The sequence below is a fragment of the Bos javanicus genome, chromosome 21, assembly GCF_032452875.1.
Source record: "Bos javanicus breed banteng chromosome 21, ARS-OSU_banteng_1.0, whole genome shotgun sequence".
Lineage (NCBI taxonomy): Eukaryota > Metazoa > Chordata > Mammalia > Artiodactyla > Bovidae > Bos > Bos javanicus.
Genome location: NC_083888.1, coordinates 34,135,418 through 34,269,178, shown reverse-complemented (window position 1 = coordinate 34,269,178; position 133,761 = coordinate 34,135,418). Strand labels below are relative to the sequence as shown.

Below are 133,761 nucleotides of genomic sequence, written 5' to 3'. Positions count from 1 at the left end.
TGATGAGCAGGACTAGGGTGATTAAAAGCTGAGAAACAGGACAAGAAAGGTTTTGAGGTCAGTGGGTCGGCGGTGAGAACAAGAGACAGGGTTGAGAAGGCTTGACCCACAATGGCCAAATAAAGCATCAGAGACGGATGAGAGTGTGCAGTGAGAGCCAAAACCCAAACTCAGAGTCACTTCACAATATTGCTGAGAAAGCTCCTGGAGCCCTGCCCTCATGTCCCTGAGAAGCACAGGGCCCAGAGTCACTCAGTGCCAGGACCCATCTGTCACCTGAACTCCCCTTCAGCTGCTCCCCTGCCCTGGTGTCAGCTGCCTGTCACTGCTCCTGGCCTGTATTTCTGGTGACCCCATGATCCCCACACCTCTGCTCTGGTCTCTGAGCAGCTCAATCATTGTCACCCTGGGGGCCCACAACATCAAACAGCAAGAGAGGACCCAGCAGGTCATCCAGGTGGGGAGGGCCACCCACCACCCAGACTTTAATCCTAAGAATTTCACCAACGACATCATGTTACTGCAGGCAAGGAAAACTCCCCACTGGCCCTGCCCTCCTGGGATCAGATTGCCCTCCCAGGATCTCCTGCCATTTCGTCCCTCCCATCCTGGCTGCCTGACCAGTCCCTGTGGCTCAGGAGAGAGCAGAGACAGATCAACGTCACTGCCCTGTCCAGGCTTGGGGACCACTGGCTGAGCCAGACTCTTGCCTCTTCCCATAGCTGGAGAGAAAGGCCAAGCAGACTGCAGCTGTGAGGCAGCTCCGCCTGCCCAGGGCCATGGCCTGCATGAAGCCAGGACAGACCTGCAGTGTGGCTGTGGCTGGGGAAAGGACTCCATAGGCACCTACTCTAACTCACTGCAGGAGGTAAAGCTGACCATGCAGGAGGATCAAATGTGTGAGTCCCACATACACTACTATTACATCAACGCCATCCAGCTATGTATAGGGTACCCAAAGACAAAGAAAGCTTCCTTTAAGGTGAGAATGACATCTACTTTGCTTGGATCTGGGGAGAAGTGTGTTTGCAGAAGATCTGGGACCTGGGGACCGCCTCACCCTCTAGACACCAAGACACATCCTGGGGCTAGTGTGTGAGTATGCTAGTGTGTGACATGAGTGCAATTGTGGGGCAGTTTCAACATTCTTTGGCATTGCCTTTCTTTGGGATTGGAATGAAAACTAATCCTTTCCAGTCCCGTGGCCACTGGTGACTTGTCCAAATTTACTGACATATTGAGTGAGCACGTTCACAGCATCATCTTTTAGGATTTGAAATAGCTCAACTGGAATTCTATCACCTCCACTAGCTTTGTTCATAGTGATGTTTCGCACTTAGGAATGGGAACAACTTAGCAATGGAAGCAGTGACAGACTCTCTTTTGGGGTCCAAAATCACTGCAGATGGTGATTGTAGCCATGAAATTAAAAGACGCTTGCTCGTTGGAAGAAAAGTTATGACCAACCTAGATAGCATATTAAAAAAGCAGAGACATTACTTTGCCAACAAAGGTCTCTCTAGTCAAAGCTTTGGTTTTCCAGTAGTCATGTATGGATGTCAGAATTGGACTATAAAGACAGCTGAGCACCGAAGAATTGATGCTTTTGAACTGTGGTGTTGGAGAAGCCTCAGGAGAGTCCCTTGGAATGAAAGGAGATCCAACCAGTTCATCCAAAAGGAAATCAGTCCTGAATATTCATTGGATGGACGATGTTGAAGCTGAAACTCCAATACTTTGGCCACCTGATGCGAAGAACTGACTCATTGGAAAAGACCTTGATGCTGGGAAAGATTGAAGGCAGGAGGGGAAGGGGTCAACAGAGGAAGAGATGGTTGGATGGCATCACCGACTCAATGGACATAAGTTTGAGTAAACTCCAGGAGTTGGTGATGTACAGGAAGGCCTGGTGTGCTACAGTCCATGGGGTCTCAAAGAGTTGGACACGACTGAGCAACCGAACTGAATTGAACTGAAGGCACACTTGTCTTTGTACTCCAGGATGTCTGTCTCTAGGTGAGTGATCACACCATCATGGTTATCTGGGTCATTAAGGTCTTTTTTGTAATGTTCTGTGTATTCTTGCCACTTCTTCTTAATATCTTCTGCTTCTGTTAGGCCTTTTCTGTTCTTTATTGTTCCCATCTTTGCATGAAATGTTCCCATTGGCATCTCTAATTTTCTTGAAGAGATCTGTAGTCTTCCCATTCTATTGTTTTCCTCTATTTCTTTGCATTGATCACTTCAGAAGGCTTTATCTCTCCTTGCTATTCTTTGGAACTGTGCACTCAGATGGATGTATCTTACCTTTTCTCCTTTGCCTTTTGCTTCTCTTCTTTCCTCAGCTATTTGTAAGGCCTCCTCAGACAACCATTTTGCCTTTTTGCATTTCTTCTTCTTGGGGTTGGTTTTGATCATCACCTCCTGTACAACGTTATGAACCTCCATCCATAGTTCTTTAGGCATTCGATCTATCATATCTAATCCCTTGAATCTACTTGTCACTTGCACTGTAAAATCTTAAGAGATTTGATTTAGGTCATACCTGAACGACCTGTTTTCCCTACTTTCTTCAACTGAAGTCTGAATTTTGCAATAAGGAGTTCATGATTTGAGCCACAGTCAGCTCCTGGTCTTGTTTTTGCTGACTGTATAGAGCTTCTCCATCTTCGGCTACAAAGAACATAATCAATCTGATTTCAGTATTGACCATCTGGTGATATCCATGTGTAGAGTCATCTCTTATGTTGTTGGAAGAGGATGCTTGCTAGGACCACTGTGTTCTCTTGACAAAGCTCTGTTAGCCTTTGACCTGTTTCGTTTTGTACTCCAAGGTCAAACTTACTTGTTACTCCAAGTATCTCTTGACTTCCTACTTTTGCATTCCTGTCCCCATGATAAAAAGGACATGTCTTTTTGGTGTTAGTTCTAGAAGGTCTTGTAGGTCTTCGTAGAACCATTCACCTTCTTTGGCAGTAGTGGCTGGGGCATAGACTTGGGTTTCTGTGCTACTTAATGGTCTGCCTTGGAAACAAACAGAGATCATTCTGTCATTTTTGAGATTGAACTGAAGTACTGCATTTTGGACTCTTTTGTTGACTATGAGGACTACTCCATTTCTTCTAAGGCATTCATGCCCACAGGAGTAGATTTAATGGAATCTGAATTAAATTTGCCTGTTTGGTCCATTTTAGTTCACTGATTCCTAAAATGTCAATGTTCACCCTTGCCATCTCCTGTTTGACCACTTCCAAGTTACCTTGATTCATGGGCCTAACATTCCAGGTTCCTATGCAATATTGTCCTTTATAGCATCAGATCTTACTTCCATCACAAGTCACATCCATACTGGGCATTGTTTTCACTTTGACTCAACCTCTTCATTCTTTCTGGAGCTATTTCTCTACTCTTCTCCAGTAGCATATTAGTCACCAACCGATATGGGGAGTTCATCTTTCAGTATCATATCTTTTTCCCTTTTCATATTGTTCATGGGGTTCTCACGGCAAGAATACTTAAGTGGTTTGCCATTCCCGTTTCTAGAAGACTGTATTTTGTCAGAAGTCTCCACCGGTCTGTCTTGGGTGGCCCTACATGGCACACCTCATAGTTTCATTGGATTAAACAAGTCTGTGATCCAAGTGATCAGTTTGGTTAGTTAGAAAGAGGACCTTTCATCCTGTCCCTTTAGTCATAGCTGGTCTCTGGGCCAAGATTCCCTGCTGGTCAGCTGGGGCCTTTTGAGTTAGAAAGGGCTCCTGTCCTTAGTAGAACTGAAAAGCACATTTTTCATTTATCAATACAAATGCTGGTAGATCACCTACTAAGTGCAGGACACTATGATTGTACAGTGGTACAGTGCACACAATACAGGTTCTACTGTCTGAACCCATTCAGGATAAAAACTCTCAACAAACTTGGTACAGAGGAAATATATCCCAGCAAAATACAGGCTGTTTATGACAGATCCACATTGGGCTTCCCTTGTGGCTCAGACATTAAAAGTCTGCCTGCAATGCAGGAGACCAGATTCAATCCCTGGGTGAGGAAGATCCTCTGGAGAAGGGAATGGCTACCACTCCAGTATTCTTGCCTGGAGAATTCCATGAACAAAGGAGCCCGGTGGGCTACAGTCCATGGGGTCCCAAAGAGTTGGACATGACTGAATGACTAACACTTTCACTTTCCATGACAGACCCACCACTTACATCACATTCATCAGTGAAAAGCTGAAAGCATTTCCCCTAAGATTAGGAACAAATCAGAAATCCTAAAAAGGCTTCTAGCTATTCTTCAGTTCAGTTCAGTTCAGTTCAGTCGCTCAGTCATGTCTGACTCTTTGTGACCCCATGAATTGTAGCATGCCAGGTCTCCCAGTCTATCACCAACTACCAGAGTTCACTCAGATCACATCCATCGAGGCAGTGATGCCATCCAGCCATCTCATCCTCTGTCATCCCCTTCTCCTCCTGCACCCAATCCCTCCCAGCAACAGAGGCTTTTCCAATGAGTCAACTCTTCGCATGAGGTGGCCAAAGTACTGGAGTTTCAGCTTCAGCATCATTCCCTTCAAAGAAATCCCAGGGCTGATCTCCTTCAGAATGGACTGGTTGGATCTCCCTGCAGTCCAAGGGACTCTCAAGAGTCTTCTCCAACCCCACACTTCAAAAGCATCAATTCTTCGGCGCTCAGCCTTCTTCACAGTCCAACTCTCACATCCATACATGACTACTGGAAAAACCATAGCCTTGACTAGACGGACCTTTGTTGGCAAAGTAATGTCTCTGCTTTTCCATATGCTATATAGATTGGTCATAAATTTTCTTCCAAAACTAAGTGTCTTTTAATTTCATGGCTGCAGTCACCATCTGCAGTGATTTTAGAGCCCCCAAAAATAAAGCCTGACACTGTTTCCACTGTTTCCCCATCTATTTCCCATGAAGTGATGGGACCGGATGCCATAATCTTTGTTTTCTGAATGTTGAGCTTTAAGCCAACTTTTTCACTCTCCACTATTCCTAAACCCTAAACTCAACAAAATTCCTTTGCCATAAACATTTCCTTCACAAACAGGTCTCAGATAACAGTCCTTCCCATGGCCTCAAGCTGTGGCCTATGTGCTCATCCTGTAACATTCTTTGTAAAGATCCTTGAACAAATGTCAATGGTTACTTTATAGATTATTTTCTGGGCACAACTGCTGAAGGCTCTGTGCTTTCTCATGCTTCTATCAAGAATACTAAGCACCTTAACATTCTTTCCAGCCAATTCAACCGAAGAAAGGAAAGAACAAGTCAGAATCACAGGCCTAACTCCATCCCGGGTCTGTGCCTGTGGGACAAGGAGAGGGGATTGGGGGCCGTGCCTCCATTTTGTCAGTAATGCCTAACGTGGCACCCAACAGTTGCACTCAATATTCCAGCAAATTAGGAAAAGTCAGCAGTGGCCACAGGACTGGAAAAGGTCAGGTCTATTCCAATCCCAAAGAAAGGCAATGCCAAAGAATGCTCAAACTACCACACAATTGCACTCAAGTCACACACTAGTAAAGTAATGGTCAAAATTCTCCAAGCCAGGCTTCAGCAATACGTGAACCATGAACTTCGAGATGTTAAGCTGGTTTTAGAAAAGGCAGAGGAACCAGAGGTCAAATTGCCAACATGCACTGGATCATCGAAAAAGGAAGAGAGTTCCCGAAAAACATCTATTTCTGCTTTATTGAATATGCCAAAGCCTTTGACTGTGTGGATCACAATAAACTGTGGAAAATTCTGAAAGAGATGGGAATACCAGAGCACCTGACCTGCCTCTTGAGAAACCTATATGCAGGTCAGGAAGCAACAGTTAGAACTGGACATGGAACAAGAGTCTGGTTCCAAATAGGAAAAGGAGTTTGTCAAGACTGCATAGTGTCACCCTGCTTATATAACTTATATGCAGAGTACATCATGAGAAACGCTGGGCTGGAAGAAGCACAAGCTGGAATCAAGATTGCCGGGAGAAATATCAATAACCTCAGATATGCAGATGACACCACCCTTATGGCAGAAAGTGAGGAAGAACTAAAGAGCCTCCTGATTAAAGTGAAAGAGGAGAGTGAAAATGTTGGCTTAAAGCTCAACATTCAGAAAACTAAGATCATGGCATCTGGTCCCATCACTTCATGGCAAATCGATGGGGAAACAGTGGACACAGTGGATGAGTTTGTTTTCTGGGCTCCAAAATCACTGCAGATGGTGAATGCAGCTATGAAATTAAAAGACGCTTACTCCTTGGAAGGAAAGTTATGACCAACCTAGACAGCATATTCAAAAGCAGAGACATTACTTTGCCAACAAAGGTCTGTCTAGTCAAGGCTACCGTTTTTCCAGTAGTCATGTATGGATGTGAGAGTTGGACTGTAAAGAAGGCTGAGTGCCAAAGAATTGATGCTTTTGAACTGTGGTGTTGGAGAAGACTCTTGAGAGTCCCTTGGACTGCAAGGAGATCCACCCAGTCCATTCTAAAGTAGATCAGTCCTGGATGTTCATTGGGGCGACGGAGGTTGAAGCTGAAACGCCAGTACTTTGGCCATCTGATGTGAAAAGCTGACTCATTTGAAAAGACCCTGATGCTGGGAAAGATGGAGGGCAGGACGAGAAGGGGACGACAGAGGATGAGATGGTTGGATGGCATCAGTGACTCAATGGACATGGGTTTGGGTGGACTCCGGGGGTTGGTGATGCACAAGGAGGCCTGGCATGCTGCAGTCCATGGGGTAGCATAGAATCGGACATGACGGAGTGACTAAACTGAACTCAGCACCTTTTTATGTACCTGTTGGCCATCTTCATGTCTTCTTTGGAAGAATGTCTATTCAGATGTTCTACCCATTTAAAAAATTACTTTTATCGAAATATAGGTGATTTACATGCTGTGTTAATTTCTGCTGTACAGAAATGTGGTTCAGTTATTCATATATATCCTTTTTTATATCCTTTTCCATTATGGTATATCACAGGTTACTGAGTATAATCCCCTGTGCTCTGCCTATTTTTCAGTTGGGTTATTTTCTCTTTTAATATGAGTTGTATGAGTTCTTTATATATTTTAAACGTTAGCCACTTGAGACATATCATTTGTAAATACTTTCTCCTAGTCAGTAGGTTTCTCTTCTGTTTTGTTAATGAGTTCCTTTGCTGTGCAAAAGCTTTGAAGTTTGATTAGGTCTGATTTGGTCCTTTTTGCTTTTGTTTCCCTTGCCTGAGAAGTAATAGCCACAAAAGTATTGCTAAGACCTGACCAAAGAGTGCACTGCTTGTGTTTTCTTCTAAGAATTTAATCGTTTCTGCCTTGAATAAGTTTGAGTTTGTCTTCGTGTATGGTGTGAGAAATGTTCTAATTTTATTCCTTTATGTGTAGCTGTCCCGTTTTGCCAAAATGACTTATCAAAGAGACTGTCTTTTCTCTATTGTATGTATCTTGCCTCCTTTGTGATATAAACTGACCTTACATATGTGGATCCATTTCTGGGCCCTCCATTCTGTCCCATTGGTCTATGTGTCTGCTTTGTGCCAGTTTCATACCATCTTGATTACAGTAGCTTTATAGTGTAGTCTGAACTGAGGGAGCGTGATGAACAGTGAAAGTGCTAGCTGCTCACTTGTGTCTGACTCTTTGCAACCCCAGGGACGGTAGCCCGCCAGACTTCTCTGTCCCTGGAATTTTCCAGGCAAGAACACTGGAGGGATAGCCATTCCATTCTCCAGGGGATCTTCTTGACCCAAGGATAGAACCCCTGCTCTTGCACTGTAGGCAGAGTCTTTACCATTTGAGCCACCAGGGAAGCCTCAGGAAGCCTGATAACCCCATCTTCATTCTTTTTCCTCAACATTGCTTTGGCTCTAAGGGGTGTTTTGTTGTTCCAGATGAATTATTTGTGGGACTATTTGTTCTAGTTCTGAAAAATGTCATGGGTGTTTTCATACGTATTGCCTTAACTGTAGGTTGCTCGGAGTAGTTCACTCATTTTAGTAATAATAGCTTTTTCAATCCCTGAACATGCAATATCTTTCCATTTATTGGTATTGTCTTCAAATTCCTTCAATCAGTGTTTTACAGATTTTAGAGTATAATACCTTCATGGGTAAATTTATTCAAGTTATTTATAAATTTTGATTGGATTGTCATCCCCTTCTTCTCCTGCCCCCAATCCCTCCCAGCAACAGAGGCTTTTCCAATGAGTCAACTCTTCGCATGAGGTGGCCAAAGTACTGGAGTTTCAGCTTCAGCATCATTTCCTCCAAAGAAATCCCAGGGCTGATCTCCTTCAGAATGGACTGGTTGGATCTCCTTGCAGTCCAAGGGACTCTCAAGAGTCTTCTCCACCACCACAGTTCAAAAGCATCAATTCTTTGGCGCTCAGCCTTCTTCACAGTCCAACTCTCACATTCATACATGACCACTGGAAAAACCATAGCATTGACTAGACGGACCTTTGTTGGCAAAGTAATGTCTCTGCTTTTAAATATGCTATCTAGGTTGGTCATAACTTTCCTTCCAAGGAGTAAGTGTCTTTTAATTTCATGGCCACAATCACCATCTGCAGAGATTTTGGAGCCCCCCAAAATAAAGTCTGACACTGTTTCCACTGTTTCCCCATCTATTTCCCATGAAGTGATGGGACCGGATGCCATGATCTTCGTTTTCTGAATGTTGAGCTTTAAGCCAACTTATTCACTCTCCACTTTCACTTTCATCAAAAGGCTTTTTATTTCCTCTTCACTTTCTGCCATAGGGTGGTGTCATCTGCATATCTGAGGTTATTGATATTTCTCCCGGCAATCTTGATTCCAGCTTGTGGTTTTCCAGCCCAGCGTTTCTCATGATGTACTCTGCATACAAGTTATACAAGCAGGGTGACAATATACAGCTTTGACATACTCCTTTTCCTATTTGGAACCAGTCTATATAGGATTCAGCAATTCCACACCTGGGTATATATCCAAAGTAAAGAAAAGCATGAATTCAATACGTCATTAATATATGCACTCCAATGTTCAAAAAAGCATTATTTACAAAAACCAAGCTATGAAATCAAGCTCAGCATCCATTAACAGATGAATGGATAGAGAAGGGGTGGCATATATATACGCACAATAGTATCTACTCAGCCATAAAAAAATGAAATTTGTCCATTTGCAACAACATGAATGGACCTGTAAAGTATTAAGTTTAGTGATATCAGACAGAGAAGGATAACTACTACACATTTTCACTTATATGTGGAATCTAAAATATAAAACAGTTGAACAAATTTAACAAAATAGAAACAGATTCATAGATACAGAGAACAAATTAGTGGTTATCAGAGGGGAGTGGGTGGTGACAGAGACAAGATAGTCGAAGGGGATTAAAAGGTACAAACCAATAGGTATCAAATAAATAAGATACATGGATATAATGTACAGCACTGGGAATGTAGTCAATACTATATAATAACTTTATATGGGGTATAAACTATAAAAATATGGGGTACTACATTGTACACCAGAAACTAATACTGTGAGTTGCTATACTTTAATTTTTTAAAAGTGACTAAATGGAAAAGAATTTATATCAGTTTCTTACATCAATTATTGACTATTTAAGGCAAAATAGTATATGAGGCATATAGTGGTGAAGTGTATGACAAAGATAACTCAAAGGGTGAGAAGGGAGACAAGGGAAAATATACCATACGAGGTCCACATATGAATGAAAAACAAAGTGAAAGTATTAGCTGCTCGGTCCCGTCTGAGTCTTTGCAGCCCCAGAGACTACAGCTGCCAGGCTCCTCCATCCATGGGACTTCCCAGGCAAGAAACCTGGAGTGGGTAGCCATTCCCTTCTCCAGGGGATCTTCCCAACCCAGGGCTCAAACCCAGATCTCCGGCATTACAGGCAGGTTTTTTACCATCTGAGCCACAGGGAAAGCTGAAGGCATATCCTTCAGGGTAACAACTAAAATAATAGGTAGACATATAACAGAAAGCCAATAAAGAAGCCAAAATGAGACATCACAAAATAGAGCAGAAAAGCAGGGCAGAAGAACAGAGAATAAACCACACTGTGTTCCAAAAAGAACTTTCATAGTTTTTAGCTCTGATAAGCTAACCTTCTCCCTTATTATACATTTTTCATTTGGACAAAATTTCCCTAGTGATTCTTTCGTGTTTATTTTCCACATAAATTTTAGAAATTGTCTAGAACTTGTGGAACATTAGGAGAAAAAATTCAATAGCTTTCTTTTAAAAATCACATTATATTTATTATTTTTATAACCATATTCATATATTAACTTGGGAGAATCGGTACATTTTTGGTGTAGATCTATTCTATTTGAGAACTAAGAATATCTTGCTGTTTCTAAAGACTTCTTGTGTTTTTCAGAAGCAGTTTAACATTTTGCATGAATAGGTTTTTCACAATTCTGGTTAAGTTTTTCCTCAGCCTCATACCTATATTTGGTACTACTGTAACAGAGTTTCTTTTAAATTATATCTTAAAACAGGTTATTATTATTATATATGTGAAAGGTACAGGGTTTCCTTTTAAATGGAAACAATCTCAAGCTCATAGACAAGTTGCAATCACGATGCAAAAGTTTTCCTCTCCAGAACCGTTTGCTAGTATAAGTTACTGAAACGGCACTCTATTGCTTCTCAAATACTATAGAATGTAATTCGTACTAACAAGGATATATGTAGCCACCATCCAACCTTCAGATCCAGGAAGTTAACACTGCTGCCACAATCATCATCTAATCCTCAGTGAAAAACCTAGCTCAGTAGCCTGAATAAGTTGACTTATCTGATCAGCATCTGCAGAGATATATATATAACCGATCTCTCACCCATCATCCCCAAGGGCATCCCCTGATCCCCGCGCCCCAGGCTCTGGTCACGCATTAGGTGGCCCCTTCCTACCAATGCCCACCTCACCCTATTTGTCCTGCTCTGATAAATCCCACCTGATTGCCCCCACCCCCAAGAAGGCCCGTAAACCCCCCTTGCTCAGAAACCACCCATCCCTTGTGTGAACACCCTCCTTATCCCATGTGGGCATTGAATCTCCGCCTCACGTGTATTCTGTTACCTGATCCAGGATGCCCAATGCAGGGTGTAGGGTGAGAAGTGTGTCCACACAGGAGAGAGGCCAGGTGTGGACACATGCTCACCCGATGTGGGCTTGGCTTGGACACCATGCCCTGGTTACCTGTGGCTCCCCGGCCAGAATCCATTTTGACAGTGTGCTTTGTTTCTTAATCAAAGGTTTCATTGCTTTAGAAGAGACTTGAGATCAAGGTGTTTAGGCCCCATGATGTTTTCAATTATATGACTCTCTCCACCTTTTCCATTGTTGGGACATGGCCAGGATAATTTGGTTAAATAATTGTATAGGGACATCAGAATGCCATTCTCTGGGTAGTGGTGTGGGAATTCTGCGTTGCCTCCCTGGCACCCACTCTCACTTCACGTGGAACTCCCATCCCACAGGCTCTTCTTCCTTGACTGCAACACTCCTGCTGGGAGATGAAATCTAGCGCCCTTCCTTTTTAATCTGCTGGGAGCTCTTGATTGCCTCAAACAGAGGGATATGGTGGAATAGATGTCATAGGACATCAGAAGTGAGGTAATTAAAAGAGCCCAGCTTGTGCCTGGCTTGTTTCTTAGCAGATGCTTCTTTGGGAGAAAGCCAACAACATGTCATGTGTGAGGGAGACTGACAATCCCAGAAACAGAGATGACTTGAGGTGCCTCATGGAGAGAAACCAACATGCCCAGTGAACAGCCAGCACCATCCACTGGGCATGTGTGAGCGAGACAGCCAGTAATTCAGCATCCAGGCTTCAAACCTCCCTGATACCAAGAGGAGCAGAGGAATGCTAGCCACACTGGATCCTGACCAAAATGCAGATTCATGGCTAAAACAATGTTGCTGTTTTGAAAAAAAAATACTCAGTCTTTAAGAACTGGAATAATCTCTCTTCAGCATCACTCTCACACACCATCCTGTATATACCACACCATGGTTCTCACCATCCTGTTTGACCCTTACAGTTTTGTCTCCTCCACCAGAAGTGAGAGATCTTCCCTCCAAATTTCTCATACAAAGAGGCCTCAAAACACAATCACCCTGGTGCTGAAAGAGAACCACAGAAATGAAGACATTCTATGTCATGAATCTCTCATCATGGAACCCAGAATGCTGGGGCTCAAAGACCTGGTATTTGTTGATACAACGTCTCACTACCTCTACTTGTAGTGATTCTCTTGTTTTCTGCTGAGTGATGGCACTAAGCCAAGAGCTTATGGGTGCTTCTGTGGTGACCACTAAGTACACACTCCACTCAGACCCTAGGACCTGATCAGACAGAGGTGTGAGGCTTCAGAGAAATCTCACGTGATAAAAGCCACAACAAGGCGGAGACACTGGTTAAAAGGCCACATGAAAGTAGCAGCTGCTCAGATCTGGGCAGCTTTCCTGCAGAGATGGTCCTGCTCCTGCTCCTGGTGGCCCTTCTGTCCCCTACCGGGGAGGCAGGTAAGTGCCGGTCCCACCCTCAGAGGCGCAGCCCCACCCCACGCGAACAGACCTGCTCAGACGCTACACTCATGCACAGCCTGGGCCTGGTCCATCTAAGAGAATTTCTGAACTCAGGGAAACCTTGATCCCATCTCCCCTGTTTAAACTTTGGCTCCATGAGCACAGCGGGCAGGCTGGAATCTTTCTTTCAGGGAAAATCATCGGGGGCCACGAGGCCAAGCCACACTCCCGTCCCTACATGGCGTTTCTTCAGGTCAAGACTTCAGGGAAATCTCACAACTGTGGGGGTTTCCTCGTGCGTGAGGACTTCGTGCTGACAGCAGCTCACTGCCTGGGAAGGTGAGGAGCAGTGCCGGGCCCCCACCCCTCTGTGGAGCCCTCCCAGGGAACCCTCTTAGGAGCTGCAGACCTGTGCCACCAGGTAACGTAGGAAGCTATTCAGAGGACAGGTGAGCACTGGGGAGAGAGGGACAGGTCAATGCCAGTCGCGCATGGAGAGAAGGGATTGATCAAACCTGGAACATAAGGAAGCCAAGGTTGTGGCCTGGAGCCCACAGTGCAAATGTGAGAAATTCATGTTTTCCTTAGAGACAGTCAAGCTCAAGCAGGACTGAACACCCTCCGTGGACTACAAGAACTGCCACCCTGCCCAGGCTGCCAGGGAGCAGTTTAGGGATGCTCAGCCCCAGGGCCCACCGCCTAGAATTTCGCCACACCCTCCCCCTGCCCCGCCCCAAGTTTGGCCCTGTCCCAAGCTGTGCTCTTTCCTCCCGGCTCCTAGACCGTTTCTCCTGTGACTGCCTTTCCCTCTCTGCTCTCTGTGCAGCTCAATCAATGTCACCCTGGGGGCCCACAACATCAAAGAACGAGAGAGGAAACAGCAGGTCATCCGGATGAGAAGAGCCATCCCCCACCCACGCTATAATAAAAAAACTTGGGCCAACGACATCATGTTACTGAAGGTGGGACATGAGGCTGCACTGACTCTGGGACACTTCCATCCAGGGTTCTGCATCCCTCATGAACCCACTCCTGACCCTCCTCCTGTACAACCCCTCCGTGGTCCCAATGCTGAGAAGAAGGCAACCCCATGACTGTCCTGCAGCCTCTGTGGGCCAACAGTAGGTGACAATGCTTTTCCTCTACCTTCAGCTGACTAGGAAGGCTGACATTACAGATGCAGTGAGCCCCATCGATCTGCCCAGGAGGCTGGCGAAGGTGAAGCCAGGGATGATGTGCAGTGTGGCCGGCTGGGGGCAACTGGGGGTAAATATGCCCTCTACAGACAAACTACAGGAGGTAGATCTTGAAGTCCAAAGTGAGGAGGAATGTATCGCTCGTTTCAAAAAGTACATCCCCTCCAAACAGATATGTGCTGGAAATCCAAGCAAGAGGAAGAATTCTTTCTCGGTGAGATCCCCAGTGTTATCCGTGCAAAACCCTGGGCCCAACTGAGCTGGGACGATGGGTGGCTGTGGGAACAAAGCCCGCCCCTGTGTCCCCAGCCTGTCCTCCTATCTGGACACTGTCCTGTGTCCCTGGGGCGTGAGCACTGCCCCACAGTCACAAAAGGGTGGAGGTTTCCTGCAGGAGGAGCAGCAGGATTGTCAATGCCAGGATGAAACCTCAGGACAAACAAGGCCCTGACATCAGCCAGGACCGCTAACTGAGCCCACCCACGCCAGGGTGGCAGGGAGACCAGACCCGAAGAAGGTGAGCTCAGCCCTTGCTCTCTCTATCCACAGGGTGACTCTGGGGGCCCGCTTGTGTGTGATGGTGTGGCCCAGGGCATTGTGTCCTATGGAAGAAAAGATGGGACAACTCCAGATGTCTACACCAGAATCTCCAGCTTTCTGTCCTGGATCCATTCCACAATGAGACGGTACAAACGCCAGGGATCAGTGTGACGTGTCCTTGGGGTGGACCCCTCCATGTTCCCTGGGATTGGAAGCACTGGTCAAAGTGTGTGAAGGAAGGTTGCCTGGAACAATAAACATTAATCTCTTGAAAAGAAATCACTGACTGCTCCGTTATTCACAAATTCGTTAGGTACCTTCTCTGTCAGGGAAACCTCTGTTCACATTTCTGCTCTGTTAGCAGCTTCCCCCTCCAGCACATACACTGCTCCTCTCACCCCTCCCTTCCATTCTCTAGAATAAAATCTTCTGCTGTACCTACAGTGATCTTCCTCCAGTCACATGTCCCCAGTGCCAGCTCCCCCTCAGGCTGCCCGTGAGCTCCATCAGAGAAGGGAGACCCCTCCTCAGGAACACAGGACCCCCTGGTCCACGACCCTTGTGTCTCGTCCATATGCCCTCCTCCTCGTCAACACCTACTTCCCTCCCCCACATCCCAGTGTCCAGGGGGCAACAGAAGAGAATCCAGATTTGGAAAGGGGACCACCTGAGAAACTCTGGTGTCGAGGGGGGCACTGGTCCACCCTAACAGAAATGGGGGAGGTTTACAAAGGTGTACTTCACCCCATGCAGTGTTCCCTCCCTGCATCAGAGCAGGCAGAGCTCAGAAGCCTGAGAAAGTTCCAGGAAGCCTTCAGTATTCCTAGGCCCAGCTTGAGTGCCTGTCACAGCCCTGTCTTGGAGTCCTGGGCCCAGGGCCCTGTGCAGCCTCTGGTGTCCTGAGGGCACATCCTCCTTCAGCCTCAAGTGACCTTGAGGGGGCTGTTCCACCTTGGGCTGAGCCAGCCGTTCCCCACCTTCATCATTCCCATGTGTGTTTGTGCATAAATATATTTATCTCCAAAGGAAACTCACTCTAAAGAAAATCATTGGTTTCAAGGTATCCTAAAGTTTCAAAGAGTATCTATAGCCTATAGTTATTGGGTACATTTCTTCCTGTATTTTTTTTTTTAATCAATTGCTGAAGTTTTAATGCAAGGTTCAGAAGAGCAACCTTAGTTTTAAGACATGCAGTTTAGAGAGGGCTTAAGAGAAGTGGTTTGCTGAACATTTGAATGGAGAGTGAGCTTCAACTATTGCAAAATGTGTTCTGGTAGAAAGTAACACACATTCACCAAAATACATTCCTCATAAATGGAACATAGTCAACACGGTGCGTGCAAGTGTGCTAAGTTACTTCAGTCGTGTCGGATTCTTCGTGACCCTATGGACGGTTGCCCTCCAGGCTCCTCTGCCCATTATCATAGAAAGACAAGTAAATACAGAACATATAGATGAGAAAAGGAAACGAAGTGCACTTCCACCACCCCCGATTATCATCATTAATGCTTAAGCATATTTCCTTCCACTATTTTTCTAGTATTCATAAGATGCTCTTGCTTCAACTCCCTTGGGATTTGGTTGTTTACAGCTCCTCATGCCCTCCTTTCCATTCCTCTTTCTTCTGTCTTCATACTGCTGAGAGTGTGGGGGTCATCTGCACATGTTTAGGATGGCCTGGCCCAGAGACAGCAGATATATGGCTCTCTGGCCTCTGGACAGGGAATACTTAGTGGGGAGTAAGTATTAGATGACGGGCATCTGTTTCCCCTTCACCACTCACCAGTCACCAGCATTTCTGGAGAGGAAGCCCCTCCTGACTCACAAACACCCTGATTCAGGTGGGACAGCTCCCAGTTGAGCTTGAGGGGCGCTGGATACCTCAGCACAACCCAACCATGTCCCTCATTGCCGAAGGACCCGGTGATGGTTTTTTCCTGGTTCAGTGAATATCAAGTCCAGGACTTTCATTCAAAATTTTCAGATAAGAAAGGTTCTCTATGTTACAGAATACTTATATTTAAACAAGAGATTCTAAATCCTCCAAAACTGTGAGGCTGGAACCCTGGCAAGATAGGAAATGGAGTTGCTGTTTGGGCCATTTGGCTGAATCCAGGCCTCTCTGCTCCTAAAGCAAGTGCAGTCTCTGCCTCACACTCGGCCCCAAGCAGAGCCCCACACCGTAGTCCTCGAGCACGTGTCCTCTGCCCATAGATTCTAGGTCTCCTCCAGCCCCTGAGCTTCCCAAGTACAGGAGCCAAGTCGCTGAATCCCTGATCCTCACCTCTTGGGTAATTCTTCATGCTTTCCCAAGAATTAAAGAAGACCCAAGAGGGGAGGAATGCAGACCCTTCTGATTCAGTCACTGAGGGCCTCTGGGGATCCAGCTCCTCCCCTGGCTGCAACACAGCCTCCACTTTCTTGCTGTTCCTCTTGCTCTGTGACTCAGCGGTGGGGGTGCAAGGGTGGTGACTGTGTTGTTCTCACCTACCCCACAGCAGAGAACATGGGCACACGTGACATGCTCACACTCGGCTGGGGGGAGCACAGCTCTGGGGGTGCTGTGGGGGCACTGAGCCTCCCCTGCTTCCTTCCCCTGTGCTTTGTGTCTGGAAGGAAGAAACCCCAGCAGCTCTGACCTGGGCAAATCTTCTGGAAGATGCAGCTACTCCTGCTCCTGATGGCCTTTCTTCTGCCTCCTGGGCTGGGAGAGGTGAGTGACTGTCCCCATCCCTGACACGGTAGCCCATCTCACTAAACCTCCCGAAGTCCTGGTCCTTCTGCCCAGCTCCAATTTCTGAACCAGCTCCCATCCCAACTGAGACTACAAGTTCGATGCTGCATAGACATTCAGCAAGGATGGGTGGTAGGAAGCAAGCTTTCACTAAAAGCTTTTGTGGCTCTTAGCCCCTCTCTCACCACTGGTAAAGTGGTTTGTGCATTTCCTGGAGGATGTGAAGCTACAAAGCACAAGTAGGAAAATTCCTCACTCCAGCCAGGAAAGGACAACTCAGACAAACCATCTACAGTGCGGGAGTTCTCAGTGGACCCAGCTTAAGAACCAGAGAAACTTGTCAGTTTCCCCGCCCTTCACTCCTGCCCAGGAGAGGAGCCCAGGGTGTCACTGGTCAGAAATGGCTAGATGGCAGCACCCAAAGCTCTCTGGGTGTCGTTACTCTTCCCCAGGCCCTAAGCAGTTCATTTTCTGCCCCAGTGTCTTTGGCATGTCCTCCCCCATCCCTGTGGTCTTAAATCCCACCAGTACTATCCCCACCAAACCTCAGCCAAAAGCTAATTGGAGGCCATTCAGGCGTCCAGTCAACAGATGTTTACTGAGATCCTGGGATGCGTTATGCCCTAGGACATGTGGATTTTAGAAAACCCAACTCCATAAACTCATAGGTGGATTATTAGAAAACGGCACCAATCAGGATGTTAGCAGAGGCTCAGAGGGGTCCAGGAGTCTCCATGAGAATGAGGGCTCATCAGGGGGTCCCATCCATGATCTTCTGGGCTTCACCCTCTGGAAGGCACTCTTGGGCCCCTCCATATGTGTGTGTGACTCAGGATGTGGAGAACAATACTGAGGTTTGGGGTTCAGAAAAGTTTATCCCACCGCCGTGAGAACCTGGAGGACTCTCCCCTAGTGTCTGTTGGGCACTGTCGACCCACCTTGACTGCCGCCCTCCCGAACCTCCCTTCTAACCATAGCCTCTCCCATCTCCCCATCTTTCAGCCTTTTCTTTCAGAGGAGATCATTGGGGGCCATGAGGCCAAGCCCCACTCCCGCCCCTACATGGCTTTCGTTCAGTTTCTGGGTGAGAAGAGTTGGAAGAGGTGTGGCGGTGTTCTCATACAAAAAGACTTTGTTCTGACAGCTGCTCACTGCAGAGGAAGGTGAGGGGCAGTAGCCAGCCTACCCTACCTCAGGCCTGGACAGGGACCCGTCCTCTCCCCAGGAGCTGAGCCCAGGGGTACCCCTCCTTCACCCCAGGATCCTGGAAATCAGGACCACAAGAGTTCATCAGACAAGCCATCTGATGAGCAGGACTAGGGTGATTAAAAGCTGAGAAACAGGACAAGTAAAATTTTGAGGTCAGTGGGTCAGAGGTGAGAACAAGAGACAGGGTTGAGAAGGGTTGACCCACAATGGCCAAATAAAGCATCAGAGAAGGATGAGAGTGTGCAGTGAGAGCCAAAACCCAAACTCAGAGTCACTTCACAATATTGCTGAGAAAGCTCCTGGAGCCCTGCCCGCATGTCCCTGAGAAGCACTGGGCTCAGAGTCACTCAGCCCCAGGACCGTCTGTCACCCAACTCCCCCTCAGCTGCTGCCCTGCCCTGGTGTCAGCTGCCTGTCACAGCTTCTGGGCTGTATCTCTAGTGACCCCATGATCCCCACACCCCTGCTCTGGTCTCTGTGCAGCTCAATCAATGTCACCCTGGGGGCCCACAACATCAAACAGCAGGAGAGGACCCAACAGGTCATCCAGGTGAAAAGAGCCATCCACCACCCAGACTATAATCCTAAGACCTTCTCCAACGACATCATGTTACTGCAGGCAAGGAAAACTCCCCACTGGCCCTGCCCTCCTGGAATTATATCATTGCCTTCCCAGGATCTCCTTCCTCTTTATTCCTTCCCATCCTGGCCGCCTGACCAGTCTCAGGGGGATAGGTGAGAGATGGGTCCATGCAGCCTCATCCTGGCATCCAGGCCAGAGGACCACCGGCTGAGCCAGACTCTTGTCTCTTCCCATCAGCTGGAGAGAAAGGCCAAGCAGACATCAGCTGTGAAGCCCCTTAGTCTGCCCAAGGCCAAGGCCCAGGTGAAGCCAGGAGAAGTGTGCAGTCTGGCCGGCTGGGGGCAGGTGGCCCTGGGCACTCCAGCCACCACCTTGCAGGAGGTAGAGCTGACGGTTCAGGAGGATCGGGTGTGTGAATCACTCAACCCCAGGAACTACAGTCGGGCCACCCAGATTTGTGTCGGGGACCCAAGGAAGGTGAAAACCGGCTTCAAGGTCAGTTTTCCTACATCTAAGCACACAGACCCGGGAGGTGTGGGTAGGGCAGAGGCCATATCCTCAGCTGAGAATTTCGGCTGCCTGGTCCTTGAATCCAATGTTTTGCTTTTCTTTTCCCTGAGTGGCTCAGGAAGCATCAGTCATCCCACAGATGTCTTATCACCAGAGTTTCCAGGAGAAAATTGACAGAAAGGTAGACTTGAGTCCAGCTGCTAAGAACAGTCAGAATCAGGCTGGAGCCCCAGGACCAGGAGGTGACCAGGCCTCCCTGGGCCTGGGTCTTCCCCACAGCCCCTGACTGAGACCACACAGCCTGGACGGCAGGGAAGAGAGAACCCCAAGGAGGCCTGCTCAGCCCTTATCTCTCTGCCCACAGGGTGACTCCGGTGGACCCCTCGTGTGTAAAAAAGTGGTCCATGGTACTTTCTCCTATGGAAAGAAGAATGGGACACCTCCAGGAGTCTTCACCCAGGTCTCACACTTCCTACCCTGGATAAAGAGAACAATGAAGCACCTCTAATAGCAGCTTGAGACTGACCTTTCTCTGCACTGACCATTGTCCTGGGGCAGCAGCAAGAATCCCACAGGGATTGGCAGTGGGATCACAGGGCCATAATAAATGGGATCTCCAAAGCGATGGTGACTGAATTCCTATTTATTCATGGAACCACCTCAATACATAACCACACTGCTCCAGGACACCCTCTGCTGTCAGTTCTGGGTTTTACTTCCTCCTTCCTCCCTAGCCCTCTGCTTCTGTTAAGGCACTAAGTCGTGTCCCACTCTTTGCGACCCCAGGGACTATAGCCTGCCAGGCTCCTCTGTCCATGGGATTTTCTAGGCACAAACACTGGAGTGGGTTGCCATTTCCTTCTCCAGGGGATCTTCCTGACCCAGGGATCAGATCCTCGTCTCTTGCATCTCCTGCTTGGCAGGCAAATTCTTTACCACTAAGCCATCCTAGGCCTTGCTCCTCCCTAAATCCCATGCTGTCTGTATAGAATCTCATTGATTCCTCAATAAGAAATCATTGAGAAAATGACCTGGTGTTTAGCCAAAGCAAGAAAATCTCTTTGGTGCTTAGCCTTCTGCCAGGGATGAATCTAAAGGGCAATTCATTAAAAAGGACAAACTCTCCCCAAAATGGTTCTCTCTGGGTGTTAGAAATTTCTTACCTTCTCTAAGCCAAACACTGTCACCAACCCCTCAACAATTTAGCAAAGAACAGGTCAGAGGAAGGAGAATAACTCCAGGGACCTAGCAGGTCAGGAGGCCATGCCATGGGCACTCAGATTCCTGTTTCCAGGGCCTCTCCCTCTCCTGTGAGGGCAGGCTGATCCCATACTGGGTCTGTCTAGAGCTTAGGAGGTGCGATGTTCCCATGATGGCCCTCAGCCTCACCCAGGTCCCATCTCCATACCCTGCCCCAGGCCCAACACGGGACTCAGTCAACCTTGCTCCCTGTGTGTCGTCCCACACCAGCCCCTGTTTTCCACCCGAGCGCCCTAGCCACCAGCTCCTTTCCCTTCCCACTCACCTGGTTTTGAGCCACTGTCCCTGCCATACCTAATACTCCCAACCAGTACCTTCTGCTTATCAGAGGAGCCAGGACCCACTTCCCACCTGGGAAGGGCCTCCTCAGGCCCTGGGTCCAGCCCAACATTCCCCAGGGGCTCAACCACCACCAAGGCCTGTAGAGGAACTGAGAGGCCTCAGCCCTTTCAGCCTGGCCTGGCATTGGGCCTCTGACTCCCCCTGCTGGCAACCCGGTTATGGCAGCCTTGTGAGCCACAGGGATCCAGGGCCACTGGGTGGGAAAGTACCACATTGCCATCCATCAGTAGATCAAATATTGATCTTTCTCTTTGTGCCAGAACACAACAAGCTCTGTCTCTGCCATTAGGAAACGTTTGGTGGTGAGAAATTTCCTTTAAATTTCCGTGGCGCCTCTCCTTCCACAAGGAAGTTCAGTTTGACACAGATAGACCTGCATATGGAATCTGGAAGAAATCTTGTCTTGAAAATAATTACTTTCTTTGTATTTTAGCTGGATTGTACATTAGAGTTTCACATGCATAATCTTGTTTGATTCCAGAAGGGCAATGTGAAATTGGAAGAGGCTTGGAGACCCACAGGTCCTGGGGTTTCCAGTCTGTGCTCCATGGAGTCCATGTCCGGAGGGGAGGGAGGAAAGAGACCCCTGGAACAGCCTCTTTTGTTATCTTACATGTGGAAGCATGAACCTCAGTTTGCAAATCTACAAGATGCCGCATTTAAACGGTAAGACAGTTCATTATGACCCAGATGTCTTGAATCCTTTAAACAGCACCACCAGTGAATTGAGGATAATAGAACACATCAAATTCATGGTAACTGGGCAAACACTGAATCAAGTGAGATCAACATTGAGAAGAGAAGAAACTTCACACCAACAAAAAGAAGCAAAACAAAGAGAAGGAACTTCACTAAAAAGAATAACAAATCACATGAATATGAGAAGTAAAATTCAGCATATTGAAAACTAAGGTGAAAAACAAATAAACACCTATTTTTCACACAAGACCGTCCCTACATCCATCTGCCAAGTCTAACCCTGGAGCTCACAGTACCAGCAAGGGCACAGGTGAGCAAAGAGCTGAACGTATGCATGAAGGTGAACAAGAACGGGGTAAGGTGTGCATAAGCCAGGGGACAACTTCGGGTCCCCGCAGTCGATGATGACACTCTTAGGAGATGTCTTCACACAAAAGGAATGCAGAGAGCCCAGAAAGCCAGTCATGAAGAGCTCCACAGAAGCCCAGGGAGTAAGGCAGAGTGGTCAAGGATATCCACCACCCCAGGCAAGGATGTGTGCCCTCAAGAGACAGTGCCTGATGAGTTAGTCTTCCCCCTTACACCTGATGGAATCATTTAACATAATATGAGATATATTAGGGAGAAAAACTATTACCTTACGATGCTATAGCATCATGATCACGGAACTGCTTGAGGCTATATATTTCTTAAAAATGATTTCCAAATATTTTTACATTATTTCTTTCTTTGATCTAGTGATTTTTATTTCTAGGACTTTAACCTACATAAGATCTAAAATGTGTGTGTTTATAGGGGGGTTACTCACATAAATGTTCATCACACCATTATTTAATAATAGACCTCAAATTAGAATCAGTTATTAATGTCCAAAATAGGAAGATGGTAAAATAAGGCATGCTTGCATTATATATTATGCAGTTGTTATTTTCCACATTATCCATTACTCTAGAAACCAGGCTAAGAAAACAAAAGAACAAAAACTAGGCAGAAAAAACAAAAGAAAGTAAACTAGGCTAAGAATATTAATAGGAGAATCATTTTTAAAAACTGAACAAACACTTGGGGGAAAGTGAAAGCTCACTAATTAATTAATGCAAATTGAAATATGAATAATCTTTACTTATAGGATTGGAAAGGATTGACACAAACGATACTAGTGAGATTTAGAATAGACACTGAGAAAATGCAGTTTAACACCTTGTACACAAATAGCCTTAAAAAAGAAAAAAGAAAAAAAAGAAGAATCTGATGTAGCCATCAACTATACCAGGAAAAGTGCAGAAGGTGATGCCCAAAAAAGTTACACAAGTCAAATCTTAATACTAATTAACCCAGAATTAAATGGGGATTTGCTTTTTAAAATTTTTCATCACTTGAAACAGTGGAAATTTTAAAGTCATGATATAGAATTACAATAGCTACATGAAAGAATGGTCATTAGATTTAAGTCAAAAGCAGATTAAGAGCTGTACATACTACAGTCAATTTTTGCTTATACATACCTTTTCCTTTTAGGCTTTTTTCCTTCCTACACAACCATTTATCTAATTTTTCTACAACATTTATGTATGATTTAGATAACTTAAGTGTCTTTTTAAAAATACGAAAGAGATTCTAAAATGATCTTCAAATTAAAATAAATAAATTTAAATTAAAAAAATAAAAGGCATTAAAAATTGAAAAAAAATAAAATGATCTTCACTAACAGTTTTTTTTTAATAAAATGAGGAAAATGTTTGTTGAATGAACTATAGGATTCAAAACTGAACGTATTGTAACCACACCTATAAAAAAGAAACATGTAAAAAACCTGGATGGAACTAGATCTGTTGACAGTAGTCAGTTAAATGGTGCAATTAAGGCTGACATTTTTCTTCTTTGTGCTTTTAATTTATTCACTATTTTAAAACGCATCATTCATAAAATTATTGTATTTTTTTAAATCTCATGTTAGAAAAAGGCAGGGTTAAGTAAGCTGGCAGATGTGTTAGTTAACTGACTATTCTAACAGATCAATTTTAGCATTTCATGGCTGGCACAATAGAATTCTCTCTTGCTCAGGAACAGTCCCAAGTGAATATTCCTGGTGAGCAGTGCCCACTCTCACTCTCAAGTGTCCTGGTTTAGGCAATAAATTACATGGTCAGCCCAAAGCTAAGGGACCCAGACTTGGTCCCCTAAAGATGATTTCAAGTTCCCCATGTTCATCCTTGCCAAACCCTGGAAAGGGGAGAAACTAGACAATCAAGCATGGGAGTTGTTGCAGCTCGGGATGGGGCTCACAGCATTTCATTCCCCTCCCGTTTGCTGTGACAATGGCAGGCACGCCTGTGCTCAAGGGAGATGGGCAGTACAGTTCACCTACGTCCCCCAGAGCGTAGGTCATATGATCTGGTTTTGCTAAACTGCCAGATCTTCTCTACCACAGCACTTAGTCCTGTTTGCTGTTTAGAAGGATCATGGCCCTCAGTTTTTTTCTGCTTATTTTTATAGAAAAATCAGATTTAAGTAGATACATTTTCATTTTTGCTTTTAGATTTGTATGTCTTTTTATCGAAGTGCAGTTGATTTACATTATTTGTTTTAGCTGTATAGCATAATGATTCAGTATTTTGCAGATTATACTCCATTTAAAGTTATTACAAGATAATGGCTATAATTTCCTGTGCTGTACAATATATCCTTGTTGCATATCTATTTTGTACATAGTGGTTTGTGGCTCTTAGTCACATACCCCTAAAGGCCTCTCCCCTTCCCTCTCTCCTTTGGTAACCACTAGTTTATTTTTCATATCTGTGAGTCTGTTTCAACTTTGCATATACATGCACTCGCAGTATTTTTTAGAGTCCTCATATAAGTGATATATAGAATTTTTCTTCTAAATTATTTCACTAATCTTAATATTCTCTAGCTTCATCCACATTGCTGCAAATGGTAGAATTTCATTCTTCTTATGGCCAAGTAATATTCCATTGTATAGGTACACCGCATTTTCTTTATCCAATCATCTGTTAGTCAGACTTGGGTTTCTTCCAAATATCGGCTATTGTAAGTTGTGCAGGGGTACATGTCCCTTTTCAGTTAGTGTTTTGTTTTTTCTGGATATATCCCCAAGATTAGAATTGTTGGGTCATATGAAGTTCTGTTTTTATCTTTTTGAGGAACTTTCATACTGCTTTCCATAGTGGCTCTACCAGCTTACATCCCCACTTACAGTTGTAGGAGGGTTCCCTTTTCTCCATGTCCTCTCCAACATTTGTCATTTGTGTACTTTTCTATGATAGCCATTTTTGCAGGTATGAGGTGATATGTTATTGCTGTTTTGATTTGCATTTCTGTAATAATTAGTGATGTTGAGTATCTTTTCATGTGACAATTATTCATTTGTGTGTCTTCTTTAGGGGAAAAAAATGTCTATTCAGGTCTTCTGCCCATTTCTTGATTTGGTTAGTTGTTTTTTCGATATGAGTTGTTTATATATTTTGGATATTAATCCCATGTCAATTATATCATTGGCAAATATTTTTTCCCATTTCATAGGTTGCCTTTTCTTTTGTTTAGTTTGTTTCATTTGCTATGCAGAAGTTTTCATGGTTAATTAGGTCCCATTTGTTTATTTTTGCTTATATTTCTTTTGCTTTAGAAGATAAATCCAAAAAAATATCATTACAATAGGCAGTGTTCTGCCCATGTTCTCTTCTACGAGTTTTATGGTTTCAGTTCTTACATTTGGATCTGTAAACCATTTTGGGTTTATTTCTACATCTGATGTGAGGAAGTATCTCATCTCGCTTTTTTTACATGGAGCTGTCCAGTTTTCCCAGCAATCCTTGTTGAAAACGTTGTCTTTCTCCATTGTAGAGTCTTGCCTCTCTTGTCATAGATTAATGGACCATAGGTGTGTGGGTTTATCCCCTAGATTAACGGACCATAGTTGCGTGGGCTCTGTGTCCTGTTTCATTGATATATATGTCTGTAGCATGCTTCCCGGGTGGTGCAGTGGTAAAGAATCCACCTGCCAATTCAGGAGATGCAGGAGACCTGTGTTCCATCCCTGGGTCAGGAAGATTCCTTGGAGGAGGAAATGGCAACCCACTCCAGTATTCTTGCCTGGGAAATCCCATGGACAGAGGAACCTGGCAGCCTACCATCCATAGAATCACAAAGAATCAGACACGACTGAGTGACTAAGCATGCAACACCATGCTATTGGGATTACTGTAGTTTTGTAGAGCAGTCTGAAGTCAAGGAAGATGGTAACTCCCAACTTTGCTACTTTTTCCTCAAGATTGCCTTGGCAATTTGGGGTCTTTTGTGGTTCCATGTAAATTTTAAGGTTATTTTTTCTGGTTCTGTGGAAAATGTCATGGGTATTTTGATAAGGATAGCATTAAGTCTGTAGATTGCTTTGGGTAGTAAGGTCATTTTAACAATATTAATTCTTCTGCTCTAAGAGCACCAGATATTTTTCAATTTCTTTTTATCATCTCAAATTTCCTTCATCAATGTTTTATAGTTTTCTTTACTTCCTTGGATAAGTTTATTCTTTAATTTTATTCTTTTTGATGCAATAGAATTGCATCTATTCTAAATAGATTTAAATTGCTTCCTATTTTAAATAGGATTGTTTTATTTTCTCTTTATGATAGTTAATTGCTGGTGTGTAGAAAAGCAACAGATTTCTGTGTATTAATCTTGTATCGTGCAACTATGCCAAATTCATTTATTAATTCTAATAGTTTAGGGATGGAGACTTTAGGGTTTCTATCTGAAGTATCTTGTCATCTGCAGTTTTACTTCTTCACTTCCAATTTAGATGCTTTTTTTCCCCCTTGTCTTATGCTGTGGCTGATACTTCCAATAGTATGTTAAATAGAAATGGGCATTGTCAACTGAGTTTGTCCTAAATGACCTTTATTATGTTGAGATATGTTCCCTGTACACCCACTTTGCTAAGAGTTTTTATCATCAGTGGATGTTAAATTCTGTCAAGTGATTCTTCCTCATCTATTGAAATGATCATGTGATTTTTCTGTACTTTTTATAACATGGCATATCACAGCCATTGATTTGTGAATGATGAATTGTCCTTGTGTCTCTGGAATAAAACAACTGGGTCACATTATATGATCCTTCTTGTATGTTGTTGGATATGGCTTGTTAATATTCTGCTAAGGATTTTCAAATCTATCTTCATCAAAGCTACTGGCCTATAATTTCTTTTTTTTTTTTTTTTTGGTAGCACCTTTGTCTGGTTTTGGTAATAGGGTAATGGTGCTCTCAGGCTTCCCTTGTGGCTCATACAGTAAAGAATCTGCCTGCAATGCAGCAGACCCAGGTTCGATCCCTGAGTACGGAAGATCCTCTGGAAAAGGGAATGGCAACCCATTCCAGTATTCTTGCCTGGAGAATTCCATGGACAAAGGAGCCTGGCGAGCTACAGTCCATGGGGTCACAAAGAGTCGGACATGACTGAGCAACTAACACTTTCACTTCACTTTCAATGATGCCCTCATGCAATGAATTTGGGAGTGTATCTTCCTCTTTAAACTTTTGGAATAGTTTGAGAAGGATAGGTATTAACTCTTATATGTTTGGTATAACACTCTTGTGACATTGTCTGGCCTTGGACTTTTGATTGCTAGAAGTGCTTTTATTTAGAAATTTGATGTTACTACTAGTAATCAGTCAGTTCCAATTATCCATCTCTTCTTGACTCAGTCTTGGCAAGTTGTACTTTCTAGAAATTTGTCCATTTCTTCTAGGTTGACCAATTTGCTGGCATATAGCTGTTTGTCAGAGAAGGCAATGGCAACCCACTCCAGTACTCTTGCCTGGAAAATTCCATGCACAGAGGAGCCTGGTAGGCTGCAGTCTGTGGGGTTACTAAGAGTCGGACACGACCAAGCGACTTCACTTTCACTTTTCACTTTCATGCATTGGAGAAGGAAATGGCAACCCACTCCAGTGTTCTTGCCTGGAGAATCCCAGGGACAGGGGAGCCTGGTGGGCTGCTGTCTATGGGGTCGCACGACTGAAGCGACTTAGCAGCAGCAGCAGCAGCTGTTTGTAGTGTTTGCTTATGATTTTTTGTATCTCTGTGATGTCAGTTGTTATTTCTCCTCTTTCATTTCTTATTTTGTTTACTTGGGTCCTCTCTCTTTTCTTCTTGGTGAGTCTGGCTAAAAGTTTATTAATTTTGCTTGTCCCTTAAGAAAAATCAGCTCTTGGTTACATTGATTTTATTTCCATTATTTGCTTTATTTCCTCTCTGGTCTTTATTATTTCCTTCCTTCTCCTGACTTTGGACTTTGTTCTTTTTCCAATGCCTTTTGATGATAGGTAACTTCACTTATTTGAGATGTTTCTTGTCTCTTGAGGAAAGCCTGTGTTGCACTAAAATTCCCTCTTAGAGTTGCTTTTTGCATCTCATAGATTTTGGAGCGTTGTGTTTCTATTTCATTTGTCTTTCATTTCACATGTGGTGGGAAGACAGTCATGGGGGCAACACAAGCTGATCAGTAGAAGTACCCCCAAGGAACTTCCAAAACATCCTTCTAAGAGTGATTTTAAGGCAGCCCTGAGGATTTCCAGAATGCTTCAGGAATACACTGGTCTCCTACAAAGTCAAGACTAACTACGTTGGTTTCTGACCAAAGTAGCAGCAAAAAGAGGGAAGGAGAAGTGACCCAGCACCACCTGACAACTGCCTGCCTGGAAGACCTGGACTGTTGGTGGCGTTGGGAGCCAGGAAGGAGATGGGAAACACCCTGCTGGTGTCCCAACAGCCCAGAGAAGAAAAATACATTTAACTGACGGAAATGTAATAAAACAGCCCAAAGCAGATGTAACTAGCTATGGATATTGTGAAACATATCACCATCCTATTTGTTCAAATATCACTTTCAGTCCAGTTCAGTCACATTTCATCAAAATACAAAATAAAAACATACGTCCCTCTCTCTACCATCATATATCCCCTCTCTACCCAAATGGTCTCTCTAATCCCTAAACTCTGGCTTTTGTTTCTCTCTACTTTGATGTCTAAGTCATCATTACATTTATTAACGATTAATACTTCTGTATACAGCATTGAAAATATTTACCTATCATAAAGTTATTATTACATTTTCAAATACATATTCACATTTGGATCCATAATTCACATAAAACAGATTATTGGACATGGTGTGAAATAAGGGTCAAGAAGAAATATGTGTTCTTAAAGGATATCATAGAGGCATTTATTGTCCTAGAACCACTTACTGAGGAGTAAAAAGAAAAAAAAAATCTTTTCCCCACTCTCTGCCATAAATCCTCCATCATAAACCAAGCATTCAATATGTGTGTGCTGCTGCTGCTGCTGCTAAGTCGAGTCAGTCATGTCCGACTCCGAGCGACTCCATAGACGGCAGCCCACCAGGCTCCCCCGTCCCTGGGATTCTCCAGGCAAGAACAATGGAGTGGGTTGCCATTTCCTTCTCCAATGCATGAAAGTCAAAAGTGAAAGTGAATTGACTCAGTCATGTCCGGCTCTTCGAGACCCCATGGACTGTAGCCTACCAGGCTCCTCTGTGCATGGAATTTTCCAGGCAAGAGTACTGGAGTGGGTTGCCATTGCCTTCTCCCAATACGTGTGTATCAGTGTCTAAATGTGTGTGGAATCTCTATTTCTTGTCCATTAGTCTATGTGTCTATGCCCCATCAGTACCACACTACCTTCATTACTGTGGCTTCATTTGCTACAATAAGACTTCCCATCTTATTCTCATTCTTCAAGTCTTGGCTAATGTTGACCATTGGTTTCTCCATATCTGTTTAGAATCAATTAAGTTCTATGAAATACCTCTCAGATGCAATGAATCCTATAGAACACTTCTTGGAGAATTGACTTTAAAAAACTTTTTTTTCTGTTTCAAACACCACCATGGAATATCTCTATGCTTAGGTCCTATTAAGTGTCTCTTCTTATAATTTTATACATATTTTCACCAAAGAGGTCTTGCACAACTTTTTTTAGATTTATAGTTATTTGATAATTTTCATGACTTAAATGTTAACTTCCTCAAAATTTCCAACAGTATTATAGTATATATCAAAATATAATTAATGTTTAAGTTGGTTTTATGGCCCAGCAAATTTGTCAAACTGCCTTATTAACTGTAATAGTTGAGCTGCAAGTTCTTGGGCATTTTCTACACACACAATAGCATTTCAAGGACTCAGTTTTATTTCTGCTTTTCATGACCTTATGCCTTTCGCTTCTATTTCCTGCTTACGTGCACTGTATAAAATCTCTATTATAAATACTAAAGAGAAACGGTGATTATGGCTATCCGCATGTCCTTACATTGTTTTGCTCTCAAGCAAAAACACTGTGTGTTTCAACATTAGTATAATGATTGCTGGGGGGTTTTATGGAGACATTTTATCAGGTTAAAAACATTATTTTTTATTTATACTTTGCTAGAATTTTAATTAATGAACTTCAGCAAATGCTTATTTTATTTCAATTGAATAATCACATGGCATTTCTCCTTTTATCAATCAATGTGTTGTTTTACAGCAATTGGGTTTGAATAAAAAGTCACCCACTCCTAGGATAAACCCAAATTCATCCTGATATATTACTTTTCCTTGTTGAATTATTTGACATACGTCAATATTCAAGTGAAATTAGCCTGTAATATTCCTTCCCCATATTGTCTTTATTGGGTTTGGCATTGAGGCTTTGCTAGTCTCATAAAGGAGATAGGTAGCATCTCCTCTCCAGAAGATATGGTGTAGTGTTCTTTGAATATTTTGTTGAGATGCTCAGTGAAGCTTTATGAGCATGGGGCTGTCCTTGATAGAATGATTTTGAAAACAGAATCAATTTATTTAATGTTTAAAGGAAAATTAAAACTTCTTGGGTATATTTCACTAAGTTATATTTTTTAGGGATTTGTCAAATTTATGTAGATTTTCAAAATTATTGGCTTCCCAATGACATATAAGATAACATAGATATGACATACACACACACACACATCTCCCACATACAAACCCTTTCTCAGTTAATGCAAGTTTCTTCTCTAACCCTGTGGCTTTACTTTTCACTGTCTTAATATTTTGGATAATCAGAATTTCACTTTTATTCATACCATGCTGTGCTTAGTCACTCAGTCGTGCCCAACTCTTTATGACCCCATAGACTGTAGCCCACCAGACTCCTCTGTCCATAGGGATTCTCCAGGCAAGAATACTGGAGTGGGTTGCCATACCCTTCTCCAGGGGATCTTCCTAACCCAGGGATTGAACTAAGGTCTCCCACATTGTAGGTGGATTCTTTACCATCTGAGCCACCAGGGAAGCCCAAGAATACTGGAGTGGGTAGCCTATCCCTTCTCCAGGGGATGTTCCTGACCCAGGTATCAAACCAGGGTCTCCTGCATTGCAGGGGGGTTGTTTACCAGCTGAGCTATCAGGGGAGCCCCACCTCTATTCATATATACCCAATAAATTTTTATGTAGATCAATTTATCCATTTTTACCTTGTAATTATTATTGGTTAGCACTTTTTATATCTTAAAATTTTTCCCTTTGTTAAGTTTATAAAGAAATTCTTCTTTTAAAAGTTTTTTCCTTTATTTTAAATAATCAAGTTTTATCTTTATTCATACTCAATAAATTTTACTATAAATTATTTTTGCCATTATTAATCATTTTAAACTCATTTTTTGTCTCCATTCTTTTAAAATTTTGACTCTTTATTTATAGTGGATGTTTGAACAGTGCAGGGGTTAAGGGCAGCAACCCTCCACCCAGTGGAACATCCAGGTAAAACTTATAGTTGGCCCTCCCATTCTGCGGTTTCACATTCACTTATATAATCAACCATGGATAATGTAGTATGGTAGCATTTACAACTGAAAAAAAAACTTGTATAGAATGAAAAATGAGATGGTGGAGTAGAAGGACTTGAGAATACCTCTGCTAATGAAAACACCAAAATCACAACTAACTTGCTGGACAACCATTTATGAAAAAAGACTTTGACAGACTAGAAAAGATATTCTACTCACACAGACAAAGCAGCAGCTACAATGAGATGTCAAGAGGGGCTCTTTCACAATAAAATCAAACCCCATACCACCAAGTGAGCAACCGACAAACCGGAAAATAATTATTTCTCAGAAATTCTCTCATAAGAGTGAGACTCCCTAGCCCCACGTCAGGCTTCCCAGCCTGGAGATCTGGCACTGGGGGAAAGACCCCCAAGAGCATTTGCTTTTGAAGGCCAGCAAGCCTTGAATGCAGGAGCTCTACAGGACTGGGGAAAATGGAGACTCCACTCTTGGGGTGCATATTCAAGGCTTCATGTGCACTGGGACCCAGACCAAAGCAGTGACTCCATAAAAGCCTGGGCCAGACCTCCCTGGGGGGCCTGGAGGGTATACCAGGAAGGTGGGATACCCTATCCTGGGAAGGTGTGGCTCACTGTGAGGGCAAGGACAGTGGTGGCAGACACCCCAGGGAATGCTCATCAGTGTGAGACCTCCTGGAGGTTGCCATCTGGGCACCAAGACCTGGCCTTACTCAACAGCCTGCAGGCTCCAGTGCTAGGATGCCCGTTTCACAATAAAATCAAATAACCCCATACCCACAAGGTGGGCAACAAACAAACTGGAAAATAATTGGGAAAAGTCCCACTCATCAGCAAATGTGTTGCCTAAAGTCATCCTGAGCCAATAACTGCCTATAAACACATCCCTTGACATGGCCCTCCCAACCAGCAGGACAAAACACAGCCCCACCCACCAATAGCAAGTACTCGTCCTTCCCACCAGGAAGCCTGCACAAGCCCTGAACCAAGTTTACCCACCAGGAGACAGACACCAGAAACAAGAAAAATTACAGTTCTGCAAGGAACTGTAAGTTCTGAGGAACACAGACCACAGACATAGAAAGTTAGATAAAATGAGATTGCAGGAAAATATATTCCAGATGAAGGAACAAGATAAAACCCCAGAAGAACCACCAAGTAAAGTGAATATAGGCAATCAACCTTGAAAAGAATTCAAAGCAACAATGGGAAAGATGATCCACAATCTCAGAAAATGAATGGAGGCACAGACTGAGAGGATACAAGAAATGTGTATTTATTTATTTTTTTGGAGGGACTGGTTCTTTATTTCAAAAAGACATTTATCAATTTTCAGTATCAAAAAGTTACACTATTGGTTTTTTTTTTCTCCTAGTTGGTCCCTAGAGAGACCACACCAAAGGTGAGAACATTTTAAGCCAATTAAGCTGCAGGATGCACACCTAACAGACCTCACTGAAACCTCATCAACAAAGGGGGATTGGGTAGGGAAAGAAACTTTAAAAGATCAGCACACTGCTAGCCCACAGACTGTAGAGAGCTCTCACAGGCAGAGGGGTGACCAGTGCGCCTCAACCCCAAAGAAGCAAAGTTCCAAAGTATAAAAATTTACAAGTTTTGTACATTCACTTTTCAAGATTTCTCCAGCACTAACCAATACAAAGCACAATGAGATGGCACTTTTAGAGACAGCAGCTTCAGACCCAGTAAAGGGTGGTGAGATGAGTTTCATATGGCTAAATCAGTGGCAAAACATAATTTTCTTTCCTTTCTTTCAAGGAGGCAGGAGAGCAAATGAGTGGTCACTTCAATATAAGGGGCAAATGATCCATCCTGTGAGCAGTTGGGAACAGGGTAGAGCGGCAACAAGGGTTTGGTCTCAGAGGTTTCACCATCTTAATTGTTTGGTCACTTCTGATGAAAAAAGAAAAAAAAAAGGTTGTCCAAATTTAAAGCTGAAAACCTGAACAGCACTTTTTTTTTTTTGGCTAACTCCTCCTGGAATCATCTTTCTGGTTTGGCAGGTACTTTTCACAGGGCAATGAGGTTTCCCCAAATGGAGCCTTTCTCTGGGCTGCTAGGCGTTCAGTAAGGCAGGCCCAAACCTTTTCCCTTTCTCTCTGGAGAAGGCAATATGCATTAAGCTGAAATGTTACCTTCCAAAAGTGAGAAAGGGGTTAGACTGCTGCTTCAGAACTACGGAATTATCTGGAATGTTTCTTTACAAATGGTTGTTACATCAACAACAAAAAAGGTAATTACAAAATGTGTACATCACAACATGCTTTTAAAGACACTTTGCATTGTGCTCACATTCCCTTAAACGTTGTTCCCAGAGGTGCTCAGCCTCTAGCCCAACTGGAATCTCTGGGGAGAGGCAGAGACAGTTTGGCGAAAAGGACACAGGAGTAGAGGGGTGGGAGAGGTGGCGAAAGGAGAAAGCAGCCTTCCAGTGAAAGACCAGCCCTCAGTTTAAAGGTCAGCTTCGGGCAGGCTGGCCCCAGCGGAGTCGGGGTGAGAGGGAGGAGCGGCGGCAGGGCGGGGCTGGGGTGCTCTACATCTCATTCAGGTCAAGCAGAGTCTGGTGCAGCATCCTTTGTGTACAGAGGTGCTCCTCTTTGGTGCGTTTCAGTTTATCTTCCAAATCATCAGCTGTCTTTTCCAGCTTGGCTACTGATCTCTCAGCAAACTCAGCACAGGTCTCTGCCTCCTTGAGTTTATCGGTAAGAATCTTTGTCTCTTCCTCATATTTGTCTTCTTTTTGAGAGTACTTTTCTTCGGCAGCACTCAGACACTTCAGGTTCTGGTCCATCAGTCTGATTTGCTCATCCATCTCTCGGCAACGGGACTCTGCCAGCTCGACTCGCTCCTCTGTGCGCTCCAAGTCTCCCTCAATAATCACCAACTTGCGAGCCACCTCTTCATACTTCCTGTCTGCCTCTTCTGCAATGTGCTTAGCTTCTTTGAGTTGGATTTCCTGGAGTTCCATTTTTTCTTCATCTTTTAAGGCTCAGTTTTCAATAACCTTCATACCTCTGTCGCTCTCATCAGCAGCTTTCTCAGCTTCCTCCAGCTTTTGCAGGGCAGTGGCCAGGCGCTCTTGGGCTCGGTCCAGCTCCTCTTCAACCAGCTGGATCCTAAGGTTCAAGGAGGTCACCTCAGCCTCAGCCTGTTCTTAGGCCCGTCCTTCTCCCTCCACTTCCCGCGGGAGGCGCTCAGCCCTCTCCTCTGCATCACCGGCCTGCTGCTGCAGAACCTGGATCTTGCGCTTCACCGCCTTGATGGTGGTGATCCCGGCCATGGTCCCCACGCAGCTCCTGCTTGCCTTCGGGTTCCTGCCTCCTCCGCTCAGCGTTGCAGCTGCTTCTCCAAGAAATGTTTAATAAAGATCTAGAAGATTTAAAGAACAGAGATGAACAATACAGTACAATATAATTATTGAACAATACAATACAGTGACTGAAATGAAAAATATACTAGAAGAAATCAATAGAATAAATGAGGCAGGAGAATGAATACATGAACTGAAAGACAGATTGGTGGAAATCACTGTTGCAGAACAGAAGAAAGAAAGAAGGATGAAAAGAAATGAGGACAGCCTAAGAGACCAAAATTCACATTTTGAGGAGGAGAGAGAGAGAAAGGACCTAAGAAAATATTTGCAGAGGTAAGAGCTGAAAATTTCCCTAATATGGGAAAAGAAACATTCACTCAGCTACAGGAAGCACAGAGAGTCCCATACAGGGTAAGCCAAAGGAGGAACACAGAGAGACACATATTAATCACATTGACAACAATTAAAGACAAAGAGAAAATATTAAAAGCAACAAGGGAAAAGCAACAAATAACATACAAAGAAACCCCATACCATTATCAGCTAATTTTTCAGTAGAAACTCTGCAGGCCAGAAGGGAATCGCACAGTATATTTAAAGTGATGAAACGGGAAAACCTGTAACCAAGAATGCTCTACTCAGCAAGGCTCTCATTCAGATTTGGTGGAAAAATCAAAAGCTTCACAGACAAGGAAGAGCTGTGAGAAGCCAACGCCACCAAACCATCTTTACAACAAATGCTAAAGGAACTTCTCTAGGTGAAATAAAAGGCCAGAACCAGAAACCAGAAAATTATGAATGGGAAAGCCCACCGGTTAAGACAAACATACAGCAAAGACAGGAAAACATCCACACACAAATATGACGTCCAAACCAGCAATCATGAAAAGAGGAGAGTACACAAATGCAGGATATTGGGAATGCATTTGAAATTAAGAGATCAGCAACTTAAAACAATATTGTGCATCAAAACCTCATGGGAACCAAACCTACAGTAGACACGCACACACAAATCCAAACATGATACTAAACATAATCATCAAATCACAAGAAGAGAGAACCAAAGAGGGAGGGAAGGAAAAAGATCTACCAAAACAAATCCAAAACAATTAACAAGATGGCAATAACATACATATCAATAATTACCTTAACTCTAAAAGCTTTAAATGCTCCAACAAAGACACAGACTTGCTGAATGGATACAAAAATAAGGCCCATATATGCATTGTCTACAGAAGACCCACATCAGATACAGGCACATGTAAAGACTGAAAGTGAGGGGATAGAAAAAGGTGTTCCATGCAAATGGAGGTCAAAAGAAAGTTGGAGTAGCAAAACTCATATCAAACAAAATAACTTTAAAATAAAGACTGTTACAAGAGACAAAGAAGGACACTGCGTAATGATCAAGAGATCAATCTACAAAGAAAATATAACAATTGTAAATATATATCCACCCAACAGAGGAGGACCTCAATATATGAGGGAAATGCTAATAGCTGTAAAAGGAGACATCTATATTTTATTATACTGATAATATTATCTTAAAAACTAAAGGGTTTTTCCCTCTTTTGTTATTTACTATTTCTTAGTCATGATGTCTTGTATCCTTATGTGTTTGCTGAGCTGTTTGTATTTGGCTATATGCTTGTCACTGTACTTGAAAAATAGCTTTTTAGGTATAATTCGAATTTTGAAGATAAGTGAATTTCTTCTAGATTTGCCATAGATTCTGCCAGGTACTTTGGAACACAATCCATAAGTACAATAACAGAAGTTCAAGGCTTGAGAGTCCATTAAAAAGTCCAGGTAATTGCAAACTTTCAAGAAATTATTTGCAATTACTAACTCAATACCTCTTTTTTGTTCATTTGAGCATGTAGCCTTTTAAGTTCACAGCTTATTGCAGGGACGGTTTGACTAGACCTGTCTGTCTAGACTAGACCTCGTGATCTTTGATTTCTACACCATCATTTTAGGTGCTCTTCAAACAGAAGCTCAAATTCTGTGGATTTAGCAAATTCTCTCAGAGAAATAGAGCTACCTGTCTTGATTCCCATTATTCCTTCTGTTTTAACCTAATAATAACTCTTGCATTGGGAGTTCTTCAAGGCTTTTAAGGTTTCCATACATTTTAAACAAGTGTGTTTGGGGTTGGTTTTGGTGGGAAGATTGGCATGAAATCCTAGTCACTGTTAATGAAATCCCTAAACATCTTTCTACCCAGATTGTTAGGAGCATATATTTTACTTCCCTTTTTGCACATGGACTCTTGGTTCTTTATACTTTCCCCTTAGTTTAAATTAGAGTAACATTTTAAAAACAAAATAAACAGTTAAAAAGCTTACATAACAATAAATTAAAATTACCCAAAGGCACTAAGTAAAGTATCTTTTTGAGATGCATAAGGAAATTTCATGAGGTTGCAATCATTTACAATGTAATAGGGACAGAGTGAAGTTCTTGGCAGCTTTGAGAATAAGCGCCAAGCTATGTATATTTGTATATGGGGAGAGGATCCTTAACTTTCATAAGATTTTTCAAGTGGGCTTATCACAATCCATAAAAGGCTGAGAACTCTATTGGTTTTCAATTCTGAAATTTTTGCAAACATTTACTGTATTATAGGGCTTTCTGTGCCAACACAGAGTCTTCCAAGTATTTTTAAGAGTGTCTAGCAGAAGGAAATGGCAACCCACTCCAGTATTCTTGCCTAGAAAATCCCGTGGACAGAGGAGCCTGGCGGGCTGCTGTCCATAGGGTCGCACAGAGTTGGACACGACTGAAGCGACTTAGCATGCATGCATACATTGGAGAAGGAAATGGCAACCCACTCCAGTATTCTTGCCTGGAGAATCCCAGGGACAGAAGAGCCTGGTGGGCTGCCATCCATTGGGTCGCACAGAGTCAGGCACGACTGAAGTGACTTAGCAGCAGCAGCCCCCTGTGTTACTCTACAGAACTCTGCCATCCCTCTCTCTGAATGCTGAGTGTCCTCTTCTTCAGGTGTCACAGGCAGCACCGCACTGAGCTATCTCCTTAGTTGCCAGCACCCGTGGAGCAGAGACGGGTTTAGGTTGATGGGTCTATCATGGATGAATAGGATCTGAGGTGTTTTCCCCAGGGTCTGATGGCTGTCAACAAAATCAAGTCACTGGGCTTTCTCTGCAGGCAGGGAAGCTTCTGGAACACAAAAACATTCAGCTCAGTAGGAAGCAGAAAAATAGAAGCCGTCCCCAGTGTCATGATGCACTGAGAGTTTGTTGGGGGCTCAAGTGACCTGAGAGAGAAATGGTCAGTGGCAGAGCCTCATTCTTCCCTTTTCTTTCTCTGGCAGTGCCCTCCACCCACCCAGGAACAGAGCTACTCAGTGTGCTTGGCAACTTCTAGAAAGAAGTGGGAGCAGCTAGGGTCTGGGTGGGGCTCAGGACCAGGGGGTGAAGACATGCAGGTTCCATGCCCTGAGGGAGAAGGAGGAAATAGACAGGTCCCAGCCTTGATGCTTGTGAGGACTTTACTGAATTTGGTGGGTTAGGGGTTCTGGGACACCCAGCCTCCACCCCGGTGCCCTGGGTTCCCATTTCTGTGGCCAGCACTGACTCAGCAGCTGTGCGCGCTATTGCACTGAAGGCTTCGGTTACTGCCTTCCCCCAGGTCCCTGGCAGTTGGTGGGCAAGCCTCTTGGGCAGCTCTGGGTGATGAAACTGATCACAGCAGCAGGAGAATGGGACTGTGGATGCTCGAGCCCCCACCCCCACCCTCAAACCCCCACCTTCACCTTTGCTTCCTCTCCCAGGGGCTCAAAGTCTGGCAGGAGCAAGCAGGGGCAGCAACTGCTGGGCAGCCTCGCCGGGAAGATGTGGCCGCTCCTGCTCCTCGTGGCCTTTCTCCTGTCCCCCAGGGCTCAGGCAGGTGAGTGACCGTTCCCACCCTCAGGAGCCCAACTCCACCCGATAGACTCTGAAGGCAGACCGCCCAGACACTTGCTAGCTCTGTATCACTGGGCAGCTTGCATGAGTCCACCGTTTCCAGCTTCAGATGCTGAGGGCAGGAATTCTATCAGGCCTACCTGGAGAGTCGCTATGAGAGTTTAAGTGATGTGGTGTACATAAAGCTTTCAGAACTACCCTGGCACATCAGATCAGATCAGATCAGATCAGTCGCTCAGTCGTGTCCGACTCTTTGCGACCCCATGAATCGCAGCACACCAGGCCTCCCTGACAATCACCAACTCCCAGAGTTCACTGAAACTCACATCCATCGAGTCAGCGATGCCATCCAGCCATCTCATCCTCTGTTGTCCCCTTCTCCTCTTGCCCCCAATCCCTCCCAGCATCAGAGTCTTTTCCAAAGAGTCAACTCTTCACATGAGGTGGCCAAAGTACTGGCTATATAAATGTGCTCTTTGAACTCAGTTGCAGCCCCTGTTTCAGAGCCTAGGAGATCAAGATACAGCGATAGTGGACCCATCAGCCCATCTCTAGATCCTTAAATTCATGAGTTGGACTCACAGAGATCTGGAAAGTTCCCTGAGGAAGAAAGTGCCACAGAACTTCAGGGAGAGGCGGCGCCAGAGGGCTCTGGGTTTGCCATCCCCACAGCAGAGAAACCCTCCTGTGAGGGAGGCCGCAGCTGGCCCCGCCTTCTGGGCAGGTGGGAGGGTGCTGAGGCTGGATGGAGAGCCAGCAGCACTTTCTGCAGGATCCTGGAGCCTCCCCCAGTTCTGCACCCTGCAGACCCCATTCTCACCAACCACCAGCTCACCCTGCCCCTGCTCATCTCTCCTGCTCCCCAACTTTCAGTCTTTCTGGAGCCACCAAGCCAATGTCCACACACCCGCCAGTGCAGAGATAATCCTAGTGCTTCTTTCCAGGGCAGATCATCGGAGGCCGAGAGGCCAGGCCCCATTCCCACCCCTACATGGCATATATTCAGACCCTGACACCAGCAGGTCCGACCATTTGTGGGGGGTTCCTGGTACGTGAAGACTTCGTGATGACAGCAGCTCGCTGCTTGGGAAGGTGAGAAATTAAAGAGCTTCTGCTGCTGCTGCTGCTGCTAAGTCACTTCAGTCGTGTCCAACTCTGTGCGACCCCACAGACAGCAGCCCACCAGGCTACCCCGTCCCTGGGATTCTCCAGGCAAGAACACTGGAGTGGGTTGCCGTTTCGTTCTCCAATGAGTGAAAGTGAAAAGTGAAAGGGAAGTCGACTTGCTCAGTTGTGCCTGACTCTTAGCCACCCCATGGACTGCAGCCTACTGGGCTCCTCCATCCATGGGATTTTCCAGGCAAGAGTACTGGAGTGGGGTGCCATTGCCTTCTCCGTAAAGAGCTTCTAGGCACCTGCAAAGCAGATCCAGAAGAGTTCATGAGAGGAGCCATTGAAGGCAGGTTTCTAGCAATGAATAGGTGAAAAAAGACCAAGAGAAGGCCTGTGTGAATGGATAGAAAGGAGGGTCTGATCAGAAAGATTAAGAGGGGAGCCCCACACCATGGGGCTCAAATTGTGAATTCAAGCTCTTTTTCAACTTCTTGTAGGGGAGGCAAAATTTAAGTTCATTGAATTTCCCACCACCCCCCATCTCAAGGGGAGGCCTAAGGCACAGAGTTCAGCCCCAGAGCCCTCCTGTCCCTTGGTTCCCTTGGCTGAGGTCTCGCTACCCTGGGCAGTCACTCGACCTGTATCGGGGACTGCAGTTCCTGAAGCTCAAACCTACCTCTAGGCTCCCTCTCCTTTGCAGCCAAATAAATGTCATCTTGGGGATCCACAGTGTCACCGCTTCTGAATGGACGCAGCAGCGCATCCCTGTTCTCAGACCCATCCCCCACCCCAGATACAATCAGCGGAACAACCAGAACGACATCATGTTACTGCAGGTACCGACCCTTTGGTTCTTCAACTGGGTGGCTCTCTCCCAGCTTGGGGGGCTTCATGTGTCCTGGGACCATGGAGGGGGAATCAGGGCTGACTCCCAGGGTGGTGGTGGGCATGGGATGAGCATACAGTCCCTGAGTGCCTGCACACTTCCTGCCAGCTGGCGAACAGAGCCAGACAGAATGAAGCTGTGAGGCTGGTAGCTCTGCCTCAGACAGAGGAAATGCTGAGCCCTGGGACCCAGTGCACCGTGGCCGGCTGGGGCCTCACCAGACTGCACAGGAGAGCAATCACACTCCAAGAGGTGCAGCTGACAATTCAGAGGGATGGAGAGTGTCACAGTCGCTTCGATTTCTACACTGGCCAAAAGCAGATCTGTGTAGGGGACCCAAGAGAGGGGAAGTCCACTTTCCTGGTAAGACAATGTAGGGTGTGCCCAAGACAGGGGGCCCTGGGCACAATGGGCAGTGGGGACAGATTCCATCTCTGTGGTTGCAGCCTGGGATCCACACCAAAGTGACGTGGGGTGGGGAGGGGGGCTTTTCCCCATCCATCTGGTGTCTGGGGGAATAGGAGAAGTACCAGACACGAAGGATGTTCACGTGCAGTGTTTTCCTGGGGCCGGTGAGGTACCTTGACCTGGGTTGGGCTGGAGAAGCAACCACAGTCCGGGCTGAAGCCCAGCGACGGGAAAATTCAGAAGCTTTTCTTCTGCACCCCACCACCCTCCCATCTCATACACAGCCAGCACTGGAAGGAGCTCCCCTCAACCCCCGTCTTCTCTGAGGGTTGGCAGAGGGCAACAGGAGTGGGGAGTCCTGGGAAACTGAGTGTCCCTTCCCTCCTCTGCCTGTAGGGGGACTCCGGTGGCCCCCTCGTGTGCAGCAATGTGGCCCAGGGCATTGTCTCCTACGGAGACAGGATGGGGACCCCTCCAGCAGTCTTCACCAGAATTTCCAGCTTCCTGCCCTGGATAAGGAGAACAATGAGACGCTTCCAAGAGTGGAGACCAGAGTGACATCCCATGAGACTGACTCTCCTTCTCTGGGGCAGAGCCCAGCTCCAGGGCAGTTCCCAGAGCCTTAATAAATGTCCTAGTCTGGAGTGGAAATGACTGATTTCTAATGTGTTCGTTAAACATTATTTGTACACAACAAAGTGTGCCAGGAATGAGAGTGAGCTTTGTTGAGGAAGATGGGGTCTCTTTCCCAGGACAAGTGAATCCCTATTCCTACCGTCCTGGGGTCAGCAGGAGCTTCTTCCCTCCTCCAAGCCACCCATTCCTCCATGTCCCCTCTACCCACAGCCTGGGGAGGGATGGAGGGACCTACCTCTCCCCAGAGTAGGGCTTTCTATTCTCTACCCACTAGACTATTAAAGAGACTCCACACTAGGTATTAAAGTATACCCCAAAACCACGTGCCATTGGTGTGAGAAGGATGAGTTGGATAGGCAGACCAAAGGGACAACTGAAATTCTAAACAAGGCCCAATTTAGTATATGGTGAACAATTCTCAAACCACTGGGAAACAATAAAGTTTTAATAGGTGTCATTGAAACAAAATAGAATCACTGGGTAAAAAAGATACATTTGGGTCCATACTTCCTATCATAATCCAAGATAAGACTCAAATGGGATCAAAAATCTAAATGTTTAAAAAATCAAGCCACACAAGTACTAGAAGAAAGAAAAAAGAAGATTTACTCTCTTAAAAATATCTAACACACACCCATATCAAAGTTGCTCTTTTAACAATGGCCAAGAGATGGGAGCAACCCAAGTGTCTATGGACAGCCAGGGTCTTTCTCCTAAACCCTTTCCCACACCAACCCTCACTGTGCTCTAGACCGGTGTTCTCAGTTTCACTGTGATGAGAATCTCCTGCTGGGTTTGTTACTCTAAAATTAAACAAACCTCCACACAATATGTTGACTAAAATGCCTTTTACCCTGAAGATTAACCCATGACTAATACATCAATATTATATTGAAATAAAGGATTTCTGAAGTAGCATAATTTAAACCCAAGCTTTTAGCACCTTAAGGTAACTGTAGAGAAGCAGCTAGGAGGTTCTACATCCATCAAAATGTTAATTACTCCTTGCAGTGTTACATTTCCAACCTGAATTCTTGCAGTTTCCATAATCTGAAATGGAATGATTCATATGCACATATCAAATCCAACTGGCTCTACACAGATATACCTTAGCAAATTTGTCCATTATGTTTATGGGTTCAGTTCAGTTACCCAGCCGTGTCCAACTCTTTGCAACCCCATGAATCGCAGCACGCCAGGCCTCCCTGTCCATCACCAACTCCCAGAGTTTACTCAAACTCCTGTCCATCAAGTCGGTGATGTCATCCAGCCATCTCATCCTCTGTTGTCCCCTTCTCCTCCTGCCCCCAATCCCTCCCAGCATCAGAGTCCTTTCCAATGAGTCAACTCTTCGCATGAGGTGGCCAAAGTATTGGAGTTTTAGCTTTAGCATCAGATCTTCCAATGAACACCCAGGACTGATCTCCTTTAAAATGGACTGGTTGGATCTCCTTGCAGTCCATGGGACTCTCAAGAGTCTTCTCCAACACCACAGTTCAAAAGCATCAATTCTTCGGCGCTCAGCTTTTTACACAGTCCAACTCGCACATCCATACATGACCACTGGAAAAACAATAGCCTTGACTAGACGGACCTTTGTTGGCAAAGTAATGTCTCTGCTTTTTGGTATGCTATCTAGGTTGGTCATAACTTTCCTTCCAAGGAGTAAGCGTCTTTTAATTTCATGGCTGCAGTCCCCATCTGTAGTGATTTTAGAGCCCAAAAAAATAAAGTCTGACACTGTTTTCACTGTTTCCCCATCTATTTGCCATGAAATGATGGGACCAAATGCCATGATCTTCGTTTTCTGAATGTTGAATTTTAAGCCAACTTTTTCACTCTCCTCTTTCACTTTCATCAAGAGGCTTTTGGTTCCTCTTCACTTTCTGCCATAAGGGTGGTGTCATCTGCATATCTGAGGTTATTTATATTTCTCCCAGCAATCTTGATACCCATGTTTATGGGTACTTCTTGTCAAAAATTCATTTGCCTAAAGTTCAGTGTATGCCATTTTCCACGAAATGTTAACATCTTTGACAACATTCAGTCATTTCCTCTAAATTTGATATCACCTACCCATAGGAATTATCTCTTACTTATATGTTCTCAGGGATAACAGTCTCATTATTAAATGTCTACATTGCCAGATGGAAAGAATAATTGATGGTGGGGGCAGGGGGAGAGGAGAGAGCAGTGGAAGAGCCCTCATGAAGCCCTTCCTCTCTGTAACATTTACTTTGAGCCCCAGAGCTGAAGCTCCAATACTTTGGCCATCTGATGCAAAAGCTGACTCACTGGAAAAGACCCTGATGCTGGGAAAGATAGAAGGCTGGAGGAGAAGGGAACAAAAGAGGATGTGATGGTTGGATGGCATCACTGACTCAACGGACATGAGTTTGAGCAAACTTCAGGTGGTGGTGAAGGATAGGGAAGCCTAGCGTGCTACAGTCCATGGGGTCGCAAAGAGCTGGACACGACTGAGCAACTGAACAACCACCACCAGAGCACCACCCAGTCAGGAATGCCCAGGAAACTCCCAGGACAGACCCATCTCTCCTCCAAGCCTCTCCCTGCCAGTAAGCTCTCCAAGGCAGCTGTCTGCTCCAGCCGCCCTGCTGGAAAGATTTCTATAGCCCTCACCATGCCCATGTCCATAGGACAGTTCCCTTCATGACCATTTCAGAAGCCAGTTCCACCACTCCTCACAGCTTAGCACACTGCCTTATTAAGTAAACCTCAGCAGCAGAGCTTCGGCAAGAAAACATTTTGCACACGAAAAATTAGTGCAAAAGACAATGCCTCTCACTCTCTTTCTCTGCTTTCAACCTCTGTGCTTTGGAAGACCTACTGACTTGTCTGGAAAGTCACAAAACCATGACAAACTCTAGGACGGAAACCCCACCAGGAACTTCACTCCTGACCTGATAGCTCAGGCAGACTTCCGGTCCATAGAAACCTGCTGCCTGTGCCCTGGGGCAGAGCATCAGAGTCAGGAGAAGCTAGACACTGGTGATACATCAGAACTAGCAGCATCACAGAAGTGAGGGCTGGTAACCTTGATCATGGTTGTCTGAGTTTGTCTGGGAAAAGTGGGGACCCCAGGAGAAAACCACCTTTCTCCAACTCATCCACCAACCTCGAGTTGGAGACAAGAGGGCAGCCCAGGACCAGTCCCAATAGCTCAAAGAATATGTCTTTCCTGTGGAAATGTTAAAAAAAAAAAAAAAGAAAAAACTCTTAGTATACAAAATCTGCCCAATACATTATGAATCATTTCAAGATTTTAGGTGGCTTGACCCCCAGAACAACTACAAACTTCACTAGACTGATACCTATCAAGACTACTTTATCACCAGCAATCCACTCCTGGGCACATATACAGACAAAACTCTAATCCAAAAAAATATATGCAATCTATGTTCGTAGCAGCGCTATTCACAATAGCCAAGACATGGAAGCAACCTAAATGTCCATTAACAGATGAATGGATAGAGAAGATGTGGTGCGTATATACAGTGGAGTACCATTCAGCCCTGAAAAGTAATGAAATAGCGCCACTGCAACAACGTAAATGCAACTGGAGATCATCATACTAAGTGAAGTCAGAAAGTGAAAGACAAATACCATATGAAATCACTTATATGTGAAATCTAAAACGCGGCACAAACGAACCTGTATTCAAAATAGAAACAGACGCATGGACATAGAGAAGAGGCTTATGGTTGCCCCTGGGAGGGGGTTAGGGGAAGGTTGGAGTTCGCAGATGGAAGCTATTACGTATAGAATGGATAAACAATAAGATCCTGCTGTGTATTGCAGATAACTATATTCATAGTTAATCATAATGGAAAAGGATATTTTTAAAAAGAATTATATATGTACATGTGTCACGGAATCATTTTTCTGTATGAAAGACACTAACACAACATTGTAAATCAACTATACTTCATTTTTTTTTTAAAGTTGCTTTTTCAAGTTTCCACTGAATTTTCAGAAGCACAATTTTCACAGGCTACATTATGATTCACTGTTTTGTTGTGCAAAAAATTACGAAACCATTTTCACATCCAGACATTTAACAGGCCTCTCTCCAAACACTTCCCCCCAGTACCCCACACTTGGTTGGCCCTGGCCCAAGAGAATCAGATGGTTCCATTGATCAGCATCAGTTCTTCATGCTCTGGGCCTTTCCTGAGTTACCGAGGCCTAGCATGGTACTAGGGGTTCCCAGAAAGACTTTTGTGCTCCTTACCTTCTGTCCCAGTGAGCCACAGTTAACATGAAGTTGTCTCATGCCAGGAACCCCCAACACCTGCTCCAGCCTTGTCTGTTGTCATAAAAATCTACAGATACCGTGTACGGTGGGGAGTGCCATCTGACCTTTCTGCCCCATTTGATCTCCCCTGAAAGAGAAAATTTCCCTGGAGTTCTGTCCTCATAGGAAACAGGACAGGAACTGCCAGGTGGCCTAAAACAATGGGACGTTCAGAAGATGATAGTCCTCAATGGTCTTTAGGGACACAGCTCAATGAGATGGGGCCTCAGGCTCCCCTGGGCAGCACAGCAGGCTTGCAATGTGACCTGTTTCCCTGGTTAGTTCTTATCTCCCCATAGAGAGGAGGGGCTCAGCCTTTGTTCTGGAGCACTTCAAATACATGTGAGGGGGTGGGGATCTGTCTTCGAGATAAACCACCTGGAAGCTACTCTCTCTGACCTACTCTGGCTCTTTCTTTGTTCCTGAGCTTCTCAGACCCCCTGTGTCCTGCTTATTTCCAGATGAGGCTGGTTTCAAAAACCCAAACTTTTGAGCTCATGGCTTCTTTCTCCCCCATTATGAGCCAGGCACATAGTAAATGTCCCACAAATGCTGTTGGATATGTGAATGAACAGTCTCCAAAATTGCTTTGGGTCCTAATATGGTCTGAATTTTAGCACAGATTTATCTTTTTAAGCAATTTAACTTTCAAGCCAAAGAGGACATGTGCAAGGATTAGAAGCCAGAGCGAAGTGGGGAAAGGGGAGGAGGGGGCCTGGGTGGAAGCCAGCCCCCATGAGGGCCATGGAATCGGTGGTGAGGTGACACCGTGAGGCTCGCCTGGGTTCTAGATACCTGCCCTGGTGGAGCAGAGTGGCTCAGGAGAGTGGGGTCAATGAGAGGGTGACACCTAGGAAACTGTGAGATGGCACCTTCATTCTTGTTCTGGACGATAGCTCCTGGGACAACTTAGCTTAGCTTTGGAGAATGGGAAGTTACAACACTCATTCTCAGCTTTCCCTCCCCACCAGGATCTTGTGCCATCCTAATTATAAATAACTTTCCACATGCCAGGGTGTGACCTATGAAAGAGAGAAGACCCACCAGGTCTCCATGGGAGTAGTTCTCTGTAATCTGCACACTCCGTGTCCAGCAGCAGATCTGGAGTCTAGCAAATTTCTGGGAATGGACTGAGGCGAGGAACATCATAGCAATAGTCTCGCAGAGGCACTGGGAAAGTAGTGTCGCTGGAATAAGCCAGGCCTCTGAGGACAGAGGGCCTTCCCTTGTGGCTCGGCTGGTAAAGAATCTGCCTACAATTTGGGAGACCTGGGTTCAATCCCTGGGTTGGGAAGATCCCCTTTAGAAGGGAAAAGCTACCCCCTCCAGTATTCTGGCCTGGAGAATTCCATGGACTGTATAGTCCATGGAGTTGCAAAGAGTCGGACATGACTGCATGACTTTCACTGAAGACAGGGACAGTCACTTACCTCCTTCAGCCCCAGGGGTTAGGAGATCGGCCAGTAAGAACAGGAGCAACAGCGTCTTCTCTGAAAAGCTAAGCAGGTCTGAAGAAGCATGCGAGTTCTCCTTCCAGGTTTTTTCAATCCTGAGTTTAAAAGGGCAGTCTCGGGCACCACCAATTTACTCCTGGTTCTATTGATTCCCAAGACGTGAGCTTTCATCAGAAAAGTCTGTGTGGTAAGGGTGTTTCAGGAGCTGCATTCTTAGGCCCTTGATAGCACAACCAAATTCATCTAGAGAAAGTCCTGGATGGACTTTCTGAACAGAGAAAGGAGGTAGGGCGGGGTAGAGGTGGGGGGGCGTGGTTGGTGGCATTAATCAGAAATGGTGCCCCCTTCCTTTAATTTTGATCCTCCAAGACCATAAATCTGACCCCACCATGCCTTGAATTTGTCATTAGGTATCAAAAAGCATATAACTATCCAATTATACTCTGTAGAACTTCACTTTTTTTGGATAGGTGAAGAGGTTTGTTGTTGTTATCTTTATAAACGCAAAATTACCAAGCAGAAGTCTTTCCTAGAACACATTAGGCAAGAGCCTAGCCGTCCATCAGCTTCTTGGTAGTTTCAGGTAACTGCACACTGTTGGGGATGCGGGTGAGGAACAGAGACTGCGGATGAAGTGGAGGTGGGGGGTCAATGAGAGTACCTGGAAGATAAGGTAATGACAGAATAGAAGAGTTTGAGAAGGTGGGTTTGACAGACAAATGCACCTGAATTTATTTTATGGTCCAGTCCCAGGTAGCCCTTATAAAGCCAGCATTGTTCTCAACTTGTTGATATTTCAAAGATTTAAAAGACCCCAAAATTAAAGTAGTTGGGAAGCATGCAGGTAGTAATAGCAAGAGGATACACAAAGCTTTATCATTTATTCTAAATTTTCCGGCTCACTCCTGTCCCTCCTGGCCCAGGTAATGTGGGTTCCAGGAAAGACCATGATGTGGGCAAAGGTTCTGCCCACCAAGGCTCCTTGCTCCTGGTGAGGAACCAGGCATATTTGCTCATGCAGTTGTCTGCACACGGGTATTTAAGCATTGTCAGCCTTAAGGGTAAGTTCCAAGCTATGATTCTACTTAGAATACATGCAATCAGACAAACAGTTTAAATTGCTTTTATTTGTTCTTTTATAATTTAATATAGGTATGAGAAGACTTCTGGAATCTTATCTCAAACTGGACATAATGTTTAAGATATTTTGCATGTGTTGGCTCAGGCCTTACCCGCAAGGAGGAACATATATCTTCTCATTTTCACTCTCTGCCCCAGACATGACAGTTAAAGGGTATACATGGCTTCTTAGCTTTGATGGTTTACCACTCCTCCCCACCACCAATTTGCAAACCACAAACATGTTCAGCAATGTTGTAATAACTTATTAAACCACTGTGTTGACACACTGGTCTTTAATGTACCTATAAAATATTATTTATGATGTTTGGGGAAGTATAGAAAATCAAAGAGGATAAACTATAGTTTTAGCCCAAAGCAGGTGTTTATCATTTTAATGCATCTTGTCACATAGAACCATGAGGGTTTTCACAATTTCTGTAGCTGGTATCCTGAGCATTTGGCAGTGCTATCACATTTTTCTGACAGACAGCTTTCCTCAGCTATTTGGACTCCACCTTGGACTATACTTGCACCCCACACGTGGCTCAAGCCTCCCTTCTTCAGGGCTCCCCGTGGATCCACATAATGTTGATCAGCAATTGTCTCTCTCTCTCTGTTCTCCCCCCCGCCTCCTCCTGTCTCACCTGACCCACATCTAGCTCTGCTGCTTGGACCAAGGGCAGAAGGCACCTGTGTCGAGTTTGGCTATTATTCCAGGAGAGTAGCTGGCTGCCCCTGTGAAGTCATCACTAACAAATCTGGAATTGCTTTAGGACTTTTCAGTGAACAGAAGTAAAAATAAAAATGAATAGGATATCAGATGTGTGGAACACCTCATGCAACTTATAAGTAGGGAGTCCCAGAAGGAGAAGAGACAAAGAAAGGAGCAGAAAAAAAAAAAATTAAAGAGGGAGTTTGAGAGAGAATGGATACATGTATAGGTATGGCTGAGTCACTCTGCTGTGCACCTGAAAAAAATCACATTATTAATTGGCTATACTCCAATATAGGGCTTCCCTGGTGGCTCAGTGGTAAAGAATTCTATCCTTGCCTGCCAATGAAGGAGATGCATGTTTGATCCCTGGGTTAGGAATATCCCCTGGAGGAGGAAATGCAACCCATTCCAGTATTCTTGCCTTAAAAATGGACAGAGGAGCCTGGCAAGCTGGTCCAGGGGGTCGCAAAAGAGTCAGACACAATTAAGCATGCCCACGCATGCATACTCCAACAGAAAAAAAAAGTTGAAAATTTTTGAATAAATGATGGTTTAAAATTTCACAATATTGATGAAAAACTGTGACGTATTAACGTTCAAAACCAAGAAACTCAGTGAACTCCAAGTAGGAGAGAGTATCAATATCATAGAAAAATGGACGAGGTTTCCCCCACTCCTCCTTTCTTTCTATCCTAGATCTCATCATTTTATTTCCAGCCCAGCCCTCTCTTCAGATAGCACCTCTGGCTCATTCTCTCCTACAGTTTCTCCTTCTGTGTTATGTTCACGCATGAAAAATGCTGGGGTGGAGCTACTTCTGGGGTCTATGACATTATTCAGACAAGGCCTCTTGTCCTTGATCTAGAAACCAGAGTGCTCTTAAGGGAAAATAACTCCAACAATGCCATCTGTGTGCAGAAGAGGTAGCTGCCCACTTTCTCCAAATAACGTCTTCTACCATTAGAACTCTTTAAGAAGAGTTGCAAGAAATTCTTTCTTTAAATTACTTTTTAAATTGTAGTAAAATATACATAATAGAAAACTTACCTATTTACCAGTTTTAAGTGTGCAGTTCAGTGGCATTAAGTACATGAACATCATTGTGCAACCTCCACTATTATCCATCTTAAAAAATTTTTCACCTTCCCAAATTGAAACTCTTAACCCATTAAGTAGTAATCCCCCATTACCCCTCCCCCCCAGCCCCTGGGAATCACCATTCTACTTTGTATCTCATGAATTTGCAAGAGATTCTTATATAAATGCAAGAGCCTTGAGCATGATCACATTGTCAGTCCTGTACCTCATTTATCACTTACACCTTAATAGGGAGCAGGCAAAACCTGTGCAAATAGACTGTAAGAGAAAAGGGATGAAGAGCGAACTGGGGAGGGAACAAGTCACCACAAACAAGCCTGCCTGACTTCATTCTGCCCCTGACAACCAGGTTGAAGCCAAGGTTCCTCCTACCTGTCCCTGCATGTGTACAGGTAGGGTAGAGAGGCCTCGCTCTGCACACTTTGGGCCATCTTGTAAGCTAAAGAAAGAGGTGAGAAGCAAATGCCCTCGCTCATCTAGGACAACTGAAAGATATCCGAAGCCTGATGAGGGCATCTGTTCTTGTTTTCAAGCGAAGAATAGCCCCAGTTCAAAGTGACTGCCCCTACCTGGGCATTCCTTCTCTAGTCTTTCTACAAACCTCACATATTGAGATGGAGAAGGCAATGGCACCCCATTCCAGTACTCTTGCCTCGAAAACCCCATGGACAGAGGAGCCTGGTAGGCTGCAGTCCATGGGGTCGCAAAGAGTTGGACACGACTGAGCAAATTCACTTTCAATTTTCACTTTCATGCATTGGAGTAGGAAATGGCAACCCACTCCAGTGTTCTTGCCTGGAGAATCCCAGCGACGGGGGAGCCTGGTGGGCTGCCGTCTATGGGGTCGCACAGTGTCAGACATGACTGAAGCGACTTAGCAGCAGCAGCACATATTGAGAAGAATGGGGGACGCAGTGGAAATATTTGTGCTTCTAGAAACCACAGCCCTAGTCCTGATCCTGAGGTTTGAGAAAACTCAATTTATGGCTTGGTCTAGGAGGTCCCAGTCTTGGAGTTGGAGAAGAATTTCCACAAGAGAGGATCCTCGGAGGTGAATGGACTCCAGAATATCTTTAGGAGAATAGATGAAGAGCTGGAGGTGTTATTTTTTTCAGAAGAGAGTTACACTGACAGGACACTAGACATGATCAGTTCAGTTCAGTCGCTCAGTCGTGTCCAACTCTTCTCGACCCCTGAATCGCAGCACGCCAGGCCTCCCTGTCCATCACCAACTCCCGGAGTTCACTCAGACTCACGTCCATCGAGTCAGTGATGCCATCCAGCCATCTCATCCTCTGTCGTCCCCTTCTCCTCCTGCCCCCAGTCCCTCCCAGTATCAGAGTCTTTTTCCAGTGAGTCAACTCTTTGCATGAGGTGGCCAAAGTACTGGAGTTTCAGCTTCAGCATCATTCCTTCCAAAGAAATCCCAGGGCTGATCTCCTTCAGAATGGACTGGTTGGATCTCCTTGCAGTCCATGGGACTCTCAAGAATCTTCTCCAAAACCACAGTTCAAAAGACATGATAGCTCCCCTAAATTGAGGACTGCCTGAGATGAATTTCTTCCTGTGGCTCCAGAGCTGGGACATAAGAAGTAAAAGAAAGAGAAGTGACGATTAATATTTATTGAAATCTTTTTACACACCAGGTACTTTGGAAGGAATTTGTAACGTACTGTGTCATTTTATCCTCAGAATTCTTTGGGGATTCTTTAATCCAGAGATGAAAAAGGAACTCTCACAGAGTTTAAATAACTTGATAAGTCACAGTAACACAGAGATTCCAACTAAACTCAAGTTAGTCAAACACTAACTTATATCAAACACTGACATATATCACTGAGATGTATGGATGACTAGAAAGCCACAGGGAGACAGACTTCATTTCAGAGAATAAGATGGGATGACCTAGAGCAAGACCTAGACCAACCACGGGATCCAGATAGATCTGAGAGCAGCCGGCTGAATGGTCCTGTGACCAGTGGGACCAGGAGAAAATAGAAGAACAATACCTTCTGATTGAGAGAGGGCTGGCTAGTACTAGGGAGATCAGTGTCCAGTGCCTGTGGAGAGCACAACAAGGAATATTTTCCTTAAGTAAACTTTGGACCCCTGCCAAACCTCTGCTGCTGGGATTTACTTACTAGGGGAGGGTGCTAAGCTGTGAGAGGGAGTGGACCTGACTTTTGGGAAGGTCAAGAAGAGAACTGTCCTCTGGAGGTGAGCATGGTGAGGTCGTCGAAACCTTTCCATCAGGGCTGCTAAAGGCAGGCGGCTGCCTTGAAGGGGCTCAATAGCTGGAAGATCCTTAGGTGGGGAGATGAGTCTGCACTAGGAGTTTCCTGGGAACTGAGTCTTGACTTGGGTGGTGCTCTGGGGCTCAAAATAAATGTCACAGAGCTTAGGAAGGACTGTATGGGGTCCCTTCCACCGCTCTCTCCCCCCACTTCCACCATCGAGTATTCTTTCCACCTGGCAATGCAAACATTTAATAATGAGATTGTTTTCCCCTAGAACATACAAGCAAGACATAATTCCTATGGGTGGGTAGTAGCAAATAAAGGGAAAAAATGACTGATTACTTTCAAAGATGTATCACTGATTAAAATTTTGTTGATAAATGACTCACACTGAATATTAGGCAAATGACCTTCTGAAGCGATGTATCTGTAAACATATGATCAAGTTTACTGAAGCATTTTTGTATATATCAGTTGGATTTGATGTGTGTTCAGTGATTACTCAAGATTATGGAAACTGCAAAAATTCAGGTGGGAAATGTCACATGGCAAGGAGTAATTACCATTTTTTAAAGATTTACATGTTTATTTTTGGCTGCCCTGGCTCTTTGTTGTCATGCGGGCTTTCTCTAGTTGTGGCGAGTGGGGGCTACTCTGTTGCGTGCTCAGGCTTCTTGCGGTGGTGGCCTGTCTTGTAGAGCATGGATTCTAAGGATGTGGGCTTCAGTAGCTGCGGTGCACAGACTTAGTTGCTCCATGCCATGTGGGATCTTCCCAGGCCAGGGATGGAACCATTGTTCCCTGCATTGGCAGACAGACTCTTAACCACTAGACTGTCAGGGAAACCCAGTTAACATTCTGATGATTGTAGAAGAGCCTCCAGCTGATTCTTTATAGTTACCCTAAAGTGTGAAAACATGATTTTAAACCACGTGACTTCAGAAATCTATTATTTGAATATAATATTGGTGTATTAGTCACAGGCTAATCTTTATAGTAAAAGTCATGTTATTTTAGCCAACATATTATGTGCAGTTTTGTATAATTGTAGAGTAAAAACCCAGAAGGAGACCCTCATCACATGGGAATGAGAACATTGGTCCACAGCACAGTGGGTTGGTGTGGAAAAGGGTTTGGGAGAAAGACTGTCTGTAGACACTTGGGTTGCTCCCATCTCTTGGCCATTGTGAACAGCACAACTTTGATATGGGTGTTTGTTAGATATTTTTAAGAAAGTAAATTTTTTTTTCTTTCTTCTGTTTCTCCTATGATTGATATTTTCATTTAGATCTTTGATCCCATTATGCGGACCCAATTTTATCTTTTTTCCCCAAATGACTATCTATCTGTTTCATTGCAATCTATTAAAAATTCATTGTTTAGTGATTTGCACTGCCACATTTATTCTTAAATTGAGTCCCATATGGAATTTCAATTGTTCCTTTGTTTTTTATGTCCTACCCAGGTCAATGGCGTGTGGTTCTCAGGTAACTAAGGGGGCATCTCTGGTAGGGTGGAGAACAAGGAACCTTACTCTGGGAAAAGGTAGGTCCCTCCATCCCTCCCCAGGCTGTGGGTAGAGGGGACACAGAGGAATGGATGGCTTGGAGGAGGGAAGAGGCTCCTCCTGACCCCGGAACAGTGGGAATAGAGATTCACTTGTCCTGAGAAAGAGACCCCATCTTCCTGATGAAGCTCACCCTCAGTCCTGGCACACTTTGTTGTACACGAATCATGTTTAATGAACACATTAGAAATCAGTCATTTCCACTCCAGATGAGGATGTTTATTAAGGCTCTGGGAACTGCCCTGGAGCTGGGCTCTGCCCCAGAGAAGGAGAGTCAGTCTCATGGGATGTCACTCTGGTCTCCACTCTTGGAAGCGTCTCATTGTTCTCCTTATCCAGGGCAGGAAGCTGGAAATTCTGGTGAAGACTGCTGGAGGGGTCCCCATCCTGTCTCCGTAGGAGACAACGCCCTGGGCCACATTGCTGCACACGAGGGGGCCACCGGAGTCCCCCTACAGGCAGAGGAGGGAAGGGACACTCAGTTTCCCAGGACTCCCCACTCCTGTTGCCCTCTGCCAACCCTCAGAGAAGACGGGGGTTGAGGGGAGCTCCTTCCAGTGCTGGCTGTGTGTGAGATGGGAGGGTGGTGGGGTGCAGAAGAAAAGCTTCTGAATTTTCCCGTCGCTGGGCTTCAGCCCGGACTGTGGTTGCTTCTCCAGCCCAACCCAGGTCAAGGTATCTCACCGGCCCCAGGAAAACACTGCACGTGAACATCCTGCGTGTCTGGTACTTCTATTCCCCCAGACACCAGATGCATGGGGGAAAGCCCCCCCACATCCCTCTGATCCAGGCCCCAGACTGCAGCCATGGGAATGGGGTCCGTCCCACTGCCCAGTCTGCCCAGGGTCCCCTGTCAGTGTTGGCAGATGCTGTGGTCTTACCAGAAAGGCAGACTTCCTCTGTCTCGGGTCCCCCACGCAAATCTGTGTCCGGCCATAGTATAACATGAAGCGTCTCCTGCACACCCTATCCCTCTGCACCCTCAGCTGCACACACTGGAGCGTGTCTGTTCTCATGTTCAGGCCGATCAGGCCCCAGCCGGCCACGGTGCACTGGGTCCCAGGTCTCAGTCTGTTTTGAGTCTGAGGCAGAGGCACCGGCCTCACAAATCGATTACGCTGAGCTCTGTTCGCCAGCTGACAGGAAGCATGCAGGTGCTCAGGGACTGTCTATTCTACACTCACCCCATGCCCGCCACTGCCCTGGGAGTCTGCCCGGCTTCCCCTCTCCCTGATCCCAGGACACAGGAAGCCCCCCAGGCTGGGAATGAGCCGCCCAGCTAAAGAACCAGAGGGTCGGTACCTGCAGTAACATGATGTCATTCCTCTTGTTCTGCTGACTGTATCCAGGGTGGGGGATGGATCTGAGCACAGGGATGCGCTGCTGGGTGCTTTCCAATGTCCTGATGTTGTGGGCCCCCAGGATGACATTTATTTGGCTGCAAAGGAAAGAGAACCTAGAGGTAAGGTTTGAGCCACAGGAACTGTGGTCCACAGTAGAAGTCAAGTGGCTACCCAGGGTTGCCAGACCTCAACCGAGGGAACTCAGAAACAGAAGGGCTCTGGGGCTGAACTTTGCACCCTAGGTCTCCCCAGCCTTGAGCTGGAGGTGGTGGAGGACATAGTGATTTCGAATTTTGCCTCCCCAACAAGAGACTGCAAAAATACCTTGAAGTCATAAGTTAAGCCCCAGTGCATACATTTCATCTCCCCGTCTTGTTCTTTTTGATCAGGTCCTCCCCCATTCACACTGGCCTGCTTCTTGTACTCCAATCTCTACATGGTCTTTTTTTTTCACCCATTCAAGCTAGAACCCTGCTTTTGGTGACTTCTCTCGTGAACTCTTCTGGACCTGCTTTGCTGGTGCCCAGAAGTCCCTTAAGTTCTCACCTTCCCAAGCAGTGAGCTGCTGTCATCACAAAATCTTCACGCACCAGGAACCCCCCACAAACTTTGATACCTACTGGACTTCGGATCTGAATATATGCCATGTAGGGGCGGGAATGGGGCCTGGCTTCTCGGCCTCCGATGATCTGCCCTGGAAGGAAGCACTAGGATTATCTCTGCACTGGCGGGTGTGTGGACATTGGCTTGGTGGCTCCAGAAAGACTGGAAGTTGGGGAGCAGGAGAGATGAGCAGGGGCAGGGTGAGCTGGTGGTTGGTGAGAATGGGGTCTGCAGGGTGCAGAACTGGGGGAGGCTCCAGGATCCTGCAGAAAGTGCTGCTGGTTCTCCATCCAGCCTCAGCACCCTCCCACCTGCCCGGAAGGCAAGGCCAGCTGCGGCCTCCCTCACAGGAGGGTTTCTCTGCTGTGGGGATGGCAAACCCAGAGCCCTCTGGCGCCGCCTCTCCCTGAAGTTCTGTGGCACTTTCTTCCTCAGGGAACTTTCCAGATCCCTGTGAGTCCAGCTCATGAATTTAAGGATCTAGAGATGGGCTGATGGGTTCACTATCACTGTATCTTGATCTCCTAGGCTCTGAAACAGGGTCTGCAACTGAGTTCAGAGAGCACATTTATATAGCAGGTAGTATGTGCCACGGTGGTTCTGAGAGCTCTATGTACACCACATCACTTAAACTCTCATAGCGACTCTCCAGGTAGGCCTGATAGAATTCCTGCCCTCAGCATCTGAAGCTGGAAACGGTGGACTCATGCAAGCTGCCCAGTGATACAGAGCTAGCAAGTGTCTGGGTGGTCTGTCTTCAGAGTCTATCGGGTGGAGTTGGGCTCCTGAGGGTGGGAACGGTCACTCACCTGCCTGAGCCCTGGGGGACAGGAGAAAGGCCACGAGGAGCAGGAGCGGCCACATCTTCCCGGCGAGGCTGCCCAGCAGTTGCTGCCCCTGCTTGCTCCTGCCAGACTTTGAGCCCCTGGGAGAGGAAGCAAAGGTGAAGGTGGGGGTTTGAGGGTGGGGGTGGGGGCTCAAACATCCACAGTCCCATTCTCCTGCTGCTGTGATCAGTTTCATCACCCAGAGCTGCCCAAGAGGCTTGCCCACCAACTGCCAAGGACCTGGGGGAAGGCAGTAACCGAAGCCTTCAGTGCAATAGCGCGCACAGCTGCTGAGTCAGTGCTGGCCACAGAAATGGGAACCCAGGGCACCGGGGTGGAGGCTGGGTGTCCCAGAACCCCTAACCCACCAAATTCAGTAAAGTCCTCACAAGCATCAAGGCTGGGACCTGTCTACTTCCTCCTTCTCCCTCAGGGCATGGAACCTGCATGTCTTCACCCCCTGGTCCTGAGCCCCACCCAGACCCTAGCTGCTCCCACTTCTTTCTAGAAGTTGCCAAGCACACTGAGTAGCTCTGTTCCTGGGTGGGTGGAGGGCACTGCCAGAGAAAGAAAAGGGAAGAATGGGGCTCTGCCACTGACCACTTATCTCTCAGGTCACTTGAGCCCCCAATAAACTCTCAGTGCATCTCGACACTGGGGAAGGCTTCTATTTTTCTGCTTCCTACTGAGCTGAGTGTTTTTGTGTCCCAGAAGTTTCCCTGCCTGCAGAAAAAGCCCAGTGACTTGATTTTGTTGACAGCCATCAGACCTTGGGAAAAAACACCTCAGATCCTATTCATCCATGATAGACCCATCAACCTAAACCCGTCTCTGCTCCACGGGTGCTGGCACCTAAGGAGATAGCTCAGTGCGGTGCTGCCTGTGACACCTGAAGAAGAGGACACTCAGCATTCAGAGAGAGGGATGGCAGAGTTCTGTAGAGTAACACAGGGGGTTGGTAGACACACTTAAAATACTTGGAAGATTCTGTATTGCCTCAGAAAGCACCACAGAATGGTTAAAGTTTTGCAAAAATGTCAGAATTGAATTCTAATACAATTCTCAACCTTTTGTGGATTGTTTTAAGACCACTTGAAAATCTTATGAAAGTTAAAGATCCTCTCTGCATATATAAATACCTGTAGGTTATCACTTATTCTTAAAGCTGCAAAGAACTTAATCCTTTCTCTAATGCGTGGTTTATGCTTGCAACCTCATGAAATTTCTTTATGCATCTAAAAAGTAATATGCAGAAAACAGGAGGGAAAAAGTAAAAAATAGAATAACAGCTTGATTAGTGCCTTAGCATTTGGGTAATTGAAAATCATTGTTACTTACATTTTTTCAGCACTTCATTTTATTTTAAAAACTTTAACGTAATTTTTTTTTTAAAGGAAAGATCAAGAATAGCATGCAAAGAAATGGGAGTCAAATATATATAATCATCTGAATGAAGATGTGCATAGGGGATTTCATTCACAATGACTAGCATTTTATGCCAATCTTTCCTCCAAAACCTACCAAAATAAACCTGTTTAAAATGTCTAAAAACCTGAAAAGCCTTGAAGAACTGCCAATGCAGATATGACTCAGGCCACAACTGAAGGAATAACAAGCGTCCAGTTAGATAATTATTATTGTTCTGTGTAAATTTTCTGAACCCACAAAATTTGAACTTCTATTTTTGTTTTTTGAACTGTGTTAATGAGCATATAGTGTGAGGAATGTAGAAATTAGAGACCAAGACCCTCACAAGCAGGTCTAATCAGGCCCCCCACCATGATAAGCTGGGAATTAAAAGTCTACACACTCAGAGTAACAAAAAAAGAGTTAATGGGCTCTTCCTTGCATGTAATAGCATGAAAGATAGTATTATTTAGATTTTCACAGCCTCTCATACCTTGAACTTCCTTCCATTAATGTGGTTACAGACTGTTTCCCAAAGTACCTAGCAAAATCAAATACAAATGTAGAGGAAATTCACTTAATTTCAGTGTTTGAATTACACCTAAATATCGTTTTTCAAATGTAATAAGTATATAGTCAAATATAAAAAGATGAACAAGCAAAAAAATACAGGATACCATGACTAAGAAACAATAGATAATAATAGAGAAAAAACTTTAATTATTGGGATAATGTTATTAGCAAAATAAAATACAGATTGCAAAACAATTGGCTGAAATAAAAGCTAGCTTTAAACACACTCCAGGGAACATTAATCTTAAAAAATGACACAACGTCTGAAAAAGAGCTAAATACAGCTTCTAAAAGCAAAAAATATGAAAAAGACAAAATCAAAGTCACAGTGAATAAAATTAATAACAGATTAGACAAAGATGGGAAGAGAATAACTAACCTGAAAGAGCTCAGAAAGAATTGTCCAGAATGGAGCACAGACAGGCATAAAGATAAAAATATAGAAAATAGTAGAATTAGGAGGTTGAACATATGTTGAATTAGGAGAAAATCAAGAAAGAAAAGGGAAAAAAGTAATATATAATGACATACTAGCTGAGATTATTTTTTAAGCTGATGACAAAAATGCAGTTAGAGGTTAGAAAAAGATAAATCTCAACCAGAATACAAAAAAACAAATTGATACTTAGAAATCAATATTATAAAGAAATGGCAGAAAATTTAAGGGCAAGTAGATTAAGATAAACAGATTAAACACTTTCAAATGAATGGCAGGTCAAAGGCTGAATTTTCAACAGCAGCAGTGAGTGGATGCTCCCCAGGAAGAAATATCTTCATATCATTTGCGAAGATTTTAAAACTTATCCTATATATTGATTAGTAATGATATAGATTAGTAATGGGCTTCCCTTGTGGTTCAGCTGGAAAAGATCTGTTTGCAATGAGGGAGAGCTGGGTTGGATCTCTGGGTTGGGAGCCCCTTGAGGAGGGAAAGGCTATCCACTTCAGTATTCTGGCCTGGAGAATTCCATGGACTATACAGTCCATGGTGTCGCAAAGAGTCAGACACGACTGAGTGACTTTCACTTTCATTTCTCTTCAATGATATAGAAGTTATGAATAGCTAATGAAAAAATGAATATATAATGAACATCTTAACCAACAAAAGCAGATTACACAGTTGACAAGTACATACAGATGTTGACCATAGATTAAGCCATAGATTAGGTCTCAAAAGTGTTTAAAGGATTTAAATGTACATCATATTTAATATGCCACAATGAGTATAAACTAGAATTTCATAACAAGCATATGAGCAGGAAATCCTTATATCATAAAAACTAAGTAAATAAACTGCTAAATACCGTGGTTCTTTGAACAACAGGGGTTTGAACTGAATAGGTCTACTTACACACTGATTTTTTTCAATAATAAATAATTGACTACTGAGCTATCCATGATTGGTTGCAAAACCATAGAACATGAGGGCCAACTATAGGTTAGTTACACCTGGATTTTCTACCAGGTGAAGCATCAGTGCCCCTTATCTCCTATGCTGTTCAAGGATCAACTGGAAACCATGAGTAAAATCATAATGAAAACAAAAAATATCAAAATGATTAATAATGATGAAATTAATTTATAGTAAAATTTGTTAGGTATATCAGAATAAAAATGAAACTTGACCATTTAACACTGTACCTCAAATTAATTAATTGCAAGGTAAAAAATTAAACCTTTGAATATAGGAGAATTTCTTTATACACTCATCACTGTAAAAACAATTTTATACAGATATAAGAAGCACTAACTCGCAAAGAGTCAGACACGACTGAGCGACTGAACTGAACTGAACCATCAATAATAATGAATGAGTTGATCTACATTAACATTTTTTTGGGTGTACATGAATAAAGAAGAAATTCTGATTACTAAAGACACTATTGAGATGGTGAAAAGTACAGCCACATGGTGGGAGAACTAAGAAAGAGTTTTAATCATATGTATATTAACTTCTAGGTCACTGGGAAGCCAGTAATTTTGTAAATTAGTGGTAAAAAATCTGCCTTCCAATGCAGGAGACACAAGAGACATAGGTTCAAATAAAAAAGAGAGATACATGGGTTCAATCCCTGGGTAAAGAAGTTCCCCTGGAGAAAGAAATGGCAAACCACTCCAGTATTCTTGTATGGAAAATTCCATAGACAGAGGCGCCTGGTGGGTGGCAGTCCATAGGACTACGAGTCAGACACAGCTGAGCGACTGAACAGCAACACATGAAATTGACAAATCCTTAGTAACCTAATGAAACATACTCAAAAAGTTTGAATTTTCCCATAAATGTTAAATAATTTGTTTCAGTTTTCAAAAATAGTCCATCAAGGACAGCCTCAGGCTCACAGGGATTCACTGGAAATCTGTGAAAAAAGTTCCAAGGATGATAATTTCTGCTGGCAAGGAGATGCTAAACATCTCCTTTATGAGACTAGCAAAACCTAGATGCCAAACCCAGTGATGACAATATAGGAGAGGAACATTATGGGCTAATGTTATTTCAGTACTGATGTAAGTCAAATCAGTCAATAAGCAAAAATATTAGATCATTTCTAATTTGGGTTTTTCTGAGGATGAGTGATTGCAGCCATGAAATTAAAAGACGCTTACTCCTTGGAAGGAAAGTTATGACCAACCTAGATAGCATATTCAAAAGCAGAGATATTATTTTGCCAACAAAGGTCCATCTAGTTAAGGCTATGGTTTTTCCAGTGGTCATGTATGGATGTGAGATTTGGACTGTGAAGAAAGCTGAATGCCGAAGAATTGATGCTTTTGAACTGTGGTGTTGGAGAAGACTCTTGAGAGTCCCTTGGACTGCAAGGAGATCCAACCAGTGCATCCTAAAGGAGATCAGTCCTGGGTGTTCATTGGAAGATCTGATGCTAAAGCTAAAACTCCAATACTTTGGCCACCTCATATGAAGAGTTGACTCATTTGAAAAGACCCTGATGCTGGGAAAGGAGGAGAAGGGGACGACAGAGGATAAGATGGTTAGATGGCATCACCAACACAATGGACATGGGTTTGGGTGGACTCTGGGAGTTGGTGATGGACAGGGAGGCCTGGCATGCTGCGGTTCATGGGGTCGCAAAGAGTGGGACACGACTGAGCGACTGAACTGACTGACTGAACTGAGGATGAGTTGCTTTTCATTCAATACACAATTACTGTATATATGTTTCTTCCCTTCCCACACCTGTTGCTGTTTCCTGATTATCATTTTGGTGTGTGTCTGATTAATAAAGTTGTAGCTGAAGTCTTTAAACACACACACACACAACTGCTATAACAACATGTTGATTGATGAAAGAAGAAACACCATATGATAATTCAACTGAAGGGGGAAAAGGCATGTAGTAAAATTCATCATTAATTATTTTTAAAGATTCTTAGCAAAATAGGAACAATAAAGAGGCTCTTTATTCTGATAAAAGGTCTCTGCAAAAATCCCATACCAATCATTATACTTAATGATGAAGTGTTGAATGTTTTTTGAGAGCAAAACAAGTTCACACAGATAGCCATAATCATCATTTCTCTTCAACATTATACTAGAGATTTTAGCCAGTACAATTAAGCAAGAAATAGAAGGAAAGCTTCTATTTATAGAAATAAGGACAGGAAAAGAGGAAATAAAACTGAATATTTGAGATATAGTATACATTGAGAATACCCAAGAATCTGCCAATCAATTATTATGATTAATAAGAGAGTTTGACAAATTTTCTAGGCACAGAATTAATTTAAATATTAGCCATATTCTATATACATGATAATACTGTCAGAAAATGAAATTTGAAAAAAGTTTTAAAGCATAAAAATTGTCAGATAAGTAAATATAAACCTAAAGAAAAGATATGGTGAAAATTATAAAACCTTACTAAGAGACACTTAGAAGATTTAAACAGAAAGATATTCCATGTTTATGTTTGGAAGAGAAAATATTTTTAAAATGTCATTTCTCCAAAAAATGGTCTATAGATTCAATGCACCCAAGAGGTATTTCATAGAACTTGCTGCTGCTGCTGCTAAGTCACTTCAGTCGTGTCCAACTCTGTGTGACCCCATAGACGGCAGCCCATCAGGCTCCTCTGTCCCTGGGATTCTCCAGGCAAGAACACTGGAGTGGGTTGCCATTTCCTTCTCCAATGCATGAAAATGAAAAGCGAAAGTGAAGTCGCTCAGTCGTGTCCGACTCTTAGCGACCCCATGGACTGCAGCCCACCAGGCTCCTCCATCCATGGGATTTTCCAGGCAAGAGTACTGGAGTGGGGTGCCATTGAAAGTAACTTACTTGGTTCTAAATAGACATGGAAAATATATGTGGAAAAATCCATGACCAAAAATAGCCAAGTCGTCTTAAAGAATGAGAACAAGATGGTAGGTCTTGCTTTAGCAAATGAAGTCATAGTACTGAAGATGGTGTGGCATTGATGGAGCACAGGGATATAGACTAGTGGACAAGAAAAAGAGACCCCACACATATTGGGACAGTGATACACATGTATCAAGGGCTATCCAGGTGCCTCAACAGTGAGGAATCCACCAAATAATGCAGAAGACCCAGGTTCAACCCCTGGGCTGGGAAGATCCCATGGAGAAGGAAATGGCAACCCACTCCAGTGTTCTTGCCTGGGAAATCCCATGAAGAGAGGAGCCCAGTGGGCTACAGCCCATGGGATCTAAAAAGTCAGACATGACTTAGTGATTAAAGAACACATATATCAAACATGGTTTATGATGGAGGTTTTATGACAGAGAATGAGGAGACTATTTTTTTCCCTCCTCAATAAGTGGTGCTAGGACAATAAATGTCACTGCTGCTGCTGCTGCTAAGTCGCTTCAAACGTGTCCAACTCTGTGCGACCCCATAGACGGCAGCCCATCAGGCTCCCCCGTCCCTGGGATTCTCCAGGCAAGAACACTGGAGTGGGTTGCCATTTCCTTCTCCAATGCATGAAAGTGAAAAGTGAAAGTGAAGTCGCTTAGTCCTGTCCGACTCTTAGCGACCTCATGGACTGCAGCCCACCAGGCTCCTCCGTCCATGGGATTTTCCAGGCAAGAGTACTGGAGTGGGGTGCTTGGTGTCTTATAAGGCACGTCTTTCTACATGGAAAGAAAAAGCACTTGACCCTGCTGTACCCTCTCCTGCTTCTTGATGCTGTGGGCCCCCAGGGTGACGCTGATTGAGCTGCACAGAGAACAGAGTAAAGATATGAGGAGCGTGGAGTCACAGGAGATACAGCCCAGGAGCTGTGATGGGCCAGTGACTTCAGGGCAGGGCTGCGCTGAGGGGAAATTGAGGCGACAGACAGCCCTGGGGGGGTGACACTGTGTCTTGTGCTTTTCAATGACATGAGTGCAGGGCTTCTGGGAGCTTTCTCAGGAATATTATAAAATTAATGTGAGCTTGCACTAGGAGCTTACAGAGGTGGATTTTGTAAAATCCTCATGTCCTTGAGCCTGATGCGTCCCAGGACCTCAGTAAATGTTTTTTTGGCTGCACGAGTGAATGGCTTCCAATTAGCTTTTGGCTGAGATTGATAGGGATAGTACTGGTGGGATCCAAGACTACAGGAATGGGGGTGGGCACTGCTAAAGACCCTGGGGCAGCTGAGGGCCTGGGAGGCAGGGGAGATGGGGCAGAAAATGGACTTCTTGGGGTCTGGGGAAGACTCAAGGCACCTAGAGAGCTTTGGGTAATGTCACTTAGCCACTTCTGATCAATCACACCCTGGACTTCTCTCCTAGCAGGAGTGAAGGGTGAGAAGCAACTGAGAAGTTTTCTCTGAGTCTTAACCTGGGTCCACCAAAAACTCCCATACTGTGGATGGTTTGTCTGAGTTGTCCCTTCCTGACTGGATTGAGGGATTTTACTTACTCGTGTTTTGCAGTGTCACATCCTCCACCAAATGCACAACCCACTTTCTTGATGGTGAGAGAGAGTCTGAGACCCATGAAAGCTCTTGGTGAAAATCTTTGTTCTAGCCTGCCATCCCTCCATTGCTGAGTGTCTATGTGGCATCAAGCTTGTAGTCCTGGTTGGGATGGGAGCTGGTTCAGAAATTGGAGCTGAGCAGAGGGTCAGGACTGCAGGAGGTTTAGTGAGATGGGTTCTGCCCTCAGGAATGGGGATGGTCACTCACCTGTTCCAGCCCAGAAAGCAAAAGAAAGGCCATCAGGAGCAGGAGTGGCTGCATCTTCCAGAAGGTCTGCCCAGGTCACAGCTGCTGGGGTTTCTTCCTTCCAGACACAAAGCATAGAGGAAAGAAGGAGGGGAGGTCAGTGCCCCCACAGAGAGCTGTGCACCCCCCAGGCCCAGCCAGGTGTCAGCACGCCACGTGTGTCCATGCTCTCTGCTGTGGGATGGGTGAGAACGACAGTCACCACACTGGCACTCCCACTGCAGAGTCACAGAGCAAGAGGAACAGCAAAGTGAAGGCTGTGGTGCAGTCAGTGTTACCAAGTCCAAGCTCATCGCTGTACAGTAAGTCAATAGAGAGATGAGTTGTTTGGGCAAAGAGCAGTGACTTTATTTGGAAAGCCAGCAGACCAAGAAGATGGTGGACTTGTGCCCCAAGGAACTGTCTTGCCTGAGTTAGAATTCAGGCTTCTTTTATACTATGATAAAAGAGGAGGGAGTGGCATCAAACATTTCTTGGTTCCAGTCAGCCTCCAGAGAAGATGTGTCAGTTTCTTCTGTCCTGCAGTCTTTCATTGATGGGCCTGGCCAGGATGTTTCCTATATCGTAAACAAAGGCATTTTAGCTTAATGCTCATTCCTTGGGAGGCAGGATTCCACAGATGGGCCATCATGTATAATTAAAATTTGTAGTCAACACCCCATTAGTAACTAATCTAATAGACTGCAAGGATTCTTCCATAATATAGCAGTAGAGGGGCTGGACGCCAGGAGCACCTCAGTGACTGAATCAAGAATATCTCCATTTCCCCACTGATGGTTCTTTTATGATTCTGATGAGATCATGAATAATTACTCGATAGCAAGGTCCAGGGATGTGAGAGACACAGTTCCTGCCCTTGAGAAGCTGACAGTAGGCAGAGATAGACTTAGAATCTGTGGGTAGAGAGAAAGATGGTGAGCACCAAGACAAGGGGCTCTGCTTGGTGCCACGTGAGAAGGCAGAGACTGGACCTGCCTTATGAGCACATACCCTGGACACCCAAGTGCCCCAAACAGCAATCCCATTTCCCATCTTGTTACCATTCTAGCCTCACATTTTTGGAGTGTTTAGAATCGCCTCTTTAAATGCAAATATTTCACAACATAGGGAGCTTTTCTTATCCCACAGTTCTGAACAAAAGTCCTGGACTTGATACTCACTGGACCAAAACAAACCGTCCCTGGGACCATTGGCGCTGAGCATCCTTTAAGCTGAGATGGGGGGCTTTTCCACCCAAATCAGAGTGCTCATGAGTGGGAAGGGGCTTCCTCTCCAAACATGCTGGTGACTGGTGAGCAGTGAAAGAGATACAGATGCTGCTCATCCTAATAATTACTCCCCACAAAGTATTCTCTGTCCAGTGTCCAGAGAACCATGCCTCAGATAACCCTGGGCCAGGCCATCCTAAACATGTGCAGATGACCCCAACCCTCTCACCAGTATGAGGACAGAAGAAAGAGGAATGGAAAGGACGGCATGAGGAGCTCTATACAACCCAGTCCCAAGTGAACTGAAGGAACAACATCTTATGAACAAATAGGAAAAAAAGCAAAAGGAAATATGTTTAAGCATTAATGATGATCTGAGAATGATGGAATTCTGTACTTCTTTTAACGTTCTTATTTATATGTTCTGTATTCAACTACGATGTCTGTTGCTTTTCCATCCAAAATGCATTTTGCCACAGTCAAAACTCACTCACCATGCAAATGTTCAGCAAACCACTCCCCTTCAGCCTAGCCTTCCCTAAGCTGCATATTTTAAAAACTAGTAACTTTCCCAAATACATTTGTAGATTAAAAAATTCAGAGGTTATTGATAAATAGAAGGAAAAATTGAGTCAATAAACTATAGGTTATAAGAAACCTTTGAAACATTAGGATACCCCTGAATCCAAAATTTTTTTATTGCAATGACTTTCCTTTAGCGATAAATATATTTATATACACACCTACATGGGAATAACGGAGAAGGCAATGGCACCCCACTCCAGTACTCTTGCCTGGAAAATCCCATGGGTGGAGGAGCCTGGTGGGCTGCAGTCCATGGGGTCGCTGAGGGTCGGACACGATTGAACGACTTCACTTTCACTTTTCACTTTCATGCATTGGAGAAGGAAATGGCAACCCACTCCAGTGTTCTTGCCTGGAGAATCCCAGGGACGGGGGAGCCTGGTGGGCTGCCATCTATGGGGTCGCACAGAGTCGGACACGACTGAAGTGACTTAGCAGTAGCAGCTACATGGGAATAATGGAGGTGGGGAGAGGCTGGCTCAGCCCAAGATGGAAGAGCTCCCTCAAGGTCACTTGGGGCTGAAGGAGGATGTGCTGTCAAGACATCAGAGGCTGCATAGAGCCCTGGACCCAGGACCCCAAGACAGGGCTGTGATAGACACTCAAGCTGGGCCTGGGAATACTGAAGCCCTCCTGAAACTTTCTCAGACTTCTCACCTCTGTTCTGATGCGGGGAGGGACTGCATTCAGTGAGCCACACCTTTGTAAACCTCCCCCATTTCTGTTAGGATGGACAAGTTTACCCCTCAACCCCAGAGCTTCTCAGGTGGCCCTCCTTCCAAATCTGGATTCTCTTCTGTTGCCCCCTGGGCACTGGGATGGGGGATAGGAGAGTAGGTGTGGACAAGGAGAGGGCATATGGATGAGACACGAGGATTGTTGACAAGAGGGTCGTGTGTTCCTGAGGAGGGGTCTCCCTTCTCTGATGGAGCTCACGGGCAGCCTGCAGGTGGAGCTGGCGCTGGCGACATGGGACTGGAGGGAGCTGGCTGTCAGTGCAACAGGAGTTTTTATTTCAGAGTTGGAAGGTGGGGGTGGGGTGCGGTGTATGTGCTGGAGGAGGAAGATCAGATGTGAATAGATGGTTGCCTGTCAGAGTAGGCGCCTAACAAATGTGTTTAGGTAAATAAAAGAGGAATCAGTGATTTCTGCTCGAGATGAAAGTTTATTAAATTCCAGACAGCTTTCCTTCACCCACTTTGCCCAGCGCACCCATTCCAAGGAAGACGGAGGGCTCCATCCCAGGGGCACCTCAGGCTGATCCCTACCATTTGTACTGTCTCATTGTTGTTTGGATCCAGGACAGAAAGCTGGAGATTCTCGTGTAGACATTTGGAGTCCTCCCATACTCTTCTCCACGGGACACACTGCCCTGGGCCACACCATTACACACGAGTGCACCCCTGGAGTCACCCTGTGGGCAGAGAGGGCAAGGGCTGAGCTCACCTTTTTCAGTTATTCTCCCCGCTGATGCCCAGGCTGGTCTCTGTTAGGGGCCTGGGCTGACATCAGGGCCTTTGTTGGTCTTGAGGTTTCATCCAGGCGTTGAAAATCCCTCTGCTTCTACCACAGGAAGCCTCTGCCCATATATGACTGTGGAGGTGGGGAGAGGCTGGACACAGGACAGAGACCAGATAGGAGGACAGGCTTGGGACAGAGGGACGGGGTTCATTCCCACTGCCCCCCATCCTCCCAGCTCAGCTGACCCAAGGTTTTGCATGGACAACACTGGGGATCTCACCAAGAAAGAATCCCTGCTCTTGTTTGAATCTCCAGCACATATCTGCATGATGGGGATGTAGTTCGTCGAAGCAAGTGATACATTTCTCCTCCCTTTGGACTTTAGAATCTGCCTCCTGTAGTTTGTCTGCACAGAGCATATCTACCCCAACTTCCCCCAGGCCAGCCACACTGCACATTATCCCTCGCTTCACCTTCTGCCACCTTCTGGGCAGATTGATGGGGCTCACTGCAACTGTCAAGGTGGCCTTCTTCATCAGCTGCAGAAGAGGAAAGGCATTCTCACCTACTGATGGCCCACAGAGACTGCAGGACAGTCATGGGGTTGCCTTCTTCTCAGTGCTCGAACCACGGAAGGGGTTGTACAGGAGGAAGGGCAGGAATGAGGTCATGGGGGATACAGAACCCTGGAAGGAAAGTGTCCCAGAACCAGTGCAGCCATGCATCCCATCTGCAATAACATGATATCCTTGGCCCAAGACTTACCATTATAGTCTGGGTGGCGGATGGCTCTTCTCATGGGGATGACCTGCTGGATCCTTTCTTGTTCCATGATGTTGTGGGCCCTCAGGTGACATTCATTGAGCTGCACAGAGAGCAGAGAGGGAGCAGGTGTCACAGGAGATACAGTCCAGAAGCTGGGAGGAAAGAACACAGCTTGGGACAGGGTGGGGCTGGAGGAGAGAGAATTCTAGGCAATGGGCCCTGAGCAGAGCATCTCTGAGCTGTCTGTTTCCTGGCAGCCAAGTCAGGGAGGACCTCCTGGAGCCCACGAGGGTGTTCAGTCATGCAGAAGCTTGACAGTCACAGAGGGAAATGTGAATTTCTCACACGTGTACCCTACGGTCCAGGGCACAACACTGGCTTCCTTCCATTCCAGGTATGATCAGTTGCTTCTCTTAATGTGCCACTGGCATTCACTTGTCGCTCTCTCCCCAAAACTCACCTGGACTTTGAAGAGCTTCCTGCATTCCCTGCAAGGGGTCAACAGAGGGTGGGAGCCCAGGCACTGCTCCTCACCTTCCCAAGCAGTGAGCTGCTGTCAGCACAAACTCCTTATGCACGAGGAAACCTCCACTGCTGAAAATTTCCTCTGAAAACTGGTATTCAAAAAATGCCATATAGGGAATGGGAGTGTGGCTTGGCATCATGCCCCCCAATGATTTCCCTTGAAAGAGAGATTCCAGACTGCCTGCTGTGCTTATAGAGGCAAAGGCTGGAGAGGGGAGATGGCACCAGGGTTGGTGGTCTTTAAGAAAATTCGACCTGAGTTCAGAAATTTCCTTACATGAACCAGGGCCAGAGTGTGCGTGAGTGTAACATGTAAGCAGGTCTGTGTCATGTGGGGTGGGTCTGGGCCTCTGAGGATGGGACCGTCACTCACCTGCCTCCCCAGTGGGGAACAGAGGAAGGGCCGCCAGGAGCAAGAACAGGACCATCTCTCCAGGAAGGTTGATAAGATCTGAACAGTTGCTGCTTCCTTCTGATCTTTTAACCCTGAGTGTCTCCTCTGTTGTTGTGGCCGTTATCACAGGAGACTTCTCAGAAAGTGTCACATCACTGTTTGATCAAGTCTTGGGGTCTCAGTGGAGTAAAAACTTAACAAAAGCCTCTGATAAGTTCTTATCTGTGGGGTCGTGGGGATACTGCATCAGCAGATCTCAAGTCCCTGAGCCCCAGAAACCTGGGCCTCAGGATGATAGATCAAAAAATGTCTTCATTTCTGTGGTTCTCTTTAGATCATCACAGAGATTGTGTCTTGGACTTTTTTGTGTGAGACTGTGGGAAACACTGAAAATAAGCTCTATTGCTTCTGGTGGAGGAGAGCTTACCATCATGATCAGATAAGAACAGTGAGATTAAGGGTGTGGGCTGGCCAGAATGGTGTGAAAGTGATGCTGAAGAGGGCTTATTCCAGTTACCAAAGGACTGAGTGGTTTAAAATAACACCAAAATTGCTTAACCCATGAATCTGCAATTTGCTTATGGTACAATGTGAACAGCACCCATCTGCTCCCATAGGTGTCAGGGAAGCTTGAAGCCCAGAAGCTGAATCACTTGAAGGCTTCCTCACACATGCCCAGTGGTTGCTGCTGGCTGTCCTGTGGGCACATTGGTTTCTTGCCACGAGGGCCCCTTATGTCGTCTCACTTCATGGGATTCTTTGGCTCCATCCAAACACAGTGCCTGGCTCCCCCAGAGTGAGCATCTCCTAAAAAGTGAACCATCTAGAAGCTGTGTTCTTTTCATTACATAGACATTGATGTCATACAACATCCATTCTGCCATGTCTGCTGCTTGGGTCAATCAAGACCAAGAGCTTTCACTAGATTAAAAAGGAAGGGCCCTAGACCCCACCTCCAACAGGAGGTGAGATATTGCAGTCATGTAAGAAGAGCCTGTGGGATGGAGACACACAATGGCAGTCATATCTGCACCATGCAAATGCGGAAAGGCATGGAATTGAAAAAATTGTTTCTAAACATCTTGATTCCAAGCCTCTTGAAAAGTAACAACATCTTAGTTAAACAAACAAAGCCCATAGTCAACAGTGATTAGGGCTGGAGAGTCACAGTGAGCCAAGGGGTGTCTCACACCACATGTGCTCCGAACCATGCACTGGGTGGCCTGGATATCAGATCACATGTGATGTGAGGCATGTTCAAGGATCCACTGTAAATCATAAGCAAAATCATAATGGAAATCAAAAGAAAAGGAATTCAATATGGTAAGTAACGATGAAACTATATTAAATCTGTTGGCTACATGTGAATAAAAATAAACTCGACCACTTAAAACTGTTTCTCTAACTCATTGAAAGATAAAACATGAAAACGTTGAATATAGGAGAATTTCTTTATACACTTACCTTGTAAAAGCAAATTAATACAGGATATAAAAAGGACTATTGATAATGATGGATAAGTTGATCTACATTAAAAATGTGTTGGGTGTCAGGAGCCACGTTAGGCATTACTGAAAAATGGACCCACAGCCCCCAACCCCCTCTTCCTTATCCCACAGGCACAGACCTGGGTTGAAGGAGTTAGCTCTTGTGATTCTGACTTGTTTCTTCCTTTCTTCGGTTGAGTTGGCTGGAAAGAAAGTTAAAGTGCTTATTGTTTTTGAGAAAAGCATGAGAAAGCACAAAGCCTTCTGCAGTTGTGTCCAGAAAATAATCTATAAAGTAACCATTGACATTTGTTCAAGGATTTTTACAAAGAATGTCCCAGGATGTGCACGTAGGCTGCAGCTTGAGGCCATGGAGGATTATTATCTGAGACCTGTTTGTGAGGGAGATGTTTATGACAAAGGAAGTTTGCTGAGTTTAGGGTTTAGGAATAATTAAGAATAGCTAGAAGCCTTTTTAGGAGATAGTGAGTTTAGGATACTAGGGGCAAGCAGGATTTAGAAAGATAAGAAATAAACTGAGGAATGTGGCATGCAGCCCAGACATAAGCATGAGTTACAATGTAATCACAAGTAAACATGATTCTGAGAGAATCGCTGAAGCAGGAACTCTGTTTGAAGGGCAACAAGGAGATAATAAATCTGGGTGAGGGGGAGCTGAAAATGAAAAACCTCTGACCTAATCCTTTTGAAAAAGTATAAAAGAAGACCTGATGTTTGAAATAAACATGTAGTCCCGTACCTCGAGTCAGAGGCTACATCATTCCCCGCCGACACTGCTCATCACTTCAGGCTGATCCCCTGCTTGCTGGAGCTGGACTCCGGCAGTTGGGTATGTAAGCATCAAGATGATTCTGATTACTAAAGACACTATTGAGATAGTGAAAATTATAGCCATAGGGTGGGTGAACTAAGAAAGAGTTTTATCTGAGAGATATATGTATGTATATATACATACATGAATCTTACCTATGCTAGCCTCTTGGTCACAGGGAAGTGAACAGTTTTCAAAATCTACATGGAATTACAAATCCCTAGAAAATATAAATTAAAGAAACATACTCAGGAAGTTTGAATTGATTCCGTTTTCAAAAATAGTCCATCAAGGACAGCCACAAGACGCAAGAGATGTGGATTCAATCCCTGGGTTGGGAAGATCCCCTGAAGAAGGAAATGGCAACCCACTCCAGTGCTTGTGCCTGGTAAATCCCATGGACAGAGAAGCCTGGCAAGCCACAGTCCATGGGGTCACAAAGAGTGGGACACGACTTAGTGCCTTAACAGAAGCAGAGGGCTAGGGAGGAAGGAGGAAGTAAAACCCAGAACTGACAGAAGAGGGTGTCCTGGAGCAGTGTGGTTATGTATTGAGGTGGTTCCATGAATAAATAGGAATTCAGTCACCATTGCTTTGGAGATCCCATTTATTATGGCCCTGTGATCCCACTGCCAATCCCTGTGGGATTCTTGCTGCTGCCCCAGGACAATGGTCAGTGCAGAGAAAGATCAGTCTCAAGCTGCTGTTAGAGGTGCTTCATTGTTCTCTTTATCCAGGGTAGGAAGTGTGAGACCTGGGTGAAGACTCCTAGAGGTGTCCCATTCTTCTTTCCATAGGAGAAAGTACCATGGACCACTTTTTTACACACGAGGGGTCCACCGGAGTCACCCTGTGGGCAGAGAGATAAGGGCTGAGCAAGCCTCCTTGGGGTTTTGTCTTCCCTGCCGCCCAGGCTGGGTGGTCTCAGTCAGGGGCTATAGGGAAGACCCAGGCCCAGGGAGGCCTGGTCACCTCCTGGTCCTGGGGCTCCAGCCTGATTCTGACTGTTCTTAGCAGCTAGACTTAAGTCTATCTTTCTATCAATTTTCTCCTGGAAACTCTGGTGATATGACATCTGTGGGATGACTGAGGCTTCCTGAGCCACTCAGGGAAAAGAAAAGCAAAACACTGGATTCAGGACCAGGCAGCCATAATTCTCAGCTGAGGATATGGCCTCTGCCCTACCCACACCTCCCGGGTCTGTGTGCTTAGATGCAGGAAACTGACCTTGAAGCCGGTTTTCACCTTCCTTGGGTCCCCAACACAATTCTGGGTGGCCCGGCTGTAGTGCCTGGGGTTGAGTGATTCACACATCCGATCCTCCTGTACCATCAGCTCTGCCTCCTGCAAGGTGGTGGCTGGAGTGCCCAGGGCCACCTGCCCCCAGCCGGCCAGACTGCACACCTGTCCTGGCTTCATCTGGGCCTTGGCCTTAGGCAGACTAAGGGGCTTCACAGCTGACATCTGCTTGGCCTTTCTCTCCAGCTGATGGGAAGAGACAAGAGTCTGGCTCAGCTGGTGGTCCTCTGGCCTGGATGCCATGATGAGGCTGCATGGACTCCATCTCTCAACTCTCCCCCTGAGACTGGTCAGGTGGCCAGGATGGGAAGGAAGAAAGAGGAAGGAGATCCTGGGAAGGCAATGATCTGATCTCAGGAGGGCAGGGCCAGTGGGGAGTTTTCCTTGCCTGCAGTTACATGATGTCGTTGGAGAAGTTCCTAGGATTATAGTCTGGGTGGCAGATGGCTCTTCTCATCGGATGACCTGCTGGGTCCTCTCCTGCTGTTTGATGTTGTGGGCCCCCAGGGTGACATTGATTGAGCTGCTCAGAGACCAGAGCAGAGGTGTGGGGATCATGGGGTCACTGGAGATACAGCCTAGGAGCTGTGACAGGCAGCTGACACCAGGGCAGGGCAGCAGCTGAGGGGGAGTTGGGTGACAGACGGTCCTGGGGCTGGTGACTCTGGGCCCAGTGCTTCTCAGGGACATGAGGGCAGGGCTCCAGGAGCTTTCTCAGCAATATTGTGAAGTGACTCTGAGTTTGGGTTTTGGCTCTCACTGCACACTCTCATCCTTCTCTGATGCTTTATTTGGCCATTGTGGGTCAACCCTTCTCAACCCTGTCTCTTGTTCTCACCTCCGACCCACTAACCACAAAACTCTACTTGTCCTGTTTCTCAGCTTTTCATTACCCTAGTCCTGCTCATAAGATGGCTTGTCTGATGAGCTCTTGTGGTCCTGATTTCCAGGATCCTGGGGTGAAGGAGGGGTACCCCTGGGCTCAGCTCCTGGAGAGAGGACGGGTCCCTGTCCAGGCTGGCTACTGCCCCTCACCTTCCTCTGCAGTGAGCAGCTATCAAACAAAGTCCTTTTGTATGAGAACACCGCCACACTTCTTCCAACTCTTCTCACCCAAAACTGAACCAAAGCCATGTAGGGGCGGGAGTGGGGCTTGGCCTCGTGGCCCCCAGTGATCTCCTCTGAAAGAAAAGGCTAAAAGATGGGGAGATGGGATAGGCTATGGTTAGAAGGGAGGTTCGGGAAGGTGGCAGTCAAGGTGGGTCGACGGTGCCCAACAGACACGAGGGGAGAGTCCCCCAGGTTCTCACTGCTGTGGGATAACCTTTTCTAAACCCCAAACCTCAGTATTGTTCTCCACATCCTGAGTCACACACACATATGAAGGGGCCCGAGACTGCCTTCCAGAAGGTGGAGCCCAGAGATCATGGATGAGCCCTCATTCTCATGGAGTCTCCTAACCCGTCTGAGCCTCTGCTAACATCCTGATTGGTGCCATTTTCTAACAATCCACCTATGAGTTTATGGAGTTGGGTTTTCTAAAATCCTCATGTCCTAGGGCATAACGCATCCCAGGATCTCAGTAAACATCTGTTGACTGGACGCCTGAATGGCCTCCAATTAGCTTTTGGCTGAGGTTTGGTGGGGATAGTACTGGTGGGATTTAAGACCACAGGGATGGGGGAGGACATGCCAAAGACACTGGGGCAGAAAATGAACTGCTTAGGGCCTGGGGAAGAGTAACGACACCCAGAGAGCTTTGGGTGCTGCCATCTAGCCATTTCTGACCAGTCACACCCTGGGCTCCTCTCCTGGGCAGGAGTGAAGGGCGGGGAAACTGACAAGTTTCTCTGGTTCTTAAGCTGGGTCCACTGAGAACCCCCGCGCTGTGGATGGTTTGTCTGAGTTGTCCTTTCCTGGCTGGAGTGAGGAATTTTACTTACTTGTGTGTTATAGCTTCACATCCTCCAGCAAATGGGCAACCAGCTTTACCAGTGGTGAGAGAGAGGCTAAGAGCTACAAAAGCTTTTAGTGAAAGCTTACTTCCTACCGTCCATCCTTGCTGAATGTCTATGAGAATCAAACTTGTAGTCTCAGTTGGGATGGGAGCTGGTTCAGAAATTGGAGCTGAGCAGAAGGGCCAGGACTTCAGGAGGTTTAGTAAGATGGGCTACCCTGTCAGGAATGGGGATAGTCACTCACCTTTCCTAGCCCAGGAGGCAGAAAGGCCATCAGGAGCAAGAGTAGCTGCATCTTCCAGAAGATTTGCCCAGGTCAGAGCTGCTGGGGTTTCTTCCTTCCAGACACAAAGCACAGGGGAAGGAAGCAGGGGAGACTCGGTGCCCCCACAGACCCCCCAGAGCTGTGGTCCCCCCAGCCGGGTGTGAGCATGTCACATGTGCCCATGTTCTCTGCTGTGGGATAGGTGAGAACAACACAGTCACCACACTTGCACTCCCTCTGCTGAGTCACAGAGCAAGAGGAACAGCAAGAAAGTGGAGGTTGTGTTGCAGCCAGGGGAGGAGTTGGGTCCTCAGAGGCCCTCAGTGACTGAATCAAGAGGATCTTCGTTTCTCCCTTCTTGGGTCTTCTATGATTCTGGGGAAAGCATGAAGAATTACCCAATAGGAAGGGGTCAGGGATATAGCGACATGGCCCCTGTGCTTGAGAAGCTCAGGGGCTGGAGGAGCCCTAGAATCTGCGGGCAGAGGACATGTGCTCGAGGACTACGGCATGGGGCTCTGCTTGGGCCAAGGGTGAGGCAGAGACTTCACTTGCTTTAGGAGCAGAGAGGCCTGGATTCAGCCAAATGGCCCAAACAGCAACCCCATTTCCTATCTTGCCAGGGTTCCAGCCTCACATTTTTGGAGGATTTAGAATCTCTTGTTTAAATATAAGTATTCTGTAACAAAGAGAGCCTTTCTTATCTGAAAATTTTGAATGAAAGTCCTGGACTTGATATTCACTGAACCAGAAAAAAACCATCACCGGGTCCTTCGGCAATGAGGGACATGGTTGGGTTGTGCTGAGGTATATATTGTCCCTCAAGCTGAGACGGAGGCTGTCCCACCCGAATCAGGGTGTTTGTGAGTCAGGAGGGGCTTCCTCTCCAGAAATGCTGGTCACTGGTGAGTGGTGAAGGGGAAACAGATGTCCGTCATCTAATACTTACTCCCCACTAGGTATTCCCTGTCCAGAGGCCAGAGAGCCATATATCTGCTGTCTCTGGGCCAGGCCATCCTAAACATGTGCAGATGACCCCCACACTCTCAGCAGTATGAGGACAGAGAAAGAGGAATGGAAAGGAGGGCATGAGGAGCTCTAAACAACCCAATCCCAAGGGAGTTGAAGCAAGAGCATTTTATGAATAAATACAAAAATAGTGGAAGGAAGTATACTTAAGCATGAATGATGATGATCGGGGGTGGTGGAAGTGCACTTCGTTTCCTTTTCTCATCCATATGTTCTGTATTTATTTGTCTTTCTATGATGAATGGGCAGAGGAGCCTGGAGGGCGACCGTCCATAGGGTCACAAAGAATCCGACACGCCTGAAGTAACTTAGCACACTTGCACGCACCGTGTTGCATATGTTCCATTTATGAGGAATATATTTTGATGAATATGTGTTACTTTCTGCCAGAACACATTTTGCAATAGTTGAAGCTCACTCTCCATTCAAATGTTCAACAAGCCACTTCTCTTAAGCCCTCTCTAAACTGCATGTCTTAAAACTAAGGTTGCTTTTCTGAACCTTGCATCAAAACTTCAGCAATTGATAAAAAAAAAAAAAAAAATACAGGAAGAAACGTACCCAATAACTATAGGCTATAGATACTCTTTGAAACTTTAGGATACCTTGAAACCAATGATTTCCTTTAGAGTGAGTTTCCTTTGGAGATAAATATATTTATGCACAAACACACATGGGAATGATGAAGGTGGGGAGTGGCTGGTCAGCCCAAGGTGGAAGAGCCCCCTCAAGGTCACTTGAGGCTGAAGGAGGATGTGCCCTCAGGACACCAGAGGCTGCACAGGGCCTTGGGCCCAGGACTCCAAGACAGGGCTGTGACAGGCACTCAAGCTGGGTCTAGGAATACTGAAGGCCTCCTGGAACTTTCTCAGGCTTCTGAGCTCTGCCTGCTCTGATGCAGGGAGGAACACTGCATGGGGTGAAGTACACCTTTGTAAACCTCCCCCATTTCTGTTAGGGTGGACAAGTGCCCCTCTGCCTCAACCCTCAACCTCATGTGGCCCTCCTTCCAAATCTGGATTCTCTTCTTTTCCCCCAGGGCACTGGGATTAGGGGGGAGGGGAGAAGGTGTGGACGAGGAAGAAGGTGTATGGATGAGACACGAGGGTTGTCAAGAAGAGGGTCGTGTAGTCCTCAGAGGGGTTTCCCTACTCTGATGGAGCTCATGGTTAGCCTGGAGAGGGAGCTGGCACTGAGGACGTGTGACTGGAGGGAGCTGACTATCAGTGCAGCAGGAGTTTTTATTCCAGAGTTGGAACAGGGTGGTGTATTGGAGGTGGAAGCCAGTAACAGATCAGAACTATAAACAGGTCAGACACGGCCTTTGCTGAATGAATATGTTTAGGTAAGTGAAGGACAAATCCATGATTTCTGCTCAAGAGATGGAAGTTTATTAAGTTTCAGCCAGCCTAACCACTTTGCCCAGTGCCTCCATCCCAGGGAAGATGGACAGATCAGTCCTTGGAGAAACCTCAGTCTGGTCCCTCAAGTTCGTACTGTTTCATTGTTTTTTGGATCCAAGGCAGAAAGCTTGAGATTCTGGTGAAGACCCTTGGAGGTGTCCCATCCTTTTTTCCATAGGACACAATGCCCTGGGCCACACCATTACACACAAGTGGGCCCCCGGAGTCACCCTGTGGGCAGAGAGGGCAAGGGCTGAGCTCATCTTCTTTGGATCTGTTCTCCCTGCCACCCTGGGGTGGGTGGTCCCTGTTAGGGGCCCTGGCTGATAAAAGGGTCTTCTTGGTCCTGAGGTTTCAATCTAGCCCTGACAATCCACCTCCTCCCACAGGAAGCCTCTGCCCATATGTGACTTAGAGGCAATGTCCATCCCCCAGGGACCCCAGACAGAGACTGGACAGGAGGACAGGCTGGGGACACAGGACAGAGCTCGTTCCCATGGCCCCAGATCCAGAGACCAAGGCTTTGCATGGATAACACTAGGGAGCTCACCTTAAAGGAACTCTTCCTCTTTCTCGGGTCCCCTACACATATCTGGGTGGTGGTACTGTAATATTTGTAGCGAGAGGTGCATTTCTCGGCCCTTTGGACTTCAAGCTCTACCTCCTGTAGTTTCTTTGTGCGGGACATATCCACATCAAGACGCCCCCAGCCAGCCACACTGCACAGCATCCCTGGATTCACTGTATCCCAGTCCCTGGGCAGACTGATGGGGCTCACAGCAGTGGTCACATTTGCCTTCCTCATCAGCTGAAAGCAGAGGAAAGGCATTCTTACCCACTGATGGCCCATAGAGACTGCAGGACATTCATGGGGTTGCCTTCTTCACAGCTCTGGGACCACAGAAGGGGTCATACAGGAGGAGGGTCTGGAATGAGGTCATGGGGGATGCAGAACCCCAGGAAGGAAGTGTCCCAGAGTCAGTGCAGCCTCGTGTCCCACCTGCAGTAACATGATGTCGTTGGCCCAAGTCTTATTATAGCGTGGGTAGGGGATGGGTCTTCTCACTGGGATGAACTGCTGGGTCCTCTCTCTGTCCATGATGTTGTGGGCCCCCAGGGTGACATTGATTGAGCTGCACAGAGAGCAGAAACAGAGGCGGCATCACAGGAGAACCGGTCCAGGAGCCAGGAGGAAAGAGCACAGCTTGGGACAGGGCCAAACTTGGGGCAGGGCGGAGGAGGGTGTGGCGAAATACTAGGCGGTGGGCCCTGGGGCTGAGCATCCCTAAACTGTCTGCTCCCTGGCAGCCTGGGCAGGGTGGTAGTCCACAGAGGGTGTTCAGTCCTGCTCGAGCTTGACTGTCTCTAAGGAAAACATGAATTTCTCACATTTGCACTGTGGGCTCCAGGCCACAACCTTGGCTTCCTTATGTTCCAGGTTTGATCAGTCCCTTCTCTCCATGCGCGACTGGCATTGACCTGTCCCTCTCTCCCCAGTGCTCACCTGTCCTCTGAATAGCTTCCTACGTTACCTGGTGGCACAGGTCTGCAGCTCCTAAGAGGGTTCCCTGGGAGGGCTCCACAGAGGGGTGGGGGCCCGGCACTGCTCCTCACCTTCCCAGGCAGTGAGCTGCTGTCAGCACGAAGTCCTCACGCACAAGGAATCCCCCACATCTTTGAGGTTCCCCTGAAATCTTGAACTGAAGAAACACCATGTAGGGACGGGAGTGTGGCTTGGCCTCGTGGCCCCCGATGATTTTCCCTGAAAGAAAGATTCCAGCCTGCCCGCTGTGCTCATGGAGCCAAAGTTTCAACAGGGGAGATGGGATCAAGGTTTCCCTGAGTTCAGAAATTTTCTTAGATGGACCAGGCCCAGGCTGTGCATGAGTGTAGCATCTGAGCAGGTCTGTTCATGTGGGGTGGGACTGGGCCTCTGAGGGTGGGACTGTCACTCACCTGCCTCCCCGGTAGGGGACAGAAGGGACACCAGGAGCAAGAACAGGACCATCTCTCCAGCAAGACTGCCCAGATCTGAGCAGCTGCTGCTTCCTTCTGGTCTTTTAACCCTGAGTTGTCCCTTTCCATGTTCTGGCCTTTGTCACGTGAGCCTTATCTGAAAGCCTCAAACCACTTTTTTGTAGTCAGAGTGGACTGTTTATTTGTATTTAATTAAAACCTCTGGTAAGTTTTCATCCATTGGGTGGGGTAGGGATCAAGGCAGGTGGTTGCATCAGCCAGTCCTTAAGCCCTCAGGTGCCTGAGCCCCAGAAACCTGGGCCTCATGATGATAGATCAAAGAAAGTCTTTGTGTGGTTCATATTAGATCACCAGGGTGATTGTGTATTGAGACCCCTTCTTCAGCAAGAATGTGAGAAATATTGGAGATGAGATTCCTTGCTTCATGTAGAGGAGATAAACCATCATGATCAGACTATAAAGGCAAGATCCACAGTGTGGAATAGACATAATGGTGTGAAAGTGATGCTGAAGAGGGCTTATTCCAGTTACCAAAGGACTGAGTGGTTTAAAATAACATCAAAATTGCTTGACCCATGAATCTGCAATTTGCTCATGGTACAATGTGAACAGCACCCATCTGCTCCCATAGGTGTCAGGGAAGCTTGAAGCCCAGAAGCTAAATCACTTGAAGGCTCCCTCACACATGCCCAGTGGTTGCTGCTGGCTGTCCTGTGGGCACATTGGTTTCTTGTCACGAGGGCCCCTTATATCGTCTCACTTCATGGGATTCTTTGGCTCCATCCAAACACAGTGCCTGGCTCCCCCAGAGTGAGCATCTCCTAAAAAGTGAACCATCTTGAAGCTGTGTTCTTTTCATTACATAGACATTGATGTCATACAACATCCATTCTGCCATGTCTGCTGCTTGGGTCAATCAAGAGCAAGAGCTTTCACCAGATTAAAAAGGAAGGGCCCTAGACCCCACCTCCCAACAGGAGGTGAGATATTGCAGTCATGTAAGAAGAGCCTGCGGGATGGAGACACACAATGGCAGTCATATCTGCACCATGCAAATGCGGAAAGGCATGGAATTGAAAAAATTGTTGTTTCTAAACATCTTGATTCCAAGCCTCTTGAAAAGTAACAACATCCTAGTTAAACAAACAAAGCCCATAGTCAACAGTGATTAGGGCTGGAGAGTCACAGTGAGCCAAGGGGTGTCTCACACCACATGTGCTCCGAACCATGCACTGGGTGGCCTGGATATCAGATCACATGTGATGTGAGGCATGTTCAAGGATCCACTGTAAATCATAAGCAAAATCATAATGGAAATCAAAAGAAAAGGAATTCAATATGGTAAGTAACGATGAAACTATATTAAATCTGTTGGCTACATGTGAATAAAAATAAACTCGACCACTTAAAACTGTTTCTCTAACTCATTGAAAGATAAAACATGAAAACGTTGAATATAGGAGAATTTCTTTATACACTTACCTTGTAAAAGCAAATTAATACAAGATATAAAAAGAACTATTGATAATGATGGATAAGTTGATCTACATTAAAAATGTGTTGGGTGTCAGGAGCCGTGTTAGGCATTACTGACAAAATGGAGGCACGGCCCCCAACCCCCTCTCCTTGTCCCGCAGGCACAGACCTGGGTTGAAGGAGTTAGTTAGCTTTTGTGATTCTGACTTGTTTCTTCCTTTCTTCGGTTGAGTTGGCTGGAAAGAAAGTTAAAGTGCTTATTGTTTTTGAGAAAAGCATGAGAAAGCACAAAGCCTTCTGCAGTTGTGTCCAGAAAATAATCTATAAAGTAACCATTGACATTTGTTCAAGGATTTTTACAAAGAATGTCCCAGGATTAGCATGTAGGCCGCAGCTTGAGGCCATGGGAAGGATTATTATTTGAGACCTGTTTGTGAAGGAGATGTTTATGACAAAGGAAGTTTGCTGAGTTTAGGGTTTAGGAATAATTAAGAATAGCTAGAAGCCTTTTTAGGAGATAGTGAGCTTAGGATACTAGGGGCAAGCAGGATTTAGAAAGATAAGAAATAAACTGAGGAATGTGGCATGCAGCCCAGACATAAGCATGAGTTACAATGTAATCACAAGTAAGCATGATTCTGAGAGAATCGCTGAAGCAGGAACTCTGTTTGAAGGGCAACAAGGAGATAATAAATCTGGGTGAGGGGGAGCTGAAAATGAAAAACCTCTGACCTAATCCTTTTGAAAAAGTATAAAAGAAGACCTGATGTTTGAAATAAACATGTAGTCCCGTACCTCGAGTCAGAGGCTACATCATTCCCCGCCGACACTGCTCATCACTTCAGGCTGATCCCCTGGTTGCTGGAGCTAGACTCCGGCAGTTGGGTATGTAAGAATCAAGATAATCCTGATTACTAAAGACACTATTGAGATAGTGAAAATTATAGCCACAGGGTGGGTGAACTAAGAAAGAGTTTTATCTGAGAGATATATGTATGTATATATACATACATGAATCTTATCTATGCTAGCCTCTAGGTCACAGGGAAGTGAACAGTTTTCAAAATCTACATGGAATTACAAATCCCTAGAAAATATAAATTAAAGAAACATACTCAGGAAGTTTGAATTTTCCTATAAACATTACATGAATTGATTCCGTTTTCAAAAATAGTCCATCAAGGACAGCCACAAGCTCACGAGAATTCCCTGGAAGTCTTTGAAAACAATTTAAATATTGATATACATTTTCTGCTGGCAAGTAGATGCTACGCATCTCCCTTATGAGACTAGCAAAACCTAGATGACAAACCCAGTGATGACAATATGGGAGGAGAACTTTACGGGTTAATGTTATTCCAGTATTGATGTAATCCACTCAGTCCATGAGCAAAAGTATTAGATCATTCTAATTTGGGTTTTTCTGAGGATGAGTGGCTTTTATTCAAAACACAATTGCTGTAACACAACACACTGACTGATGAAAGAAGAAACACCATACGATAATTCAACTGAATGGGGAAAAGCAGCTACTAAAACTCACTATCCTTCACTTAAAAAATTTCTTTAAAAAATAGTAGTGGAAACGAGGGTCTTCATTCTGATAAATGATCCCTGCAAAAATCCCACACCAATCAATATACTTACTGATGAAATGTTCTGTGTTTTTCATTCAAGAGGAAAACAATACAAGGTCACACAGATAGCCATGATCACCATTTCTCTTCAGTAATATACTAGAGATTTTAGTCACTACAGTTAAGCAGGCAGTAGAAGTAAAGGGTATAGACAGGGAAAGAGGAAGTAAAACTGTGAATATTCAAGATATAATACACAACAAGAATAGCCAGGAACCTGCAGATCAATTATTATAATTAGTAACTGTCAAATTTTCTGGGCACAAAATCAACTCAAACATTAATCATCTCTCTATACAATAATAGTTAGAAAATGAAATTTGAAAAAAAAAAAACATTAAAATCATGGGAATGGCCAAATAATTAAGTATAAATCATAAAGATATTCCACATTCGTGTTTGGAAGAGAAAATACTTTTAAGGTATTCATTCTCCAAAAAGTGATCTACAGATTCATTGCACTCAGGAATTATTTCACAGAACTTTATTGGTTCTAAATAGATGTGGAAAACCAGTAGCCAACATTGGAGAAGACAGGCTTAAAGAATGAGAATAAGATGGGAGCTCTTGCTTTAGCAAATGAAGTCATAGTAATGAAGATAGTGTGATACTGATGGCACCATAGAGACATAGATGACAAGATAGAGACCCCGCACACACAGAGACATTCTACACAAATATAGAACACTTGGTTTATGATGGAGTTTTATGGCAGAGAGTGGTGAGAAACTTTTTTTTTTTTTCCTCCTAAATAAGTGGTGCTCAGGAAAATAAATGTCTCTATGGTGTCTTTAAGGACACATCTCTCTACATGGAAAAAGCACTTGACCCTGCTGCACCCTCTCCTGCTTCTTGATGCTGTGGGCCCCCAGGGTGATGCTGATTGAGCTGCACAGAGAACAGAATACAGGTATGAGGAGCGTGGAGTCACAGGAGATACAGCCCAGGAGCTGTGATGGGCCGGTGACTGCAGGGCAGGGCCGCAGCTGAGGGGAAATTGAGGTGACAGACAGCCCTGGGGGGGGGGGGTGACACTGTGTCTTGTGCTTTTCAATGACATGAGTGCAGGGCTTCTGGGAGCTTTCTCAGGAATATTGTGAAATTCATGTGAGTTTGCATGAGGAACTTATAGAGGTGAGTTTTCTAAAATCCTCATGTCCGAGGGCATAACGCATCCCAGGATCTCAGAAAATGTTCTTTGGCTGCACAAGTGGCCTCCCATTAGCTTTTGGCTGAGGTTGTTGGGGATAGTACTGCTGGGATTTCAGGTCACAGGGGTGGGTGGAGGGCACTGCCACAGACAGTGGAGTAACTAAAGGCCTGAGAGGCAGGGGAGGTGGGACAGAAAATGAGCTGCTTGGGGCCTGGGAAAGAGCCAAGACACATAGAGAGCTTTGGGTGCTGTCATCTAGCACCTTCGATCAATGTCACACCTGGTTCCTATCCTGGACAAGAGTGAGGGGTGGAAGGCACTGGTTCATAAGCCGGCTCCACTGACAACTCCAGTACTGTGGTTGGTTTGTCTGAGTTGTCTTTTCCTGGCTGGTGTGAGGGATTTTACTTACTTGTGTTTTGTAGCTTCACATCCTCTACCAAATGCACAACCCATTCCTCTGGTGGTGAGAGAGAGTCTGAGACCCATAAAAGATCTTAGTGAAAATCTTCCTGATTGCCTGCCACCTCTCCTTGCTGAGTGTCTATGTGGCATCAAACTTGTGTTCTTGGTTGGGATGGGACCTGGTTCAGAAATTAGAGCTGCGCAGAAGGGTCAGGACTGCGGGAGGCTTAATGAGATGGGCTACACCCTCAGGAATGGGCGGTCACTCACCAGTCCCAGCCCAGGAGGCAGAAAAAAGGCCATCAGGAGTAGGAGTGGCAGCATCTTCCCAAAGGTCTGTCCAGGTCACAGATGCTGGGGTTTCTTCCTTCCAGACACAAAGCACAGGGGAAGGAAGGAAGGAAGGGAGGCTCAGTGTCCCCACAGACATCCCAGAGGTGTGCTCCCCCCTAGCTGGGTGTCAGCATGCCACAGATGACCACCTTCTCTCCCCTGGATTGGGAGAGAAGGACACCGTCACCACACTCACACACAAAGACTCACCAGAAGGAATAAGAAAGTGAAGCCTGTGGTGCAGCCCGTGTTATCTAGTCCAACCTTGTACTACTTGCCAAGCAACAGTCCAATAAATCGCGAGATGAGTTATTGAAACAAGGAACAGCAACTTTATTCAGAAAGTTAGCAGACCAAGAAGATGGTGGACTCATGATTCAAAGAACCACCTAACCTGAGTTAGAATTCAGGCTACTTTTATACTAGAAGGGAACGGAGTAAAGTCAAACATTTCCTGGTTCCACTAGCCTCAGGACGGTTGTGTTAATTTCTTCTGTCCGGCAGTCTTTCATCAGTGGACTTGTTTCCTGTGAGCTAAACAAAAGTATTTTAGCTTAAAGCTCATTACTTGAGAGCCAGCGTTCCCAGAGATGTGTCATCATGTATAATTAATGTTATAGGTGATATACCATTAGTGATTAACAGAATACCAAAGTTCTTCCCCATCACACCAAGAGGAGCTGGATCCCCAAGAGCCCCTCAGTAATTGAATCTTCATTTCTCCACTCTTGATACTTTTATGATTCTGATAATATCATGAATAATTACACAATAGGGGAGGTTCAGGGATATGAGAGATTCAGCTCCTGCCCCTGTGAAGCTGGCAGGACGCAGAGGTAGAGCTAGAATAGGTGGGTAGAGAGCAAGCTGGTGAGCACTATGATGAGGGGTCTGCTTGTTGCCAAGTGTGAGGAAGTGGCTGAACTTGGTTTGGGATCAGATAGACCTGAACTCACCAGAGTGAACCAAACAGCAACCCCATTTCCTCTCTTGCCAGGGTTCCAGCCTCACATTTTTGTTGTGCTTACAATCAGCTCTTCAAATGTAAATATTCTGTGACAGAAATTTTCTTATCCCACAATATTGAACAAAAGTCTTGGACTTGATACTCATTGGACCAAAACCAACCATCACCGGGTCCTTCAGCATTCAGTGACCTGACTGGCTTGCCTGTGCTGAGGTATCCAGCATCCCTTGAGCTGAGTTGGCGGCTGTCCCATCCAAGTCAGGGTTCCTGTGAGGGGAAGGGCCTTCCTCTCCAAAAATGCTGGTTACTGGTGTGAGGTGATGAGATAAGTCATGGTGATCACCCTAATAATTACTCTCCACTAATATTCCCTGTCCAGAGACAAGAGAACCACATCTCTGATGTCTCTGGGCCACGCCATCCTGAACATGTGCAGATGATTCCAACACTGTCACCAGTATGAGACAGAAGAAAGAGGAATGGAAAAGATCGCCTGAGTTCTAAACAAGCCAAGTCCCAGTGAGTTGTAGCAAGAGCATCTTATGAATAAACAGAGCGGAAGGACACAAGTTTAATCATTGATGATGATGATCTGCGGATGGTGAAATTGTAGGCAATTTTAAATTTCTTACTTATATGTCCTGTATTTAGCTATCTTTATATGATTATATGTGTTGTTTTTACATGCAAAATACATTTTGCCATGATGGAAGTTCATTCACCATGCAAATGTCCAGCAAATCACTTCTGTTTACCCCAGCCTTCTCTAAGCTGCATGTTTTAAAAATGAGATTACTTTCCTGAATAGATTCTTACATGAAAATTCAGAGATTATTAAAAGATAGAACAGAAAAAATTATTCAGTAAGCTACTGGGTATGGAACACCTTTGAAATATTAGGATACCTTGCATCTAAAAATTTTTGTTACTATGACTTTCCTTTAGAGAAACATACATACATGTCGGAATGATGGAGATGGGAGAGGCTAGCTCAGCCCAAGGTGGAGGAGCTCCTTGAAGGTCACTTGAGGCTGAAGGAAGATGTGCCCTCAGGACACCAGAGGCTGCACAGTGCCCTGGGCCCAGGACTCCAAGACAGGGCTGTGACATGCACTCAAGCTGGGCCTAGGAATACTGAAGGCCTCCTGGAATTTTCTCAGGCTTCTGACCTCTGTCTCCTCTGATGCAGGGATGGAACACTCATGGGGTGAGCCACACCTTTGTAAACCTCCCCCATTTCTGTTAGGGTGGACAAGTGCCCCCCTCGACCCCAGAGTTTCTCAGGTGGTCCCCTTTCCAAATCTGGATTCTCTTCTGTTGCCTCCTGGACACTGGGATGTGGGGGAGGGAAGTAGGTGTTGACGAGGAGGAGGGCATATGGATGAGACACAAGGGTCATGGACCAGGGGGTCCTGTGTTCCAGAGGAGGGGTCTCCCTTCTCTGATGGAGCTCACGGGCAGCCTGAGGGGGAGCTGGCACTGGGAACATGTGACAGAGGGAGCTGGCTGTAGGTACAGCAGAAGATTTTATTCTAGAGAATGGAAGGGAGGGGTGAGAGGAGCAGTGTATGTGCTGGAGGGGGAAGCTGCTAACAGATCAGAAATGTGAACAGAGGTTTCCCTGACAGAGAAGGTACCTAACGAATTTGTGAATAACGGAGCAATCAGTGATTTCTTTTCAAGAGATGAATGTTTATTAAGTTCCAGGCAACCTTCCTTCACACACTTTGATCAATGCTTCCAATCCCAGGGAAGATGGAGGGGTCCACCCTGAGCACACATCACACTGATCCCTGGCGTTTGTACCGTCTCATTGTTGAATGGATCCAGGACAGAAAGCTGGAGATTCTGGTGTAGACATCTGGAGTTGTCCCATCATTTCTTCCATAGGACACAATGCCCTGGGCCACACCATTACACACAAGCGGGCCCCCAGAGTCACCCTGTGGGTAGAGAGAGCAAGGGCTGAGCTCACCTTCTTCGGGTCTGGTCTCCCTGCCACCCTGGCGTGGGTGGGCTCAGTTAGCGGTCCTGGCTGATGTCAGGGCCTTGTTGGTCCTGAGGTTTCATCCTGGCATAATCCTGCTGCTCCTCCTGCAGGAAACCTCCACCCTTTTGTGACTGTGGGGCAGTGCTCACGCCCCAGGGACACAGGACAGTGTCCAGATAGGAGGACAGGCTGGGGACACAGGGGCGGGCTTTGTTCCCACAGCCACCCATCGTCCCAGCTCAGTTGGGCCCAGGGTTTTGCACGGATAACACTGGGGATCTCACCGAGAAAGAATTCTTCCTCTTGCTTGGATCTCCAGCACATATCTGTGTGAAGGGGATGTAGTTTTTGAAGCGAGCGATACATTTCTCCTCACTTTGGACTTCAAGATCTACCTCCTGTAGTTTGTCTGTAGAGGGCATATTTACCCCCAGTCGCCCCCAGCCGGCCACACTGCACATCATCCCTGGCTTCACCTCCGCCAAGCTCCTGGGCAGATTGATGGGGCTCACTTTATCCGTAATGTCAGCCTTCCTAGTCAGCTGAAGGTAGAGGAAAAGCATTGTCACCTACTGTTGTCCCACAGAGGCGGCAGGACAGTCATGGGGTTGCCTTCTTCTCAGCATTGGGACCACGGAGGGGTTGTACAGGAGGAGGGTCAGGAATGGGTTCATGGGGGATGCAGAACCCTGGATGGAAGTGTCCCAGAGTCAGTGCAGCCTCGTGTCCCACCTTCAGTAACATGATGTCGTTGGCCAAAGTCTCATCATTATAGTCTGGGTGGGGGATGGGTCTTCTCACTGGGATGACCTGCTGGGTCCTCTCTCGTTCCATGATGTTATGGGCCCCCAGGGTGACATTGATTGAGCTGCACAGAGAGCAGAAACAGAGGCGGCGTCACAGGAGAACCGGTCCAGGAGCCAGGAGGAAAGAGCACAGCTTGGGACAGGGCCAAACTTGGGGCGGGGCAGGGGGAGGGTGTGGTGAAATTCTAGGCGGTGGGCCCTGGGGCTGAGCATCTCTGAACTGTCTGCTCCCTGGCAGCCTGGGCATGGTGGCAGTTCCTGTAGTCCACAGAGGGTGTTCAGTCCTGCTCGAGCTTGACTGTCTCTAAGGAAAACATGAATTTCTCACATTTGCACTGTGGGCTCCAGGCCACAACCTTGGCTTCCTTATGTTCCAGGTTTGATCAGTCCCTTCTCTCTATGCACGACTGGCATTGACCTGTCCCTCTCTCCCCAGTGCTCACCTGTCCTCTGAATAGCTTCCTATGTTACCTGGTGGCACAGGTCTGCAGCTCCTAAGAGGGTTCCCTGGGAGGGCTCCACAGAGGGGTGGGGGCCCGGCACTGCTCCTCACCTTCCCAGGCAGTGAGCTGCTGTCAGCACGAAGTCCTCACGCACAAGGAAACCCCCACATATGTGAGATTTCCCTGAAGTCTTGAACAGAAGAAATGCCATGTAGGGACGGGAGTGTGGCTCGGCCTCGTGACCCCCGATGATTTTCCCTGAAAGAAAGATTCCAGCCTGCCCGCTGTGCTCATGGAGCCAAAGTTTGAACAGAGGAGATGGGATCAAGGTTTCCCTGAGTTCAGAAATTTTCTTAGATGGACCAGGCCCAGGCTGTGCATGAGTGTAGCGTCTGGGCAGGACTGTTCATGTGGGGTGGGACTGGACCTCTGAGGGTGGGATCGTCACTCACCTGCCTCCCCGGTAGGGGACAGAAGGGCCACCAGGAGCAGGAGCAGGACCATCTCTCCAGGAAGACTGCCCAGATCTGAGCAGCTGCTGCTTCCTTCTGGTCTTTTAACCCTGAGTTGTCCCCTTCCATGCTCTGGCCTTTGTCACATGAGCCTTATCTGAAAGCCTCAAACCACTTCTCTGTAGTCAGAGTGGACTGTTTATTTGTATTTAATTAAAGCCTCTGGTAAGTTTTCATCCATTGGGTGGGGTGGGGGTCAAGGGGGTAGTTGCATTAGCCAGTCCTTAAGCCCTCAGGTGCCTGAGCCCCAGACACCTGGGCCTCATGATGATAGATCAAAGAAAGTCTTTGCGTGGTTCATATTAGATCACCAGGGTGATTGTGTATTGAGACCCCTTCTTCAGCAAGAATGTGAGAAATATTGGCGATGAGATTCCTTGCTTCATGTAGAGGAGATAAACCATCATGATCAGACTATAAAGGCAAAATCCACAGTGTGGAATAGACATAATGGTGTGAAAGTGATGCTGAAGAGGGCTTATTCCACTTACTAAAGGACTCAGTGGTTTAAAACAACAGCAACATTGCTTTACCCATCTCCATTTTGGTCTGGGTACAGTGCGGATGGCATCCCTCTACTCACCTTGGTATCAGGGCTGCTCGAAGCCTGGAGGCTGACCCACTTGAAGGACTGCTCACACATGCCCAGTGGTTGGTGCTGGCTATGCACTCGGCACATTGGTTTTTCTCCATAAGAGCCCCTCAAGTTGTCTCACTTCATGGGATTCTTTGGCTCCCTCATAACACAGTGGTTGGTTTCCCCAGAGTGAGCATTTCCTAAAAAGTAAGCCATCTAGAAGCTGTGTTTTTTTCGTTACCTAGATTTTGATGTCATATGGCACCTATTCTACCATACTCCACTGCTTAACGCAATCAAGAGCTCCCCTCACCCAGATTAGGAAAGGAGGGCCCTAGACCCCCTTTGTTGCAGTCATGTAAGAAGAGCCTGTGGGATGAAGATATGCAGCGGCAGTCACGTCCCCATCATGAAAATGGGGGAAGTCATGGAATCAAAACAATTGTTGTTTCAAAACATCTTGATCCCAAGCCTCTTAAAAAGCAACAACACCTTAGTTAAAGAAACAAAGCCCATGGTCAACAGTGATTCTGGCAAGTGAGTCACAGTGAACTAAGCGGTGTCCTCATCCCACATGGGCTTGGACACCCTGCACTGGATGACCTGGATGAGATATCAGAACGCAAGTGACGTGAGGAATGCTGCCTTCCATAGGGAAGGGCGTGGCAACCCACTCCAGTATTCTTGCCTGGAGAATTCCATGGACAGGGAAGCCTGGCAGGCTACAGTCCATGGGGTCACAAAGAGTCAGACATGACTGAGCGACTTTTAGTACTACTACCACGTAGGGAGTGAACATCCAACGGCTGTGAGGAGGCTGCCTACACAAGGGTTGACCACTGGTAGTAAAGGAGCTCAAGGAGGATTCAGGGACTCCAACAGAAAGGGCAGTCTGGTGGGATGTGTCAGAGCAGGACAAATAGGGTGAGGCGGGCATGGCTTTGAAGCGGCTGCCTGACGTGGATCGCCAGAGCCTGGGTGGGGAGAGCAGGAGATGCACTTGGAGAAGAAGAGTAAGAGATCTGTTTTATAAATCTCTGTGGGGACTAATCAAATAATTAAACATATTAAGGCAACTGACTCAGTTTCTTACTGTCTGAAGATTAGACGGTATTGGTGGCATCAATGATAATTTCCTGGATTTGATGGTTGAATTGTAGTCACATAAGCGTTTCCTTGTTTGTAGAAATTGCCCTCTAAAGTTTTTGAGAACTGATGGAACACCATGTCAGTAACTTTACTCTCAAATGGTTCAGGAAAATAAAAGTTTTTTGTATTATAATTGCTACTTTTCCATAAGCCTGAGATTATTTCAAAAGTAAAAGGAGATCCATAGCCTTCACATATATGAACAACAACCAGTTTGAAGATACATTTGAAAAGATAATCTGTCACAGCAGCAACAAAAAAATATAAAGAGCTTGCGAAAAACATAAGCAGAATTGTGAAACACTATTTGAGCAAAATGTTAAAGGATTCTTGAAAAATATAAAAACAGACTTTAGAAATAGAAAGATAGTCTTAGTTCTCTGATAGGGTAGAACCACACCAAAAAGGCACTGATTCTCCCAAAGTTAATATAAAAATGTAATTCCAATTAAAAGAAATTTTTTTCTCCTAGTGTTAGGAAGTTCTAGCTAATGTCTAAAATTTATTTGGAAAATAGCATGAAGGAATAACTAGTCAGATATTAAAAAACATCCCATAAGATGTATTTTCTGAAAACAGTGTGTTGCCCACTCATGATCAGACAGACAGACCAAAGAAAACGAATAGAAAATCCAGAAACATTCCCAAGCACATATGAAAATGTAGTTTACACTGAGGTGACATTTAATCAATGATATTGGAGCAATAAGTTAGTCACACATCACATAAACCACTTGAGTAAGTGCAAAATATGAGACACAAATGTATGAAATAAAACCATAGTAAGAAATAAATGTGGACAAATCCCTTCATAAAATTAGAGGTCTTCTAGCAATGACTCTAAATTCAGAAACATTAAAGGAGAGATTGGTAAATAAATTGTGATATATAAAATACAGTTTTTTAAAGTTTATATCTCAAAAATCAAGCATAAGCAAAACCCAAATACAGACAATAACTCAGAAAAAAATATTGCAACATATATCACAAACAGTTGATCTATGTAAAAACAAAGAGTTAGAAAAATCTAAAGAAGAATCAAGCAGAACTGAAGAATACAATAACTGAAATTTAAAATACACTAGAAGGAATCAATAGTAGATTAGATGATACAGTGGAGTGGATCAGCAAAATAGAAGAGAGAGCAGCAGAAATCACTCAACCTGAACAAAAAAAAGAGAGAGAGAAAGTTTTTAATGAGGACACTTTAAGAGAACTCTGAGATAATATCAAGGATACTGATATTCACAGGCTAGGAGTCCCAGAAGGAAAAGAGAGAAGAAAAGGGTTAGAGACCATACTTGAAGACATAATAGCTGAAAACTTCCCTAACATAGGAAAAGAAAGAAATATCCAGGGCCAGGAAACACAGACAGTCCCAAACAGGATAAACACAAAGATGACCACACTAAGACACTGTAATTGAAATGGCAAAAATTAAATATTAATTTTATATTAATATGAACATTAAAATCAGTAAAGGAAAAGCAAAAAGTTATGTATAGGGGAACTATCAGCTACCAGCAGACTTTTCAACAAAAAATTTGCAAGCCAGAAGGGAGTGCATGATATATTTCCAGTGATGAAAGGAAAAAAAATCTTATAACCAAGAGTACTCCACTGGGCAGGCTATATTTGAAGGAGAAAGCTAAAGTTTTACAACAAGCAAAAGCTAGGAGTTCAGCAACACAAAGACAGCCTTATAAGAAATGTTATATGGTCTTCCCTAAACGAAAAAGAAAAGACTACAACTAGAAGTATGAAAATTATCAGAGAAAAAGTCTCATTGGTAAGGAAAAATGAAGGTATATTTGTCTGGGAGAGAGTGAAGGACAGGGAAGCCTGGCATGCTGCAGTCCATGAGGTCGCAGAGTTGGACATGACTGAGCAACTGAACAGCAACAACCTTCAGGGTAGCTATCAACACTTATAAAGCTAGTAAGAAAGTTAAAAGATGAAAATAGTAAAATCATCTATATCCACAATAGGTAGTTAAGGAATACTTGAAATAAAAAGCCATAAAATACAATGTCAAAAAAATGAACAATGAGAGGGATAAAAATGCAGAGTCATAAGGGTGTGTTAAACTTAAGAGGCCAACAATTGAAAATAATTACAGTTATAGAATACTGATGTATATATATTCATATATATATATATATAAGCCTGATGGTAATCACGCACCAAAAATCTATGCTAGATACACACACAGAAAAAAGAGAAAAGAATCCAAATGTAACACTAAGGATAGTCATCAAATCACAAGGGAAGAGAGCAAAAGAAGAAACAAAAAAAGAAGCACAAAAACAACTGAAAAACAATGAACAAAATGGCAAAAAGTACACACCTATCAATAACTACTTTAAATATAAATGGGCTAAAAGAGCCAATTAAAAGACATGGAGTACCTAAATGGATACAGAGACAAGAGTCACACATATGCTGCCTACAAGAGACTCACTTCAGATCTAAAGATAACACACAGACTGAAAATGAGGGGATAGAAAAAGTACTCCAAGGAAATGGAAACAAAGTTAAAGCCAGGGTAGCAACACTTGCATAAGACAAAATAGTTTTAAAACAAAGACTGTGACAAGAGACAAATAAGGACATTACATAATGATCAAGGGATCAATTCACGCAGAAGATGTATCAATTTTAGATATATACACAACCAACATAGGAGCACCTAAAAACATAAATATTAACAAGCATAAAGGGAGAAATTGACGGTAATGCAGTAAAAATATGGGACTTTAACACCCTAATTACTTCAATGGACAGATCATTCAGATAAAAAACAAATAAGAAAACAAAGGCCTAAATAACACATTAGACCAGATGGATACACACACACACACACACACACACACACACATATATCTCTTTCTCCAGGAAATTTGAAAGGGTTCTTGACCAAGGATACTGGGAGGTCATTACAAGGACAGGAATTTTCTCATCTGAGAAGCATACAGAGGAATCTTATCTCAAGTATCTCAGCTAGTGGGATTCTTTATCTGATGTGGTGACTCAACACTTTATTCTTGAAGGATTTTAGTGGTCTTAAGTTTATTGGCTAAAGTAGCCTTTCACTGACCATCACTGATAGGAATGGAAATACCAAGTTACCAAGATGTAACACAGGGAATCTCATCTTCCCTTGGCAGTTAGGATCACCCACCTAACTTGCTTAGTAAGTTTATCTGTCTGTCTATTGCTTTCCTACAAATTAAGGCCTCTAAAAATCAGAAGAGTCCAAGGTCATAGAGATAGAAGTAAACTTCTGAGACTGAGTTAATAGGTTTAATAGTAGGAATGAGAGCCACTCTTATGGTCACTTCTTTGTCTCTAGAACCATGTATTCTAGCTAGGAGAGAAACACCACCCTATACTCACTGCTGGCTTAAAGCATATACCACATCCTGAAAGACAGCATCCCAATCTTGAAGGTGGTTGTCTTTCCACTATCTACATTACCAAGTCTTACACAATTCTCAGGCCAGCTGTTTCTGGGTGATATGGGACATTAACTCATGGCTTCAACGTTCTTTCACGGTAAAACATTCGTTGGCCGAAAGTCTTGTTCTGTGGGATACAGAGACAGGAAATAAACCCTGCAAGACCGCTGTGGTACCAGCAGCAGCATGGTCATGGGCAGGGAAGGCAGAGCCATTCCTGTCCCAAAGCACATTCCCAAAACAGACTAGCAAGGTCTTGACCTTTCAGGTCCATCATCCCCAGAGCTGGCCTGGTGGTTCTCTCCCCAGGTATATTGGGAACTGAATCTTCTTGTGGGTCTGGGGGGAGAGGCCTTGGTCAGTAGAGGCATTTCACTGGAGGTCATTACAGATATTTTTAAAATTTTATTCATTTATTTATTTATGAACTGTGAACTTCCTGATGTTCAAGTTGGTTTTAGAAAAGGCAGAGGAACCAGAGATCAAATTGCCAACATCCGCTGGATCATGGAAAAAGCAAGAGAGTTCCAGAAAAACATCTATTTCTGCTTTATTGACTATGCCAAAGCCCTTGACTGCGTGGATCACAATAAACTGTGGAAAATTCTGAAAGAGATGGGAATACCAGACCACCTGACCTGCCTCTTGAGAAATTTGTATGCAGGTCAGGAAGCAACAGTTAGAACTGGACATGGAACAACAGACTGGTTCCAAATAGGAAAAGGAGAACGTCAAGGCTGCATATTGTCACCCTGCTTATTTAACTTATATGCAGAGCACATCATGAGAAACGCTGGACTGGAAGAAACACAAGCTGGAATCAAGGTTGCCGGGAGAAATATCAATAACCTCAGATATGCAGATGACACCACCCTTATGGCAGAAAGTGAAGAGGAACTCAAAAGCCTCTTGATGAAAGTGAAAGTGGAGAGTGAAAAAGTTGGCTTAAAGCTCAACATTCAGAAAACGAAGATCATGGCATCCGGTCCCACCACTTCATGGGAAATAGATGGGAAAACAGTGGAAACAGTGTCAGACTTTATTTTTGGGGCTCCAAAATCATTGCAGATGGTGACTGCAGCCATGAAATTAAAAGACGCTTACTCCTTGGGAGGAAAGTTATGACCAACCTAGAGAGCATATTCAAAAGAAGAGACATTGCTTTGCCAATGAAGTTTTGTCTAGTCAAGGCTATGGTTTTTCCTGTGGTCATGTATGGATGTGAAAGTTGGACTGTGAAGAAGGCTGAGCGCTGAAGAATTGATGTTTTTGAACTGTGGTGTTGGAGAAGACTCTTGAGAGTCCCCTGGACTGCAAGGAGATCCAACCAGTCCATTCTGAAGGAGATCAGCCCTGGGATTTCTTTGGAAGCAATGATGCTAAAGCTGAAACTCCAATACTTTGGCCACCTCATGTGAAGAGTTGACTCATTGGAAAAGACTCTGATGCTGGGAGGGATTGGGGGCAAGAGGAGAAGGGGACGACAGAGGATGATATGGCTGGATGGCATCACTGACTCGATAGACGTGAGTCTCAGTGAACTCCGGGAGTTGGTGATGGACAGGGAGGCCTGGCGTGCTGGGATTCACGGGGTTGCAAAGAGTCGGACACAACTGAGCGACTGATCTGATCTGATTTATTTATTTCTGGCTGTGCAGGGTCTTCATTGCTCTGTGTGGGCTTTCTCTAGTTGTGGCTATCCTTCGTTCAGGTGTGCAGGCCTCTCGTTGTGGTGGCTACGCTTGCTGCAGAGCATCGACTCTAGGCACACAGGCTTCAGTAGTTACAGCACTCGGGCTCAGTAGTTGTTCTGCATAGGCTTACTTGTTCTGAATCACATGGAATCTTCCCAGATGAAGGATCGAACTCATGCTCTCTGCATTAGCAGGCAGATTCTTATCCACTGAGCCACCAGGGAAGTCCAGGGATATTTTATTTTATTTTGTTTCTTATTTCCATTGCAAAGATCTTTAAACAAGTTAAGGACTGTTTCCTCAAAAGTGGGGGATGGAGGACATTTCCACAGACCAGAAGATTTGAAGAAATCAGCATGTTTTAGGTGCTTACCCACCTTCATCTGATTGTGCCCATGAGTAGACAGAACAGCTCACCAAGAAGCTGTCTGAGTACTTGTCAGAGATCGGCTGCCATGGGAACCCAGGGACTCACTGTGTGTGGAGGGAGGTATCTGAGCAGAGGCTCCTGTCTTGTCCAGGGATGGCAGGAAGACATCAGTGGGCAGGGTTAGAAAACATGGAAGTCCTCTTGCTGGCCTGACTCTCAGGGGGCCTGGCTGAGCCCAGGCTCCGTCCTAACTCTGTGGGGCCTCCAAGCTCTCACTGTCCCTCCTGGAACTGTCCTCCTCATCTCTCGAAGGAGGACAAGTCTGCAACAAATATTCTTACACTTTTTCAAACCACAGAACCATTTCCTCAAAGTAAACGTTATACTTGAGCTGAATATATAAGTGGTTGGGCACCTTTTTAAACACTATGTTTTTGTTTCTTTATTTTCTTTTTGTGTAATTTTCAATCAACGAGCTGGGTCCTAGTACGTCTGGGGATTTTTTCAGCTCTAAATCAGAAGCTGTGTCTTTAAAGCAGAAGAGAAGAACTGCTCTTCCTTTGTACACGTGCCCCAGGTCACTAGGAGACTGTGTTGCTGTGTGATTTGTGCACAACCAGAGGAGAAAGGGCCTGCCTTTAGGGTAACTGTATCCCAAAGTATTGACACATGCCTCAGAGAAGCACAGTGCTGTGTGTAGGGCGGCACCAGCCAAGCGCTGGAACTCAGGCTCGGCTCCCAGGCAGCTCAGCACAACAGTCAAGACCCTGGAGGGCTGGTAGATGGAAGTGTCTGGTGAGGGGAGACCAGCATAGGGAGATCCTTGCCCAGCAAAAATCACATACTCTCCAAACCAAGACCTTCCCAAGGATGAAAAGTCTAGGTCGTCTTGGATGCTATGGAGCAGCAGTAACCGTGACGGCCTAAGAGCAGAGGCATTTCTCCATTTGTCCAGACCACATGGGCCTCCCTGACTGCAGTTTGGTTTGCACAGGCAAGAGCTTGCAGCCATGACAGGGAGCCTGTTTCTGGTCCATCCAATGGATGAGTGTTTAGAATCAGATTCTAATTGCCTTTCAAATGGGTGTTCCTACCATTTGAGCGTGTGCAGTGACATTTCTACCTGCTGTCTTAACAGTGGGCTTCCTTGGTAGCTCAGCTGGTAAAGAATCCACCTGCAATGTGGTGAGACTTGGGTTCGATCCCTGGGTTGGGAAGATCCCCTGGAGAAGGGAAAGCTACCCACTCCAATATTCTTGCCTAGAGAATTCCATGGACAGAGGAGCCTGGCAGGCTACAGTTTATGGGTTCACAAAGAGTCGGACACGACTGAGCGACTGAGCGACTAAGCACAGCACATCAAGAGTAAAAAAATAAGGCTGCCCTGTTCCTTCTCTTCCCTCCCTGCTGCCCCCTCCCACAGGGGGCAAGTATGCTCCAGTGAGCAGAGCAGAGATTTGTTTCATGTCTAGAAACAAAATGACTGATGTTCCAGAGTTACATGTAATAATACTCCTACTCAGTCTGGATGAGAACGAGGGGCTTCTCAGGAGACCCAGCCCTGCTCTGGGCCGGCTCCCCTGGCTGTGGGGGTTAAAGGTCAGCTCAGGTAGACCCCGCTTCCCAGTAGGAGCGTCTCTGTCCTGGAGCTGCAGCCCCAGGCTGTGCTCTTGGTGTTGGGGAATCATGGTGTGACCCACTCCTCCCTGCCATGTACCCAGAGCAAGAAGCTAAGGAGTTCACCCTGAGCCCCAGAACCAGAGAGGTTCATGTTTTCCCCTGATGGTGCTCAGCTTCAGCCCTGGCGGGAGGGCCGGCCCTGGAAGACAGGTGTGGGTAAACAGACCTGGGTGACAGCTTTGCATGGGGTTTAGGGGAAGAGATGGTGGGAGAGGGGAGAGGAGGAAGCAGAAAACAGCAGAATCCTGTCATTGCCTTTCTAAACACACAGTGAGTGTGAATAGGAGTCAGTGAATAAATAAGCAACCAGTCCTTCGAGCTCTGCTGAGAGACAGTTACTGAGCTGCGGGCACCCCAACCCTGCAGTGTGATTCTGGATCAGCCCCAGGGAAGATGTTCTGGTTCCTGCAGTCAGAGGCTTTTCATGGTTTTCTTTATCCAGGGCAGGAAACTTGAGACTTTGGTGCAGGACCCTGGAGGTGACACATTATTTTGTCCATAGAAGACAATGCCCGGGGGTTACATTGTCACACCCCAGAGTCCCCCTGAGGACATGAAAGGAGAAAGACTGAGCCAGCTCGACTCCTGGTCCTGCCCCCCCATCTTAAGACCCCTCTAGGTGATGGTAGCCTTACAGGGCCTCCATCGGAGCACAGGGTAGGACGTGGTCAGTCCTTCACTGCCCCCAGGTGGCAGCTCCATCTCCTCTCCCAGGTCCCTGATCTGCTCCACATGAAGACTCTGCAGGACTGTTGACTCCGGGCTGGTCTCCAGGACACAGAAGCAGGGGTGGAGGCTGACACTCGGCATGAAGGACGAGCCTGTTACCCAGTTCAGGTGCGCTCACAGGAGCAGGTACTCACACAGAACAGGGGGCAGGCTCCACCCTGCACATCAAGGCTGTTCTACTCCTGGGCGAGGATACAGAGCTCGTGTCCCCCTGTCCTCACGGGAATGACCCTCTCCCTCTGTGTGGCCCACAGTGGTGGACGTTGTGGAGGTCACATAGGCCAGTGTGGTTGGGAACAGCCGTTTGTGGCTGTGGTTCGTGCAGGACTTGTGATGCGGTCCCTCCTCTTATCAATTCCACGTATTCCTTTTGCAGAAGTCAGTGACACAAGATCTCTGCATCGCACATCAAAGCTGCACAGATGGTAGATCTTCTCTTATCGAGGTGGACAGTGAGGAGGGCCCAGTGTGAACCAAACGCATCTAAACCTGAGCTTCTCAACTGAGGCTGATTCCTGCCCAGCTCCTCACAACACCCTGCCTACCCCTCCACACCCCCACCAACATGACCTCGTCCTTGGGGGACATTTAGAAAAGCCTAGAGACATCCTTGGTTCAGAATTTGGAGGAGAAGGGGATGTTGATACTGGCACCTAATGAGGAGAGGCCAGCGATGCTCTAAACACCCTGCAACTCAGCGTGTTCGTAGTGATTCTGAAGAGCCCTAAAGATGACTCAGAGTTGATGATGAAGGCAGGGAAGGATCTGCTGTACTTTCTTCTTGAAGGTGGACATAGGGGTCCTGCCACTCCAGGGAACCCCTTTCTCTTCTTTCTCTCCCTATTGTTCTTCACTGTATCCTCTCTGTCTCTCACACACACACCACACACTCCCCCCTTTCAAGGCTTCTGGAATGCCTGATGCCGGGAGAAGAGAGAGGACACACACACTCAGGTCTGGAAGCCGGGTGTTCACTGAGATTTATTGGGAATTCTGTGACCTGAAGGGGCCTTCCCAAGGATTAGGGAACGTGACGGGGCTTTAAGAGGAAAACCAGAGGCAGATCCAGGGTGAGTGGCACAGAGAACCTGCCGGAGTCCTGCTCTGGTTTCCCCCAGGCTGGCCCAGGTTCCAGGTTAATTCTCTTTCAGGACCTCATCGATCCAGGGCCGGTAAGGGGAGATCCGGGTGAAGACGGCTGGGGGCTTTGCATCGGGCCGTCCATAGGAGACAATGCCCTGGGCCACCCCAGCACACAGAAGAGGGCCCCCCGAGTCTCCCTGTGGGACAGAGAAGGAAAGGGAGAGAGAGAGGGTGAGCCAGGGAAACCACCGCCTCCTCCCCCTGGTCCCAACTCTGAGCTGGTCGGACTTGCCATCAGGCTCAGGAACACTGGCTCCTCATAAGGTGATATGTCTCTGATGCTGTTCCCTTTCCTTCCTGGCACCCCCTGACCCTGGGCGGCACCCCCTGACCCTGAGCAGACCCTGGTCAGAGACCCCACGGGGCCGAGGGAGGAGGATCTGCAGAGGGACAGTCCCAGCTCCTCAGACCTGAGGTCTCACACTTTGTCACTGGCTGACACTGTGAACTCCATCTCCTTCCAAACGTGTCTGCAACCTGGTCAGTGATTTGTGGAGAACTCTGTAGTCTGAGAATCACCTTAAATGCAGATTTTGTGCTCTGGGGATTGCCCACACACAGCTGGAGATTGTGGTTAAAAGCAGAGAAGTGACTGCAGGCCTGGGGCTCCATGAGTCTCAGCTTCACCTCTTGCAGAGTGCTGGAGGCTGGTTCATTCACAGCTGTTTGTCCCCAGCCGGCCACCCGGCACATTATCCCAGGATGGATGAAGGTGAAGTGGGGTGGAAGGGGGATTGTCCCCACGGCCAGGGTCAGGTTGGCTTTCTCCTTCAACTGTGAAGGAAATGAGGGCTGTCAGTGATGGAAATGGGCTTGGGGACGGGTGGAGGCAACCAGGGAGGGACAGGGCAGCTGCTCCACATGAGAGCCAGTTGCAGAGGCTGAGCTGAGGGGTGCTGGTGAGAGGCAGGTTGGGAAAGTGTGAAGGTAATGGGACCTGAAGGAGAAGTCCTGGAGAACAGGGAGTGGGGAAGGCAGTCCTGGAGAACAGAGAGCAGGGAGCGGGGAAGAAAGCTCTGGAGAACAGGGAGTGGGGAAGAGGAAGAAGAATTTGTACCTTCAGTAACATGATGTCGTGGAGACCAACATGCTCATATTTTGGGTAAGGAAACTGTTTTATGACTTCAAGCCTCTGCCATGTGTCTTCTTTCTTTTGTAAGTTATGGGCTCCGAGGGTGACTGTTACAGACCTATGTGAGGGAGAAGAAGGACAAGGTGAATCGCTGACGGTGGGGTGTCTGCTGAGATACGCCCACTCTGAGAAAGGGCATGTAGTCTCTCCCAGGGTCAGCGATCTCTTCCCACCTCCCTTTTTTGAGCTACTCATGTATGCGAGGGGCTCAGGCTTTACTCAAGGAAGAACTTTCCCAGGGACGGAGATAATTTCCAGGGCCTTCGGGACGCCAGGGAGTGAGCGGGCCACGGAGGACCCAGGGGACAGGGTAGGTACTTCCTAATCAAGGTGCCCTAATGAGGGCCACCTCTCTGAGGGCAGAGGTGTCCGAGGAAAGGGGGGAGTGGTGGGGTCTCAGGTGGACCCTGTTCTCTGTCTCCCATGGAAAGGATGGGTTCAGGACCCTGAGAACTAAGGGCCAGTGTTCTTGAAAAGGGCATGGAGGAAGTGGTCCAAGAACTGGGTGGGCCCCTGAAGAGTGAGTCCACATCGCTTGTGTTGGGGTTGGGGAGGGGCAGCCGCTTTTAGAAGAGGGGCACTGGGATGAGGTCCCCTTTCCTCTGAGGGGAGCTGAGCTCACAGTGACTGAGGGTCAGGACAGCCGTTCCAGTCTGAGAATGATTTCCTTAAGGCCAAGTATTGTCTCTCCCAAAGAGACCCAGCCCTAGGAGCTCCCTCTCAGGCCCCCGAGGAGCTGTTCCTGGTTGCTCCCCTCCCATTTGGAGATAAACAAGACCCATCGTCTCACCTTCCTGCACAGTGCGCAGCCGTCAGCACAAAGTCCCTTCTTATCAGGAAACCACCACAAGCCTTCTGCTTACCATCCCAGGTGACAATTTGCAGGTAGGCCATGTAGGGGCGGGAGTGTGGCTTGCTCTCTGTGCCCTCGATGATCTCCCCTGGAACACAGAAGCCCAGGGCCTGAACACAGAGGGTGCACCAGCTGGCTTCAAGTTGGAACAGGCGTCTTTGGAATCCGCACTCGCCCCGTGTTCTGCCCTCTTCCTCTCGGGTGACTCTGGTGTCTGCTGTCTTTGCTCCAGGCACAGCAGCCAAGCTGGCCTCGGATGCCTCGCAGTCACGCTCACCTAAGGTTTTCCCCCACTCCCATTCTGCCCTCACTCAACCCTCCTCTGTCCCCATGCATGACCAGCTCTCCAGGTTCCTGTCTCCACCATCTCCATATCCCAGGTCGCTCAGAGATCAGCCAAGTTACAAGGCCAGAAGGTGAAGGGAACACAGGACTTTCAGCACCGTGTCACACATTCCATACAGAGAAGACCACCCCTTGGGGCCCCCCAAGGTGGGCTCCTTCTTCCTGAGAACAACCATGAGCTGCAGAGAGAAGGTGTGCACAGCCCAAGTGGAAACTTCACTCTGGGGTGTTGGGGAGAAATCCTGGGGTTCTGTTTAAGGGTCAGCAATCTTCCGAGTAAATCTTGTTTTAGGGGTTGATCCTGCAGCTTCCAGAAGGAGTGGCCGGGAAACTCACCAGCCTGGGTTCTGCAACACAGGAGGAGGAGCAGCAGCAGGGGGAGAGGAGGACGATGCATCTTCTCAGAGAGGCTGCCCAGGGCACGTGCTGCTTCTGTTTTCCAGTCTTGGGTTTTTAACTCCCAACAAGCGAGGGCAGGGCCAGGCTGGTAACCACAGGAACTGACTGGTCACATACTCTTCTCTCAAACTGTGCCTGCTGTCTTTCTAATCAGAATTTCCCGTAGAGATGCCCTCTGTTTTATGTGAGGTGAAGCTGAGGCCTGAACTTCCAAGTTTTGGCTTCAGGGATGAACTCTCCAGTGTGGTTCCTCATTGGTGTGGAGGTGGAGGGCTCATGTCCTTCCCAGGCAGGGCAGGTGATTAAGACCCATCAGAGACATGAGTCAGGGAGAATCTTTACACTGAGAATTCAGAAGCATATGCATGTTTAAGACAATGACCACAGTAGGAAATATATTTGCAAAAAGACCCAACACATATACCATAGGTATGTGTGAGTACAAAGGCACAAACCTACAAACATACAAATGAATCCAAAGTTGCAGGAAACAATACTTATCCTTAATCACGTGCAATCCAGTCTAAGCTGCCACTCCTTTCCATCCCATTTTATTCCACTCCAGATTAAAATGCAAGCTACACCGCCCTTCAAACATGGTTATCTGCAATTTGAAAAATGTTAATCTGCATCTCTCTCTCCCTGCTAACCAAAGGTTCATAGGCAGAAGAGAGTGATCAAAGAATATTAGGTAGGGGAAGAGATCATACTCTATGATTGGACTTTACATACATTATCATAAGAGCAAATGGGATTGGAATTAGGACTTTAAAGAGCTCATGAGTATCAATTATTGTCACTCTCTTAGATGTATTATTACTTTTATAACTATCCTGTGAAGTAGGTAGAGTTATCTCTATTTTATGAATCTTGCTATCAAAGCTTATGCTTCATTTCCTACGAAGGGCCCTTCTGCTATACCATCAAAGGCAGAGAAATCTAGTCCTGCTAATGGGAATGTAGATATAGAAGAATGGTTGTTCCAGGGATGCTGGGGTCCCTAATCTCACATGAGGAATCATTTGATTGAAATAGAATATACACAGATGTCAGGATCTGAGGTTTGCCTCTGTTTTCCCATCACGACCTTGGGAATTACCATTACCATTGCTTTACTAACATAGAATTTAGATTCAGACACATTAATGTGATTCAAATAACAAAATTTTTAACTATTATAACTGAGTTTTCAAGCACATCTGCTATGTTCCCCAGACTGCAGAGTTCTAAAAACCAAACCTATGTCTATTCCTGTGATGACTTGCTGTACATTTTTAATTCCCAGGTCTCTTACGTAAAGTAAGGCATTATTTGGGATTCTGAAAATCGGGAGAGGAGTGTATCTGGGCAGAATCTGATGAAGCTGGAATCTAGAACTTGCAAATCCTTCTAATGCTCCTTTGCAGTAACAGCAGTCCATCCGCTCAAGTCTCAGAGGTTAGTCTCTTCTTGCCTGAAGGATCTGTAATGGATTCTCTGAGGTAGTTACTCTGCAGGTTGTTGATAGGTTGCTTAAGAGAATAATAAATTAGTCAATCATTAGTGATCATGTTTAAGAAGAGTTTGAATGAACTCTGGGTTCTTTAGTGGGGACTAATGAATGGGAATATGGAGAAGGTCAATGAGGCTTGATCTGGAAGGTTCCATTCATGTTGGAGTTTTCCATGATGGTAAATTGTGCTTAGCAGTTACAGGACGCAATGAACATCCCCTTTCCTGAAACCACTGGTTTTGTCTATATAATTCATTTTGCCACTTAGATGAATACCAGACACCTATGCCTGCTTCATGTCCAATGAGACAGAAGAGGATAAGGCATACATAATTTGTTCCTTCTGTACTTTAGCTGGAACCCATTTGTGCTTTTCTAATGTTTAGCTTTACTTGAACGTTTCCCTTTGCTCCTGACCTTCATTCTGTTATGCATGCAAGCTAAGTCGCTCCAGTCATGACCTTTTCTTTGCAACCTTATGGACTGCAGCCTGCCAGGCTCCTCTGTCCATGGGATTCTCCAGGCAAGAATACTGGAGTGGGTTGCCATGCCCTCCTCCAGTGGGTTGCCATGATCTTCCCGACCCAGGGATTGAACCCACGTCTCTTACATCTAACCTACATTGGCAGGCGGGTTCTTTACCACTAGTGCCACCTGGGAAGCCCCGTTGTGCTACAGTCCTTCGTTATGGGACTCCTAGGCTCTCTCCCTTGTGCCTAAGGACGTTTTCTTTCTCTCTCTCCTCTCTTTCTGTAGCTATGTACATATGTATGTATGTATGTATTACTGTGCTGGTGCTTGAAGGCGATGGTGAACTGAGTAGCTAGCAAAGCAAAAGGCTGAGCGAAGGTGGAAGCCGGTGTCTCCATGGGAGAGCTCCCTCTGGGGTGAATGATGGCAGAAGAATTTCTTGTTTCACTTTCTCACCTCACTTGTAGGCTCACTGCACACCTGAGAATAGTTGGCTTTGTGTCAGTCCCTGCCCTGTCTCATCTCCTCTCATCAGCCTCCCTGTGTATCCAGTAGTCATGTGAAACTGTCTCAAACCATCCCTTTCCCATGGGTTTGGGTAAAGTCCTTTAAGTCTGGCAGGCTTCTCTAGTAAACCTTGCAGTGCTGTCAGTCTATCAGCAACCAGCATCAGCCAGGGCAACAAAAGAGAGTTCTATGTAACTTCGAATCAAATCTATCCATGGGGATCTTCTCTTACCTGTTGGAGGAAGGCTGTATGGCATCAACTGTTGTTGTTGTTGTTGTTTTTTCAATATGCTCCCATGAAGCTTGTCGGATAATGGTTGCTGCCAGAAATGGAGTCAGGACGTTGCTCTGAGACAGCATGGCCAGAGTCTGAGGGCCTGCCTTCAAGGGTTTCTTTTATGCTCTCCAATCTGTTGTTTCAGTTAATTAAGGGGATGCTACTCAGGACTCTTCCCTTAGCCCTCCAGGATGTGAATCAATGTTTTCTCAGATAATGATTCTTCCTTTTAGTTGCTCCTTATTCCTGCATTTCCTTATCTCTTACAACCAAGCAGAAAGAACCTTCTCTTCCCCCTGCATGCCATATGTCTGATGTAATTTTGAATATTTGGCTGGTCTGTTGATACTGCCATGATGGAGGGATGGAAGCACCAAGATCTCTTGGGAAGGGTTGATTTTTTCAGTGCTTATAAGAAGAGTGTTATAAAAGGATGAGAGGAGTGCATCTCCTAAGACAAGTGTGTGTGCTTAGTCACTCAGTCATGTCCAGCTCTTTGCAACCCCATGGACTGTAGTCCACTGGGCTCCTCTGCCCATGGAATCCTCCAGGCAAGAATATTGGAGTGGGTTGCAATGACCTCCTCCAGGGGATCTTCCCAACCCAGCGGTCAAACCCAAGTCTCCTGCATTGCAGGCAGATTCTTTACCATCTGAGCCACCAGGGATGCTCAAGACAAGTATCTCTGAGTTAAATGCAAAATGACATTGTCAAGGCTTGGGAAAGAATTACCTTTTTCTTACAGAACCCTTATTTATAGCATGCATTTGGGAATAAGACAGATTGAATTAAGAGCTTGGAATCAGACTGCATTGGGATCCTGGTAGGACCCCTTACCAACTGTATTTTGGGCAAATTTCTTCATCTTTCTTAGGCTCCCCCTTCCCAGTCATCTGTAAATTGGGCATAAGAATGATGAGAATTAAATAAGAGATGAGGGGTTAAAGCATCAGGTATAGTAAGTATTGAAGATACTTATTACTGTATTAGCATCATTAGCCCCCAAGATTGAGTACCCCGCCCAGCAGTTTGTGCACCTCTGCATTTTAATTGGTGCATTTAGAGCAGTAGTATTCAAAACGAGTATTGGTATAATATCTACCATACTTGTTACCATTTTCTATTTGTTGCCCTTGCTCTTTGTTTCTAGCCTGTCTCTAACTCTTCTCTGCCTTTTCTGTTTCTATTTTTATTTTTTTTAACTTACGTTTATTCCTCTAAGAATGGAAATTAGTGCTGCATTTCTGAAATAAAGCAAAAAGGAATTCTCTTCCTGCTTCTGGAAGATGTGATGGCTCCCACCAGTTATAGGTGGGTGTCAAGTATGCCACCGACTTGTTCCAAATGTTTACAGTGTTGTTCAGACTGTGTCAGGTCAGACCCATGAAATCCTTTGATCACTGTATTATTTTAATATAGTCACTGTAACAAAATACTGCCAACTTAGTGGGTTAAAGAGGCTTCCCAGGTGGCGCTAATGGTAAAGAACTCACCTGCCGATACAGGAGACAGAAGAGATGTGGGTTCAATCCCTGGGTCGGAAAGATCCCCTGGAGGAGGGCATGGCAACCCACTCCAGTATTCTTGCCTGGAGAATCCCAAGGAGCCTACCAGGCTCCTCCGTGGTCGCAAAAAGTTGAACACGACTGAAGTGACTTAGCATGCATGCACAGTGGGTTAATTCAGTACTCATTGTTTCTCTTACATTTCTGGAGGTCAGAAGTCTGAAATTACTCTCACTAGCCCCAAACCGAGGTGTTGGCAAGGCTGCACTCCCCCCAGAGGCTGATAACTTTTCCAACTTCTATAGTGGCATAGCTCGGATTCCTTGGCTCATGGTCCTTTCCTCTGTCTTCAAAGCCCACAGAGTAGTGACTTTGCTTCTCTCTCTTTCTCTCTCTCTCTGCTGAGGTTGTCACAGGGCCTTCTCTCATAGTAGAATTTCCCTCTGCCTGTCTCTTGTAAGGATGCATGTAATTACATTTAGCGCCCACCTGGATAACATGGGTAATCTCCTCATCTCAAGATTCTTAATCACATCTGCAAAGTTCCTGTGACCATATAAGGTGACACTCATAGGTTCAGAGGATCAGGACCTGGATATTCCTGGGTGCCATTATTCAGCCTAGCCCTTCCTCCTCCTCCTCCTTCTCCTGCTCCTCCCTCCTCCTCCTCTCACTTCTCCTCTTCCCACAAACCTTGTGCCTCAGACACTACAATTCAGGGCAGAGATGCACCATAGCAGACTCCCCGTGACTCTTTCTGGAGATGGTCCCAGGCTTGGGCTGTTGATACCTTGCATCCTTACACCCACTTCTGCCCCATCCTCACCATCCCCCTCAATAATGGGTCTGGGGCCAGAGAAGTATCTGCCAAGTGAGAAGGAGGAAGATTTCCCAAGTGCAAGAACTCAGGATGCTGGGGAGGGCTGAGCCCTGGAAGTCCTCAGGATGGCTTTGTCAACCACAGCTGTCACAATGAAGCAGGGCCATAAGAGTCCGAAAGAAAGTTCCCCTAGAATGCCAGGGTGAGTCTGGCCCCTGAACTACATCAGAGTCACCCCATTCAATTGTCATCTTCTTTCAGAAATGACACGGTGTCTCCAGGTCTTCCAAAAGAGAAATCTGAGTTAGGTCAAGTTCTCCAAAATTTCCTCCTCCAAGTGACCCTCGGTGGTCTGAATCCCATACCCACCAGCATCTGAGTTGCATGCCTGCACTCACACCCATACACATCTGAACAAGGGAAACGGAGCATGAACTCTAGCTAGCTCTCAGGAGCCTGCCATTAAAGGGCCCTCATGCAGGTTTCACCACGTTCCCTAAGAGGCCTAGAAGACAGGCCCGGCCCCATGCAAGAAAGAGCTGCTACTGCTGGCCCCAGACCAGGGACCCAGAGACTCCATTTTTCGCATTGTCTGTCAGCCCACAGGTCTGGGCTTCCAGTTCTGCCACTGATCAATGTAGACATAAGAAATCCTGATAAACATATCTGATTATAAACTCTAACTCTATATGAAAAACAAACACATGTACACACCTTATTTGTTTGTTTTTGGCTGTCCTGGGTCTTTGTTGCTGCAGGGGGGTTTTCCTCTAGTTGCAACAAGAGGAGTCTACTCTCTAGTCATGATGCACAGGCTTCTCACTGTGATAGCTTCTCTCGTTGCAGAGCGCAGGCTCTAGAGGTGCAGGCTTCAGTAGCTGGGGTACATGGGCTCAGCTGCCGTGGCTCCTGGGCTGGAGCACTGGCTCAGTAGTTGTGGCGCATAGACTTAGTTGCTCTGCAGCATGCAAGATCTTCTTGAATCAGAGATCGAACCCATGTCTCCCACAGGCAGATTTTTACCACTGAGCCACCAGGGAAGCACTTTCCAATTTTTTTAAAAAACGAAGAAATGTAACAGGTTCTCAAAAATAAAAGAACTTGCATGGAATGATAATAAACCATTTTTATGATTTTTGCCCTAACTCTCCTTTTATATTTGTATAATTAAGTAAGAGTTTTAAAACATGAAATACAAGGAGCAGAGGCTCTATGCGTGATGTTTGCTTGGGAGACCAGCACACACACTGAGTTGCAGCTCAGGCCCCATCCACTGTTGACCCCCAGATCCCAAGGATAGCACATCCACACAGCCACAGGGCAGACCGCCTTTCCAAGGAGCTGGACACTGGAGATGTGGGGAGAGCGCTCAGCCTACCCTGACAGCCTGGCCCTCAGGAAGTGGTGGAGTCAGTGGACACTGCGGGGAGCTGGGCGGAGCCCACAGGATGACTCGGACCCCAAGGGGCTGACAGACGCTGACTCCAGCTTCATCTTCTGGATCCTTCTTCTAAGCCAGTGAACTACCGGTTTGCAGAAACAGAAAGATCCATACCATGTGTTTCAAGTTTCAGGTAATCCTCTTTAAGTGACATGCAGCTTACATTCTACTGTGGATTGGAATAAAAAGGAATGACAAGAAGCAGAAACTGATGGAGACCACTGCACATCGTTTAAGGATAAACCCCATTTCCTGAAACTTTTGATTCTCCTGCATGGGTATAAGTTGTGCTAGGTACTCACATACATGTAGTGCATGCACAGGGGCTTTTTGCAAAATGTGCACCATGGCCTTCAAAGTGCATGTGCTTCTGAATTCTCAGTGTAAAGACGCTCCCCCACCCATGTCTCTGATGGGCCTTAACCAGCTGCCCTGCCTGGGGAGGACATGAGCCCTCCACCTCCACACCAATGAGGAACCACACTGGAGAGCTCATCCCTGAGGCCAAAACTTGGAAGTTCAGGCCTCAGCTTCATCCAAACAAAACAGAAGGCATCTCTGGGGGAAATTCTCATTAGAAAGACAGCAGACGCAGTTTGAGAGAAGAGTACGTGACCAGTCAGTTTCTGCGGTTACCAGTCTGGCCCTGCCCTCGCTTGTTGGGAGTTAAAAACCCAAGACTGGAAAACAGAAGCAGCACGTGCCCTGGGCAGCCTCTCTGAGAAGATGCATCGTCCTCCTCTCCCCCTGCTGCTGCTCCTCCTCCTGTGTTGCAGAACCCAGGCTGGTGAGTTTCCCGGCCACTCCTTCTGGAAGCTGCAGGACCAACCCCTAAAACAAGATTTACTCGGAAGATTGCTGACCCTTAAACAGAACCCCAGGATTTCTCCCCAACACCCCAGAGTGAAGTTTCCACTTGGGCTGTGCACACCCTCTCTCTGCAGCCCATGGTCGTTCCCAGGAAGAGGGAGCCCACATTGATTGAGGGAAAGCCCAGAGCAGGGGGCTCCAAGGGGTGGTCTTCTCTGTATGGAATGTGTGACACGGTGCTGAAAGTCCTGTGTTCCCTTCACCTTCTGGCCTTGTAACTTGGCTGATCTCTGAGCAACCTGGGATATGGAGATGGTGGAAACAGGAACCTGGAGAGCTGGTCATGCACAGGGACAGAGGAGGGTTGAGTGAGGGCAGAATGGGAGTGGGGGAAAACCTCAGGTGAGCATGACTGCGAGGCGTCCGAGGCCAGCTTGGCTGCTGTGCCTGGAGCAAAGACAGCAGACACCAGAGCCACCCAAGAGGAAGAAGGCAGAACTCAGGGCGAGTGCGGATTCCAAAGACGCCTGTTCCAACTTGAAGCCAGCTGGTGCACCCTCTGTGTTCAGGCCCTGGGCTTCTGTGTTCCAGGGGAGATCATCGGGGGCACAGAGAGCAAGCCACACTCCCGCCCCTACATGGCCTACCTGCAAATTGTCACCTGGCATGGTAAGCTGGCGGCTTGTGGTGGTTTCCTGATAAGAAGGGACTTTGTGCTGACGGCTGCGCACTGTGCAGGAAGGTGAGACGATGGGTCTTGTTTATCTCCAAATGGGAGGGGAGCAACCAGGAACAGCTCCTCGGGGGCCTGAGAGGGAGCTCCTAGGGCTGGGTCTCTTTGGGAGAGACAATACTTGGCCGTAAGGAAATCGTCCTCAGACTGGAACGGCTGTCCTGACCCTCAGTCACTGTGAGCTCAGCTCCCCTCAGAGGAAAGGGGACCTCATCCCAGTGCCCCTCTTCTAAAAGCGGCTGCCCCTCCCCAACCCCAACACAAGCGATGTGGACTCACTCTTCAGGGGCCCACCCAGTTCTTGGACCACTTCCTCCATGCCCTTTTCAAGAACACTGGCCCTTAGTTCTCAGGGTCCTGAACCCATCCTTTCCATGGGAGACAGAGAACAGGGTCCACCTGAGACCCCACCACTCCCCCCTTTCCTCGGACACCTCTGCCCTCAGAGAGGTGGCCCTCATTAGGGAACCTTGATTAGGAAGTACCTACCCTGTCCCCTGGGTCCTCCGTGGCCCGCTCACTCCCTGGCGTCCCGAAGGCCCTGGAAATTATCTCTGTCCCTGGGAAAGCTCTTCCTTGAGTAAAGCCTGAGCCCCTCTCATACATGAGTAGCTCAAAAAAGGGAGGTGGGAAGAGATCGCTGACCCTGGGAGAGACTACATGCCCTTTCTCAGAGTGGGCATATCTCAGCAGACACCCCACCATCAGCGTTTCACCTTGTCCTTCTTTTCCCTCACATAGGTCTATAACAGTCATCCTCGGAGCTCATAACTTACAAAAGAAAGAAGACACATGGCAGAGGCTTGAAGTCATAAAACAGTTTCCTTACCCAAAATATGAGCATGTTGGTCTCCACGACATCATGTTACTGAAGGTACAAATTCTTCTTCCTCTTCCCCACTCCCTGTTCTCCAGAGCTTTCTTCCCCGCTCCCTGCCCTCTGTTCTCCAGGGCTTCAACCTGCCTCTCACCAGCACCCCTCAGCTCAGCCTCTGCAACTGGCTCTCATGTGGAGCAGCTGCCCTGTCCCTCCCTGGTTGCCTCCACCCGTCCCCAAGCCCATTTCCATCACTGACAGCCCTCATTTCCTTCACAGTTGAAGGAGAAAGCCAACCTGACCCTGGCCGTGGGGACAATCCCCCTTCCATCCCATTTCACCTTTATCCATCCCGGGATAATGTGCTGGGTGGCCGGCTGGGGACAAACAGCTGTGAATGAACCAGCCTCCAGCATTCTGCAAGAGGTGGAGTTGAGACTCATGGAGCCCCGGGCCTGCAGCCACTTCTCTGCTTTTAACCACAATCTCCAGCTGTGTGTGGGCAATCCCCAGAGCACAAAATCTACATTTAAGGTGATTCTCAGACTATGGTGTCTCCACAAATCACTGACCAGGTTGCAGACACGTTTGGAAGGAGACGGAGTTCACAGTGTCAGCCAGTGACAAAGTGTGAGACCTCAGGTCTGAGGAGCTGGGACTGTCCCTCTGCAGATCCTCCTCCCTCGGCCCCGTGGGGTCTCTGACCAGGGTCTGCTCAGGGTCAGGGGGTGCCGCCCAGGGTCAGGGGGTGCCAGGAAGGAAAGGGAACAGCATCAGAGACATATCACCTTATGAGGAGCCAGTGTTCCTGAGCCTAATGGCAGGTCCGACCAGCTCAGAGTTGGGACCACAGGGAGGAGGCGGTGGTTTCCCTTGCTCACCTTCTCTCTCCTTTTCCTTCTCTGTCCCACAGGGAGACTCGGGGGGCCCTCTTCTGTGTGCTGGGGTGGCCCAGGGCATTGTCTCCTATGGACTGTCCAATGCAAAGCCCCCGGCCGTCTTCACCCGGATCTCCCCCTACCGGCCCTGGATCGATGAGGTCCTGAAAGGGAATTAACCTGGAACCTGGACCAGCCTGGGGGAAACCAGAGCAGGACTCCGGCAGGTTCTCTGTGCCACTAACCCTGGATCTGCCTCTGGTTTTCCTCTTAAAGCCCCGTCACGTTCCCTAATCCTTGGGAAGGCCCCTTCAGGTCACAGAATTCCCAATAAATCCCAGTGAACACCCGGCTTCCAGACCTGAGTGTGTGTGTCCTCTCTCTTCTCCCGGCATCAGGCATTCCAGAAGCCTTGAAAGGGGGGAGTGTGTGGTGTGTGTGTGAGAGACAGAGAGGATACAGTGAAGAACAATAGGGAGAGAAAGAAGAGAAAGGGGTTCCCTGGAGTGGCAGGACCCCTATGTCCACCTTCAAGAAGAAAGTACAGCAGATCCTTCCCTGCCTTCATCATCAACTCTGAGTCATCTTTAGGGCTCTTCAGAATCACTACGAACACGCTGAGTTGCAGGGTGTTTAGAGCATCGCTGGCCTCTCCCCATTAGGTGCCAGTATCAACATCCCCTTCTTCTCCAAGTTCTGAACCAAGGATGTCTCCAGGCTTTTCTAGGAGATGCCCTGGTGGCAGCTGCGGGGGCGGGTCGGGGAGGAGGGCAGGTTGTGAGGAGCTGGGCAGGAATCAGCCTCAGTTGAGAAGCTCAGGTTTAGATGCATTTGGTTCACACTGGGCCCTCCTCACTGTCCACCTCGATAAGAGAAGATCTACCATCTGTGCAGCTTTGATGTGCGATGCAGAGAAGATCTTGTGTCACTGACTTCTGCAAAAGGAATATGTGGAGCTGATAAGAGGAGGGACCGCATCGCAAGACCTGCACGAAACACAGCCACAAACGGCTGCTCCCAACCAGCAGGAAGCTGAAGGCCTAGAGCCTGCTTGGCCTCCAGTTCTTGGCAGATGAGGGAGGGACTGGCTGAAGGAGAGAAATGGGCAAGACAGGGACACACAGCACGGAAGCCTGTGGCTGATACCCCTCCCCGCTTTTGAGGGGATGCTGAATCCCTTCCATCAAGTGAACCCTTTGCAGAGAGTCATCTTTAATAAACAATCAGAGATATACACCAATGTTTATGAACAAAGATCTTTACCTCAGCATTTTTAATAGTAGAAAGCTGGCTTCCCAGCCATGAAACAAAGTTTAAATAGTAAATTTATGTGACTGAATATTTTGAATTTATTAAAAATTTATTTCAAAAGATTGAATCATGTAGGAAAATGCAATGCAAGAACGCTTTTTAAAACAATATGAATATCTCTCTATAGTAGAATCTCAATTTTTGTAATTATGGTTAAGTATTTGATATATCAGAGAAGGCAGTGGCAACCCACTCCAGTACTCTTGCCTGGAAAATCCCATGGATGGAGGAGCCTGGTAGGCTGCAGTCCATGGGGTCGCAAAGAGTTGGACATGACTGAGCGACTTCACTTTCACTTTTCACTTTCATGCATTGGAGGAGAAAATGGCAACCCACTCCGGTGTTCTTGCCTGGAGAATCCCAGGGACAGCGGGGCCTGGTGGGCTGCCATCTATGGGGTCGCACAGAGTCAGATATGACTGAAACGACTTAGCAGCAGCAGCAGCATTTGATATATGCACAAGAAGAAAACTGGAAATAATTAACATCATATAATTATGGTAATAACATAATTTTAGAGGCTAGGATTAACAACTATCTTTATTTCTCTTATATGCTGGCTCTAAACCCCAGGTATTCTAACTGTTGCTGACTCAATACCATATATGGACCTACCGATACATAAGCACATATGCCTGTTCATTCTCCCGTTGGTCAAGGTTTGCTCTGTGGAGAGTAAATACCCTTGCACTTCCAGATCGCATCACTCAGCCCATTCAGGATGCTGCTAAAGAATCTAAGCCTTCATGGGATTCCTTGGGCACGGAGATGGTGGTCTCCTTGTCAATTAGTGCCTTGCATGGATGTTCTTTTGTCTTTAGCAAAAGTGACGGTGGCCTGGGATTTATACCCATGGGAATGGTGTGAGCTGGGAAGTATAACTGATCAAGCTGATTAGAGGTAGTAGACAAAATGGTCCTGACGAAGCCTTTCTTACGCCACCCAAATCCACCTTCACTTTCTTTTTGTGAATATTTATTTTGGCTGTGTCAGCTCTTAGTTGCGGCACGTGGGATCTTAGTCGCCGCACGCAGACTCTAGTTGAGGCGTGTGGGATCTTTAGGTGCAGCCTGTGGGATCTAGTTCCCTGACCAGGTATCGAACCCCGGTCCCTTGAACTGGCTGCTCAGAGTCTTAGCAACTGGACCACCAGGGAAGTCCCATTTGCACCTTCTTACGGTATCTGGATCTTACCTGAGAACAAGATGCCCATCCTTCTTTCCTGAGAGGGAAGGTACAAGTTCAAATCTTCAATGCAATAACCAAACACAGTCTCCTAAAAAGACTTATGGAGGGTTGGCAAATCAAGCTATGGGCTCCTCTGCTGCAGCTGTCCCCAGGTCTTAACTGATATTTCTCATCTGACCCCTCTACTGCCCATTCTAGATTTCCCTCCCCTTTGGCCAACGTTTGTGTTAGTCTGGGTTGTATGTCTGCTGGGGTGACCCAAACCTCTAACCCTGAAGCGGGCTGAGTCTTCAGTTGCCTTCTATTTGTTGGGTTTAAGTGGTTGCTGTTGCCCATTTATAATTATCACTGAGCACAAAAGTTTAAGGGATGTCCCCAGCGAATCTCCTGGGCTCAAGTCATACTCTTCTCTTCCCTCTTTGTACAGCAGGAATCCTAGCCTCCCATGGGATCACGGTCAGTTACTCAAGCCAGCATAGAACCTCTTTCCTTTGCCTGTTGATGCACTGATATGAGGAACCCAAAAGGGCTAGGTGATAGTCACAACTTCCAGTTTCTAGAGCCTTTACCATCTCCTTTGGTGAAAGCATTTTCCTCCCCAAAATTTGGACACACAGCAACATGGCTTTGAATTTTCCTCATTCCATCTAACCCCAGCAAAAGCTGCAGCAACAGAGCCACACTTCATGGAAGAGAGTGCCCTCTCCTTTTCTCCTCCTATTCTAACTTTTCATCCACCTTCTTCTTTCCACCCCTTCCACCATCCCCACACCTACCCAAAGGAGGCCATATCACAGATAAATCAGTATCAGTTCATCAGAGGTGTCCCTAAAGGTGATTCTCCAGTCCCGTGGCTCCTGGCAGTCTCTATCCCTTCCACCTTCTGACCGACAACAAAATCAAAAAAATCACTGAACTCTCCTGTGCCTAAGGTTTTGGGACAAAGTGGGAAGCCTCATGAGCCTGCAGCTCTCTGGAGTCTCAGGTCTAATTAAGTCATCCGCACTAAATGAAAGGTCTCAGGCCACTGGGTGAGAGGCCAGTATAGGACAGGGCCTCTCCAGCCCAGGAAAGGCACCCTTGAGCCTCAGCCAAGCCTGGCCCTAGAGCCACCTCTGAGTGCACCTGAATCAGCCCAGGAAAGGGACCCTTGGGCCTCTGCCAAGCCTGGCCCTAGAGCCACCTCTGAGTGCACCTGAAACCCAACCTCACTGACACCAGTGACCCCAGGTTTCTATAGAATCCTAGCCGGAATTTTTGAAATTAAGCCAGGCCTCCCAAAAAATGCTTTTGTTGAAGTTCTTTGCCCTGTACCTGATGCTCACCACTGCCTACCCCTGGAACCAGGACCAGGAAAGCTGACAAGTCCCAAAGGTGAACACCGGGCTACAGTTCATGAAGCAGGTTTTATAGAAGACAAGGCAGACAGGCCTTCCTGCCTGGCTCCCCATCTGAAGTAACTCTCCTGCCTCCACAGCCACTGAGGGACTGCCAACAAGTCCTGCTCCTTCTGCTTCAGAGCTTCAGAGTCCTAACTTCAAATCTAGTCAAAAATGCAATATAATGTGACTCTAAAAAAGCAGGATATTCAAAAATGTACATTCACTGTGATTGCAAATAGAGTACCATACATGTGGGGAGAAAACTAGACAGAACTCTTCTGAAATGGAGATAATCGTTAGAATTGTAATTAAACAAAAGACTTACCTATTCTCTTTAAAATGATTTCTATAGCTTTGCAAACGACCCAAAATAATGAAAAATGCAGAGGAACAAAAGTACTTTCTGAAACTGCTTAAATGCTCAGCACATGATCTTATCCCTGTTATTCCTATACACAGCACAGTCCCCGTAGAGTAGAGGAACCACAGGACACGGTACCAGGAAACCCATAAAGAAGATGGAGAAGGTAGACATCCTCAGGTTTGTTCACAGGCTGTGTTGGGAGGACCACTTGTGGGAGAATTTTAAGGATGCTCTGAAGCCAGTGACTGTCTGTGACTCCACAGCCTTTCGGCAGTCTGCTCTGCCCACTTCTGCTTCCTTCGCTCCCTACAGGTGAGGGGCAATCCTCACTCACACCCCTACATGCAAATCTTTATCCCCAAGTCTGCCTCCCAGGCATATTCATTTCCTCTAGCTGCAGAAACAGATCACCACAAACTTGGCTTCAAACAATACCCATTTATTCTCTTACAGCTCGGGAGGCCAGAAGTCCAAATTCAGTCTCTCTGAGCTAAAGTCAAGGTATAGGCAGGGCTGGTTTCGCCTGGAGGCTCCAGGGGAGAATTTGATTCCTTGTCTTCTCTTGCTTCTGGAGGCTGCCTGAATTCCTTGGCTGGTGGCCACTTTCTCATATCACTCCAATCTCTGCTTCCTACTTCCTCTTTGGACTTACCTCCCTTTCACAAAGACCCTTGGGATAACAATTGAAGTCCATTTAATAATACAGCATAATCTCTCCATCTCAAGAACCCTAATTTAATCACATCTGCAAAGTCCCTTTTACCATGTAAGGTAACACCCAGGTTCTGGGGATTGGGATGCTGATATCTTTGGGCGGGGGCTTCCGAAGTGGCTCGGTGGATAAAGAATCTGCCTGCAATACAGGAGATGCAGGTTTGATCCCTGGGTAGGGAAGATCCCCTGGAGGAGAGCATGGCAACCCACTCCAGTATTCTTGCCTGGAGAATCCATGAACAGAGGAGCCTCGTGGGCTACAGTCCATAGGGTTGCAAAGAGTTGGATATAACTGAAGCGACTGAGCACACAGCACACATGTCTTTGGATGGGAGCTGCTATTCAGCCTACAATACCAAGAAACGGAAGCTAAGAAAGCAGCTTTCTTCTTTTAAACTGGAGGCCCAGTGCGACCTGCCTCAATTCCTTCCAAACACCCTCCATGTCAATCCCCAGCAAAGGCAGTCTGACATCAAAGGATGGTGACTGGGGTCTGGCTATGAAAGGATGGCTTCTGTAGGCAGCAGGTCCCTAATCTTGAAGGTATGTGACACTCAGTTACCAGGAAGGGGAAAACAGGCTAGGAAGTCTGAGGTCCAGGAATGCTTGACCCCTCTTTTCTCTATATATCCTTCATCACTCAAGGCTTGGCTGCCCCAACCCAGGCAGAACGGCCGTCTCCTCTCCGACTCACATGCTCCCTGACACTTCCATTGGTACCTGCCCCAGTCCACTGCCTGTATCTGTCATTGCACAGGTATAACTTTCCCAGACTAGCGGACAGGAAGTTTCTTCTCCTTTTCTCACCCCCATGATGCCTAATGTGGGGTCTGCTCCCCCTGGAGAGGAGAGGCCTGCCTCCTTCCCATCAATCCAATAAATGCAGAACCGGTCATGCTGAGTCGATCTGTGACACCCAAAGAGAAATATGGAAGTGAAAGGTGTCAGCTAGTGCCCAGGCTGAGTTTGGAGGACTCAATCTGAGTCTGGAGGACTCTGGGGAGGCTCCACGCACACTTCCATCGCCCAGGTCTGGCAGCGGGTAGAGTGGATGTGGCTGCTCCCGCTGGATCATGTGCTTGCTCCCCCAGGCTCTGGGCAACTCCCCTGTCTGCGTGTAGCTCATCTTTCCCCCAGCCCCACAGGCCTTGCAACAGTTCCCCCATTATCTGTGCTTTGTGGAGTAGTTTGTGTTCTCTGACCAACTCTCATTCTCCCTATATGTCAGTCCTCTCTGGCTGCTGCCCCTTTATCCCTCTGAAATGCCCTCCCAGAGTCACTAACAACCCTGGTGCCGCCTGATACAGAGGCAGCCATCCAAAGGCTCTGGCCAGAACAGGCTTCTCTGCTGCTTCCTGGCCTGGGACCCAGGCCCTCTTGTCTCTCTTCATAAGAGCAATGTCTGACCCTGGACTGAACTTGGCCCTCACATGGGTCAGACTGGAATGCCACGGCGTTGACACCCCAAGAAAAACCTTCCACCAAAAAGGGACGAGTCACGGTGGATTAATACCCCTGCTTTACTCCCTCAATTAGACAATTCTGGGGCATGTTCACAGGGACCCCACTTGGCTGGGGTCCCGATTGCCCACAGCAGTAGCCTGCTCATCAACACAGGCTTTCTCCACCTATCTCCATCCTGTCTACTTCCCTCTCCCCCACCTGCTTCCTGGAATCACCTGTAAAACAAATGACGTCACCCAAATCCTTGTCTAAAGATCTGGAAATGAAACTAAGACAACAGATCACCTTCCTCTTCTCACTGCCTTCCAGGAAAGACTGGGTACTTTCAGAGCTCTCCATGACCCTCACCCATGCCTGCCTCTCCTGCACCACTTCTCACCTCCAGCCTCAAACTTCATGCTCTGGCAACACTGAACTGCTCATGATCACCAATACCACCCACAGCAGCTATGTCCCCGCCCCCTACACACACACACACACACACACACACACACACAGAATCTGGCTCATGCCCTCCGCTGGTAATGCCCTTCCGTATGCTCTTGTACCTCTGCCTTAAGCTCAATGCAGGCATTTCATCTTGGAAGCCTTCCTTGGTGACTATGAAGGTCAATCCTCGGGCTCCCTGCCCCACCCTAAAGTGAGTGTACTGTGAAGCCAGCTTCAAGCAAGTAGTGGCCAGGATGGAGTCGGGTGTCAGCCCAGAGCTGAGCCCCATCAAGCCCAGTGAGACCTCACCTTGGGAAGGCTGCAGTGGGCTGCTCTGTGGTCAGCCCTGTTAGCAGCCCCTCTTCAGGTCCTGTGGAATCTCCTTCCAGCCCATTGCCTGCTGGTATGCTGAAATCAGCTCACACTGGCTCAGAGCAACCAACTTGTGCATCTCTTCCCAAGACATCGTCATCACATCAGTAGCTTGGAAACAGCCAGGATGAGAGTATTTACACCATGGAAATTGGAAATCCTACCAAGCAAGGATTTCATCTTCTTCAGAGAGCCTCCACTGCTTGTGCCCCATCCCCACCCCAACCGTCTGTGGCTCCTAGGTGTAATGAAATCCTGAGTGTGTGTGTGTGTGCAGGGGGGTGGGGGCAGGGGGTTCGTAGCACAGGTTCTGGCTCTGATCTTCCCTCAAGAGGCAGGCAGATCAGCCAGGGGGAGGGAGGTCAATCAGGCCACAGAGTGCCAAGGTGGATGTGGACAGGACCAGCATGCAGCTGGGGAACCAAAACAAGGAGGAACTGGGGCTAGAAGACAGGGCCAGGGGTGTGTATGTAAGAGAGAGAGGCCAAGGAAAACAGACAGCAGAGACAAGAAGGGAAGAGATATTGAGGCATAAAGCAAACACAGACAAACAAAAAGCACAAAAGAAGTGACAAAGACAGAGTGGGGCGAGGTAAATGGAGACAGAGGCAGAAATGAGAGGAGGACAGACCGAAATGGAGAAAGTCAAGGGCAGAAATGGAAGAATCTGGGGACAGAGGTGAAATCTGGGGAGGGATGAGCACAGACAGCAGCACGAGAGGACCGAGGAGGGCGCACAGGCTCAGCCCTAGCCAGCCATGCAACCTGCTCCCACGATACTGGGCTCCAGGTGAGCGAGGGCAGCTCGCTAGAGAACCAGGTCCCCCTGCCCCAACCCCAGCCAAGTGTGAATCCGCTACTCAATTCAAAGATGCAGATGTTTGATTGCTTCTTCAGTTTAGGCACTGCTGCTGCTGCTTAGTCATTCACTCAGTCGTGCCTGAGAATTCCTCTGTCCCTGGAATTCTCAGCAAGAATACTAGAGTGGGTTACTATGCCCTTCTCCAGGGCATCTTCCTGACCCAGGGATCGAACCCAGTTCTCCTGCATTGCAGGCGGATTCTTTACCACTGAGCCACCAGGGAAGCCCCCAGTTTAGGTACTGCTGCTGCTGCTGCTCCTAAGTTGCTTCAGTCGTGTCCAACTCTGTGCGACCCCATAGACAGAAGTCCACCAGGCTTCCCCGTCCCTGGGATTCTCCAGGCAAGAACACTGGAGTGGGTTGCCATTTCCGTCTCCAATGCATGAAAGTGAAAAGTGAAAGTGAAGTAGCTCAGTAGTGTCCGACTCTTTGAGACCTCATGGACTGCAGCCTACCAGACTCCTCCTCCATCCATGAGATTTTCCAGGCAAGAGTACTGCAGTGGGTTGCCATTGCCTTCTCCAAGTTTAGGTACTAAATCCCTCTAATTCAATAACATGTGGTCCAGTTACTTATAGGATGAGCAATTTTTAAATTAGGTAAAAAATATTTCAGTTCAGTTCAGTCACTCAGTTGTGTCTGACTCTTTGCGACCCCATGAGTTGCAGCATGTCAGGCCTCCCTGTCCATCACCAACTCCTGGAGTTTACCCAAACTCATGTGCATCGAGTCGGTGATGCCATCCAGCCATCTCATCCTCTGTCGTCCCCTTCTCCTCCTGCCCCCAATCCTTCCCAGCATCAGGGTCTTTTCCAATGAGTCAACTCTTCACATGAGGTGGCCAAAGTATTGGAGTTTGAGCTTCAACATCAGTCCTTCCAATGAACACCCAGGACTGATCTCCTTTAGGATGGACTGGTTGGATCTCCTTGCAGTCCAGGGGACTCTCAAGAGTCTTCTCCAACACCACAGTTCAAAAGCATCAATTCTTTGGCACTTGGCTTTCTTCACAGTCCAACTCTCACATCCATACATGACCACTGGAAAAACCATAGCCTTGACTAGATGGACTTTTGTTGGCAAAGTGATGTCTCTGCTTTTCAATATGCTATCTAGGTTGGTCATAACTTTCCTTCCAAGGAGTAAGCATCTTTTAATTTCATGGCTGCAGTCACCATCTGTAGTGATTTTGGAGCCCAGAAAAATAAAGTCTGACACTGTTTCCACTGTTTCCCCATCTATTTGCCATGAAGTGATGGGACCGGATGCCATGATCTTCGTTTTCTGAATGTTGAGCTTTAAGCCAACTTTTTCACTCTCCTCTTTCACTTTCATCAAGAGGCTTTTGAGTTCCTCTTCACTTTCTGTCATAAGGGTGGTGTCATCTGCATATCTGAGGTTATTGATATTTCTCCCAGAAATCTTGATTCCAGCTTGTGCTTCCTCCAGCCCAGCGTTTCCCATGATGTACTCTGCATATAAGTTAAATAAGCAGGGTGACAATATGCAGCCTTGACAAACTCCTTTTCCTATTTGGAACCAGTCTGTTGTTCCATGTCCAGTTCTAACTGTTGCTTCCTGACCTGCATACAAATTTCTCAAGAGGCAGATCAGGTGGTCTGGTATTCCCATCTCTTTCAGAATTTTCCACAGTTTATTGTGATCCACATAGTCAAAGGCTTTGGCATAGTCAATAAAGCAGAAATAGATGTTCTTCTGGAACTCTCTTCCTTATCCCATGATCCAGCGGATGTTGGCAATTTGATCTCTGGTTCCTCAGCCTTTTCTAAAACCAGCTTGAACATCTGGAAGTTCACAGTTCACGTATTGCTAAAGCCTGGCTTGGAGAATTTTGAGCATTACTTTACTAGCGTGTGAGATGTGTGGAATTGTGTGGTAGTTTGAGCATTCTTGGGCATTGCCTTTCTTTTGGGATTGGAATGAAAACTGACCTTTTCCAGTCTTGTGGCCAATGCTGAGTTTTCCAAATTTGCTGGTATATTGAGTGCAGCACTTTCACAACATCATCTTTCAGGATTTGAAATAGCTCAACTGGAATTCCATCACCTCCACTAGCTTTGTTCGTAGTGATTCTTTCTAAGGCCCACTTGACTTCACATTCCAGGATGTCTAGCTCTAGGTGAGTAATCACACTATCGTGATTATCTTGGTCATGAAGATCTTTTTGTACAGTTCTTCTGTGTATTCTTGCCACCTCTTCTAAATATCTTCTGCTTCTGTTAGGTCCATACCATTTCTGTCCTTTACGAGCCCATCTTTGCATGAAATGTTCCCTTGGTATCTCTAATTTTCTTGAAGAGATCTCTAGTCTTTCCCATTCTGTTGTTTTCCTCTATTTCTTTTCACTGATCGCTGAGGAAGGCTTTCTTATCTCTCCTTGCTTTTCTTTGGAACTCTGCATTCAGATGCTTATATCTTTCCTTTTCTCCTTTGCTTTTCGCTTCTCCTCTTTTCACAGCTATTAGGTGATTAAATTGCTAAGTGGTCTGATTGTTTTGGAAAGAGATTCACTCACAAATGCACTCTTGAGCTTTTATTCTCCCTTGTTAAGTTGACCTGTGAGAGGAACACAAAGATTTAGGGGTCTGCTCGCTGCCTCCTCCTCAAGGAAGTCAGCACATCCTTGAGGTTAGGGTCCCTGGATTCATGCCTTTCCCCTGGTGGGATGGAGTGCGGAAATGGGCTGATGCTGGCTCAAAAAAACACATTTCCACATCTCTTCCCAATTCTGCACCCTGTGCTTCATGTTGGGAGCCTGAAATTGGTCATGGGGGGGCAAGGAAGTTGACAACTGCTACAGACCAGAGCTTCTTTTCTTCCTCAGAAAGCCACCAGTGCCTTCACTTAATGGCTCTGTCTCCAGCAAGCTACGGCTCCCAGGTGAGCTGAAATCAGAGCATTTGGTGGATTTATAGCATGTGCTCCAGGTCCTGGCTGTGAGCGCCCCAGGGGAAACTCAAAGTAGGATCCATGGGGGTGGTCAAGCGGGCAGCACGGGGTCTGTGTGGACTTGCTGGGGCCTGTCCCGGGGGTCTGCGCCTCTCCTCAAGGCAGTGTGGTCTGAAGGGAAGAGAACTCAGGCAAGGGAATCCAGGCCCAGCAAGGGAAGTAACTGGCCATGAGCCACCTGCAGTGTGGCCGGGGTGGGGTCAGGCACAGGCAGGTGTCCTGCGCTCTGGCTTTGGGGCCTCTCTTGTGCAGCTGCTCAGACTCAGAGTCCTAGAAGGAACTACTTTTTTATGGCGCTACTTCTTTGTGTTATTATTGGAGTATCATTGCTTCACAGTGTTGTGATAGTTTCTGTTTTACAACAGCGTGAATCAGCTATGCATGCATGCGTGTTAAGTTGCTTCTGTCGTTTCCAGCCCTTTGCGAGCCCAATGGGTCGTAGCCTGCCAGGCTTCTCTGTTCATGGGCTTCTCTAGGCAAGAATACTGGAGTGGGTTTGCCATTTCCTCCTCCAGGGAATCTTCCCAACCCAGGGATCGAACCTGTGTCTCTTATGTCTCCTGCATTGGCAGGTGAGTTCCTTACCACTAGCGCCACCTGGGAATCAGCTGTAAGCACACATATGTCCTCTCCCTCTTGAGCCTCCCTCCCAGCCAGCCCCCTACCCCACTCTTCTAGGTCATCACAGAGCACAGATCTGAGCTCCCTGTGCTATGCAGCAGCCTCCCGCTACTATCTGCTTTACACGGGGTAGTGTATATATGCCACGTCTCCTCTCCCAATTTGCCCTCCCCTCCCTCCCCACCCCATGGTGCAACTTCTACGTAGAAAAGCGTCACTGTTATTTATAACTCTCCACGGCCTCCTCGGGAAGCTGCGCCCCGGTGCCTGGTGGGCCTCTGTGCTGCCCACCTTGAAGGATCTGGGTGGGCAAATGGGACCTAAGGGGGGAGAAGGGTGGAAAGAAATGCATTTCAAGTAGGGGTATGAGACCCTCTTCAAGGTCTACCACTCAAATCGTAGTACACTGAGCCTGGCTCTTTGAGTGAGTGAAATCTGAGGGAGGAGTCGGGGCAGAGCGGTTTGAGGAGAAGGGTGGGGACCAGCCCCATCGGTTACACAAGGAGGGGACAAAGTGGGTTGAGGAGGAGGGCAGAGGGGGACAGAACCACAGACATGTGAGGGGAAGGCAGGAACTTCTCTCTCTATTCCTCTGGGAAGCAGACTGTATGGGAAAACCAAACCCAAGGCACACCAGAGCAAGTGCCTTGATGTCCCCTTGTGAGAAAGGAGAGGGATGTCCTGGCCCGTGAGGGGGCACGTTGAGGTCACACAACTCTAGGGGACAGACCTAACCCCAACCCATCCAGGGGGTGTTTCAGTGCTTTGGAGCTGAGCTGCGCTGATGTTAGTCTATGGACCCTCACACCCCCTAGCTAGAATGGCTCATGGACCAATATCACGTACGTGGAGAAGAGAATCTGAAAGGCCTGGCAGATCCTCCTTGGCAAGCCCTGTTTTCTGTCCTACCAGCCCTGATAAAGTCGGGACTTCCCTTCATGAAGAGATCCCAACTAGCTATGGTTCCATACAAAGCTGGCCACAGAGACCCAACTCTGAGGGCGAGGAGCCAGGTCAGGCAGCTGGCACCTCATTCCCATCCATTCTCTCTCTCTCTCTCTCTCTCTCCCTCTCCTCCAAGCCAATCTTGTTCCTCACTCCCCATCAGCTAACAGCTAAATAAAGCCCCTTATTCCTTGAATCCCAGAAGCCACCACTCTATCTACCAACATTCATTTCTCAGTCATTCCAGCCTCAAGCCAGCTGCTGCTCCTGGAATTTCACTGACTGCTCTCAAGCCCGGTTTTTTTTTTTTTTTTTTTTTTGCTGGGGTAGTGGGGAGGTAGAGGCCAGGGGGATGTCTGCATGTAAGGAAATCACAAGTTTGAGAGGGCAGCTTTAGGTGCGAAACTGACATAGACTTTGGAATCAGAGAGACAAGGGTTCAAATCTTACCTTCACCACTTCCTAGCTGTGTGACCTCAGGCAAGTTCCTTAATCTCCCTGAGCTGCCTCATCCTCATCTGTATCACGAGACTAATATCGCCTGGCTTACATGACTATTGGGACTGGCCAACCAGGATAATAGGTGCAGAGCTTCTAGCCAAGACCTAGTACAGACAGAGAGCTGGATAACTGTTCTTTCCCCTCCCTTCATGCAGTCCTTCTCGGCCTGTCCCATGATACTGCCCAGAAAATGATGTTACTGGATTCTGTAAAATCAGTGGCTTGCTATGGACAGAGTATCTGTCCCTATGCCCTGACTTTGGACTTCCTCTTGGACACAGGGAGAACCAGATGTGCACACGCACACACACGCACAGGAAGGCATGTGCACATTTATCAGCTCTGCGTAGAGGCACACAGAGGACAGGCTGACTGAGGCAAGAGGAACAGGCAGGGACCATGCCGTAAGCACCCCCTGCCAACCCTCCTCTCTGCTCTCCCCTCCTGAGCCAGGCCTCGGCTTTGGATGTGTGAAGAGGCTTTGGCGCCCTCTGCTGACAACAGTGATGCCTGCAGCCTACATCTAGCTCAGTTCAGTTCAGTCACTCAGTCGTGTCACTCTTTGCAACCCCATGGACTGCAGCACGCCAGGCTTCCCTGTCCATCACCAATTCCGGAAGCTTACTGAAATGCATGTCCATCGAGTCGGTGATGCCATCCAACCATCTCATCCTCTGTCATCCCCTTTCTCCTCCTGCCTTCAATCTTTCCCAGCAAGAGGGTCTTTTCCAGTGAGTCAGTGACTAGAGCCTGAGTAATAAGCCCTGGGTGCCTGAGGAAACTCCCCTCCCTCTAGTGCAGGAACAGGGAAAAATGGAAGGGAAGAAAAAGGAGATGAGGGACAAAATAAGAAGGGAGGAATGGAGCCTGGTTCCATTCTGTCCTCAAAACCATCAGGATGGAGGATCCGGCTCTGTAGCCCCTCCATCAACCACAGCAGCTGCTCACAGCCATCCCCTCTTCAGATGCTCATCATGACCTCCTGGAGACCTCTTGGTGACACAGCCAGTCCCCAGGAAGCTTCTCATGCCCTGGTTGTGATGCCTGAAGGCCTACACGACAGAACGATATCCCAGGCCTGGAAGACTTTACTACTTTCTCTGGAAATGCCACATCCCAGACCTTCAGTCTTAGAGACAGGAGAGCTGAATGGTAAAAACTTGTGGACTTGGAAGCCAGACAGACCTGGGCGGAGGGCCAGGATTGGCCTCCACTAGCCACAGGGCCTTGGGTTCCTAACCTTTCACACTTAACCTCTGCCTCCTCGACCTCAATATAGATGGAAATAATACAGCTGCTCTGAGGATTCATTGAAAATCCATACAGAGCACAGCCCAGGGCCTGGCACATAGTAAGTAGGCAATAAATGCCAGCTATTATGATTTCTGCGGAGAAGGCAATGGCAACCCATTCCAGTACTCTTGCCTGGACAATCCCATGGGCAGAGGAGCCTGGTAGGCTGCAGTCCATGGGGTCGCGAAGAGTCGAACATGACTGAGCGACTTCACTTTCACTTTTCACTTTCATACATTGGAGAAGGAAATGGCAACCCACTCCAGTGTTCTTGCCTGGAGAATCCCAGGGACGGCGGAGCCTGGTGGGCTGCCGTCTATGGGATCGCACAGAATCGAACACGACTGAAGAGACTTAGCAGCAGCAGCAGCATTATGATTTCTGAGGTTGCTTCCCTTGCCATGGGTTTCATGAGGGCTAAAGGCCACACTACCATCAGAACCACTGCAGCTTGCATGGCAACCTGGCAGGTGGAGGGATGGTGTGGTCGTCAGAACCCCCTCCTTACAGAAGACATGTTGTTAGTCTGAGTTCCACTGGGAACACCAGTTGTGACTGGCTGACAGCACCGATCCTCTTTCTCCCAGGAGGGCCCTTCCCTGCTCCTCTGTGGAGCTGCCCTCCCGGCCAGACTGACTGTCCACTGTCCTGACCTGGCCAGTGAGGTCATCCTCTGGGATTTTAGATTTGGGGCCACCAAGAGTCGGTTCTCCAGGCAGAGTCTCCATGTTACAATGCTTGGAAGCTGTGAGTGGCCATATTTTCTGTCTTTTGGACCAAACGTATGTACAGCGAGAGGAAAGAATGGGGCTGACCTACAGCAGGAAGCAAAAAATGAGAACTGGGAGAGGGCTGATTTTGGCTGTCACTCATGCCCACCTATGTCACCTCCCCTCCCCCAGCTCAGCTATTGGACTCCATGAGATGCTCCAGGATCCCCCCTATAAAGCCCCACTTCTGCAGAAGCGAGCATGAGTTGTACTTTCTGTCCCCAAAATCAAAAGGACAAAGACCTGCTCCTTGACCCCTCGGTCCCGTGCCAATGGCTTTCCCTCTTCATCTGCACTCACAGAAGCTCCCATGCCCCACCTCTATACATTCCCCACCCCCAAAATGTTCCAAAGCTGTTTTTTCCCCTCTTTTGCTTTTAAGAAAGGGTTTTTCAAGTGTAGCACATTCATTGCAGAGTCTCAATCTGTTGGAGTATAAACATGAAATTGTCTTCTAACAACCAACCCCTCCCCCCACCCCTCACCCAGCTGTGTCCTGTCGAAAGCCCATGTCCCACTGGGTGGCAGGGCTCTTAATGACATTTGGCTGCACCACCCATGTTCGTCTATTGGAACAGTCTCGTTTCTGCAGTTAACACTCAGACCTCTTCGCCTCCTCCAGCAGAGTTGAGATCTCAGCTGCATGGCCCAGGGTGAAGGGGAATCTGGCCCTGCACCCAGCCTCCTCCGCCCTCTTCTGGAGATCTCTGAGACTGGGGGGCCAGGAGAGGGGTGTGGAAGCAAGTCTCACAAGCCTATCCTCTCCTGGCTGGATTGTCACTGCTTCTCTGGCTACTCGACCCATCCTCTGTTCAAAGAAAGCCGAGTCCCTCCGGAAGGCCTGTGAATTCCTTGAAGCCTGTGAGTGAGGCCCTCCTGGGCGAGGCAGCAGCAGCAGCACTCAGTTTGAGCTCAGCTGCCTCCCTCTGTGCTCTCTCCCCACCCCGCCATCTGTCTCTTATTTCCCCTTCCCTTCCTCAGGCGGCCAGAGGTTCATCACAGAGCCCACAGACAAAGCAGACACCCACCTGGGGGATGACATGCTGGTCTCACCTTACAAGAGATTTCCTGTGGCCCTGGGAAGGAAAAGCACCCCTCCCCATCTCCCCCACAAGAGGGAAGAGCAGACCCTCTGCCACATGCACTGCACTCCCCACATGGTAAATGACTCTCCCCCACGCCAGCTCCTCTTCCAGTCATTGTGGGCAGCCGTGGTGCTGATGAGAGAAGAGCCAGTCCAGCCCCCTTGCAAGCCCTGCAGAGGGGAGATGCTGTGAGCTCCTGGACGCTCACCGGAGGCTCTGTGAATGTAGGCACGTGGGTTCCTGGTGTCTTTCATACTCAGTTTTGGGTCTTAGCTGCATCCAGGACAGGACAAGTCCCACACAGCATCCAGGTATGCTGGTGCAGGGCTCTCCTTCCTCCAGGAGCCCAGCTCTTGGATATATATAGAAGGGAAAGCTCAATAAATAAACATATTAAATTTTTTTAACATTGTATTTATTTTATTTTAATTTTTGGTTGCATTGGGTCTTAGCTGTGGCCTGTGGGATCCTTCCTTGTATGCCTGGGCCTCTCTCTACTTGTGGTGCATGGGCTGAGCTGCCCCACTGCATGTGAGATTTTAGTTCCCTTAGCAAGGATTGAACTCGTGTCCTCTGCACTGGAAGGCAGCTGCTTCTTTTTTTTTTAATTGAAGGATCACTGCTTTACAGAATGTTGTTTTCTGTCAAACCTCAACATGAATCAGCTATGGTGGCAGTTTAGTCACTAAGTTGTGCCAACTCTTGCGAACCCATGGACTGCAGCCTTCCAGGCTCCTCTGTCCATGGGATTCTCCAGGCAAGAATACTGGAGTGGGTTGCCATTTCCTTCTCCAGAGGATCTTCCCAACCCAAGGATCGAACCCAGTTCTCCTGCATTGCAGGCAGATGCTTTACCAGCTGAGCAACAAGGGAAGCCCTGAATCAGCTATAGGTATACATATATCCCCTTCCTCTTGAACCTCTCCCATCTCCCTCCCCATCCCACCCCTCTAGGTTGATACAGAGCCCCTGTTTGAGTTTCCTGAGCCATACAGCAAATTCCTGTTGACTATCTATTTTACATATGGTAATGTAAGTTTCCATGTTACTCTTTCCATACATCTCACCCTCTCCTCCCCTCTCCCCATGTCCATAAGTCTATTCTCTATGTCTGTTTCGCCACTGCTGCCCTGTAAATAAATTCTTCAGTACCATCTTTCTAGATTTCATATATATGTGTTAGTATACAATTTTTATCTTTCTCTTTCTGACTTACTTCACTCTGTATAATAGGCTCTAGGTTCATCCACCTCATTAGAACTGACTCAAATGCATTTCTTTTTATGGTTGAGTAGTATTCCATTGTGTATATGTACCACAACATCTTTATCCATTCATCTGTTGATGGACATCTAGGTTGCTTCCATGTTCTAGCTATTGTAAATAGTGCTGCAATGAACACTGGGGTACATGTGTCTTTTTCAATTTTGGTTTCCTCAGGGTACATACCTAGGAGTAGGATTGCTGGGTCATATGGTGGTTTTATTCCTAGTTTTAAAGGAATCTCCACACCATCTGGAAGGCAGATTCTTAACCACTAGACCACCAGGGAAGTCCCCTTAAATTTTTTTTTTTATGAAAAATAAAATAAAATAAGGGCAAGCCCTGAGTCAGCCTGGAAGCCAAGGAAAGCACATTTCCATGGCAGGAATGCTGGGGATCTGCGGAAAACATGCCCCATCGGGATTGAAGTGAGACCCCTCAAGGGCTGGTTCACAACACCAGTTTCTGAGAAAGGTAAACTTCCTTCGAGAGAAATAAGTAGATGAGATCCTGACAGTGTTTGTCAACTGCCCCTGAATTGGAGAGCAGGTGGTGGGACGTGGGGCTTGCCGAGAATATGTCATTCAGAAGCTCTTTCGGGGCTGTAGATTAATAGCGTTTGGGAAGAGCTGACTGGAAGGCTTTGGGGTGCATGTGGTTGCTAGGCCAAGTATATAACTGGGAGGAAGCTCCTCCCTGAATCAGTTTCACCCTGATACCACATTTCCTCTTCCTTGACAGGGTGAGCTCAAGTCTTGTGAAGGCTGCATCAATTACCTAGTGGATGAGCCTGGCATATCGCTGGAGCCTGGCATATCGCTGGCCCCTGGTGCAGACAGAAGATTCCCCACTGGGTCACTGCCAATTCCCACTCCTTCCCCCTAACTAGATCCCTGAGCTGGTAATAGCCTTTGGAAGGCTCTACTTGAGTAGAGAAAGAACAGGACAAATACACAGATATACACACACATACACACACCCTACAGCCAGTGAGACCTGCAAGTCAACTCTGGACATGAGCGGGGGCACATAATGACAAAGATAATTTGTGTTCACAGCCAGTTGGTGACATGAGTTGGCATTAACCAGTCCTTCAGCCTAAAAGATGACAGGACCTGGAATAACATCCAGGTGAATGGTGAGCTATGCCAAAGCCTTTGACTGTGTGGATCACAATAAACTGTGGACAATTCTGAAAGAGATGGGAATACCAGACCACCTGACCTGCCTCTTGAGAAATCTCTATGCAGGTCCGGAAGCAACAGAACTGGACATGGAACAACAGACTGGTTCCAAATAGGAAAAGGAGTTTGTCAAGGCTGTATATTGTCACCCTGCTTATTTAACTTATATGCAGAGCACATCATGAGAAACGCTGGACTGGAAGAAGCACAAGCTGGAATCAAGATTGCCGGGAGAAATATCAATAACCTCATATATGCAGATGACACCACCCTTATGGCAGAAAGTGAAGAGGAACTCAAAAGCCTCTTGATGAAAGTGAAAGTGGAGAGTGAAAAAGTTGGCTTAAAGCTCAACATTCAGAAAACGAAGATCATGGCATCCGGTCCCATCACTTCATGGCAAATAGATGGGGAAACAGTGGAAACAGCATCAGACTTTATTTTTTGGGGCTCCAAAATCACTGCAGATGGTGACTGCAGCCATGAGATTAAAAGACGCTTACTCCTTGGAAGGAAAGTTATGACCAACCTAGATAGCATATTCAAAAGCAGAGACATTACTTTGCCAACAAAAGTCCGTCTAGTCAAGGCTATGGTTTTTCCAATGGTCATGTATGGATGTGAGAGTTGGACTGTGAAGAAGGCTGAGCGCCAAAGAATTGATGCTTTTGAACTGTGGTATTGGAGAAGATACTTGAGAGTCCCTTGGACTGCAAGGAGATCCAACCAGTCCATTCTGAAGGAGATCTGCCCTGGGATTTCTTTGGAGGGAATGATACTGAAGCTGAAACTCCAGTACTTTGGCCACCTCATGCGAAGAGTTGACTCATTGGAAAAGACTCTGATGCTGGGAAGGATTGGGGGTAGGAGGAGAAGGGGACGACAGAGGATGAGATGGCTGGATGGCATCACTGACTCGATGGACGTGAGTCTGAGTGAACTCCGGGAGTTGGTGATGGACAGGGAGGCCTGGCGTGCTGCAATTCATGGGGTCGCAAAGAGTCGGACACGACTGAGCAACTGAACTGAACTGAACTGAATGGTGAGCTAAAAAGAATCCAATTCTTCCCCTCTTATTTGGGGGAAAATAATAAGATTTAACAAAACACTGATTTTCTTAAGGAGGAGTAAAAGCAAACACACACCCACATGCACACACATACACTTGCAAACACACAGAGTCTTTGAAAAGATTCTCTATCATGAAGGGAAAGAACAAGTCCTTCAAAGGGCAGAGAAAAACCATTCCTTTGAAGATGATTTATCGCAGATACACAAATAACTTTCAGACCACATCTGCTTTGTATGCACTTCATGTAATCAAAACACAAACTCTAAGAAAGGACAGCTGAAATACAAATGGGAAGAATGAAATGCGATGGCTGCTGGCTGAGAGGCAGGTGGGAGTCATAGGCAAACCATTCAGGAGAGAGAGAAAGAATGAAAAGAAAAGGCTGTAAAGAGACTACAAAGGCAGCAGCCGATTTAAAATTATATTATGATGGTAATGGACAGAACCGAAACTACAGAAGACTGAATCTGTAAATGCGGACACAGACCTAAGTCCTCTGAGAAGGCTGAGGAAAAGCCCAAAGG

General features: G+C 46.5%; 8 protein-coding genes and 1 pseudogene across 11 annotated transcripts; 4 read left to right on the top strand and 5 right to left on the bottom strand.

Annotated features, from left to right (window-relative positions):
* The first annotated feature begins 12,460 nt into the window (after positions 1-12,460).
* Positions 12,461-14,582, top strand: LOC133234399 (duodenase-1-like). Its single transcript, XM_061394891.1, has 5 exons — positions 12,461-12,564; positions 12,759-12,906; positions 13,394-13,529; positions 13,720-13,977; positions 14,313-14,582. Exons 1-5 carry the CDS (start codon positions 12,513-12,515, stop codon positions 14,472-14,474), a joined length of 756 nt encoding a protein of 251 aa, XP_061250875.1. The 5' UTR covers positions 12,461-12,512; the 3' UTR covers positions 14,475-14,582.
* A 2,253-nt stretch (positions 14,583-16,835) lies between these two features.
* On the top strand, positions 16,836-19,964 carry LOC133234398 (granzyme H-like). Its single transcript, XM_061394890.1, has 5 exons — positions 16,836-17,016; positions 18,040-18,200; positions 18,730-18,865; positions 19,067-19,324; positions 19,704-19,964. The coding sequence occupies exons 1-5, from the start codon at positions 16,963-16,965 to the stop codon at positions 19,845-19,847; spliced, it is 753 nt and encodes a 250-aa protein (XP_061250874.1). The 5' UTR covers positions 16,836-16,962; the 3' UTR covers positions 19,848-19,964.
* Positions 19,965-32,919: 12,955 nt separating this feature from the next.
* On the bottom strand, positions 32,920-34,824 carry LOC133234397 (tropomyosin alpha-3 chain-like; annotated as a pseudogene).
* A 3,794-nt stretch (positions 34,825-38,618) lies between these two features.
* LOC133233980 (cathepsin G-like) lies at positions 38,619-41,829 on the top strand. The gene is made up of 5 exons (XM_061394154.1): positions 38,619-38,754; positions 39,716-39,863; positions 40,585-40,720; positions 40,879-41,133; positions 41,575-41,829. The coding sequence occupies exons 1-5, from the start codon at positions 38,700-38,702 to the stop codon at positions 41,734-41,736; spliced, it is 756 nt and encodes a 251-aa protein (XP_061250138.1). The 5' UTR covers positions 38,619-38,699; the 3' UTR covers positions 41,737-41,829.
* A 12,692-nt stretch (positions 41,830-54,521) lies between these two features.
* Positions 54,522-57,223, bottom strand: LOC133233979 (cathepsin G-like). 2 transcript variants are annotated; one of them, XM_061394153.1, is made up of 5 exons: positions 57,078-57,223; positions 56,212-56,359; positions 55,625-55,760; positions 55,204-55,404; positions 54,522-54,774 (listed from the first exon to the last, which is right to left on the bottom strand). In XM_061394153.1, the coding sequence occupies exons 1-5, from the start codon at positions 57,130-57,132 to the stop codon at positions 54,613-54,615; spliced, it is 702 nt and encodes a 233-aa protein (XP_061250137.1). In that variant the 5' UTR covers positions 57,133-57,223; the 3' UTR covers positions 54,522-54,612. The 2 variants fall into 2 exon arrangements, with proteins under 2 accessions (XP_061250137.1, XP_061250136.1); XM_061394152.1 differs by having other exon boundaries at positions 55,204-55,458; positions 57,078-57,221.
* A 15,884-nt stretch (positions 57,224-73,107) lies between these two features.
* LOC133234396 (granzyme H-like) lies at positions 73,108-74,090 on the bottom strand. The gene is made up of 2 exons (XM_061394889.1): positions 73,742-74,090; positions 73,108-73,364 (listed from the first exon to the last, which is right to left on the bottom strand). Exons 1-2 carry the CDS (start codon positions 74,054-74,056, stop codon positions 73,221-73,223), a joined length of 459 nt encoding a protein of 152 aa, XP_061250873.1. The 5' UTR covers positions 74,057-74,090; the 3' UTR covers positions 73,108-73,220.
* Positions 74,091-78,448: 4,358 nt separating this feature from the next.
* LOC133234395 (duodenase-1) lies at positions 78,449-92,697 on the bottom strand. 3 transcript variants are annotated; one of them, XM_061394888.1, is made up of 5 exons: positions 90,108-92,697; positions 80,083-80,230; positions 79,469-79,601; positions 79,019-79,276; positions 78,449-78,699 (listed from the first exon to the last, which is right to left on the bottom strand). In XM_061394888.1, exons 1-5 carry the CDS (start codon positions 90,157-90,159, stop codon positions 78,538-78,540), a joined length of 753 nt encoding a protein of 250 aa, XP_061250872.1. In that variant the 5' UTR covers positions 90,160-92,697; the 3' UTR covers positions 78,449-78,537. The 3 variants fall into 3 exon arrangements, with proteins under 3 accessions (XP_061250872.1, XP_061250871.1, XP_061250870.1); XM_061394887.1 differs by lacking the exon at positions 90,108-92,697 and adding an exon at positions 80,425-80,505; XM_061394886.1 differs by lacking the exons at positions 78,449-78,699; positions 79,019-79,276; positions 79,469-79,601; positions 80,083-80,230 and adding exons at positions 88,088-88,359; positions 88,691-88,948; positions 89,139-89,274; positions 89,766-89,913 and having other exon boundaries at positions 90,108-90,234.
* Positions 92,698-100,779: 8,082 nt separating this feature from the next.
* LOC133234394 (mast cell protease 2) lies at positions 100,780-107,832 on the bottom strand. Its single transcript, XM_061394885.1, has 5 exons — positions 103,634-107,832; positions 102,890-103,040; positions 102,025-102,157; positions 101,487-101,741; positions 100,780-101,104 (listed from the first exon to the last, which is right to left on the bottom strand). The coding sequence occupies exons 1-5, from the start codon at positions 103,692-103,694 to the stop codon at positions 100,961-100,963; spliced, it is 744 nt and encodes a 247-aa protein (XP_061250869.1). The 5' UTR covers positions 103,695-107,832; the 3' UTR covers positions 100,780-100,960.
* Positions 107,833-110,879: 3,047 nt separating this feature from the next.
* Positions 110,880-113,797, top strand: LOC133234393 (mast cell protease 2-like). The gene is made up of 5 exons (XM_061394883.1): positions 110,880-110,996; positions 111,611-111,761; positions 112,494-112,626; positions 112,849-113,103; positions 113,483-113,797. The coding sequence occupies exons 1-5, from the start codon at positions 110,936-110,938 to the stop codon at positions 113,624-113,626; spliced, it is 744 nt and encodes a 247-aa protein (XP_061250867.1). The 5' UTR covers positions 110,880-110,935; the 3' UTR covers positions 113,627-113,797.
* The last annotated feature ends 19,964 nt before the right edge of the window (positions 113,798-133,761 follow it).

What these genes read in the sequence shown, in the direction of transcription:
- LOC133234399 (XM_061394891.1), top strand. Translation starts at nt 12,513, where the DNA reads ATGGTCCTGCTCCTGCTCCTGGTGGCCCTTCTGTCCCCTACCGGGGAG. An exon ending in GTCCCCTACCGGGGAGGCAG is followed by an intron (nt 12,565 to 12,758) that starts GTAAGTGCCGGT and finishes TCTTTCTTTCAG; the next exon opens with GGAAAATCATCGGGGGCCAC. An exon ending in GCAGCTCACTGCCTGGGAAG is followed by an intron (nt 12,907 to 13,393) that starts GTGAGGAGCAGT and finishes CTCTCTGTGCAG; the next exon opens with CTCAATCAATGTCACCCTGG.
- LOC133234398 (XM_061394890.1), top strand. Translation starts at nt 16,963, where the DNA reads ATGCAGCTACTCCTGCTCCTGATGGCCTTTCTTCTGCCTCCTGGGCTG. An exon ending in GCTGCTCACTGCAGAGGAAG is followed by an intron (nt 18,201 to 18,729) that starts GTGAGGGGCAGT and finishes GTCTCTGTGCAG; the next exon opens with CTCAATCAATGTCACCCTGG. An exon ending in AGGTGAAAACCGGCTTCAAG is followed by an intron (nt 19,325 to 19,703) that starts GTCAGTTTTCCT and finishes CTCTGCCCACAG; the next exon opens with GGTGACTCCGGTGGACCCCT.
- LOC133233980 (XM_061394154.1), top strand. Translation starts at nt 38,700, where the DNA reads ATGTGGCCGCTCCTGCTCCTCGTGGCCTTTCTCCTGTCCCCCAGGGCT. An exon ending in GCAGCTCGCTGCTTGGGAAG is followed by an intron (nt 39,864 to 40,584) that starts GTGAGAAATTAA and finishes TCTCCTTTGCAG; the next exon opens with CCAAATAAATGTCATCTTGG. An exon ending in AGGGGAAGTCCACTTTCCTG is followed by an intron (nt 41,134 to 41,574) that starts GTAAGACAATGT and finishes CTCTGCCTGTAG; the next exon opens with GGGGACTCCGGTGGCCCCCT.
- LOC133233979 (XM_061394152.1), bottom strand. Translation starts at nt 57,132, where the DNA reads ATGTGGCCGCTCCTGCTCCTCGTGGCCTTTCTCCTGTCCCCCAGGGCT. An exon ending in GCAGCTCACTGCTTGGGAAG is followed by an intron (nt 55,761 to 56,211) that starts GTGAGAACTTAA and finishes TTTCCTTTGCAG; the next exon opens with CCAAATAAATGTCATCCTGG. An exon ending in ATGACATCATGTTACTGCAG is followed by an intron (nt 55,459 to 55,624) that starts GTACCGACCCTC and finishes GCTTCCTGTCAG; the next exon opens with CTGGCGAACAGAGCTCAGCG.
- LOC133234396 (XM_061394889.1), bottom strand. Translation starts at nt 74,056, where the DNA reads ATGGCATCCAGGCCAGAGGACCACCAGCTGAGCCAGACTCTTGTCTCT. An exon ending in AGGTGAAAACCGGCTTCAAG is followed by an intron (nt 73,365 to 73,741) that starts GTCAGTTTCCTG and finishes CTCTGCCCACAG; the next exon opens with GGTGACTCCGGTGGACCCCT.
- LOC133234395 (XM_061394886.1), bottom strand. Translation starts at nt 90,159, where the DNA reads ATGGTCCTGCTCCTGCTCCTGGTGGCCCTTCTGTCCCCTACCGGGGAG. An exon ending in GTCCCCTACCGGGGAGGCAG is followed by an intron (nt 89,914 to 90,107) that starts GTGAGTGACGAT and finishes TCTTTCTTTCAG; the next exon opens with GGAAAATCATCGGGGGTCAC. An exon ending in AGAGGAAGAATTCTTTCTCG is followed by an intron (nt 88,360 to 88,690) that starts GTGAGATCCCCA and finishes CTCTACCCACAG; the next exon opens with GGTGACTCTGGGGGCCCGCT.
- LOC133234394 (XM_061394885.1), bottom strand. Translation starts at nt 103,694, where the DNA reads ATGCATCGTCCTCCTCTCCCCCTGCTGCTGCTCCTCCTCCTGTGTTGC. An exon ending in GCTGCGCACTGTGCAGGAAG is followed by an intron (nt 102,158 to 102,889) that starts GTGAGACGATGG and finishes TCCCTCACATAG; the next exon opens with GTCTGTAACAGTCACCCTCG. An exon ending in ACGACATCATGTTACTGAAG is followed by an intron (nt 101,742 to 102,024) that starts GTACAAATTCTT and finishes TTTCCTTCACAG; the next exon opens with TTGAAGGAGAAAGCCAACCT.
- LOC133234393 (XM_061394883.1), top strand. Translation starts at nt 110,936, where the DNA reads ATGCATCGTCCTCCTCTCCCCCTGCTGCTGCTCCTCCTCCTGTGTTGC. An exon ending in GCTGCGCACTGTGCAGGAAG is followed by an intron (nt 111,762 to 112,493) that starts GTGAGACGATGG and finishes TCCCTCACATAG; the next exon opens with GTCTATAACAGTCATCCTCG. An exon ending in GCACAAAATCTACATTTAAG is followed by an intron (nt 113,104 to 113,482) that starts GTGATTCTCAGA and finishes TCTGTCCCACAG; the next exon opens with GGAGACTCGGGGGGCCCTCT.